Source organism: Phocoena phocoena, chromosome 3, assembly GCF_963924675.1.
Source record: "Phocoena phocoena chromosome 3, mPhoPho1.1, whole genome shotgun sequence".
Lineage (NCBI taxonomy): Eukaryota > Metazoa > Chordata > Mammalia > Artiodactyla > Phocoenidae > Phocoena > Phocoena phocoena.
Genome location: NC_089221.1, coordinates 169,479,384 through 169,618,220, shown reverse-complemented (window position 1 = coordinate 169,618,220; position 138,837 = coordinate 169,479,384). Strand labels below are relative to the sequence as shown.

The following is a 138,837-nucleotide window of genomic DNA, read 5'->3' as shown; positions in this document are numbered from 1 at the left end:
GTATTTAGAATCATACTCTGTATGTTAAAAAACGGATCCTGGATTGTTTTGAGGAAATTTAAAGTGCAGGGAATGTAAGAAAATGCTATGATCCCATTCACCAAAACAATCTCAAAATTGAGAAAAGAGTAGATGTAGGGACTCCCCTGGTGGTCCAGTGGTTAGGACTCCGCGCTTCAGCTGCCGGGGGTGCGGGTTCCATCCCTGGTCGGGGAACTTGTGCCACACGGTGCGGCAAAAAAAAAAAAGTAGATGTAAACAGGGGCAAATACTTCATTGCTGGCAATGCCCCACCTTTCCGTGATGCCCCCTTTGTATTGCACCTCTGCAGGCAGCAGAAGATGGAGAAGGACTGTTCTGGGCCTAAGGAGTTTGTTTTGACCTCACAGGGTTTAAAAGGAAGACGTTGTTTCCCAATCCTCTTGTTTTGTAAGCATCTGGCCCATCCTCTTTACCAACACCAGCGCCCCTTCTGAAGGGGCAGCGGAATCCTGGGAGGAGGTTGCTGCAGCCTTCCGGCCGCTGGCTTTCCCCGGGAATACTCGTGGAGAGATGGCTCTTGTGTGTGTGTGAGAGTTGAGCTTTGTGGGGTGAGTGGATGGGAGACGGCTGTGGGGCAGTGTGCCGGCCTGTGTCGGGAGCGGGACTGTGCCGACCTCGTGCCCTTGGCCTTGCTCCCCACCGTGGACACTGGCTGACGAGGGATTTCCCAGCCAGGCAGATTGTTAGCGTCTTAGATCTGGGTCTGTCCCAGGAGTGTTCTGACTTGTCAAGGAAGCATACCGTTAATTTATGGTCATGCCTTCTCTAGCTGATTGAAATAAACAACCTGGAGAGGATTACTCAGAACTTCTTGGCTTTCCAAAGTTGCTTTCCAAAGTTGCTGTCCTTTTTTTTTTTTTTTTTTTTTTTTTTTGCTGGTCTCTGTCTTTCTTTGTTCCTCCTTCCTTCCCTCCCCTCTTTTCTTTTCACATCCCACCTCAGTGGCTCCCGTGGACCCGAGGGCATTGATGAAAAGTTTGCCTTGCCGTCTTTGCCCCACGGGAGGCCTGTAGCGCTGGTCAAGCGGGGTTGCTCTGGGCCTCGGGTGTGTTTTGTTCAGTGGACAAAGAATAAGAATCAGAAAGCAAGGCGCCAAGGGCTGCTGCGCCCCGAATGGGTCTCTGGGTACAGAGCGGAACCAGAGCTAATGTGGGTTTGGCCCTGGCTGCCAGCACTAGCGATCACGGCTCCTATTCTCAGATGAACCTGTACAGCGAGCTGTGAAGAGGTGATCTGCGGGTGGGGCGGCAGGATCTGTCCCGGGACCCACTTCCCTCCTGTGTTTGCAGTTGCACCCAAGCGACGGCACCTTCCGGGCAGGTAGGGGTGGAGGTGGGCCCACCTTCATGGTTTCGTGGCTGCTCGCTCCAGTCTCAGGGGAGAGAACGTGGAGAGAAGTGATTCGTGGAGGATGAGCTGGCAGGGGATCCGGAATTGTGCTTTGTGCAGAAGGAGAGCAGGGATCCCGGAGGCCTCCTTTGAGCAGGAGCCAGCCTGAAGCCGCCAGCCGGCGCAGTGACGGCGACAGGGCTGTGCCGGGGGTGCCCCGGACCACGCGTCGGGTGGAGAGGGGCCGTGTGCTGGGCGGCCCACTTGGGAAGGCGGCAGCCTGGGAGCTGCCTCCAGGATGCATGCAGGACCCTGGCCAGGCAGCTGGACTGGGAGTTGCCGCTGGCCCCTTCAGATCCCACTCTTTGCCCATTCTGTCGTTTGTTTTATTTCTTATTTTTTTGGCCACACCGCTCGGCTGTGGGATCTTAGTCTCCTGACTAGGGATTGAACCCGGGCCCCTGGTATGGAAGTGTGGAGTCCTAAACACTGGACCGCCAGGGAAGGCCTCCGTTCTGTGCTTTAAACCCCCCTCCATCAGAAAGGCCAGCATCCGCGGGCCGGCTTCCTACCTCGGCCCTGGAGCTGCATGGATCTGATTATCTCCGCCACGGGTCGGGAGAGAGCCTTGCTGTATCCAGCTTGCGTGTGAGTGAAGGCCGTGGAGTTGAAACTCTGGATTCACTGCTTCGTTCCAGCTCCTTCCTCCAAGGAAGAGGAGGGAGCCGGTGAAGAAAGCGAGCTCTCTGACACCCTCTCGGGAAGGAAGGCTCTGGTTTGCCGGCCTCCTCGTGTCCTGGCTGCCCCATGGGCAGCCCGAGCCCATTATGAGCTGGAGACTGAGGGGCAGCGCTGTCCTCGAGAAATGGGCTTCTCTGCACGTCCAGACCCCCGTGCCGGGCCCCACGGAAGGAAGGGTGGTCAGCCGGCCGGTGGACAAGCTGCGGCTGGGGTGTGTGGCGTAGGTAGATCCAGGCTGGCTGCGGCGGGGAGCAGGGGTGGAGTGGCCTCTGTAAATGCCCAGCCATGCTGTCCGCCAGCCTCGAGGTGAAGATAGGAAATCGGGAACCGCCAGCAGGCCTCCCGTGTGGCTCTCGGCCAGGTGGTCAGCATCTTGGTTGCGCGATCCACCAGGGCTGACTTTGCAGCAGATCCGCCGCCGTCAGACGTGCGCCGAGCCCGGGCCTATCCGTGCATCTGCTGTCACCCAGCAGAGAGCGCCAGTCGTCTGGCCCACATGCACGAGGCCAGCGGCTCAGTGTCTCTTGCCCACAGCGGGTCCCAGCCTGTGATGAAAGCCTAGAGCCGGGATCCTGAGAGCAGTGGGGATGGCAGGGCCTGGGGGAGCAGAACTGCCGGGACAGATGCAAACCAAGCACAGGGCCGGGGCCGTGCTTGCTGGCTCGGGTGGTGGCCCGGGAGCGGCAGAAGAGTTGCCACCTGGGCCGAGCCTTGTCGTCATGGGCGAGGTGAACAGCAGGCAGAGGAGCAAGGACTTGGAGGGGACACTCAGCGCCCTGCCTGGGATACCCTCGCGGAGGAAGCAGGGGAAGCCGGGGTAGCCCTCCAGTCTGTCTCTCGGGCAGCTTTGGGCCCCCCCTGTGCCAGGCTCCAAGGGGTAAAGCAGAAGGGGCCAGCAGCTCTGCCCTCAAGGAGCGTAGAGTCTAGTCAGCAAGGCCAGACCAGAGGTGTTCAAGTCACTTGGGAGCCACGGACCGCTGTCCAGAGATTGGCTCTGGTGTGCTGACGACTAGATCCCAAGTTTTCTAGGACAGCCCATCTTCAAATGCTCCTGCCCTGCCTTTTTAAACATATATTTTTAATTGTATAATAATATTCATATACCATAAAATTCATCCTTTTAAAGGGGACAGTTCAGTGGTTTTTAGAACATTTACAGAGTTGTGCAACCATCACCTTTATCAAATTCCAGAACACTTCCCTCACCCCAAAAGGAAACCCCATAGCTGTTTAACCGTCACTCACCATTCCCCGTCCTCCTTGGCAACCAGGAACCCACTCTCTGTGTCTGTGGATCGGCCTGTTCTGGATGTTTCATGTGAATGGAATCACACCCTGTGTGTCCTTCTGTGTCTGGCTTCTCTCACTGAGCATCGTGTCCTCCAGGTCCGTCCACGTGGTAGCGAGTGTCAGGGCTTCTCTCCTCTTCACGGCAGAGTGATGTGCCCGTGTGTGGGTGGACACGCTGTGTATCCACTACCTGCTGTGGGGATCTAGTAGTTTCTACGTTTTCCTGCCCCTTCTTTTCCCTGCACTGGAGTTCCAGAATTCCAGGGCTGTGGCGTGCAGAATGCTCACGCAGTCGGCCGCCAGCAGAGGCAGCACCAAAACCCTTTGTGAGGCTACAGCCTGAGGGCTGGGGTGGGGAGGGGTCGGAGAGGGAGGCCAGAGTCACGAGGCCCGACCGTCAGGCGTGCTGCCCCAGCTCACCTGCAGGAGGCGCTCAGGCCGCCCTTTGCATGCGCAGGTTCTGGACTCCAGCGTTCACCAGGGATCCTCACCTCTCTGCCCTCCGTTGCCTCCAGCTGGTGCTGGGCAGGCCCCAGGGGGTGGGCTGTGCTGGCCTAGCCTCGCTTGGTGGCTCGGTCCCCTGTAGTACCTCTCTGTGCGTCCGCTCCGCGGAGCAGCGTGGCCCTGGCCCCCGCCGCCTGGGCTTGTCTGTTTCCTGTGCCTTCTCCTCCCGGTGGGCAGCGCTGGGGCTCCCTGCCCCAGAGTCCACCAGGGCCAGAAAGGGGGTGTCCTGTTTTCTGCCTGCCCCCCTGCTGGCCTGATTGGCTGAGTGTGGTCCAAGCCCTGAGCGGGCTCCCCGAGAGCTTCACGTGGCTCGGGATTAGACCACACGTGCCCTCCTTTCCAAGCCCCACCCCCGCGCAAGCCCCCACGTGTCTGACCAGTAGGTTTGAACACGAGCTGCTTCCTGGGCCACTTCCCTTCCCTGGTCTGCCCGGCCCCGGCCCTGACACGGTTGTGGGCTGTACCTTAGAAGGCAGCCACCGGGTTGTGAACATCCCCACAGAGCCACCAAGCAGAGTTCTGCAGGTGGCCATGGCTCCTGCCCAGGCATCCAGCATCCTCAGTGGATAAAGAGGCAGCCGGCTGCCCCCTTGCCCTCCAGGGGAAGTGCCGTCACCATGCTGGGCCATTTGGAAATGCAGCTGGGCTCTCCGGGGACGGTGAGGGGACAGATGGGGTGTGGCCTCATAGCAGGGCAAAGCCCAACCAGCTCTGGTCCTCCCACTGGTGTTGAGGACAGTGACGTGTGTGAGAGACTTGCTGTCCCCTTAGCAGAGGATATGGGAGACCCGGGGGGATCCCAAGTGCCAGGGAGCTGCTCGTGGCACCGGGAGGACACCAGGGGAGACACACCTGGAGGCTAACGGAATGTCACCTGGTGAAACGTCAGGTTCTCTACGGTGCCCCCCGCCCCTCCCCGCCAGGCACCAAAACAAACTCCAGTGGATCTAAGACCTGAATGTGAGAACTGAGACGACAAAACCCTCAGAAGAAAACAGGCGAAAGTGTAAACCGACAGCTTTTCTAAGGCAGCGCTGCCTAGTAAAGACGCAAAGCAAGCCCCATGTGTGCTTTAAAGTTTTCTAGAAGGTGAAAAGAAGCGGGGGAAATTAATTTGAGTAATGTATTTTATTGAACCCAGTATACCCAAAATGTTATCATTTCAACGTGTAATCATTATAAAAGTTGTTAATGAGTTATTTTCCACTCTTTTTAAAAAATTTTTTTTTGTGGTGCTGTCTTTGACATCCTATGTGCATTTCACACCTAACGCTGGTCCTGGGTGAGCTGAGTGCTGTGTTGGGGCCGGGAATGCTATAAAGGGGGTGCCTGGTGCTCAGTGGAGGCTGGGCCCCGCCATCCCCCCATCCCATTCCCGCCTGCCTGCCCAGCCCATCAGAAGTTATGGATCTGTTAGCCTCTAGCTGGGGAGACGAGACAGACACAACATGAAGCAGCTAGGGCCATGTGAAGGGCGAGTGCACCAGCCTGGCCTGCAGGATGTCAACTGGAGGGCCAGCCCCAATGGGCAGGGTGGTGTGGCCGTGGCCTCAGTCCTTCCTGTGGAGCCTTGTACGCAGCCTCTCATCTTTAACGGGAGCTTGAAACCTTGGCCTGGCTGTGAAGGCTGATGGGTCCTGTGGCTGAGCTCAGGGCAGTGCATTTGTGGCATGGATGCTGGCCGTTCTGGGGGGCTCTGAATTTGGGACCTGAGATGTTTCTGTGAAGGGACTTGCAGGAACTTGGGATGCTTCTTTGGCCACAGGAAAGCTGAGACCCGTGTACAAGCATAGTTTGGAAATAACATCCCACAGCTGCAGACGGTCTTAAATGGCCTGAGGTCTCAAGGTACAATGGCCAGTGGGGTCCGCAGTTGGAGGCTGGTACTTACGTGCCTGGCCTGCCTGGGCTCAGAGCCCGCCTCTGCTGGGTGTGTGTCCTTATCTCCAAAATGGGGATAACAGTGGAGATCTCTGCTTCAAGGGTGGATGAGATTAACTGAGTTAATCCGTGAAAATCCCTGAGTGAAGTAGTTCCCACCCTGGGAGTAATTCTGTCCCCAGGGGACACTGGGCAGTGTCTGGGGACATCTGTGGTTGTCACAACCTGGGGGGGGCTCCTGGCATCGGGGGGGGCGGGCCTGGGGCAGTTGCTCAGCACCCCACAGCGCCCAGGACAGCCCTGCATGGAGAGTGACCTGGCTCTGATGTCCCAGTGTCTCCCTGGCCCAGGGAGAGCGTTCAGAGACTACAGGGGCAATTTTTCTCTGGGCTTCTGTCTTTCCTTGAATGTGAATCAAGATGTGGCAAGAGGAGTTTCTGAAATCACTCTGCATTCCAGAAGAGTCCGCGGTTTTTACGCTGCTGTTCCATATTTGTCCAGGGAAGAAAGTTGGGGAACAAGCAAGGTTATTAGAAGGCACCTTGAAAATAAGCTGGTTTCTTCTTCTCCTGGAGCTTCTTTATTTTAAAGGGGTGGGTCAGAGGGTTTGGCTGGGGTTTTGTGGACCACGCTGCCAGGGTGGTGGTCCTGGGGGTGGCTGGACGGGAGCAGCCAGTCCAGAGCTCAGAGCCCCGTGGCCTGTTCTGCATGCCTCGTTTGGGGTCCTCCTCTGGTGACTTCGGGTCTGCTGTGGGCCACCTGTTGGAAGACCGTGGTCCTGGGGTGAGCGGTGCCCCAGGCCCTCGCCAGGGCCCTGGCGGGACAGTGGAGTTTGCCAATCAGCTCCGGGTGGGGAGGAGGACTGAGTTAGGTGTCCTCCGTGCGGCCGCCGAGACAGGGGGACCCGGAGCTGCTGCCTTGGGTTCCAGCACCTGTGCTCCCGAGGCCCTGTGTTTGTTAATTTGGCCTTTAGCCAAAAGAAGGCCTGAAAACTTTGGATCGACCAAGCTGCAGTGGCTGTTTTCCTAACAAGCCTCCTAGAGGGATATTCACTGGAAAAATAATTTATCCTCCCGGTGTAAAAACCAGCAGTTACCAGAGGCAAGACCAAGACAGTGAAGGCTGCTTGTGGTCCCTGCTGAGCCCCTGACGTGTGTCCAAGTGGTGTGCAATTCGTGAGAGTCTCTGTGTGCTCCTGGGGTCCAGCTGTCGGCTCGGGGGTGATAGGACCCCGAGAGGCTGATGCAGTAGTCGGGGACGCAAGGACCCTAGTGTGGGACCTGCGTTGTGGCCCTGTGACCGACAGGCAGGGGTCCTGTCACACAGGCTGGGAGCCTGGGAGGGCTGGGACCCCAGCGTGGTTGGGATCGGTCAAGGGCGAGGGAGTGGGCGTTGCTAAGTGACCCACCCCGCGCCGCACAGGGGAGAGAGCCTGAACCCACTCTCCCCTTCGTCTGCCTGCAGCGTCGGCTGAGAACGTTTGTTCCCCAGACCCGTGGTTTCGTCTGAGCCCCGCCGGGCTCGGGGCTCAGCCTGTGAACTTGGGTTGGGACTGTGGAGATGGGCCTGGCTAGAACGGGTGTCTTGGGCACCTGCCAGAACCCTCGGCTGTCTGCCTCCATGGATCTGCATTCGGGATGTCCCCGCTGGGTGTGGAGTGGCTCCACAGCCCTCCCCTGGGGTAGGGAGCGCCTTGCCTGGGTCCCCTAAGTGCCGGCGTCGCACCCTCAGGTGCTCACCCCCTTGCAGCTATCGGCGGAGGCTGGCACGGGGGCATTGATGGCAAATAAAGGCTTCCCTGGAAAGCGGGGCTGCGCTGGGGTGCTGCCTTACAGGGACCCCCCGCCCCAGCCGTCTGGGCGCTCAGGAAGGCCAGGGGACTTTGGGAGTGACCAGCCTCTCCACAGCCTCCAGGGCCCTCCTGGGCCTCTGCCCCAGGCAGCACTTGGTTTGGAGTCTAGAGCCAGAGCTCAGAATGGGACCCGAGCTCCTGAACCCTGTCACTGCCACCGACTTGGGGCCTCGGTGTCCTCTCCCGCTCTCCTTGTTAGGTGCCAGCGAGCTGTAAACGGGGCACGTATGTTAATAAGTGCTCGGCTCGCACTCCAGCTGCCAGTGAGAAGCTTCGGCTTACAGTGGACTGCGGCAGAGAAGACAGCAGGCTCGCCGCAGCCCCCAAAGCCTGGGCTCTGTGCTGTCAGCCAGCTCCGTGTTTATCCTGCAGGCCAGGAGCCCAGGAGCCAGCAAGGAGCCATGGCACCTGTGTGATGGGGACCAGAGAGGGGTGTGATCGCAGAACTGGGGGAGCAGTGCTTCCTTCACAGGCGAACAGGGAAGGCCCCTCCCAGGGGACGTTTGGGCAGAGGTCTGAATTACTCGAAGGGACAAGAAGCTCCACATGGAAGCACAAGGGGCACGTGCAAAGGTCCTGAGGCGGAAATGCCGGAGAGGATTGCTGTGAGCGGAAGAGAGTGAGTACGTGTGAAGCGATGGGCTCAGCTCCCTTGAGTGCCCGTGTTGTGGTTCGGGTGACTGGCCCAGTGTAGAAGGTCCGGGGGGAGCACTGGTCCTTGGACCGTATTAGCTCGTTCTGTTGGTTGTGTCAACTGGTCTTCTCTTTCTTTATTGTTCTGCCTTTTTAAGCTTCCCGTTTGGAAAGAGTCAAGACCTTGGTATTGGAGCAGATCATTTCCACCCGGAAACAAGGACTTTGAAATGAAGAAACCTCTTGTAGAACCCAGGGTGCCACCCCTCCCCCGCCGCCACCCCATCTCAAAGGCTTTTTGTAATACTTCCATTCTTCAAGGTGGTGTTTGGACAGTCCCGCGTCTTGTTATGATCTGTGTTGTGAAAACACTCAGGCGGCCCTGGTCTCCTCTCTGGCCATCGTTTTGGGGAGGGTATCAGACAAGATGGCGTGCAGTCCTGACAATGGAACATTCTGAATCATATTTGTAAATCTGGATGGGGAAGGCACTTGTTAGTGGCCATCCTTGTGCTGGTTCCCTTTGTTTATTTTTTGAACTTTTCATTACGGGGAATTTGAACACACGCAAAGGTAGACAAAATAGGGTAAAGAACCCCACATACTCATCACCCAGCCCCAAACCATCAGCCCATATGGCAGAATGCCCTCCTGTCCATGATGAAATATCCCGCATATTGTTTTTTATATATTTTGGTTTTAGTTTTTTTATTTTTAAAGTTATTTAGGCCTCACGGCTTGTGGGAGGATTGAACCTGGGCCCCCTGCAGTGGAAGCACTGAGTTTTTTTGTTTTTTAAGATTTATTATTATTTATTTTTGGCTGCATCAAGTCTTAGTTGTGGCACGTGGGCCTCTTTGTTGCGGTGTGCGGGCTTCTCTCTAGTTGCGGTGTGTGGGTTTTTTTCTCTTCTCTAGTTGTGGCGCGCGAGTTCCAGAGCATGTGGGCTCTGTAGTTAGCATCACGCGGGCTCTAGTTTAGGTGCATGAGATCGGCGCACAGGCTTAGATGCCCCACAGCATGTGGGATCTTAGTTCCCTGACCAGGGATCAAACCTGTGTCCCCTGCATTATAAGGCGGATTCTTTACCACTGGACCGCCAGGTAAGTCCTGGAAGCACTGAGTCTTAACCACTGGACTGCCAGGGAATTCCCCAAACATTTTGTTTTTAAAGAATTGCAGACTCCCAAGAAGTTGCAAAAATAGTATGGAGAAGTCCCACGCGCTCTTCCCCCAGTGGTGACATTTTACACGACCACAGTCCACTGTCAAAACTAGGAAGTTGGTGTTGGCACAGTACACTACAGGCCTCACTCAGATTTCACTAGTTTTAGTATGCACTCATTTTTTGGTATTTCTGTGTGATCTCTTATCAGCCGTGTAGATTTGTGTAACCACCATCACAATAAAAATACAGAACTGTCAAAAAAAAAAAAAAGATACAGACCTGTCTTGTCAACACAGACCAATTCCCTCGTGATCCCCCTTTAAAGTCACCCCCACCTCCCACCCTCAGCCCCCGACAACCACTGGTCTGTTTTCCAGCTCTATAACCCTGTCATTTTGACAGTGTTAGGGAATCATATGTAACCTTATGGGATTGGCTTTTTCACATAAGATCCATCTGAACTGTTGTGTGTATCAACAGTTTATTCCTTTTTATTGCTCAGTAGTAACTCTAATTATCCAATATTATTTTATCATCCTTTTTATTTCTATAAGGTGGGTAGTAGTAGTAATGTCCCATTTGACATTCCTGATTTTAGCACTTTGAGTCTTCTCTCTTGTTTTTCTTGATCATTCTACCTAAAGGTTTGTCCATTTTGGTGATCTTTTCAAAGAACCAGCTTTTGGTTTAATTTTTTTCTATTTTCTATTTCTATTTTGTTAATTTCTGCTCTGATCTTTATTATTTCCTTCCTTCTGCTTGCTTTAGGTTCAGTTTGCTCTTCTCTTTCCAGTGCCATAAGGTAGAAGTTGAGATTATTGATTTGAGAGCTTTTATCTGTTTTTCATATAGGCAGCTATAAATTTACCTCTCAGTTCTGCTTTAGCTGCACTGTATAAGTTCTGGTTTGTTGTGTCTTCATTCTCATTCACCTCAAAGTATTTTCTAATTTCACTTTTGATTTCTTCTGTGACCCATTGGTTATTTAGGAGTGTGTTGTTTAATTTTCACATATTTGTGACTCCCCACATTTCCTTCTGTTATTGACCTCTAATTTCCATTGAGGTCAGAGAACCTACTGTGTATGATTTGAATTCTTGTTAATTTGATGAGGCTTGTTTTGTAGCCTGGTATTTGGTGTATCCTGGAAAATGTTCCATATGTCCTGAGAAGAAACGGTATTTTGCTGCTCTTGGGTGGGGATTTCTATAGATGTCTGTTGGTTTGTAGTGTTGTTCAAGTCTTCAGTTTCTTTGTTGATCTTCCTTGTTTTATTCATTATTGAAAGTGAGATATTGCTGTCTCCAACTATTATTATTGAATTGTCTATTTTCCCCTTCATTTCTGTCAGTTTTTGCTTCATTTATTTTGGGGCTCTGTTATTAGGTTCGTATATGTTTATAATTGTTATATCTTCCTGATGGAGTGGCCCTTTTATCTTTATAAAATGGCCATCTTTATCTCTAATGACACTTTTAATTTGAAGTCTATTTTGTGTGATATTAGTATAACCACTCCCGCTTTCTTATGGTTGCTATTTGCATGTTAGACCCCTTTCTGTCCTTTTATTTTCAGCCTATTTATGTTTTTGAATCTAAAGAGTATAGACAACATATAGTAAGATCTTTTTCTTCTTCCAATCTGAGAATCTCTGTCTTTTGATTGGATTGGTTAGTCACATTTAAGTCATTATTAATAGAGTTGGATTTACGTCTTCCATTTTCCTTTCTGTCCAACGTCTTTTATTTCTCTCTTCCTCCTTTACTGCCTTCTTTTGCATTAAGTGAATATTTTCTAGTGTAACGTTTTAATTCCTTTAATGATTTTTTTCATTATATTTTTGGAAGTATATTATTCTTAGTGGTTGTTCTAGGTCTTATCATATACATCTTAACTTACCAGAATCTACTTCTGATTCCCAGTATTATTTGAAGCAAGTTTATACTGATTCCATTTGAACAGAATTAATAAGGATTAAACTCATTTGATCAATGAAATGGCTTGGGTGACTTGGGTTTTTCAAGGATGCTGATGTGTCTGTTGGCCTCAGTGGCACCCTTCTTTTGTTTATTCCTTTTCACATTTGGTGAAATGAACGTCTCAAAGGATCTGTAATGATCAAAAATATTTGTGAAGCTCTACCTTCTCAGGATCAGGCTTGGGAAGGCCCTGACTCCTGTGTGATCACTTTCCTTGTAGTTTTGGCCTTCTTTTCTTCCCCTTTGCCCCATCTAAGCTGACTGGTTTGTAGCCCTGATCCTGCCTCAGGATTCCAAATCTGCATCAGTGTGTCATGCCCACTTGGAGGCAGGTCTTTGGGGTTAAGGAGTACCCGGTGCAGGGAGGCCCAGGTCAGCCTCAAGATAAGTCTACGAAGGCCAGCAAGATGGTTGTTAGCTGTCACTCTTTTTGTGAGAGCCCAGGTGGGCGGCCTGAGGGGTGGTGGTCAGGATGGCACCGGGCAGAGAACCAGGAGCAGACCGAGTGGGTGCCTCTGGTCACCAACAGCGTGGGCAGCCCCAGTGTTCTGGATGCATTTAGTTGAAGCTTCAAAACAGCATCAAAGTTTTGATCAAACGTTGAGGAGCTCTCGTGCTATTTTTTTTTCTGGCTTGGTATTTTTTTTTAATAGCAACTTTATTAAGTATAATTCACCTGCCATACAATTCACCCTTTTAAAGTGTACAATTCAGTGGTTGTTAGTATATTTACAGGGATGTGCAGCCATCACCACCATTGAAGTCTAGAACATTTTCATCACTCCAGAAGGAAACCCCATACCTATTAAATAATCACTCTCCATTCCCCAGCCCAGACAACCAAATGCTGTAGTGTCTCTGTGGATTTGCCTGTTCTGGGTGCTTTATATAAAGGGAATCACACATTGTGTGGCCTTCAGTGTCTGGCTTCTCTCCTTGACCGTCATGTTCTCAGAGGATCTGTGTTGTAGCGAGGGTCAGTGCTTCACTCCTTCCATGGCTGCGTAATATTCCACTGTATGAATGGACCACATTTTGTTTATCTGTTCATCCATCGATGGACATTAGGGCTGTTTCCACTTTTTTTGTCTATTGTGAATAATGCCTATGATGCATAATATGGACATTCATGTACAAGATTCTATGTGGACACGTTTCATTTCTCTTGGGTAGACACCTAGGAGTGGAATTGCTGGGCCAGACGGAAGGTCCGTGTTTGAGGCTTTAGGAAACTGCCAGATTGTCTTTCACAGTGGCTGCACTGTGATACAGTCCCACCAGCAGTGTACGAGGGTTCCAGTGTGGCCTGGTATTTTTAAATTTGAATTAGGTTGGGGACCATAATCATTTTGGTGATGGTTTAATCCCAGGACGCGCTGCCTCTTTGCCCTGAGATCAGCACCCATCCACCCGGATGGACCAGCCGGGGAGCTGCTGGGCATGGGACCTCTGGGAATGGAGATGAAGGGGTGGGACCTCTGGGTCCTGGCACGGCTCTCGAGGCGGCTCTGCGTCCCCTTTGTTCTTATAAAAGTGGTACATAAGTGTTGTCAGCAGAGACAGAAGCCTGTGTGAATTACAGATTTCCCCAGATCCTGCCACCCGGATAGAACCGTTCTTGACATCGTGGTGAAGGCTCCCTGGTCGTTGCCGTGTGTCAGGTGGAGGTCTTTCTAGTTTGTTGACTCCACAGTCCCCAGCGGACACCCTTCTATTTTGAAGGATGTTTTTCAGTTATCCCCAGAAGGGTGGTCTGCTTGGATGCTCCTACGACAGCTGGGGGCTCTCATCATCCTGGCGACAGCCCCCGCTTTTGTGCCTCCTTCTAATCTGCCACCTCCTAGTCACTGCTTTTTTTTGAAATGCCAGTTCATAGCCCTCGCCCATGTGTTACACTGGGGTGTTTTTTTCTTGACTTATAACAGGGTTTCTCACCCTCAGCACTGTTGATATCTCTGAGCTGGATCATTCTGCGGGGGCCACCCCGGGCACGGGGAGGTGTTGAGCAGCATCCCTGACCCCCACCCCCTCGATGCCAGGAGCCCCTTCCCTCCCCCAGTCCTGACAAGCACAGATGTCCCCAGATGTCCCCAGGTGTCCGCTGGGGGACAGACTCGCCTCTGGTTGAGAACCGGTGTTTTATTATGACCCTTTCTATATTAGGGCTGTTAGCATCCTCAGCATTATACGTTTTTTCTCCGGTTCTCAATTTATCTCCTGGCTTTATTTTTGATGTGTTGTTACATAGGGTATTTTAAAGCTTATTGCCAAATTTGTCATTTCCTTTAAAGCGCCTGGTCTTGTGACCTGCCCAGAGAGGTCTTCCCTTCCCTGAGATTACCAAAACACTGGCCCACTTTATTTTCTCCTGCATTTTTATGGGTTTTAGAAGGACCCACAGTCTGGAGGCCCCAGGTGGGGACAGAGCTGTGTGTTTTCCACGCTGCTCTCCTGTAGTCTGCACAGGCTGGTGAGGCTCGTGGTTGGGACACGGATCTCGAGCTGGGCTCCCCTGTGCTGTCTGTGTGATCACTCCCCCGTGCCTCAGCTTGCTCATCTGTGAAATGGGCTGTGAGAGCAGTACCTGCTTCCTAGGGTTTTGGGGCTGATCAGACGTGCCAGGTGCTTAGAGCCGGGCCCACACATGGTGACCTGTGCCCCCATCATCGGCCTTTTTATCTGTCCTGGTCATCCCTGACCCTCGCACTAGCTCCAGGGGAAGCTCCAGACAAGTTCTAGAAGAGCAGCGCTGTTTGGGGAGGTCAGGGAACCTGTCCAGGGTCCCCAGGGCTGTGGGTGAGGGACAGGGTCCTCTCCGGGCTCAGAACGTGAGCACACCTGCGTCGTCCGGCCCCACAAAATTACGAGGTACCTTTGCAGAGAAATAGGAAGATTATTTTGTCAATGATTATGGTTTTAAATGGTTAGTCATGGAACATCGAAGACCTGTACACACGAGTAAAGAATGGGCTGGTGTCTTGAGCGTCTGCAGGGGTGGCCTTCTGGCCGTGTGGGGAGCTTGCTGGGGTGCCACACCCCCTCCCAGGGTGCCGGTGTCCGCCCTGCTCTCTGTGTGGCGCCAGCCCCTTGCCTGGGCTGTGGGCTGGGGACAGGTGGTGACCTTTGCCCAGGCTGCGTCCCTGACCCCCCGAGCCTAGTAAAGACGTAGGTGGGCTGGCAGGCCCTGTTCTTGTCCACGATGTTCCAAAAGCAGGTGCTGACAGCCTCCTTGGCTCCCTGGCCTTTCACCCACGTGCTTCCTTTTTTTTGTCTTTTCAATCCAAGTGCTTCCTTTCTCTTTTTTGTCCTTTTTGAATAAAAACTTTCAGAGACGTAACTTCAGATTTCCAGAAAAGTTGCAAGAATGGCACGAAGAATTCCCAGACACCTCTTTCCTGGCCTCTAGGAGTTAACCTTTCACTACAGCTGCTCTTGTTCCTTTTCTGTCTCTCGTCCTCTCTGTCTGAGCATTTCTTCCTGAACTGTTCCACATACGTGCCTCTTTACCTCTAAATACCTCAGTGGGCATCTCTTCTGAACAAGGGATTCTCTTATCAAATTATCAAAACCAGGAAGTTAATTCTCAAAATTCTCAGAGTCCAGGCTCACATACCGCGTGAATACGTCACGTCGCTTTTGTTTCTGTTCATCTGGATCAGTTCCTGAGTCTGTCCTTCTGGCTCGTGGCTTGGACGTTGGGAGAGTACAGGCCCGTTATCCTGTGGGGCGTCGCTCGGTGTGGGTTTGTCTGGGGGTCCTCTCACGTCTGGCAGGAACATCCCAGAAGCAGTCTGGTGTCTTTCTCGGAGCATTGTCTCTGGAGCCCACATCTGGTGGCATCAACCTGGCCCACTTGGGTAAGGGGGTGTCTTCCAGATTTCTCCACCCTGAAGTTACAATTTTACCATTTGTAATTGGTAAGTTTCTTGCGGGAGGTCCTTGGGGACCTTGTAAACACCCCGTTGTTCCCCCAACATTCACTGTTTGTTTGGGCAGCCATTGTTGATCCTTGCCGAGTAGGGATTGTCTAATTCCACCATTCCTTCTGCATTTATTAGTTGGCTTTCTACTGTGAAGAACAGCTGTCTCTTCTTCCCCATCTGTTTATTTATATCAGCGAGAACGCATGGGTCCTTAACTGATTCAGTAGATTGTAATCCATTGCTGTCATTGTTTTCGGATGCTCTAGTGGTCCCAGATTTATCCAGAGGTAGAGCTCCCTCCCGCTGGCTCCTCGTGTCCTTCAGGCACGTGCCCACCAGTCTCTGGGCACTTCCCTACTTTCGGGCACAGTGAGGGGGTCCAGGCCCATGCTGTGCACGCCCACCTCAGCTCCAGGCTTGACTGCTTCTCTAAGGAGCCCTGGTTCTTCTTGTGGACAGTGCATTTAGAAACCAAGATCTGGGTGTTCAGTTGCTCATTGCCAAGGGGGTGTCTTTGCCTCTGGGCCCTTTTGCCCGGGAAATAGGTGTGTAAATAAATACACGTGTGCATACATTAGTGTGTCTGTGTGTACATGTATCGCACAGACACCCACATCCATTTCTGCTTCTACCTATACACACTAGTGCCCACGAGTTCACACCGACACCTCCACTTCCAGCCCTTTGTTCGTGCAGGCTGCTTGCAGGCCTCCCCTTCCCTCTTCTGTAACTCTGACTCTGTCAGTAAGAGCCCTGCGTCACCCACAGTAAAAGAAGCCCCTGGAGTAAGTCAATATTTGCTTTATCTTTATCTCAAAGGCACAGAGTTCCAAAACCATGCTTAAAAGTAACATGGCTTAGTTCTTTCTTTTCCTCTTTATTGTGGTTGTATTATGTACTTGAAATACCGTTTGGTTTGCTTCTGTTTGTATTTCATTGTAGGATTCTTCCCCCCACCCCCCCACAGTTCTTATTGATTTCATTCATTCCCTCATTCATTTAGTATGTGGGACATTAGCATGGTTCAAGGGTCAGAAAAGTGTCTGGAGAGATGCATCATCACCCTTCCTCGCCCTCCCTCCTGCAGGAAATGATCTCATTAGTTTATGTCTCAGAAATGCAGAATTGTGTGTGTGTGTGTGTGTGTGTGTGTGTGTGTGTATATATATATATATATATTTTTTTTTTTTGGCCACGCCTTGCAGCTTGTGGATCTTAGTTCCCCAACCAGGGATTGAAACCATGTCCCCGGCAGTGAAAGCACAGAGTCCTAACCACTGGACTGCCAGGGAAGTCCCAAGTATATTTTCTTGTACATGGAAGGTGGCACAGTGGGGATCACTCTTGAACTTTTCTCTTTTCACTGCGCAGCGTGTCCTGGAAACAGCTTCATCTGGCCATGGAGGTGTGCCCGCCCTCCTGCATAGCTGCGTGGTGTCCACTGGGGGCTGCAGCACAGTTAACCCAGCCTCTCCCCTGTACGTGCGTTGGGCTTGTTTCCAGTATCTTGCTGGTACAAACGGTGCAGCAGTGAATGCCCTGGTGTAGAGGTATCTTCATATTCTTGGAAGAGTATCTTCAGGGTCGATTTCTAGAAGTGGGATTGCTGGCTCAAAAGATAAGTGCCAAGATGTGTGTTAGCTTCTGGCACGTTCCCTCCTGGGGTGGCGGATGGGTTTACTCTCACTAGCACCGAGAGGGTCTGGTCCCACAGGCTCACTAGCAGGGTGTGCTGTTCTAGTGGAAACGTACTTGCCGATCTGAGCCGTGAGAGATGGGGTCTCAGTGTAGTTACTTTCATTTATTTATTTATTTTAAATTTATTTTTGGCTGCATTGGGTCGTCATTGCTGTGCGCAGGCTGTCTCTAGTTGTGGCGAGCGGGGGCTACTCTTTGTTGCGGTGCACGGGCTTCTCATTTTGGTGGCCTCTCTTGTTGCGGAGCATGGGCTCTAGGTGCGCGGGCTTCAGTAGTTGTGGCACACAGGCTCAGTAGTTGTGGCTCGCGGGCTCTAGAGCACAGGCTCAGTCGTTGTGGCACACGGGCTTAGTTGTTCGCGGCATGTGGGATCTTCCTGGACCAGGGCTCGAACCCGTGTCCCCTGCATTGACAGGCGGATTCTTAACCACTGCGCCACCAGGGTGGTCCCAGGGTCTCAGTGTAGTTTCAGTGAGCATTTCTGAAGTTAGGAGTGAGGTCGAGCATCATTTCATGTGTTAAAAGCCAGTTTGATATCTTTTCTGTGAATAGCCTGTTTATGCTTTTCACCCACTTTTCAGTTGGATTTTTGACGTTTCCTCATTGATTCAATTCCACCCTTACCCAGTGCTTTGAGATGCCACCCTTGTCTCCCCCCACTCCCTGATCTGTGATGCCCCCAGCCCCTGGAGGAGGTCAGGCTCTAGAAAGACACGTGCACATGCTTTCCTTTCCAGCGTGCTAGGTGTGCCTCGCAGGACATGGTTGATCCAAAGTGTGCCCCGCAGGACATGGTTGATCCGAAGTGTGCCCCGCAGGTCATGGTTGATCGCTTCCAGGCATCTCAGGTTCTCAAGATCCAGCTGGAACCTTCCCATCCCGGTGCTCCCGACCCTGCAGAGGCAGGTCCTGCAGAGGAGTTGGGGTGGACAGGTGGGCTGTGTGTCCAGAGCATAAAGGCCTAAAGAACAGCCGGTGGAAGAAGGCGGGTATTTTTTTAAAAAGAGACATTGCCAGACTGCCCTTGGGAGCAGTCCTGGGTGGCCACTGGGGGCATGTCACCAGATCTGCCTTCCTTGCCCGAGTGAAGCTCTTAAATGACAAAGCCCATGACAGCTGCCATATACGAGGGTTTACTGTGTGCCAGGGTCTCCTTCCGGTGCTTTTGTCTGTGGCCTTGTTTAACCTCCTGCAACCCCACAGTAGGGCCGGTGATCCCCACTTGACAGATGAAGAAACCGAGGTGCAGAGGTTAGGAACTTGCCCCAGGTCACACGGCCGGCTGGCCGGCTGGGACCCCTCGGGGGCATCTGTGCTGGTCTCTGCAGCCCCGCCATGGTCTCCAGAGAATGGAGTAGGATGTACCATGGGAAGTGTGATCACAGAACTGTGTGTGAGGCTCTGCCACTGGGGAGCGGGCTTGGGAGGCCCCCTCTCTGGGGTTTAGCCTCTTTTTGTCCCTCACTTCATTGCTGTAACGTCGAGCGTCTTCTCAGGTGCTTGCTGGCTGTTTGTATATCTCCTGCAGGGAGGTGTCCATTCAGTTCCTTTACCCACTTGTGAATTAGGTTGTCTTTGTTGTTGTTGACCCATAAGAGTTCTTTATCTATTCCGGATACAAGTCCCTTTTGAGATCTAAGGTTTGCAGATATCTTCACCTATCCTGTGGGTTGTCTTTACTTTCTTGATTATGTCCTTCGAAGCACAAAGTCAGTTTGTTTATTTTTTCTTTTGTCACTTGTTCTTTTGGTGTTGTATCTAGAAACCATTGCCTAATCCCAGGTCACAAAGATTAATTCGTGTGTTTTCTTCTAGGAATTTTTAGAGGTTAGCTCTAACGTTTAGGTATGTGAGTTAATTTCTCTCTGGTGTGAGGTAGGGGTCCAGCTTCTTTCTTTTGCACGTGGACATCCAGTTGTGCCAGCACCATTGTGGTAAAGACTGCTCTTTACCCCTCGGACAGTCTTGGCAACCTCACTGAAAACCAACTAACTTTAAATGTGCAGGTTTATTTCTGGACTGCCCTCTCTCATCCATTGGGCTCTCTGTACATCCTGAGGCCAGGACCACATTGGCTTGATCACTTGTAGCTTTGTCACCCCGAGTTATTTTATATCTAGTCTCTGGGGTGGACGTTAAAGAAAAATGATATGGTTCTTACATTTCCAGGAGATGAGATCAGAGCCTTCCTGAGATTGGGATCCAGACAACCCAGGGTGCCCGCCACCTCCCTAGCTGAGCCATTGCCACTTCCGCAGTTGGATTTTGTTGTCCGTGAGGATACAGAGGATTTGGTGAGATATTTGTAAACGAGAGGCTCTTTTCCCAGTCTGTAAAGACTGATGAAAATGTCAGCTCTTCAGGTCTCTCAAACAGGAAGCATCTGAAACTTGCGTTCAGCAGGTTGGGTCTTTAATCAGTCCTGAAACTGGATTGCAGGCTGGCGTCAACTTGCTTTCTCTTTTCTTATCGGTTTGGATCTTTTTACAGCCAGACTCTCCTCTTCCAGCTAAAACCTGCTGTGCAGTGAACTTCAGAGGACGGAGATAGAGGTTGTTGTGGTTTTTTTGTTTGTTTTGTTTTAGTTTTTTTTTGCTTTTGATATTTTATTTTGAAATAATTTAAGAGGCATTGAAATGTTGCCGAGACAGTACAAAGAGTTCTCATGTACCTTTCAGCCACGTTGCCCTGATACTAACCCCTAACGTAACTGCGGAAGGATGACCTGAAGTAATAACAACAGATTTTATTAGGATCCCACTGGTTGTCCCTCTCAGCCCCTTTTCTGCCCAGGACCCAACCCGGGACCACACGGTGCAGGCGTCAGGCTCCTTAGGCTCTTCCGGACTGGGGCCGTGTCTCAGTCTTTCCTTGTGTGTCGTGACCTTGACACTTCCGGAGAGCACTGGTGGGGGATTTTGTAGTGTCCCTCTCCTTGGCTTTGTTTCTCATGGTGACACGAAGGTTATGCATTTGAGGGAGGCTGCCCCAGGGCGATGTGCTGATGTGTCTCTTTGCCTGTGGGGTCAGCCTTCACCCCTCGGTTAAGGTGGCACCTGCTTGGAGTCTGTGCCGGAAGGTTGCAGGTTCTTCCTCTGGGACCTCGTGAAAGCACACCTGCTTCTCATAAACATTTGCCTGTCAGTTTCAGCGTCTGCGGTGGATCTTTCCTGCAGCAGGGATTACCGTAGAGATCTCACGGCGCATTTATGTTGCCTTCACTCCGTCTGCACTATGATCTAGAATTTTTTGTGGAAGAGAGCTATCCCTTCTCCCCCACTTCCGTTACATTTTGACTCTCACACCAGTAAGGGCCGGCGTGTGTTTATGGCACTCTGTGGGTTTATAGTCAGGCCTGTCACTTCCACTTGTTGGCCTCGCTGTCCTCGCTTTGGTCGTGCGGTGCCCCTTCACCGCGCTCACGTCCTCCTGGGAGTCCCCGTCTTCTATGAGTATTTCCACCCTCCCTGCTCCCACGAGGGGCTCCAGCTCACCTTGGGAGCAGCGGGGAGCAGGCCGAGTTGGGCGCTGAGCCCTCCTGGATCAGATAACACACACAGGCGAGGAGGGCTCCCTGCCTTTGTGGGCGGAAGCTGCCCGTCAGCTCTCTGCCTCTCGGACCCCGGGCCCAGCTCCCGGGCCACCGTGGGCGGTGTGGGTGGACCCATCCCGAGGGCTAGCCCTAGGTGGCCCGGAGCTGATAGGACCAGGGGCCCAGCTACTCCTGCTCGGGGTGGGGAGGCCAGGCCTGTGGGGTCCCACAGGTGCCAACAGCCGGTGGCAGTTCCTGGTGCCTCAGCGTGTGGAGACAGCTGGCTCTTCCCCCTGTTCCTGCTGCTTCTTCCCGGCCCACCTGCCTGCCTTTTGCAGAGGGTGGAGGAGCCATCAGCGTCTGCGGGGAGGGCACCAAGGAAGAGCGACATCATCCGATTATCAGACGGCGCCTTTTTAAAGGAGAAATGGTCAGAGTGTGCCTCTTTGGGGTGGTGCTGTCTGAGGCCTTGGGTCGCTGCTCAGTCTGTCCCCTCACTGCAGCTGGACGCCCCCTGCCCACCCCGAGTTCTCTTCTCGGCGCCTGGCTTACCCGGGAACCGCTACCAGGTCAGCGGCCCAGCCCTGCCAGCCTGGGCAGCAGGAGGCACCAGGGCCTTTCTGTTTTGTTTTCCTTTTAAAAATTACATAGACTTTATCATTTAAACAGTTGTAGATTTATAGAGAAATTGAGAGCTCTAGGGAGAGTTCCCTACCCCCCTGACCCCGATACCCAGTCTCCCGTTATTCCGTTTTACATGAGGCGGATTCGTTTGTTGCAATCGGTGAACCTTATGGGTACGTTCTCATTGACTAGGGTCCTGCTTCATTCAGTTTGCCTTCTTTGCCCCTGTTGTCCTCTTCTGTCCCAGGACCCCGTCTGGGACCCCCGTGACATTCAGGTGTCTCGTCTCCTTGGGCTCCCCTGGGCTGTGATGGTTCCTCAGACTTCCCTTGTTCTCGATGCCCTTGACGGGTTTGAGGAGGACTGTGGCCAGAGATTTTGTAGAATCTCCCTCAGTAGGAGCTTGTCTGCTGTTTTTCTCACGGTTACACTGGGGCGCTGGGTGCTGGGAGGAGGACCACCTGTGAAGGGCCGTCTCATCCTTCATCTCGGGGTGCCTGCCGTCAACGTGACTCATCACTACTGGTGTTGACCTTGGTCCCCTGGCTGAGGTCGTGCTGCTCAGGTGTCTCCACTGGAAGGTCACACCTCCCCCCTTTCCATACTGTCCCTCTTGAAAGGAAGTCACTGTGCCCAGCCCACACTTAAGGGCCCCCTGATGCCTCAGCCCTGGCTGCCCTGTGCTGAGTGGGCTGTGGCCAGGCCCCTGGTGTCTCAGGGCCTCCAGGGTGGTGACAGGCTGGCTACGGGGAGCCCTCAGTCCTTGCGGGAGCAGGGGAGGCGGGTGAACCTAGCCCCGCGTGGACATAGGTCAGGGTGGACAGAGGCCTTAACTTGGTTGTGGCCTGAGGGCTGAGCCTTAACCTCAACCACAGAGCTTCCAGCCTCCTATTTTGGGGTCAATGCTGTCATCCCCCAGAGCACGAGGGCAGGAGGACCCCACAGCAATGGGCAGCAGCAGACTGGGGTCTGTCCAGCCGAGGACCACAGGCTCGGGTGGCCTTTGCCTTGCAGCCCACGTGCTGTGTGTGGGGTGGCCCATCGTCCATCTGGGGAGACAGTGTGCAAAGAGGTAGTGACAAGTGACCAGGGAGACACGTGACCCCATCAGATGTGAGTGAAAGTCAGGCCGGCTATTCTCAGCAGGGAGGCCTGCGGGCAGTGGGGGTGAGAAGGTCCCTCTCCTCTGTCATCGGGTGATGTACGTGGAAGGCGCCGGATCAGTCTCCCTTTGCTGCGGTAACAAACGACCACAGACTCAGTGACTTAAAACAATGCGCGTTTATCATCTCACCGTCCTGGCCGCCAGAAGTCCGACATGGGTCTCACTGGGCTAGAATCAAGGTGTGGGCAGGGCTGATTGATCCTCTGGAGGCGCCAGGGAAGAATCGGTTCTTCGCCATTTCCAGCTTCTAGAGGCGCCGCATCCTCGGCTGGGGGCCCCTCCTCCGTCTTCAGAGCACATCGCTCTGACCTCTGCCTCTGTCGTCAGTTCTTCTCTGACTCTCACCCTCTCGCCTCCCTCTTAGAAGGACTCTGGGGATGGCACTGGGCCCCCTGATAACGCAGGATCATCTTCCATCTCGAGATCCTTAACTTGGACTTCCCAGCGGTCCAGCGGATAAGACTCCGCACTTCCAATGCAGGGGGCCGGGTTCGATCCCTGGTCGGGAAGCTAAGATCCCACGTGCGGCGCGACCAAAAAAAAGAAGAAAAAAGATGTAAAAAAAAAAAGATCCTTAACTTCATCCCATCTGCAGTCTCTTGTCACCAAGGAGAGCATAGTCACAGCTCCCGGGGATTAGGATGGGGACATCCTTGGGGGCCATTGTTCCACCAGCCACAGCCATGTGGAGACATGCCAGATTAATTGAACCCCCAGACTTCTGCTCTTGTCGCTGTCAGGGGCTGGCGGGGCTGCGGAGCAGGGCAGGTGGCAGCGGCCGAGGAGCCCTTGGGACTACACGTGGCCCCGGGCGGCTTAGCTGGTCCAGAGGAAGAGGCGAATGCCCGAGGGCTGGTCATTCCACAGCTCGGTGTGGCCTTTCAGCCCAGGGGCTGGCACCTGTTAGAAGACAGTGAAATCAATGTAGTGGGTTGTGCCCAGTAATTTTAAAAACCTGATTAAAAAAAAAGGTAGAAAAGGTCAGCACACGTTGCCTGTTTTTGGGACTTGTGCTATTTAAAGCTCCTGGTGAGTTAGGGAAGGTGTGCAGGACCAAGTTCCACACCCCCAGGGCACCCTGGCTGAGCTGCCCTGCAGCCAGGTCGGCCCCCAGCAGCTAGTCCAGCTTTAGGCAGCATGTGCAAAGGCACAGGGGCAGGGAGGGTCCGGCAGACGCCGAGCCGTCAGCTCAGCTCAGGTGTCCAGGAGGTAGGGGCGGGGAGCCCAGTGAGTCGGGGCAGCTGGAGCCCAGATTGTCGGAGGCCCTGGGGCCACACCCCACGTTTAGAGTCTTGTCCTGTGTCCATTCAGCAAGTGACCCTGAGCCTGGTTGTGAGTGCCGTGGTGGGGACCCTGCCCCCCCGTGGGGTCTCAGCTGCAGGGCGCCTGCCCCGCTCTGCCCTGTGCTCTCTGCCCCCTGGGGGTGTAGATGGCGGTCACCACGCGGCAGTTCCTGTCCGACTGTCCTCCTTGGAGGGGCACCTTCCCGGCCTGCAGGGGGGTTCGGAAGAGGCAGAACTTCCTGTAAACCTCTCGGGAGTGCCTGTACCTTAAGGTCTCCAGAAGCATCATTGGTCTGATTTGATTGTGTTTGGAGGCTCTTGCTTCCTCAGCTACCGATGTTTAGGAGCTGAGAGCTTAAAATGGGCCGTCGCTGGAAGCCTTTAGTGGGGCGGGTGCTCGTGGTTGTGGATTTTCATGTTCTTGGAAACATCAGAACAGGGGCAGGCATCCCTGGACTGCACGCTGCTGCTAGGAGTGTAATTTAGTTAATTGTGCTTTTGTTTTGCACGTTTTAGGAACCATCGCCATTGCTGGAACCTGACAGAAACCCTAACAGAAGCCGGTTATTGGACCATCTCCCTGCAGCCTCACTCCCCACTGTGTACCAGGAACCTTGCAGTAAGTACGTGTGCGGGCCCCCGGCCCCAGGGCTGCTGGTGGAGGAGGCGGCCCTGTTTGGTTCTGAGCTCCTGGGGTGTCCAGGGGCCAGATGCCCCTAGAGGAGCCTGGACCCCTCAGCGTCGCTGTGCTGGATGTGCCTTCTCTCCGCGTCTGCACTCTGGCCCCTCAGCATCTGAACACCTGTCCCTCACTTCTAGAAGCCCTGAGAATCATAGTGGGTTTGGGGGGACTCCAGGATGGCCCAGGATGAGCTGCCCTATCTGCGTCGTGTCCCTGGGCAGGACACCACTTCTGGCTTCACCGAGGGGCATGTTCACCCCACCTCACACCCTGCGGGAGATGATGATCAGTCACAGGGAGAGGGGAGGGTCTTCAAAAATGGAGGATTATTATTATTATTTTTTAAAAGTAATTAGTTAATTATTTTTGGTTGCTTTGGGTCTTCGTTGCTGCGTGCGGGCTTTCTCTAGTTGAGGCGAGCGGGGCCTGCTCTTCGTTGCGGTGTGCGGGGTTCGCATTGCGGTGGCTTCTCGTTGCGGAGCACGGGCTGTAGGTGTGCGGGCTTCAGTAGTTGTGGCTCGTGGGCTCCAGTAGTTGTGGCTCACGGGCTTAGTTGCTCCGTGGCATGTGAGATCTTCCCGGACCAGGGTTTGAACCCGTGTCCCCTGCATTGGCAGGCGGGTTCTTAACCACTGCGTCACCAGGGAAACCCTGGAGGATTATTTTTCAATGCTTTGAAAAGAATCCCATGACCCAGCTGCTTCTGGGTTTCAGCTCCAGGGTGTCCCCCTTCTCCTGGACTTTTCTAATTAAGCAGGGACAGAGGGTTCACAGAGGTGGCCTCTGGAGGTGGCCCAAGGCGGGTCACTGGTAAGAAAAGAGGGAGCAGCCTGAGCCCCTCATGGCTGGCACCCACGGGCAGGGGCACCCAGGTGGAGGGGCGCTCAGCGTGGGACAAGCAGTTCCCGTGCTCCTGGCCACAGCGAGGAGAGCTGGCTGAGCGAGAAGGGCTTGTGTTCAGTGTTGACCTTGGACGAAGCCTCCTCCCAAGGCCACGTGGCTAATGAGGGCTCAGTGTGGACTAGAACGTGGCCTTGTCTGTTCTGCCACGATTTAGGAACCCAGGAATTGGGCCGTGGAGCTCAGGTTCTCCTTTACAAGCGGTGGAGTGCAGGTTTTGTTCCTTAAAGGGGAGATTTCAGGCATCTGGGTCAGGGGCCGGCAAACTGCGGCCCGAGGACCACTCGGCCCACTCGGCCCATCGTGTGTTCTTGTAAATAAAGCCTTATCGGCGCACAGCTGCTTCTGTTCACTTGCACCTTCCTCCTCACGGTGGTGGAATTGCGTGGTTGTGACAGAGGCCGCGTGCCTGCAAAGCTGCAAACGTTTACCGTGTGGTCCTGCACAGAGGAGGTGGGCCGTCCCCAGTCCCTGCCAGCTTGTCACTGTCTGGGGCTGGGTGGACCAGGCCCTCGTCGACTGGTTTAGAAATGGTCAGTTCTGACTGTGTGTCCCAAAGTGTTGCTTTACCCTTAAAACTCACGCTTTCTTACAAGACAGTCAAGTCCCTGAAACTCGGTTATCCTCTCTGTATCCTCTCTGTATCCCCATCTGCACGACACATTCTGCGTACGTAACTCGCCCTGTGCGGTTAACTTTTTAGTAATCCCTCACAAGGATGCTAGTCATCTCCCTCTGTCAACCCATTTTATAGCTGGAGAGACTGAGCACCATCCCTGAAAGGTGTGAGAATGTTCTGGGCTGGGGGAAGAGTGGGAGGCGGAAATGAGTCAGGTCACGGGCACCTTCCCCAAAAGGCCTTGGGCGTTCGCGGAGATCAGGGTGCTCGTGACAAATGGGACAGGTTGACTGCGGTCTGGCAGGTCCCAAACAGGCTGCCTTGGACTTCAAAAAAATTAAGTTTTGTAGAGATGTAATTACATGCTATAATGGTCACACCTCCAAGTATACAATTCAGGGAATTCCCTGGCGGTCCAGTGGTTAGGACTCCGCACTTTCACTGCCATGGGCACAGGTTCAATCCCTGGTCAGGGAACTAAGATCTCACAAGCCGCACAATGGAGTGGACTAATTAATTAATTAAAATAAAGTATGCAATCTAGTGGTTTTTAGTACGTTCACAGAGGTGTGCCGCCACCCCACCGTCTAACTCCATCTAACTCCAGAGCACCGCTATCAACTCCCCAAAACCACTGTCCATGAAGCAGGCACTCCCTCTCCCTCCCTCAGGCCCTGACAGCCAGGAATCCACTCTCTGTGTCTGTGGATCGGACTGTTCTGGACGTTTCCCATCACTGGAATCACACACTGTGTGTCCTCCTCCGTCTGGCTTCTCTCACCAAGCATCGTGTTCTCAGGCTCCATCCACGTTGCAGTGAGTGTCAGTGCCTCTCTCCTTTTCATGGCTGAGAATGTGCCCGTGTGTGGAGGGACCACATTTGGTGCATCTGTCATCCGTAGGTGGGCAGTCGTGTTGTTTCCGCTTTTGGGGTTTTATGAATGATGCTGCCGTGAACGTTCAGGTGTCTTGGTGGACGACACCTAGGGGTGGGATGGCTGGGTCAGATGGTGGCTCCATGCTTCGCCTTTCATGCTCCTGGCCGCCGTGGTTGGGTTCCTGTGAGTGTGAAGAAGCCTCTCCCAGCAGGTCCTGCTCCACCCTGTCTCGTTAGGAGCAGGATCTGAGCTGGAGACACGCGGGTTCAGTTCCAAGCAGAATAGCTCCACGCGGGAGGGAGAGTGCAGGCCGCCCCAGGCTGTGGGTGGGCTTCTCACCCAGCCTTCCTCCTGCCCTGCGCCCTCCCGGTTCTTTGCTTTTTCGCTCATTTACTTCATTGGAAGGATTTCTTCCTCCTCAGCATATTGCTTGGCCTGTTTTTTCAGGTCTGGTAGCTTTTTCCTGCCTTTTTTTGTGTGTGTGTGAAAAAAGCACCCAGTTTTGCATCTGTGAGCACAGACAGGTGACGTCTCCGGGCTAATAAAAGATGCCCCTGTCATGGGCTGTGGGCGGCCCTGCCGTGGGCACTTCCTCCGGGAGGGTTGTGACAGAGAGAGCTTTTTTCTTTAAAGTTCAAAGGTATACTAAAGATCAAGAGAAGAAGGTGGCCTCAGCGCCGGTTTTTAGGAGGAGAGGCGTGATAAACGTTCCTCGTTTGCCTCCGTCTGTTTTGAGCAAGGCCCCCGACCACGGGGGCATGTTGCTATTTATTCATTCATTTTCTCTCTGCAGTTTGGGGGGTACCTAGGTGGAAGGATTGGGTGTTGAACCAGGACACTGTCATTTTAGAGTCACGCGAGGTTGTGACTCAGACCACGATATTCGTGGGACTTTGCCCCATGTGGCTTCTTGAGGCTTCCGTGGCCGGTGCTGTTGGCCTTGCAGCATCTTCCTGAAGCGTGGCCCTGATCGTCGCGGTCCCCAGGTGTTGCACACTTGCTCTGGAATTAGCGAAGGGGCTCTGGCAGTGTGGGGGGATCGGGCTGAGCCGGGCCCCTGGGGATTCCCAGGGCCTGCCCTTCCCATGCCCAGGCCTCCTGGGGATGGGGCTCCCGGGGGCTCCCCAGGCCATCATGCAACCCAGCTTGTGGTTCACGCCTCCTGGCTCCTCCCCACAGCTCGGCCGAGTGTCTTGGGGGCTGACGAGGTGTGAGCATTGGCACCAATGTGAAGATGCAGGCCAAGGTTGTCTGGGGCGCGAGCGGCCAGAAAGGTCTCCTTCGGCATCACTGGGGCCTCTGGCTGTGCCCATGAGTCAGCTCTGCGGCCAGAGGGTGGCTCCAGGCTCTGTGCTCTGGGGCGCTGTGCATGTCTGAGTCGTGGGGAGGACGCGGGGGTCATGTTGCAGCCCACTGGGTATCTCTTGGTCCCCTTCGTCCTCTTCTTGAAACTGTGCTTTTGTCTGAGCGACTAGGCAGATGTGCTTGTCTTTCCAGGACGCATCTCACAGCAGCGGTCCCCTGTGGGAGGGGCATGGTGACTGTTACTTATCTCTTTGTGTGATGGATTTTTCACGTGGCTTTTTGAGGCAGAGGGAATAGCGCTCCTTGAGGTGCCCACACCCTAATTGTGGAACCTGTGAAGATGCTTCCTGACATGAGAGGGACTCTGCAGCCTGGATGAAGTTAAAGATCTGGAGATGGGTGCTCACCCTGGATTAGCCAGGCGGTCCAATGTCATCACAGGGGTCCTTCTAAGAGGGAGGCAGGGGAGTCAGAGTCAGAGAAGGGGATGTGGTGATGGAAGCAGTGGTCAGAGAAGAGAGGCAGAGAGAGACCGGAGATGCTGTGAGTATGCAGGAAGGGACCTCGAGCCAGGGATGCGGTGCCTCTAGAAGCTGGAAAAGGCAGGAAACCTCCAGAAAGAGCACAGCCCACTTGAGATCCGGGAGGGACTCCTGGCCTCCAGAACTCGGAGATAAAGCTGTGCTGTTTCAGCCACTAGGTTTGTGGAGATTCGTTCAGCAGCAGTAGGGAACCAACGTGCAGGGCTGCGGGCGATTCTTCCTTTGTGCCTTTCGGAGTTGGCGTTGCTCAGATAAATGTTAGCGTGGTCCTGGCCTTGTGCGCGGGGCTACCCATCCGCTCCCCCTCCGTGCCCACACAGCCCCGTCCGGCCAAGCTGCCTTCCTCACATCTCTTGTCCTCACATTTCTCAGTTGGCCCTTCTGACCTTGGCCTCCCACCTTCCTGGCTCTGGGCTCTCTGCCTGCTTTGTCTCTCTCGTCACTGTGGCTGTTTCAGTCCAGCCAGTTCCATGGGGTAGAGCCAGATCAAGGCTGGCATCCTTGCGTCCTTCGCAGGCTGCTCCTGGAGCCTGTGCTCCGCCCCCGGCCCGGGCTCTCCTGCTCCGTGGAGCCAGCACGATGACCGCCCCCCCCCCCCCGCAATGCCGATCTGGCTCCACAGGCCAGGGGGCAGGGGGGACAAAGGGTTCTCTGACACTGGGGCTGGCGGGTACGGTGGGGCAGCACTAGTTGCCCCGAACGCCCCCTGGGCTTCAGGCTCTGTGTGATCAGGGAGCATGCCCAGCTTGCAGGGAACCTGGGACGTAGGGGGTGCTCCCAGCAGAGAAGGATGAAGTGGAGGACGTTCTACCGCCAAGCTTTTCCCTGTATGAGGGCACCTGATGAGCTGCTCTCGGGACTCGGTGATGGAGCGCCAGGCCCACACCCGGGGGCCGGGGACAGGGGCTGGGGGGCTCCCGTGCTGCCTTCACGGTGGGTTTCCTCTTGAGTCTTGGTGGAGGGGTGCTGGCTCCTCCTGGGGCCTGAGCCCGCTCAGGGGCCCCTCAGTCATCGTCTCCTGTTGGGAACTGGGCTGTGGTGGTGGGAACTGGGCTGAGATGGGAGCAGGGCCCGGGGCTGGCTGGGAGTCACGGGGAGGCTTGGGGCTTCACCTGATGGCAGGTGGAGGGGAGGGCCCGGGAGGAAAGAGCTGGGGGAGAGACGCCCCCCGGGGCTGGGGCACAGGCCCCGCAGAGAAGAACTGGGGGCACTTTGTGCTCAGAGAGCCCCCGAATCCTTTTCAATAACAGTGCACCCCTCAGAGTAAAGCTTTTAGTAGGGTGACATTTTCTTCAGAGGACGTGCCTTCCCACATATTGAATACTGTATTCTTGTCAAAACCCCAGAGTTGCAGATTCCAGCCATCCAGTTTCTGGAAAACATCTGCCATTGAACCTCAGAAACCCTTAGTCCCCAGAGCCCCTCAGCCAGGAGGATGTGGCTGCCTGTTGGGGAAATGGTGTCCCTTACCAGTCATCTTATTTCTGAATTCTGGCTCACGGACGGACAGACAGAGTGCACCCGGCTGTGGGAGACCCACGCCTTGGGATGTCTCTCACCCCCCCTCTCCTGAGGCTCGCAGGCTCAGCGCACCCCGCTCTGTCGGGCTCCTGGCGGGGGGGACATCAGCCCAAGGCCGGAGTCCAGATCTGGAGAGCCTTCTGCCCCCGGGAGGAGCAGCTGTCAGGTTGGGGCGGGAAAGACCCCCCACCTGGTCACCGTGCTGCAGCACAGGTCGGGTGGTAGCCTCCACGGGGGTGGCCAGAGTGTCCCCCATAGCCCATCCCGTGAGTCCCCCAGTTTGAAGGCCACTGGGGGAGGTGCCGGTGCAGCAGCCCAGGAGGGCCTCTCTGGGCTGGACTCATTTGTTGGGACCCAGAGAGCGGGTGGAGCCCTCCTGTCACCTGTCTCTGGGTGAGGAGCAGCCGTCCAGGACAGCTGGGGAACCGCCCCTCCACGCGTGATCACGCTCATCCGTCCCAGGCGGCGGGCTGCGAGGGCTGGGCGGGCGTCAGGCCAGGAAGGCCAAGGCGTGCGGGGTCTCCCCATACACAGAACTTAAGAAAAACCATCGCTTTATTGAGAGGTAATTCACAAAGCAGACAGTCCCATCCATTTAGAATGTGTAAAATTCAGTGGTTGCAGCCTATAGGCATGCCTGCTCTCAGCCTCAGAATCAGGAGTGGGAAGAAAGGGCCGCTCTCTTCCCTGTTAGAGGCTTCAAGGGCTGGGCCGGGGCGGGGGCGGGGACAGGGACCCACCAAGTGTCTCTGGAGGCCGCACTTCCTGTTAGAGAAGGAACCCAGCAGATGCCTCCTCCGTGGCCGGGCTGCGGGGTGTCCTCTGTCTCTCGTGGGGTGGGGGCTTGGCTCTGGGGGAGCCCTTCTGCAGGCTGAGGAGTTGAAGGCTCCAGGCGCCCACGCTGCCAGGCAGCCAGAGGTTTTGTTTATTTATTATTTTTTTTTGGCAAGTGCAGAACTTTCTTCTTTCCTTCTCCCCTACCCTAATCTCTGTTTCTTTTCTGGGGGTAGTGGCTGTATTGAGATAGAATCCACCCGCCAACCAGTTCTCCCACTTACAGCACACGATTTTTTTAGCGAATTCAGAGTCCTGCAGCCTTCACCACAATCAACTCTGGAACATTCCCATCACTCCATAAAGAAACCCAGACCTCTTAGCCTGCCTTCTGTGCCTGGCTTCTCTCGCTGAGCATCGTGTTCTCAGGGTCCATCCATGTTGTAGTGAGTGTCAGTACTTCTCTCCCTTTCGTGGCTGAGTGATGTGCCCGTGTGTGGAGGGACCAGTTTGTGTACCGTTATCTGTTGATGGACACTCGGGCTGTTTCCACCTTTTGGCTGCTGTGAATCACGCTGCTGTGAACATTTGTGTACAAGTTTTTGTGCGGACACATGTTTTCACTTCTCTTGGGTGTATACCTAGGAGTGGGATTGCTGGCTTGTGTGGTCAGTTCCATGTTTAACTTTTCGGGGGGCTGCCCCATTTTTATGTTCCCACCAGCTGGGAGTCAGGGTTCCAGTTTCTCACCAACACTTGTTGTTATCTGCTTTTTCACTCTAGCCACCCCAGTTGGGGGAGGTGTGTGTCACTCTTGTTTAGATTTGCATTCCTCTGATGGCTGATCACCTCAAGCATCTTTTCATGTGCTTACTGGCCGTTTGAGTCTCCTCTTTGGAGAAATGTCTATTCAAGTCGTTGGCCCACTTTTTAATTGTGCTGCTTGTCTTTTTACGATGAAGTTGTTAGAACCTCGCATTTTGGGCGTGGCACTGTCTGGTTAAGAGCACATTCCTTTTGTTATTTTTAAAGTATGTGCACGTCTGATTTTTATTTGCCCTCCTTCAAAAAACGTGTCAAGGGTTATGGAGTGTTGGGATTATAAACCATTTGAATTTTCTTCTTTATATTCACCTACTAAAAACTTTACTGCAACCGGCACGAATAAGACCAAAAAAAAAAGAAAACCGCACATGATCCACTGCTGAGCTGCATCTGGATGACAGCGTCGGCTGGAGAAGCATATCATGCCAGGTGCAGTGCAGGAAACTCTACCTGCTGTCGTATCACCTGCTTGCTCCCCCTGCCCCCCATGGAAAAGCGCTCCTGTGGTTATGTTTAATGGGCGAGAGAACTCGTGTGGGCAGGACCCTGGGGCTGCCCCGCGTCTGCCCAGGACAGGCTGGTCTTGGGGGGAGACGGGGGTCCTGCCCCACCTCATTTCCCACCAACAGTGCCTTGTGGGAGGGCAGGCGGCAGCATCCGTGGCAGGGTGGGCCTCTCTCGTGGTGACACAGCTGGCCTTGAGGGGGAGGCTGGGTCGTCCTCCCCTGCTGGGACCGGCCTGGCCAAGAGGAGAGTTGCTGTTGCAGGTGGTCCTGGTGCCCATCACCCACAGCGGGTGGCGATGTGTTGGGAGACTGGCATGGTTGCAGCGGAGCTGGGCTTCCAGGCACGCGCGACGCCCCCTCGTGAACTGTGCAGAGTGGACACACCACCCACATAAAGCGTGGAGAACAGGGCCGCGGGCTGTCAAGCGCTGACGTGTCCGCCGCTTCCCAATCTGGGCACCATCCGTGGCGGGCTGCGGAGCTGGCCTCTGGCCCTTTGCCCGGCCGTCGGGGGCTTGGGACGAGGAGCTGAGACCCGGGTGATCGTGTTCTGGCTGCAGGCCTCAGAGGACGGGTTTGATGGCCATGCAAGACGGGTGGGCGGCACGGACCCCCTCTGCTGCTCTGTGCGGGCAGGGGTGGTGGGTACAGGGAATCTGGGCGGGTGGGGAGGTGGGGTTGACAGGACCAGGCAGCTCGGGTGGCAGGCGCACGAGGAAGGCTGGCAAGCGATGGCTATGGCCGGTCATCTGTACTGTCCCCACTGTGTCCTGTCCCGGGTCCTTGCCCCGGGAGGCCTCCCTCCCTATGCCCCTGTGCCTCCCTTCACAGCCCTTAGCCCAGCTCAGGTCCACACCCATGTTCCCAGATCATCGGGTCGGGCCTGTTCCCCCGGGGCCTTGAGCTCCCTCAGGACAGCGGAGGCCCCGGGTGAGCCCCGTGTGGCTGGGTCTGGGCTGGAGGGGAGAGGGCAGCTGTCTTCTGGGGGCTCAGGCGGGGAGTTAGGCGCTGGGCCCCGGCTGTGGGGTCGGGGGGACGGCGTGGTGGTCCATCCCGAGGGCTGGTCAGCCTGGCCGCGGCCTGGGCCCTCTGGTGCCTGCTGGTCCGCAGGGGGGTTTGTGATGACCCTTCCCCTTTATAAACCCGTGTGACCTCGGTGGTTCCCTGTGATCCCCCTCAGAGCTGTTGTCACACGGTCCTGGGCACCCGTGGCCTGCCCTGTGGACCGCAGCTTCGGCTGCCCTGCGAGGAGGAGTGACAGAGGCTCCTGTGCACACAGGGTGGAGGGGCCCAGGGGTCCCAGCCCGGATGCAGTGGTGACCCCGTGTGTGCCAGGACCTCCGGGGTCCCCAGCAGTCCAGCCGTGAGTGTGACCTTCAGAGCGCGGCCTTAACTGCCTACCCGCTGCCCTGAGGGCAGGACCTGGACCTGGTCTGGTATCTGCCTGGGCCTCCAGGTCTGTCCCAGGCAGCTGCCCGCCTCGGCTCCCGTTCCCGGGCTCGTGCTGCCCTCTAGCGCCCGCCGGGGGAGCGCCTTTGGGGAGCCAGTGGCTGCGTCTTGGCAACACGGACCCCCCCCCCACTCTCTACTTCCTGGACTGGTGGGCTTCCTGCCTTTCTCACTCCCCAGCTCACTTTGGGGTGGGGGGAGGTGGACTTGGTTAATTGTCCTCCAATTTCTGGGTCTGCGTGCACTTGGGTTCTGACCTCTTTCCAGTCCTGGAGGGAGTCTGGTCTCCTCTTGTCCCAGCAGGGACCCTTCCCTAGAGTCTGTCCCCCAAGCCTCTTCCTCATTGGGGTGGGTCACCAGCCACCCCACTGGGCCCCCCAACTCTCGTAACTCTTGGGACGGGCGGGGGCCTCTCCAGCCTGCAGCCTTGTCCCCTAGAGGAGCCCGATCCCCGCCACGCTCTGTGCCACGCTCTGTGCTGGATCGGCCAGGCGTGGTTATAGCCCAGGGTGACATGGCGGGAAACGAGCCTCTCTGGCCGGACCTCCTGCTCTCCTGGTTCCAGGTCCCGGCCTTGGGCAGCCCGTGGGTCATTGGGGCCTGGGTTCGCTGACAGCAGCCGGGCCAGTATTGGAGGGACCCACACACTGCTCCCCTGCTTGTGGCGGCCCCGCCATAGGAGGGGTTCCCTGCTAGTGAAACACACAGGACCTCACTCACCTTCCCAGCCCCTCCCGTGCTTCTGCCTCTGGATTCCAGCTGTGAGGTCAATGCCAGTGAATCTGGATGAGGCCCTGATAAGAAAAGGTTTTATTTCCGAGGCCCCTTGTTTGAAATGTGTGCTCTGGCCTCCAGCATCGCATGGGCTCTTAGAACGGGCTACCTCTGTTAGTAATTCGTTGTAGTCATTTGGTCTTTTGTGCCAGAGAGAGTGATGAAGTGGCCCCCAGGCTCCCCTTGGCCCTGCTCAGCTGTGCGGCCTCTGTCCTTGGGGCCAGGTAGTTTGGGTGCCTCCTGGGGAGAAGGGAACCGGCCCGTGGCAGTGATGGAGGTGCTGACGCTCTCTTGTCTCCCTTGCAGGTGTGGCCGTCTCTCTGCTGCAGCCATGGGGTCCGAGGATCACGGGGCCCAGAACCCAAGTTGTAAAATCATGACGTTTCGCCCAACGATGGAGGAGTTTAAGGACTTCAACAAATACGTGGCCTACATCGAGTCCCAGGGGGCCCACCGGGCGGGCCTGGCCAAGGTGGGTGATGCGCCAGGCCCCCGTGCAGCTCCCCCCGGCCCCTACCCTGTGCCCACCCAGGGGCAAGGGGCCCGAGAGGCACCCATTAGTCTGCTCATTGAGCCCCTCTGACCTAATTTATCCATGAACATATGTTCTTTCCCCAAGTCAGGCACAGTTCTGGGCACCGGGGTCCCCAAGGGCGCTGATCCTGGGTGGGACACAGAGCATCATGGTGGGACCAGCAGCCGTCTCACCCCGTCAGGGGGGGTCCCAGGGGAGTCGGTGCTGGGGAGGGCTTACTTTTTGCCTTTATATTCCTACTTAAACACATTTTTTTTGAGACTGTAACGCACGTATGAAGCGAGTTCAAGCATTGCGACAGGGTAGGAGGGAGAATGAGTTCCCCCTCCACCCACCCTGACCCCGGCTCCTCTGCCTGGAGCGGCACGGCACTGATTCCTCGTGTCTCTTTTCACGGAGCACCACGCATGGACGTGCATGTGCGTGTGTGAACACCGGCAGATAGCATGCCTGCCCACGCCTCTTCTGTGCGGGGAACAAACCTTGGGGACGGGTGCCGAGTTTCTTCATGTGCACGTGAACCTCTGTGTGTGAGGGTCTGCTCACCACATAATCTGGGAGATTTGTCCCCTGATTTGGGTTCTTCTAGTTGCCTCCTGTATGACCGGCACTTTATCTAATACCCAGCCCTCTATTGTTTAAGCTGGGGTTCGCTAAGCCTTTTCTGCAAAGAGCCAGATAGTAAATATTTTCAGCTTCTTGGGCTGGACTGTCTGTGGCCACCACTCAGCTCTGCGGCCGGGGATGACCCACAACCCCAAAAGCATGGCTGTGAGCACATGAAACCTGATTTATAGACACTGAAATGTGCATTTTGTAGAATTTTCACCTGTCCTGAAACAGTCTTCGTTTGTTATTTTCCCTCAACCATTTAAAAATTTTAAAAAAGGAATTCCCTGGTGGTCTAGTGGTGAGGGCTCTGCACTTTCACTGCCGAGGGCCTGGGTTCGATCACAGGTCGGGGAACTAGGATCCCACAAGCCGCGTGGGGGTGACCAAAAAATAAATAAGTAAGTAAAATTTTAAAAAGTAAAAGAGAATTAAAAAATTTTTTTTCAAAAAATGAAAAAAAAAAAACCCAGAAAGAATGCCAGCGTCAGCTCCGTGGCTGGACGGAAGCAGGTGGTGGGTGGTATTGGGCCGCGGGTCACGGTGGTCTGTCCCCAGATGGTGTCTGCAGCGAGGGGACAGGTGTGCTGGCCTTCCTCTGCCCACCTCCCCTGCCGGGTTTGGTTGGCTGTGTGACATCCATGCCTTTAATTAATCTCAGCCGTGCAGATGAGGAGAGAGGTGGGCCTGCAACATCTTAACCGCCTTTCCCCTCTCCTTGATTTTCATTCCTTGGGCCCCATGACAGCACACACCCAGCAGAGCCTTCTCATCGGGGTCTGTGGCTCTGGAAGCCCCGGGCCTGGGTTCTTGCAGGTTCGGAGCCTCCCTCTGGGCTGGACCGATTGGCTGGGGTCGGTTGTCAGGTGCCCCTTTCCCTCAGGTGCCCCAGCTGGGGGCGGTGTGGGGGACTCAGAGGCCTGGTGCCCGTGGGGCTGGGCGTGGGGGGTCCCCCCTTCACCTGGAACGTGTCCTGTCCCTCATCTCGTTCCGCGTTTGCCGGGACGCAGCGCCAGTTCTGTTTTTGGATCAAGTTGTCCCCTGTGCCAGGAGTCTTGGTAACCTCGTGGAGTGCTCCGTGGGCAGCACCTGCCACTTCCCCCGGCCCCTCTCCTTTCCCTCCTCCTCTGTCATCTCCGGCTTCGGCTTCCGGGCTGCTTCCAGCACCTTCTGTCCCCGGGCTGCTTTGGGCACAGCCTCGTGTGGCGTCACCAAGTCTCCCCTGCACGTCCTCACCCCGGCTCTGCTCCTTCCCTTTTCTTCTCCTTTGCTGGCTCCTGCCTTTCCTTTGCGCCCCATGCCTCTGCTTTTAAGCCTTTAATTCCCGTGGACCAGTTTTCTGCTAACTTACTTGAATCCACGGGAAACCATTCGGACTGGATGTTTTTGTGAGGCAGATGTTTTCAGGGCACATTTTCACTCTGCCCTTTGTTTGTTTTTTTTGGCTGTGTTGGGTCTTCGTTGCTGCGTGCGGGCTTTCTCTAGTTGTGGTGAGCGGGGGCTACTCTTCGCTGAGGTGTGCGGGCTTCTCGTTGTGGTGGCTCCTCTTATTGTGGAGCACAGGCATGCGGGCTTCAGTAGTTGTGGCACGAGGGCTCAGTAGTTGAGGCGCACGGGCTTAGTTGCTCCGCAGCATGTGGGATCTTCCTGGACCAGGGCTCGAACCCATGTCCCCTGCATTGGCAGGTGGATTCTTTACCACTGCGCCACCAGGGAAGTCCGCCTCTGCCCTTTGTTTGCATGTTCCATTCCACTCTTAAGTGGTATTTTCTTTGCTGTTTTCTCTCTGGCAAGGGCAATTCTCTCTGGAAGGGCACAGTGAGGGCGGGCAGGGACTGCTGGGAGCAGCTCCCCCGCTGTCGCTGAGAGATCCTGTGGGGACAGTCACGCCGACACACACACGTGCACCAGCATCCCTGCTCCCGTCAGGCAGGGACGGCGTGTAGGTGCCTCTAGCCCCTTGGGGCCTCCCTGCTACTGCGGGGACAGACGGGTCCAGGGAGGCACGTGCCACGGCCCTCGGTGCCCCCAATTCCTTCCGACGCGGGCCGTCAGCCCTGAGGGCTGCCAGCCTCTTTGGAGAAGGGACACAGTGTCCTGCTGGCTTGAACGAGTTCTGTAGTCGCTGGGGTCCCCCTCACCCTGGTCTCATCAGCCTTGACCGCGCTTCTGTGTGTGTGTGTGTGTGTGTGTGTGTGTGTGTGTGTGTGGTGTTGAGGTTTCTTTTTTCCTCAAATCTACATTTGATAGCCCCCCGACAAAAGCTCTGTTGGGTCTGGGGCAGCTAGGTCGGGGTGGGCACTCAGCAGGCACGGCTGGGCCGGGGCCCGGAGCTGAGGGGGCTCTGCGTACGGGGGCTCCCACCTTGGGGCCATCGGGGTGGTGGGTCACATTCCTCACCCACCCTGAGTGTGCTCTGGGACCAGTGTCCAGCTGGGCTCCTTCCCCCTCAGGCCGCTTGGGAAGGGCTGGGGGAGGGAGGGAACCAGGAAGGGGCGTGGCTTAGGGTCCTGGGGAGGGGTCAAGGGGCGTCAGTGCTCTCAGTGCCCTGCAGCCAGGCGGTGCCCTGGCTCTTCTTAGCCTCCAGGCCTGCTGCCAGCAGAATGGCTTTGGGTCCAGCTGGTTCTGGGGGGCAGAGGCCGGCCCCTCACTTCCTTCCCTCTAGAAGGGTCTCCCACACCTGCCCCAGCTGCCCGCCAAGCTGGCCACCTCCCTGGTGTCACGCCGTTCCCTTGGGTGTGTGGCCTCTCGGTCCTCCTGGCCTTGGCTGAGTCTTGCCCCCTAGCAGCTTCGAGTCAGCGTCCGTCCAGGGCCACACAGTGGGGATGCTCATGGGCCTTTAGGGGACATCCTTCAGGTGTCCTCTGCTTGGAGAGCCTCCTTTCAAATCCTGCTCTGCAGAGACTTGAGGGTGTTAGGCCATGGTGCTTTGCTGAGGGATTTTTCCAGAAGCTTCGGGTTCCAGACCAGTGGCCTTCTGTTCATGCGCCTTTCCAGAACCCGCTTAGCCTGTGCCTGGGAAAGTGCAGTTCACACGTGTGAGCCAGGTGTCGGGAGCATCTGCCGGCTCCTCCCCAGTGTCCAGATGTCACACAGCAGAGCCCGAGGGGACAGGACTGAGCCCGAGGCTCTCCCCTGAGAGCGGAGGGCTGAGGAGTGGTCCATTCATCCCACAGCCTGGTTAGGGAGGCGTTTCTCCAACAGACTTGGGGCGAGGGAGCCGGTCCAGGGTCACTGTGCTTTCCCCAGGAGGAAACTCAGGCTTTTCTGCAACGAGGAGGCATCAGCCACGTAGTTAAAGAGCAGCTCGGGGTCCCGGATCCCTCAGCCCACAACCCGTTTCCCTGCAAGAACATCCCGTATCCTGGAGGCATGGGCCCTCTTCTCCTTTTCTTTTCTTTTTTTTTTTTTAAATATTCATTTATTTGGTTGCTCCGGGTCTTAGTTGCAGCAGGTGGGCTCCTTAGTTGTGGCTTGCGAACTCTTAGTTGCAGCATGCATGTGGGATCTTAGTTCCCTGATCAGGGACTGAACCCAGGCCCCCTGCATTGGGAGCGTGGAGTCTTCACCGCTGTGCCACCAGGGAAGTCCCCCTCTCTCCTTTTTAGTTTTTGCATTTCTAGCCTTGAGTGTTTTAGTTCATCACCTGACTCCTCAGATTTCTCACTGGGAATCTAGCAAAACGGTCGACGGGCAGGCTGAGCCCAGCACCCAGTTGTCACGCCAGGCGCCTGTGGCATTATGACTGAACAGCTGTGTCTTCTGGGAGGGGGCTCGTTCCCATCTAACTCTAAACGAGGGTCCTGCTGGCACTGCTGACGTGAGGGCTAGGTCATTCTCTGGGGGGCCGTCCTGGGTGCTGTGGGGTGTGGAGCAGCCTCCCTGCCCCCACCCCCTCGATGCCAGGAGCTCCCCCAGTCCTGACAACCACAGACGTCCCCAGACATGGCCCAGTGTTCCCCGTGGGGCGGGACTGCCCGGGTGAGGAGCGCTGACTTTCTCATCGTCGCTGCTGTCGTCGTTACTGATTTATGTGGGTGGACACCCCCATGCATGCTAGTCGTGGGTGGGCAGCACCCTTTTTAGCAGGAACTGGAGAGTCAGTGTTTTCGTCGCCAAGCAAAACATTTCTTTGCACCCATGTGACAGCGGGATCCTGGGGATGGTGAGTGGACTTAGCCGCTCCCGAGCTGTCAGCCAACTCGGGCCGCAGCGCCGTGTGCTTCCCTGGTGGCCCTGAGCTGGGAGAGGGTTCGGCTTCCCCAGGGTGCGTAGCTGATGCACCAAAAATGGGTTGGTTTAGTTCCTTTTCCCAGAGCTGTTGGGTGGGTGGCCCACTGGACGCCCTGGAAGGAGGTTTGGGGCTTGCAAACACCCACCTGGGCCCGTGGGGCTTGCGCAGAGGTCACCCCCGACTGGTGGAGAGGAAACGTGGAGGGGGAGGTCCATCCCCATCCGTGGCACCCTCCGTGTCCCCTCCTGGGGTGGGGTGGGTGGGCCGGGGTGCCGCCACCTGCTGGGGGAGGGGCGTGGTGGCGCCTGCTGGGGTGGGGGCTGCAGTGTGACCTTCTCAGGCCTCCTCCCACTTGGAATTGTCACCCCCCACTGCCCACCCCCCACCTCCTGCCTCTGGGCGGCTCACCCAGCCCCGCTTTACCCTTATTACTGTCCTACAATTTCCTTTCCTCGCCGGGATTTATCACCTGCGCCCTCCAGTCAGGACTCAGGCCCTCGCCTTAGTCCTTTGTGTCCCCATGTCTCCCCACCTCCTAGAGCTGCGATCGCCCCCAGTAGGTGTCACTGGAGCGAGGGCGCTGGAATGAGTGTGCACTGCGGCTCCAGGGTCTCTGCTCTGGGGCCTCATCCGCGCGGAGTCCCGAGCCGGGCACGTGGTGGCCAGAGGGCGCGGTAGCAGAGCCCCCGGGACACAGCGAGTGCATCCCAGGCCGAGGGGCGCACACAGCCCATCCTGCCCACACCTGCTCACTCTCTGATCGCGCACGTCCTCTGGGGCTGCTCCCACTTCTCCAGGCCCTGGCCCCGTGCAGAGGCAGGCACCGCCCCCTACCCTGCCGGGTGGTGCCCAGATAGGCCTGGCCCCGGGTCTCCTGGGAGCTCGGTGACACGGACAGGGGGTGCTAGGTGCCCCCAGGCTCTCCCTGCCCCTCACCCAGTCCCAAGCGGCCGAGCCCGGGGGAGGCGCCGCTGACCACCCTCCCGCTCCGTCTCGCAGATCATCCCCCCGAAGGAGTGGAAGCCACGGCAGACGTACGACGACATTGACGACGTGGTCATCCCGGCGCCCATCCAGCAGGTGGTGACGGGCCAGTCGGGCCTCTTCACGCAGTATAACATCCAGAAGAAGGCCATGACGGTTGGGGAGTACCGGCGCCTGGCCAATAGCGAAAAGTACGCGGGCCTGGGCGGTGTGGCGGGCGAAACGCCAGCTCGGGGTGCGGAGGGCGGGGCGCACGCAGCCCCTACAAAGCCCGCTCTGTGTGCCCTGGGTGGGCCTCAGCACCCCCAGTTCACAGTCCCCCAGTTCTTAGGGGCAAAATCCAGACCCTCACCCAACCCAGGGCCGCGCTGTCCACCTCATGCTGCCCTCAGCGCTGGCTGTGGGGCAGGCCCTTCAGGGCCTGCCTGTGTCCCCTGTCCCCGGAGCGCCTCCCCACCCAGGATGTCTCGGCTCTGACAGCACCTCCCCAGAGAGGGGCTTCCTGGCACGTCTCCCCAAGTGCCTGGTTCGCCATGGCACACTTGGGCATGCGCACACACTCCCGGGAGCTCACGGGCGCGTCGTGGGCACTCCTGGCACGCGGGCACGCTCCCTGGCACAAAGCACCGCTGTTCACTCCCCCTGTTCTGCGTAGCTCCCAGCCCCCCTCAGTCGCTGAAGTCTTCTGTGCGTCTCTGGCAGTCTCTTTGCTCTCAAACAAGCGTCCTCTGAGAGCAGGCGTTGTCTGTCCCCTCATGCGCTGTCCCTGGCCATCACGGTGCCTGTCGGTGTCTGCAGGGTGGTAGGAGGACAAGAACCGTCAAAACCCAGGTCCCTCCTCTGGCTCCTGTGGCCCTGGCGTGTGGTCTGACCTGGGGGCCCCGTGCCCTGATAGCTGGCGAGACGGGACCCCTGGGTACCCTTCCAGGCAGGGCTGCCCCCCGCCCCCGCCACCCATCCACCTCACCGCCTGGCAGTCACCACAGCTCATCCGTGGGCTCCGGGGCCGTGCTCTTGCCGGGAGGGCGGGTATCTGAGCGGAGCGCCCCTCTCTCGGTGTGTCTGGCAGGTGCCCTGAGCCCCACATGCTCGGTTTGTCCCCAGGTACTGCACCCCCCGGCACCAGGACTTCGATGACCTGGAGCGCAAGTACTGGAAGAACCTCACCTTCGTGTCGCCCATCTATGGGGCTGACATCAGTGGCTCCTTGTACGATGACGTAAGTACTGAGGCTCCTAGGCGTCCCGGTGGATGTGGAGGTGTGGAGCGGGCGAGCGGGCTCCACCTTGGACCACAGAGGCTGGGGTGACACGGAACGCTCCACGGGGCCTTCTCTTTGGGCTCTGGTTGCAGGCACGTGCCAGCTCACGATGAAAGGAAGAAGCCAGAGGTTTGCAGAATCTTCCCTGCCAGGTCATAGTGCTGCCCCTGCCCTGATCCCATGCTCGGCCGCTGACCTAGCGGCCCGGCCACAACGCAGTTCTAAAAAGATGACATCGAACGTTCCGTCCCTTCTCCCAGGGGCCTCTCTAAATTCTCGGTTGTTTGAGTGCTTTTCTTCTCAAGTTTCTGTCACTCCATCTTCCTGGAAACCTGGGAGCCCGAGTTCTCAGCCATCCAGGCCACCCCTGGGTCCACTCACGTCCAGTCCCTGTGCTGGGCTGGGAGGGCCCTGCTCCTCGGCCTTTGGGCCTCTGCCGCCCGCGGCCTGTCCAAGGGCGAGATGGGCCCTGGTCGAGGCTTGATGCCGAGGTCCCCGAGGGTGCTGGCGTCAAGCAGAGGGAGGTTTGAGTGGGATCGTGTTTTGGGGGGGACAATTTATAAATATTTATGGAACCTCGGATAACCCTGGGATGGATCTACCGGGGTTAATTTCAAAGCTCTGAAGCCTGAATCTCTCCTGGGTGTGTTCTGCACGGGGTACCCTGGGCTAGGATATGGCCCTCTCCACTCCCCGGGGGCCCCCTCTGCCTCCCTACGTGCTCCCCCCGGTCGTTCCTCTGAAGGTCACCTGGGGGGAAGACTCTTGTCCGCTCAGCTCTTCTCCCCTGAGGGCAGCTGCCACCTGTTCTTGGGTAGCGGGGAGGTGGGGGCAGGAATAAAGTCCCCTCCTGAGAAGGGTTGGGACCCTCCTTGGCGCCCAGGGGAGGAGCCTGTTAGAACAGGTGGCTTGTGATTCCCAAAAGGCGTGGGAAACACATGACTGCCGCTCAGGTCCCAGCACGGATCGCTGCCGGTGCTTCGCTTCACCGGCTTCATGGAGCCCAGCTGACCTGGGCCCGGACCTTCCACTAGTGGGTCCGCTTTGTGGTGCATGGTGCCGAGGGTGTTAGTTTGTTACCTGGAAGATGCAGGTCAAGCTCGAAGTGAGCTCACCCACTGCCCCCAGAACCACAGGGAGACAGACGCCCTTGCCCCAGGGGTCCAGACCGAGTTTGTCCCTGTCCTGCTTCCTCCTTCCTGGGCCTCGGTTTCCCCATCATAACATGGGGCCTGGTGGGCGCATGGCAGTCCTTCAGTGGGCGTGTCCCGGACCCTTAGCTCACACTCTTGGCCTTGATCCCAAAGGGTCAGATGACCTGCAAGGCCAGGCCTTCTCCCAGAGAGCACGCAGCCCCTGGGAGCAGGGCTGCATCTGCTCGGAGGACGCGGCCCCAGAGGCCCTGTCGCGCACTCTGCAGCCCAGGTCCCTCACGGTCGACTCCCGCCGGCACCGGCACCCGCGCCCGCGCCCGCGCCCGGGCGCACCCCCTATCTCCCAGCTACGTACCTCTGAATGCCAGGATCGGTCACCTTGTTCCTGGCAGGTTTTGTGGTTACACAGGTGGGTTTTAGCACCATGGGCCAGCTCGCCCTTGGGCCAGTGCAGAAGTTCCTGGATTGGGTTGACGGGGGCCTGGCGGGGCTGTGGCCCCAGGGCTTTCTGGGGCCTGTTGGGGCCTGTCTGCTGCTCCCCCTGCTTCTCTGCTTTCTTCGAGGGCCTCCAGGCCCAGGGAGAGGGGCCAACCTCCAGGGCCCCCATTTCCCACATCAGGCCACCAAGGCCTGGACCACCCTCCCTGGCAGCCCAGGATCAGTGCTGGGCCTCCATCCCTCTCCGGTTTCATTGTGTTCGCGGCTCCTCCTGGAAGCTGCTTGGGCAGAAGGACCGCGGTGCATGTCCCCGGGGACACGTCTGGTCTCTGAACGCCAGGAGGGCTGTTTCCCCTAGGCCTCTGCAGGCAGGGCCTGGCGTGGTCCCGGGCAGGAAGGCACCTCTGTTCTTTTTTTTAAATTAAATTAAATTAATTTATTTTTGGCTGCGTTGGGTCTTCGTTGCTGCGCACGGGCTTTCTCTAGTTGAGGCGAGCGCGGGCTACTCTTGGTTGTGGTGCGCGGGCTTCTCATTGCGGTGGATTCTCATTGCGGAGCACGGGCTCTAGGTATGCAGGCTTCAGCAGTTGCAGCATGTGGGCTCAGTAGTTGCAGCACACAGGCTCAGTAGTTGTGGCTTGCAGGCTCAGTAGTTGCAGCTTGCGGGCTCTAGAGCACAGGCTCAGTAGTTGTGGTGCACTGGCTTCGTTGCCCCAAGGCTTGTGGGATCTTCCCAGACCAGGGCTCAAACCTGTGTCCCCTGCATTTTCAGACGGATTCTTAACCCCTGGGCCACCAGGGAAGTCCTGCGCCTCTGTTCTTTATACACCATGTTTAGTCCTTAGAGCAACCGGGCGATTTTCCCGCAACTCCAAGTGGGGACGTCGAGGCTCTGTGGCTGGGAAACTTGCTGAGTCCCACTGTCTGTGTCCAGTCCCAAGCAGGTGTTAGAATCTAGGCTGTCTGACTGGTGGCCCCAGCTGGCTATGCCCTGTGACCTCGGCCAGCTGTCCTCTTGACTTGGCCACAGTGTGGACCTTGGTGCCTGGGGGTTGGTGTTGCCCAGCTCTTCCTGCCAGCCCGATCCCAGCTTGTGGCTCTGCGGCTCGGTTTATGGATCGTGACTTCTTGGAAGGGAATTAGACCCCAGCAGCCTGATGGGATGGAATAACTGAAGTTCATGTGCTCGTGTACAGGTGGGCGTGGAGTCAGACGCCTGACTGTCAAATGACCTGTCCTTTTCCATGTAGAATTTTGGAAGGTTAGTGCTAGTTGGATTGGTTTTATTTATTTGTTGATTATCAGACTTACTGGGTTTTTTTTAAGCATTATTGTGATATAATTCACATACCACACAATTTGCCCGTTTAAAGCGTGTAATTCAGTGTTGTTTTGTATATTCACGGAGTTGTGCAGCCATCACCACAGTCAATTTTAGAACATTCTTACTGTCCCCAGAAGAAGCCCCACCCTCATTAGCAGTCACTCCCATCCCCCTCCTCAGTCCCCGACAATGACAAACCCACTGTCTGTCTCTGTGGTTTTGCCTGTTCTGGACGTTTCATATGAATGGAAGCACACACTGTGTGTCCTTCTGTGTCTGGCTTTCTCACTGAGCATCGTGTTCTCAGGGTCCACCCACGTTGTAGTGAGTATCAGTGCTTCTCTCCTTTTCATGGCCAGATAATACGCCACTGTATGGATGGAGCGTATATTCTTTATCCATTCACCAGTTGATGGACATTTGGATTGTTTCCACTTTTTAGCTATTAGGAATAATGTTGCTCTGAATATTCACGTACAAGTCTGTGTGTGGACATGTGTTTTCATTTCTCTTGGACAGCTACCCAGGGGCGAATTGCAGGTCACATGGTAACTCCATGTTTAACTTTTTGAGGACCTGCCAGACTTTTCTCCAAAGCAGCTGCCCCATTTTCCATTTCCACCAGGCAAGCATGAGGGTTCTGATTTTTCCATATCCTCACCCACACTTGTTATATTCTGTATTTTTTATTTTAGCCATCCTGGTGGGTGTGAAGTAGTATCTCATTGTAGCTTTGATTTGCATTTCCTGGTGGTAATGATGTCCAGGGTCTTTTCATGTGCTGATTGACCATTTGTATATCTTCTTTGGAGAAATGTCTATTCAGATCTTTTGCCCACATTTAATTGGGTTATTTGTCTTCTCATTACCGAGTTGTAAGAATTCTTCATGCATTCAGGATACAAGTCCCTCACTCGATAAATGATTAGTGAGTATTTTCTCCCGTTCTGTGGGTTGTCGTTTTACCTTCTTGGTTGTGTTCTTTGAAGTGCGGCAGTTTTTATTTTAGTAAAGTCCAATTTTTCTGTTATTTTTTCTTTTATTTCTTGTGCTTTGGGTGTCTTATTTAAGAATCCTTTGCCAATTCCAAGGTCGTGAAGATTTGCCCCTATGTTTTCTTCGAAGAATTTTATAATTTTGGCTCTTACATTTAGGTCTATGATCCATTTTGAGTTAGTTTTTTTATATGGTATGAAGAGGGAGTCCAAATTCATTCTTTTTCATGTGGACAACCAGTCGTTCCAACACTATTTATTGAAAAGACTATTCTTTCCCCCACTGTGTAGTCTTGGTGCTAGGTGGGATCCTGAATAATAATAGTAATAATAATAATTGTTGTTAGTTTTAAATAGGTATCTTTTTTAGGGCAGTTTCAGATTCACGGCGCAATCGAGAGGAGGGTACAGAGAGTCCCCATACGTGCTTTGCTCCCCTACGCCCTCAGCCTCGCTCTCTGTCAGCGTCCCCACCAGAGCTGTGCGTTTGCTACGTTGATGCCTTGTCCGTGCGTTTGTTACATTGAGTCCCTTGTCTGGGACTCTGATCCCAGGGTCCGTAGTTGACATTCAGGTTCACTCTTGGTGTCATACCTTCTATGGCTTTGGACAAGTGTATAATGGCAAGTATCCGCCATTATGGTGTCATACAGAATAGTGTCACTGCCCTAAAAAGCCTCTGTGCTCCAGCTGTTCATCACTCCACTTCCCCCAGGCGCTGGCAGCCACTGATCTTTTTACTGTCTCCATAGTTTTGCCTTTTTCCAGAATGTCTTATAATTGGAATCATGCAGTATATAATCTTTTCAGATTGGCTTTTTCCGCTTAGTCATATGTAACATCTTATGGAAAAACCCGAACGAACTTTTTGGCCAACCCAATATTTACGGGTCCTCCGTGTCTTGTCATGGCTTGACAGCTCATGTCTTTTTAGATCTGAATAACATTCCATTGTCTGGATATATCGTGGTTTATTCACCTACTGAAGGACATCTTGGTTGCTTCCAAGATTGGGCAATTACAAATAAGGCTGCTGTAAACAGCCGTTGCAGATTTTTGTGTGGACATGAGTTTTCGTTCGACTCCTTTGGGTGAATACCAAGGAGCGTAATTGCTGCAGCGTGTGGTAAGAGTATGTTTAGTTTTGTAACCTGCCTTCCGGAGTGGCTGGAGCATTTTGCATTCCCACCAGCAGTGAATGAGGGCACCTGTTGCTCCACATCCTCGCCAGCATTTGGTGTCGTCAGTGTTCTGGATTTTGGCCATTCTTATCTGCGTGTGGTGGTACCTCACTGTGGTTTCGATGTGCATTTCCCTGATGATGTGGAACATCTTTTCATGTGCTGATTTGCCATCAGTGTATCTTCTTGGGTGAAGTGTCTGTTCAGGTCTTTGGCCCAGTGTTTATGTGGGTTGTTTGCTTTCTCATTGTTGAGTTTTAAGAGTTCTTTGTATATTTTGGACAACAGTTGTTTATGTTTTACAAAGATTTTCTCCAAGTCTGTGGCTTATATTCTCATTCTCTTGAGGACCCCAAATTTTGTTTTTAAATAAAAATTCAAAAATTGGAGGCTTGTCCCTTGAGAACCTCTGGGTTTGCTCTCACGTGCTGCCGATGGTTGTAGTCACGGCCCCGCGAAGGGCTCCGAGGCCCAGTGCAGGCTCAGCGGGGCCGAGGCAAAGCTCAGTGAGTGAGCCTGCCCTGGGTTCTGGAAGAGGATTTGGGGCTTTGGCGCCATGTGTTTGCCGTGCCTGACCTAGTACAACAGTCTCCTTGTACTGAGGGGAAACTGAGGCCCAGAGCAGAGAGTGACTTGGCCCATGATGAATTATCGCCCAGCTTAGTCTAGACCCCGGGTCCCCTGTCTGGATGGGGACGGGTGGCCAATGGACAGGGCTTTGGGGAGGCGACTGGTTGCTGGTGCCCCCAGTCCTGGGCATCTTCCACTTGAGGCGACCCTGGGCTTCTCATGCTCGCGGTGGGGGTCTGATCGTGGCCCTCCTCCGTGTCCTGGGCTCTGGCCACAGCTCACCTTGCAAAGACCGACCTGCCACGTCGGGCCTAAAACGTGGACGCGGTGGGTGGCACTGGGTGGATCTGGGGCGTGAAGGAACGCTGCCGTGCACTCAGCATCTCAGCAGCCCCGAGGCTTCCCCGGGGACTGGAAGTCAATGAAAGCATGTTTTACGAGCTCTTAGGACAAGACGGGGTTTGTTAGCTCGTGGCGTTAGGAATAGATGAGCCTGGTGAGTGGGGATCCCTCGCTCGTTTGCTTGGCTCTGAGTGCCGCCCCTGTCTCCGCTGTGGGAAGGTGCGGGAAGGCCTGTCTGGCACGTTGCTGGGAGCCCCGCTCGGCATGTTCTTCCTCCTCTGTGTCACTGATTTCAAGGCACGTGAATTATTCACCACCAACCGTGGCCGCAGCGAGGCCTTCCCCGCCCATGATTCACACACAGCTCAACATGGGATCCAGGGGAAGCGTTGCCTGGCCGCCTGGCCCGGGGCAGGGGGCCTGTGCCTGTGGGGTGTGCGCAGCCCAGGGTGGGTTTTGGACCCCTGGGGTGGGCGAGGCTCGGAAGCAGGCAGGTGTGGGGCAGAATGCTGTTTGGGCCCTGGGCAGGGGGTCACACCGCGGCCCGGGCTCCGAGGGAATGACGCAGGTGTCTCACTGCCGGCGTCTGGGGGCGAGTGACGGTGGGGGAGGCTGGGGGCCAGGGTGGCCGGCAGGCTGACCGTGTGCTCGCCGCCATGCAGGACGTGGCCCAGTGGAACATCGGGAACCTGCGGACCATCCTGGACATGGTGGAGCGTGAGTGCGGCACCATCATCGAGGGCGTCAACACCCCCTACCTGTACTTCGGCATGTGGAAGACCACCTTCGCCTGGCACACGGAGGACATGGACCTGTACAGCATCAACTACCTGCACTTCGGGGAGCCCAAGTCCTGGTGAGGGGCGGCCGCAGCCCCGCCGGCCGCTGCTGAGGGAGGCGGGGCTGCCCAGTGGGCGAGGGTGGGGGCTGTCGTGGCTCCTGGGGCTGCACCTGGGACTGTCGGGCAGGGCAGGCAGAGGTCGGGGTTGGGGGCTCCGCCGGCCCAGCCCCCGCTAGATGAGGGCACGCACGCCCCCCAGAAACGCGCTTACAGATCCCCGGAGCCTGTGGTTTGCGCTCAGAGCACCTTACACTGAACATGGCTGCTGCCAGGCTTCCGGTAACGCCTCTCAGCCTCCCCTCGCCTCCCTCTTGGCCTCCAGATTGGGGGGTGGTGTTAGCCGTTTGCAGGGTGTGGGCGGGCATGCTGGGCCCTGCAGGGCACTCTGTGAGCAACGGGCCCCCCAGGCTGGGGCAGATTGCCAAGACGGTCGTGTTCTGGAATCTCCCAGCTGAGCACTCCCCTGACACGCAGCTTCTGCCAGGGGGCCGGCAGGAGGCCGTCTTTGTTCGCTGTGTTTCTAGAAGAGACTTCTGAGCTGGGGGCTTCGCATCGCCCTGCCTCTCCCCAGCTGTTAGAAGGTTCTGTTGTCACAATAATCATCGCGGCTCAGGGGAGCAGAGAGGTGCTCAGGAGCTCAGCCAGTGAACCCTCACCTTTGTATTGGGGGCCCACCCAGCAGGGACCCAGGCGGACCCTGGCCAAGGCGCCCCTGCCTTGTCCCAACAGAGAGCTGAGCCCCACATGGCTGAGCCTGTGCCTGCTGGCCCTGGGGAGGGCCCCCTACCCCCTTAAGTCAACAGGGACATTCTGGGGCCCTTTGCTGAGGGGCGGGAGCAGGCCCTCTGAGCAGCGGACCCGGGTGGGAAGCCAGGTCTCCCTGTCGGCCGTCGGCTGTGTGACCACCCTCTCCTCGCCTCTGCCATGGACCGAGTGAAGCCCCTGCCCCGCTGTCTGGCAGCGGTTCCCACTCAGATGGGCAGGGAAGGCTGGGGACACGTGTGAGTTTCCCCGGGCTGCTGTAACAAAGGACTGCAGGTCTGGCGGCTTTAACTCAGCTCACATTGGTTCTCTGACAGTCCTGGAGCCAGGAGGCTGACTGCCTCACGGGGCTAAATCCGGGCGTGGGCAGGGCTGGTCCTTCCGGAGGCTCAAGGGCAGCATCGGTTCCAGCTTCTAGAGGCGCCGCCTCCCTGGCTCGCGGCCCCTCCTGCATCCTCACGGCCAGCAGCGCAGCATCTCCCGTCTCTCTCTGCCTCTGACCCTCCCGCCTCCTCTTATGAGGGACCCTGTGATGACACCGGGCTCCCCGGGGAATCCAGGGTCATCCCTGTCTCAGGGACCTTAACTTAATCTCTCCTGCAAAGTCCCCTTTGCCACGTGAGGTGATATGTCCACAGGTCTCGGGATTAGGCCATGGCCATCTTTGGGGCCGTTATTCTGCTGGCCACAGGCCCCCTGGCCTTCGCGTGGTGCTACTTTGTGTGTTTGCTGGGATCCTGTTACAATTCCACGGGCTTCCTGTTTTCAATCCACTCCTCCCCTTTTGTGGCCTTCTGTGGCTTTACGTGAGCCCTTGATCATTGGAACCTCTGGGTGGGGAAGTATTTGCCTTTGGGGAAAGATTTGGAGAGAGATTGGTATATTTGGTGATGGTGGTTGAACAAAGGCCTGAGCCTCACGCCTGCAGTGTGGTCCTGCGCACGAGTGGAGGGGTTTCCTGGTCAAGGTGCCGTCCCCGAGCCGCCCAGGAGGCCCCAGTGACTGCGTGGCCGCCCCGTCCCCCCCGACTTCCCACGGCAAGGCTAGGCCGGGACTGCATGGAGGCCCCAGTCCAGGCCTGGCGGGAGGGGCCCTGGCTCTGCGCCAGGCCCACACCTGTGGGGTGCTTCCCTGGGGGCTCTGCCCACCGCTTCGCACAGCAGCGTCCTCCCCGTGGGCCTGGCGGGCTGAGTGCAGGTGAGTGGCCTTCGGGCTCCCCATGCAGATAGATCCACAGGCTGGGGCTGCATGCATGCATGTGAGGGTGTGTGTGTGTGAGAGTGTCTGAGGGGGTATGTGAGTGTATGTTTCTGCGTATATGTATGTGCGTGTGTTTGTGTGTGTATTTGTGTTTGTGAGTGTATGTATGTATAAAAATGAGTGTGTCAGTGTGTATGAGTGTGTGTGTATATAAATGGGTGTGTGTGTCTGATTATGCATATGAGTGTATGTATGTGTGTGTTGTATAAGTGTGTGTATATGTATCTCAGGTACCTATGGGTGTGTATGTGAGTGTGTTTGTTAGGTATCTGTGTGTGTTGTGTGTGTGATGTATCTGTTTGTGTGTTGTGTGTGTGATGTATCTGTGTGTGTTTGTCAGGTATCTATATGTCTGTATTGTGTATATAAGTCTGTGTATATGTGTGGATCAGGTACCAATGTGCGACGAGTGTCAGATATCTGTGTGTGTGTGTATTTGTCAGGTACGTGTGTGTGTGTGTGCGCGCGCGCGCGCGTGCGCACGCGCGCGCACTGCTGGGCCCAGCTCGCTGGCCTGGGCCGTGTCTCATGGGGTGGGGTGGTGGCGGGAGGGACGTCTGCCCGGGTCTCTGAGTGGCCTTGTCCCAGTCATGCCCCAGCGCGACTCCCCAGAGGGCCGCTAGATGGCGCTCCCGCCCTTCCCTCTGGCTTGGCTCTGTGCGCTGCTGGAAATTTCCCAGATTCTTTCATCCTTTCGTAGACTCCTCTGAGCGGCAGTGGCAGTGATATTCTGAAGGCCCCCTGGAAGCAGCAGCAGGGGGAGACGGAGCCGCTGCCCTTGGGCGGTGGGAGCTCTTAGCCCTGGGTTTGGTCAGGGCCTCCCAGCCAGACGGGTCCAAAGGGGAGAAAACCCACCTTTTCCTTAAAAAAAAAGAAAGAAGAAAGAAAAAGTAAGGAAGCAGCCACTGCTGGGTCCCCGCACTTGCTGGGCAAGGAAGGTTGAGCTTTCAGATGCAGGCCTGCCTGGGGATGGGGAGGTCTCAGGAGACTGGGGCCCTAGTGTGTTCTCTGGGGACATGTGGTCTGGGGGGGCAGGGAGGAGTGAGCGGCTGGGATCGAGGGCGGATGGAAGACAGTGGGACTGGGTTTGAGGAATGTCCCCCAGAGAGAGGGTGCTGGGAACATGAGGGCCAGCGGCCCCTGGGTGACAGGGCCGGTGCCTTGCTCCCCTTGCTTGCCTGTCCCCTAGGACAGCCCGCAGCACCCCTGCCCCCTGAGCTGCATCCCTGGTTTGCTCAGGTGGCCCCTGCTGTCAGGAGACCAGGGTTCTGGGAGCACAGCGACCCCGTAGCCCCTGGGAGTCCCCGTGCACAGAGGTTTATGTCGTGTGGAGGCCGCACTCCCTCTTGGGTCAACGTGGACCTCTGCAGGCGTGGGGTGCGGGGGCTGGTGAGGTGTCCTCTGTCCCTGGGCTGGGGGTGCAGGGAGCCACTCAGGATGCCCGGGAAGGTGGTGCCCCTGCTCCCTGCCTTCCCCTGGACCCTGTGGGGCGGGGTTCTCCGGCAGATCCGTTCCCACGTCTGCCTCCCGAATCACACCGTGCTCTTGCGTCCGCAGTAGCTTGATCGCAACCGTTTCGGAGTATTTCAGTAGCACTTTTTTTTTTTGAAAGTGTCGACTTACTCAGGTTTACGGCGTCTTCTGGAGCCTTTCTGGGTCTGTTGCTAGTTTGGTGGTGTGATTTGTGTGTCAGAATGACGTGCACAGCCCGGTGTCGATAACAGCATGGCATTTGCTCCGAAAGGCCGGCATTGTGCGGCGCTCTCTGGCAACCAGGCTAAGAATACCCGCAGCACGTGGGAGCTTCAGATCGCTTTGGAGACGGGGATTTAAGATAGACCCAGCCTTGCAGCGGCCCGGACGGTTGGTCATCGGGGCCAGGAGGTCGTGGGCCTGGGGAGGCAGGCAGAGCAGCTCCGCCTGGTTCAGAGTGCCTCCTCCCGCAGGGCCGAGGACCCCCTGGAGCCCGTGGGTGGCGCTGGGTCAGCTGTCCCGGGGCTGCTCCGTCTGCCGGGCCTCCCTCGATACCCACCCCTGGTATGGCCCTTTCGGGTCCCTGTGGGTAGCATGTCACCAGGAACTGTATCCATAGATGAGCGCGTGACACACCCACCTGGGGTCGTTTCACGCTGTTGCCCAGATGCAGGGCTCCGTATCCACACGCAGCAGCTGCCGTGTGCCCACATGCGGGTGGGTGGAGGACGTGCCACCAGAGGGCCCCAGGACAGGACAGACAGTGTTCCCCGCATGGCCGTCAGGCAGGTCCCGCAGTTAGTTTTCTCTCTGCTTCCCCAGCCCCTCCCGCCCTCTGGCTTCTGTTGGCCTGGGTGTCAGGTGCTCCGAGGCGGGGGCAGGGGAGAGGGTCTCTCGGATTGTGCTCCCACAAAGGGCACGGAGCCCCCCCGGCTCGTGGATGGTCCTAGGGTGTGATGGGCGGATCCCTGAGGGCAGTCGGTGGAAGGGCTGCTGGTGAGGGGGCCGGGGAGCCTTTCCCAGAGCTTCACTCCCTCCCTGACCTTTAAGAAGCCTGAGTGCTGCACCAGGGTGCGTTGAGAATTTCTCCTTTTGATTCCATTGCACCTACGGTTTTTCTTCGGCATTTTCACTCAGGGGTTTTCACAGGAGAGGGAACGGGCAGCCTTTCTTTTGCTGCCGGGAAACTTGACACCCAGCAGGCAGTCATCTCAGCCTGCACTTGGTACTCCGGAGGTGTGCCTGCGCGTGTGTGTGCGTGCGTGGGCGTGGGTGTGTGTGTGTGTGCACACGTGCACGTTTGAGGGCATGTGCTCCCTGCCGTGGGGCACAGGAGGGGCGTGAGCTGTTGTGCAGATGTGGTGCAGCCCCTGCAGCCTCTGCTGCAGCTTGGGAGAGAGGCTGGGTGTGCTGGGCTCAGGATTCAGGGGTCTGTTGCTCCTTTGGGGGCGGGGTGGGCCTGCTGGGCTGCTCCCTTCCCCCTGATGGGTGCCCTCCCGGCCCCTCGGGACCTCCCTGCAGGCCCACCCCGGGCGGCTTCAGCCCACTGCCCAGACGTGCTCCCTGCGGGCGTTGATTAATCATCCCAGTGAGCCCCAGGGGACAGGCGCCTCCCGCCCTCCTCCCGGCCGTAGACTCCCTGGCTCTGGCTACAGGTGGCACTGCTGGACCACAATGCCGGGCGGCCACCAGGGCCTCTGCTTTGTCCCCGGTGGCAGAATTGGGAATTCTGGTGACTGATGGAGCGGAGCAAAGCGACCGCAGGCAGCAGCTCCGAAGGCCCGTGGTGGAGAGTGCTGGTGACTCCCAGAGGAGGTCCCTGGGTGACCTCGTGGCTTCTGAGAGCCTGGCACAGCGGGGAGCAGGGGCCATTCCCTGACTCAGGCACGGCCCCGCCTTGCTCCACGGCGGCGGGAGGGCTGGCTGGGCACCGTCTGGAGTGGAGATTGGTAGGAGTGTGATGGCTGCACAGATTGGCTTTGGTAACTTAGCTTCCCAGCACTGCGCCCCGTCCCCATACAGGATGCCAGCGTGAGATAGAGGCGCTGCCTCCTTTCCTCCTCGGTCTGGGGAGAGAGGCGCCGCAGCTCAGCCAAGCGGCTTCGCTCAGCAGCTCCACTTGGCCGCAGCACCTGGGGGGCCGGGGGAAGAGACCCGTCGGGATGACGCAGGGAGGCTCGGTGTGTACCTCGTGAACACACGGGGGAAACCAGCAGACTCCTCCTTCCTCTGCCCTGCCTCCTGGGCCATGGTGACCAGAAATCCAGCATCAAAAAGAATGTTTCTGGGCAGAGAGCTCTTCCTGAGAGCAAGACTGCCAGAGAGTAGAGAGGTGTTAGGACCCCTGTTTATTAAAAGTCAACAGATAAGGTGGCAGGGTCGTGCTGTCGAAGGCCCCGAGCTTTCTTGAATCTGTTGGCGGAGACACCAGACCCAGCATCCCTGGCGGAGTCTGTCCTCAGTCCACGCAGCCTTGCCTGAAGCTGCTCGTCGGAGGTTTTATGATGGGGGTGGTCGCGTCTCTGCAGAAGGATCCTCCTTCTGAGAGAAGATGGCTGTTGTCCTAAACAGCGCGACCAGCTGCGGCCCGTCTTCCCGGCTCATGGGGCCTTGGTCCGAGCTTGCTGTGCACTCACTGTTGGATGCAAAGGGCTGTGGGCAGCAAGGGGCACCTTCTCCGTCACCTCTTTTGACGGTGGCTCTGGCCACAGCAGCAGGCCTGCTTGTCGTTTATTCCCTGTGTGCCTGACCCGTGTGCCCACCGCCTCCTTCCAGGGTGCGCGGTGACCTTGGCGTTAGGGTGACCAGCGCAACTTTCCTAGCTTCAGAGCTGGAAGTCTCGCATCCTGGAAACCCTCTCAGACCCGGGGGGCCCTCGGTGCTTGGTCACCCTGGAGTGTGCACGTGTGTGTGTGGCAGCACACATGCATGCATCTAGTCAGGAAAGGACAGTGTGTCTCCTCACTCAGGCAGTTCGTGAGTCTGGCCTCCAGGGTCCCGTCCGCCACCCCCGGGGACCATGCCCTGAAGACTGGAGACCTGGCGTTCTGCGAGGTGACCGAGAGCCCCTGCTGGGAGCTGTCACTTCCAGCTGGGCTTTGCAGCCGCGCACACACCCTGGAGCTCAGCAGCACGGGGACGCTGGCGCAGCGTTGGGAGAGGTGGTTTAGCACGTGCCCAGGAGGGCCTGAGCACCCGGGGGCTTATGGGAAGCACAGCCGTGTTACTACCCCCCCACCCCGGGACCCCTCCCCGCCCTCCTCATAGAGCCCTTGGTCCGCCCTTGTCGGGACCACACTGTCGTCCCCGATGCCCACAGCCCAGCCTTTCTGCTTGTCAGGATTGTGCCGGAAATCTGAAACTGGAAGCTGGCTGTGGCATTTGAAAATTAACTCCTGATGCTGGAGTCTCAAATTGGGGCATTGTGTCATCAGGCTATGAGGATAGGATTGCATCATTAATTAACCTGGCAGGTGCGACAACAGGCAACTTCAGAGGATTTTTGTGCAGCGTGACACAGCATGGATTGAATCACAGATCAGCCCAAACATCTGACTGCTTCTTGCCAGCCTCGCCCACACTAAACTCAGTAGCCTGGTGCTGCCCCAGCAAAGCCAGACCGTTGCGTCAGGTGACAACCTGTGCTGCGTGCAGCTCGGGGCAGATCGTGGACCTGGGAGTCCCGGTGCTCCCCCAGGGGCTCCACTCACCAGGCAGCAAGTCCCGGTGCTCCCCCAGGGGCTCCACTCACCAGGCAGCAGGGTCCGTTCCCGCAGGCTGCCTCCTTGAATCTCGCAGTGCTGGTGGGGACAGGCACAGTTGGTGTTTGTTCAGGGAACGCAAAGTGATTTTAACATCCCGCTCGGCAGAGGAAGGTCAGCCTTCTGCGACGGAAAATCTCACCATATGCTCTCCTCCAGAGCCGATGAGGCTGAGTGGGGGGCTCTGCTGATATTCCCCATGCTCTGACGCCTTGCCGTGAGCCTGGGCAGCCGGGCAGCGGTGCGGCGGATGGATTTGGAAATTGGCTTCTTGGTGAGCAGGGGTGGGAGGGTTCATGACGGAGGGTGCCCGGTGCGAACGGTCCACTGTTTCCTTGTTCCTTCTGTGTTTGTCACAGGCTGGTCTGTTTATCCACTGTTTTGGTGGTGTACTCCCTCTCCCTCCTTTTGAAAGAGTTTATTTTTCAGAACTGTTTTAGATTTTACAGCAAAACTGAGAAGACAGTACAGAGAGTTCCCATGCACCCCACACCCAGCCTCCTTACTAGTTTACATGAGGCTGGGACATTTGTTGCAGTTAATGAACCTTATGGGTACATTCTTGTTGACTAGGGTCCTGCTTCGTTCAGTTTGCCTTGTTTGTCCCTGGTGTCGCCTTCTGTCCCAGGACCCCATCCAGGTTCCCTGTGACATTCAGGTATCCCATCTCCTCAGGCTCCTCTGGGCTGTGATGGTTCCTCAGACTTTCCTTGTTCTTTCTAATTTTTTAAAATTTATTTTATTGAAGTATGGTTGATTTACAATGTTGTGTTAATTTCTGCTGTACAGCAAAGTGATTCGGTTATACATATATATTTTCTTTTTCATATTCTTTTCCATTATGGTGTATCACAGGGTATTGAATATAGTTCCCTGTGCTATACAGTAAGACCTTGTTGTTTATCCATTCTATATGTAATAGTTTGCATCTGCTAACCCCAAACTCCCAATCTTTCCCTCCCCGCCCCCCCCCCCACCCCCGGCAGCCACCAGTCTGTTCTCTATGTCTGTGAGTCTGTTTTTGTTTCACAGATAAGTTCATTTGTGTCGTATTTTAGATTCCACATACAAGTGATAGCGTATGGTATGTCTTTCTCTTTCTGACTTACTTAACTTGGTATGATAATGTCTAGTTGCGTCTATGTTGCTGAAAATGACATTATTTCATTCTTTTGCATGGCTGAGTAATATTCCAATGTGTATATGTACCACATCTTCTTTATCCACTCATCTGTTGATGGGTATTCAGATTGTTTCCATGTCCTGGCTATTGTGAATAGTGCTGTTATGAACATAGGGGTGCATGTATCTTTTTGAATTAGAGTTTTCTCTGGATATACGCCCAGGAGTGGGATTGCAGGATCATATGGTAGCTCTACTTTTAGTTTTTTGAGGAACCTCCATACTGTTTTCCATAGTGACTACACCAGTTTACATTCCCACCAGCTGTGTAGGAGGGTTCCCAGACTTTCCTTGTTCTCGATGCCCTTGATGGGTTTGAGGAGGACTGTGGTCAGAGATTTTGTAGAATCTTCCTCAGTGGGAACTTGTCTGGTGTTTTTCTCCCACCGCTGGGGCTCTGGGTGCTGGGAGGAGGACCACGCATGAGGGGCCATCTCGTCCATTGTCTCGGGGTGCCTGCCGTCAACATGACTCATCACTGCTGGTGTCGACCTCGGTCCCCTGGCTGAGGTCGTGCTGCTCAGGTGTCTCTACTGGAAAGTCACACACACCTCCCCCCTTTCTGCACTGTCCTCTTTGGAGTGTACTCTTTCTTTCTTTCTTTTTTTTAATACTTCAAATTTCGGAAAAGGGAAGAGAATAATTAACAGAACAGTGCCCAGTACCCAAATTGGGCAGATGTGGACGATCTGGCGTCCTCCTGTCAGATAGTTTTGATCTCTTTGCTCCTCCCTCCAGCTGGGCAGTCTTAGTTCTCTGCTGCTGCATAGCTGATCCCATAGATAGACGGCTTGAGGTGACCGGCTCTCAGCGCCCAGGCATGGGCCTGCCGGGGCCTCGGTTTAGGGCCTCAGAGGCAGAGTCGAGTGTCGGCGGGCCGGACCCGTACTCGGAGCTCTGGGGAAGGTCCATTTGGTACCGAGGGTCCCCTCACACTGGGCCCCTTTGACTTAGGGACCGATGCCTTTCCAGGGCTCACCAGATTAGGTCAGGCCCACCCAGAGTAACCTCCCAGTTATAGGATCTGCTGATTTGGGGCCTCAATTATAACAGCCAGATCCCTTCCCAGCAGCACCGAGAGGGATGTTGGAATGACTGAGAGCAGGGATGTGAGCCTCAGGGGCACCTGAGGACTATGTCTGTCATGGTGTGTTCCCTTTTCGGTAAATGTTTTTATCCTAAGACGTTACGTGGTACAGAAAAATACGTGAAATATTGTACTTGGCTGAAAGATGGATACATACATACAGTTTATCGAATGACTCCCCAGTCAACGCTGCTGGGAAATGAACCCCCTCGTTCTCTGTCCTGGCCCCCCTTCCTTTGCGGCCCCATTCCCCCCACCCCACAGAGCTGCTTCTGATGGCCCGCGTGTCACTGCTTCTCTGGGCCGTTGTCTTTGTGTGTCTGTGTCCCTGGGAGACATGGCTGAGTGCTGGCTGGGTTTGAACCCCACGCACACTGACTGGTTTGTCTCTTGCGTTTCTGCTCTGTCTGCGAGGAGGATTCGTCCCTGCCGTGCGTGGTGATAGTTTATCCGTTTTCACGCTGCAGTGTTTTCTGCTGTGTGACCACGCCTCCACCTGTTTATGTGTTCCACTGCTGGTGGACATTTGGGCCGTTTCCACTTTGGGGCAAACGTCGTGTCATCTTTTACCTGCTGCTCGTGTAAGAATCTGTCACTGTCTGTGACAGTGTGACAGTGTGAGAAGACATGGTGGTAGCAGTGGCCACGTTCCGATGCTGCTTGTGTGCCAGGCTATGCTTGGAGTGACTCCTGGTCTCGCCCACTGCCCCACGCCGTCCTCCTTCACACGTGGGACCAGACTGGCGAGACCGTGGTTTGAGACCACAGAGCTGGGGAGTGGTAGGGCTGGGCCCAGGCTACGGGTGCGAGCCCGCATTCCTGACCACTGCTTCGCCCTGCCCCTCGGAGTGTCCTCCTGCAAATCAAAAGGGGCGGCGGGTTCTGGGAGTGCGTGCCTGGGCAGGCGCTCCCCCGTGGGGACAGGGGGCGTCCCAGTTGGCAAAGGTGGCCTGAGCTTGCAGGTGTAGGAGAGGGTGGACCCTTTTCTTAGAGTCCCCAAAACATCATTGAACGAAGCGCTGCCGAGCTGAAATCAAAGACGGCAGGTTCTTGTGGGAGATGGAGGAGATGCTGCAGAAACCCAGGGACCCAGGCCACCAGAGGCTCTGCCACCTTCAGTGCACGGCTTCCGAGGTCACCGTGGGCGTAGGCGTCTAGTTGGGGCAGGGGGAGGCCGAGTTCCTGAAACTTTGATGGGCGGGCCAGGGAGGCAGGCCCGTGGCTTCTGCCCACATCTCATTGGCCAGCGCCAGGTCACGTGGCCACACCTTCCAGCACGGGAGCCTGGGAAACGTAGTCTGACTGCGTGTACGGGGGTAGGGGGCTGGAAGGGGGCAGGTGAGCCGTAGCTTTGCTACCGTGGTTGTGCTGGACGAAGGTGGCTTCAAGGTTGTAGAAGGAGATGGGTCAGCTCAAACCCTGGCCAAGTGCCCGCTCTGGACCCAGCGTGACCCACTCCAGGGCAGACACCGTGTGTCAGGGCAGGAGCTTATGGTGTGCCCCCCCACCCCACCCCGAGTGGGCATGGAGGGCCAGGTGGGTGGCACGCGGCAGCGGGACCCCCGAGATGGAGGCAGGGAAGGCGCTGGGCTGAGACCTGTGGGAGGAGAGGCAGCAGGGCAGCCCGTGGAGGGGCTCCGCTGGAGCGCAGGTGGCCAGGCCAGGAGCAGGGAGACGCATGTTACTCTATCGTTCCAGGGGAATGTTAGCTGCGGGAGGGAAGGTCCAGGGCATGGATGTGGGAGCCCTGGGCAGGCAGGTCGGGGTAGCCCTCGCTGCCTGGGCAGGCCGGCCTGCCTCTGTGGGCGCAGTCATCTCCTGTGTGTGTGTTACTCGTGGCCGCAGGCGTGGCTGGCCTGTCACATAGCCTGCTGGCTTGGTCTGGCAGGAGCAGATGGCCCTTCATTTTGGAGTCTTCTGTTCAAAGTGGGCGCTTTGGGGTTGGAACGATATAGCACTCTGCTGGCTCAGGCCGCTTGTGAGACTGCAGGACTTTTGCTTTAGGGCAGCAGGAGCCAAACCAGCCCACCCGGCGTTCCTGGCTCCAGTCTGGAGCACCAGGCCATTCGCCAGAATCCTTCTCCATCCCACCACTCTAAGAAACCGTCAGTTCTTCTGAGAGAAGTGGCTTCGCCAGGCATTGTTCCCATCTTGAGATCCTCCCACTGGCTGTGTTTGGATGAGGGGTTGCTTGAAGTGTCGGGGGTCTGTGGCCGATGCGGTCCTGGCCTGGAGTCACTCACCCTCCCTCCCCATCCATTCTGTAGATTCCTGCTCTGTGCGCAGGGTCTGGTTTCCATGGCAGATCTCTCCCGTGTTGGAGAGGTTGCTGTCGGCCGATTTCAGCTCCCCAGAAGGGAGATTCCTGCAAATCTGTGAGTTGAGGGAGTCTTTGTTAGCTTTGCTTCAAAATCTGGCTACGGGTGTGTTTTCCCCTCACGTGGGCGCAGCAGCGGGAGCTGGGGAGTGGGGACCAGCAGGCTCATCACCAGGATGAGACGTGCTGAAGGCCCGCTTTCAGCAGCTCCCCTCCGGCTTGGTCTGTTTGCTCTTCCTTGCTTAACGCGGCTGTGAGCGTAACCCTCCTCAAAGCACCAGGGCCCAGAGCCACCCCGAGAGTGACCCCGAGGGCCCTGTGCCCTTCACCTTCTTGGCAGTCAGCTGAGACCCTGATAGTCTTACACGTGGAGACTGGAACTGCTTGTAAAGATACCGTCACCTGAATGCTCTCCAGAGCCAGTCCCGTAGCTAAGGGGCAAGTCACGGTCACCCAGGGCCCCCTCTGGTGGGGCAGGGAGAGTTCCAGGCCTGTCCTCCTAATCGCCGGGGGCCTCCACTGTCAGTGTGTGTCCACACGAGGTTCAGCGGCCTCATGCATCTGTGGGTGTGCGTGCTGATGAGCACAAAAGCGTCAAGGACACGGGAAGTGATTTAATAGGCCTGGCGCCTCCCCGCATTGAAGCTGCCCTGGCTCTCTCAGCCCGAGGGCAGACCTGGACTCCCAGCCACCCTCCCCAGCTCCCCGCAGCTAGCCCCCATGTCCCGGCGTGGCCCGTGCTCTTTAAGTCCTGCTCGTGCACTCTCAGCGGACCACCCTCTGTTCTTTCCTGTTCCCGCCCTCCTGTGTGTTTCAGCAGAAATAAATCTGGGGCGGGGGAGCATAAGCAGGCCGTGGGCCCTGGGCGAAATGGGAGCTGCCTGCCCGTCAGGTTACAGGTGGAAATTGAGGCCAGTTCGACGAGGGGGAGGAAGCGGTGGCTTTACCGGCAGCACTGGGCGCTCACCGGCACTGCATCCCCAGAAATGGACCCCCTGCACGCGCCCCCCCCCCCCCCCCGCCGCTGGCAGCACAAGGCCCTTCCTCAGCTCCCACTAGAGGCTGCGTTGATTGTGTTGATGGGTGCCTGCCTTTTTTAAAAAAAAAAATTCATTTATTTATTTATTTATTTTTGGCTGCATTGGGTCCTCGTTGTTGTGCGCGGGCTTTCTCTAGTTGTGGAGGGTTGGGGCTACTCTTCGTTGTGCGGTGGCTTGTCCTGTTGCGGAGCACGGGCTCTAGGCACGCGGGCTTCAGTAGTTGTGGCTCGCGGGCTCTAGAGCGCAGGCTCAGTAGTTGTGGCTCATGGGCTCTAGAGCGCAGGCTCAGTAGTTGTGGCTCGCGGGCTTAGTTGCTCCGCGGCATGTGGGAACTTCCTGGACCAGGGCTCGAACCCGTGTCCCCCGCATTGGCAGGCGGGTTCCCAACCTCTGCGCCACCAGGGAAGCCCCCGCCTGCCTTTTAAAACCTCACCTGAGAAGCGCCCCCCACAGCTTCAAAAGCAACGTCAAAACCCAGACCACACGTGACTTGGCATTTTCGGTCCTGTCTATAACAAAAAGAATTCACGGGCCTGAAATAAACCCCGGGCCAGGGATCAGGTACCTCCACTTCAGCATTTCATTGCAGCTCAACACTGCTCACCTTGTAAAGTCTGTTCCTTAATTAAAGTGGGCTTATGGGCTCCCGTGAACCGGGCCCTAGAGCTGGGGGGCCTTCAGGATGCTCACCCACTCCGTTTCCCTGGGAACCTCGGGGAGGTGGGGGCAGCCTGTGAGCGAGCGAGCGTGGAGCCCAGGGCCCGTCCCCCCTTCCCCAGCCCCCTGAGAAGCCTGGGCGGCCCCTCTGGCTGCAGAGCACCTAGTCCTGCCAGCAGGCTGGTCCTTTGGCATCCCCGTCAGCTGGCATCCCCATCTGAGACGCCCCATTTTCTCTGAGTGGATGCTCCCTGGACTCTGTTTATCTCTTGCACGTTTCAATAAAAATGTCATTACTTGAAATCATTGACACTGCTGGTGTGAGATACCAAATTCCATCACCTATTGTCCCGTAAAACCATCCATTAAAGATAAAACCACCACAGCTCAATAAGGTTCTATCCTGGAGACAAGCCACCCTGGTCCTGGGCTGATCCTATCTCCCCAGCAAGTGTTCGTATCTGTCACATAAAGGGCCCCGGCACTTGGACAAATGAGGGGGGCGGCCCCCCGCAGAACAGCCTCCTCGGAGGGTGAGATGGGATTTCCTGGTAGAAACAGGGCAGGCATCCTTTTGCTGTCAGGCAGTTTCAGTCACTCTCAGGGAGGGAGCCATGCCACCCAGGTCGAGCTCCTTTGTGCAGTGGTGGCCAGATTGGGGTGCACGGGATGGGGGGGACGCAGAGGGGACCCACCCCACCAGGCTGGATTGCTCTCCTGAGTATTTAGGAAAGGGCTCAGTCTCCCCTTCTTCCCCTGGGCCAGGTGCCCTGCAACCTCCCCTCCCGGGCAGACTGGGCAGGTGACAGCTCTTCTTCCTCCCCTCCCAGTGGGGCAGTGGACTGTGGGGTATCTTGGTGGTCCCAGGGCTGTCCTACTCGGCCTTCGGACCTGCTCCCTCGTGTTTCAAGAACGAGCCTGTCTGCTTTTTCTAACATCTTTTATTTCTCCAGCCTGGTACCGGGTGACCATTTGTGCCCCTTTAACCCTGCCATCAGCGTGACTGTTAGTTGTCCGTCTTTCACGTTTGAACTGTCATGATGAGGCCTGCTCGTATCTGACAAACTAGTCCTGCCACGTGTGTACCTGGAGTCACCTGGCGATGTCACAGTCACACCTGTTACCTCCTTTACTGAAAGATGTGGGCAGGGGCAAGGGTTTTTTTTGCTGTACAGGCATGCCTTGTTTTATTGCGCTTCTTTAGATGCTTCATTTTTTACAAATGGAAGGTTTGTGGCAACCCTTCATTGTCAGATGATGGTTAGCACTTTACAGCAGTAAAGCATTTTAAAATTAAGGTATATGCACTATTTTTTTAGACATAATGCTGTTACTGCACACTGTTAGACTATGGTATGGTACAGTACTGTGAACGTAACTTTTTTTATGCACCGGGAAACCAAAAACTTCGTGTGACTCGCTTTATTGTAGCATTTGCTTTATTGCGGTGGTCTGGAACTGAGCCCGCCGCGACTCTGAGGCCTGCCTGAGTGTTTGTTGCCCTGTCCTACTCCAGACAGAGACACCGAGGGGCTGCATCTCCCGGCAGTGTCAGCCTCCCAGAGAGCACTTCCGTCTCCTGGACCAGACTCTGCGATTCTGTCAGTGGCCAGCACACGCCCAGGTTTATGTTTGCCTTTGTTTGTGGTGAGGAATTCCTGCCTCTGGACCGCTAGACAAGGGATAGGTTCACCTTAGTGGGTTTTATAGTCTTCTGTGAATGTCTTTCTGGTGCAGAGGAAGCCTGGCTGTCTGTTGATTTTTATTTATTTTTTTATTCTGCATCCTTGCTGGACTCTTTAGTTCTTAATTCACCAGCTCATTCTTTTAGTTTTCCCTGGTAGAAGGTTATACTACTTGACATGAAAAAGTTTGTCTCCTCCCTTTTGATTGTTAGTCCCCTTATATCTTTTTCTTGACTTATTACACTGGCTAGTGTCTTCAGCACCGTGCTGTGGATTGCCTTGCCCCCAACTTTCCAGAGTACCTCTCCTGCCTCACTCTGAACTGTGACGGTGGGAAGGTCCCTCCTAGTCCTGGATGGCTAAGAATTTTTTTTTTTTTAATGTATTTCTTCTAAAAAAAAAAAATTTTTTTAAAAAATTTATTATCTTTGGCTGCTTTGGGTCTTCGTTGCTGTGCGCGGGCTGTCTCTAGTCGTGGCGAGCAGGGGCTACTCTTCATTGTGGTGCGTGGGCTTCTCACTGTGGTGGTTTCTCTTGTGGAGCATGGGCTCTAGGTGCACAGGCTTCAGTAGTTGCGGCACGTGGGCTCAGTAGTTGTGGCTCGCAGGCTCAGTAGCTGTGGCACACAGGCTTAGTTGCTCCGTAGCATGTAGGATCTTCCTGGACCAGGGCTCGAACCCGTGTCCCTTGCATTGGCAGCTGGACTCCCAACCACCACGCCACCAGGCAGTCCTAAGAATTTTTTATACAGAATGGTTTGGAATTTAATGTAAATGCTGCACCTGCAGTGCCTGGACGTGTCGTGGCTCGTCTCCGTGGTGATCACATTAGGGGAGACCGCCTGTGACTGTGCTTCTCTGGGCCCTTTCACTCCTCCCTGCGGAGGAGCAGAGCGAGAGGCTGCTCTGGCCCAGCTCATCTCTAACCAGCACAGAGATGGCACCTGGGCAACTCGGGGGCGAGGGAAAGCCTGCTCTGTGACCAGCTCGTTCTGCTTGGCTGCCCAGACCATGGGGCAGCGCGCCAGGACTGTCCCACTGACGCGTGGCTAGAGAGGGCATGTGTTTGAGGATTGCAGTAAAAACGGTTTTTCCCTCTGCCCAGCACACGGGGTGCTGGGGGCCGCTGGCATTCGGAGCTGCCATGGCCTCCTGGGCCCGTGCCGGCGGCTCACTCGTGCCAGGTGGCCTCCAACGTGACATGTGGTCTCGGCACTTCCCGTGGACTCTGCCTTCTTGTTTCCGTCGCTGTCGTTATAGCATGTTAAACGGCAAGGGGCCTGTCTGCCCCGGCCTTGTGCAGACACTGTGAAATTAACTTCCTCACCCTCCAACTCGCGTCGGGCTGAACTGACATTTCCAAAGGGCTCCTGGCTGGACCCCTGCTCTCGGCACGCTCTCCTCAGCAGAGAGGAAGGGCGGGGAGCCGAGCCTCGTGCCAGTGGAAGCTGTCAGGCTGGGCAGTGGAAGAAGTCCTGAGTGCTCTTGTCACCCGGAGGAGAGTCGCACGCATCTTGGGGAGCAGATACAGTCCGTATTATAGCGCTTCATACCTGGCTCCAGGCAAAACGGTTCTGCAGGGCCCTGGCAGAGGCCAAGGGGGCCTCTCGGGGGTGGGCAGCAGGGTTTGAGAGTCAGGACCCCATCAACTCTCATTACCCTTGCAGCTGGCGGGAGCGTGTGGGAATTACCTCGTTACCGTGGCAACACGCCCTCCTCACAGGGAACTCCGTCCACTCTGACGGGTCGTGTAGCCCAGGGTGGCCGGCCAGCCGAGCAACCGGGCCCTGTCGGGGGTGCGATGCCTTTCACTGGAGTGTCCCGTTCCTCGTCTTGACAACTTGCCCTGGGACCACAGGTTTTCTTGCTGGCCTGAGAGGCAGCGGCCCATCTGGCATTGTCTGTCCCTGGCCCGGGAGAGGAAGGGCAGCGGCCAGCCCCACCCACCTTGCCTCCCGAGGTCTCATGTGGCCATTCCAGGGCAACGGTACACGGGCTCCCTGGACCTCCCAGGGGTCAGCTGGGCACAAGGTACCGTGGTGCCCACTCCTCACTCAGCACAGCCCTCCCCGCTGGGAGGTGGTCCCGGACACCCACTCCCTGGGCCAGAGGGCACTGGGCGGTGGGAGTCCACACCCAGAGGCCCGGGCTCCTGCATGGCCTGAAGCCCCTTGCTTCTTCTGCAGAACCGATGGCCCCGAGCAGGTCCCTGCTCTCCACGATGGCCCATGTTCCTCTTCCTGACACACTCATTTAATTTTTAACTCACAAGACGTTTACTTATTTATTTTCATTGTTCTTGATAATAATTCTAAGCCATTAGAGGGGAAAATTATATTCAGAAATGCTGTTTCACACTTTATTTGTTTGATGATTTAGAGCAATAGAAAATAGCACATTTGCTGGCTTTTATAGTCCGATAGTTATTCACATCCATCAAGCCATTCCAGGGGAATAAACAAAACACCAAGAAAATGACACCATTAATAGCATCCTCCACTGCAGACAGGAAGCCTTTCCCAGGGCAGCGTCTTGGGAGGATGGACGCAGCCTGTCCCCTGCCCAAGGCGAGAGCCTGCCCGCAGAAGACGTGTTTCCTTTCAACTACCTCTGCTTCTGGGCCCAAGAGCCTCCCTCCTGCTGGACTGAGGCCTCTGCCCAAACAACACCCACGGCCCCCTGGCTTCCAGAGCTTCTTGACTGGACTCCGGCCTGGCCTCAGCAGGGCCCGCAGGATGCCCACCTCTGGCCAGGGTTGCACCCCTCCAGCGTCCAGCCTCAGTCCGTCCCTGGCCCCCTGTAAGCACGTCCGACCCCTGCACACGTGTCAGGACGCAGGTCTTGGACGCGATCGCTGGCCGCTCTGGCCCCAGGCCTCCCTCTTGGCCTATGCCAGGTGTGTGGGTTTCCACGTTGCCTTTTTGAGGGCGGCTGTGATTGGAGGGGGTGCATCCACTACTCCAGACGTCAAGTGTGAAAGAAGAAACCTGGAAAGGAGAGGCCGGGGGATGCCCACCTGGCAGGGCCAGCCCTCCCATCTCTCCCCAGACCAGGGGGTCACTTCCTTCTGGAACGTGGCCTCTGGACTCTGGTCACCTCGGGAAGCCTTCCCGTCAGCCAGTCGTTTGAACAGTGAAACTGCTGGACTGGGATGGTCTCTTTACCATTGTGTGGCTTTGCATGCGTCTCGTGTCCTCTGCCGTTACCTCCTGGGCTGTATAGAGGATCTAAAATTGCTTTATTTTCTCGCCGAAATCCCTGGTATTTGCAGACGACTGCCTTTCTGAAAAAGGCGTCTGGCAAACGATGCCTGAATTCGTCTCTCTCGGCCTCCTTGGCGATTCCACAACATTAAACCCGGAGTTATGGAGCCTGTCCAGTCCTGCTGCAGCCTCTGTGGGGTCACCTGGAGCGGTTGCCAGGGACACCGAGCTGACAGCGCCGAGTTTTCCACGACTTTCTGGTTGAGTGTCATCCAGAAGTGCTTTGTGTAAAACGGTGACCAGAGGAGAGAAAGGGCAGAGGGAGGGGCGCATATGATGGGCTGGTAAAATACGCGGAGAAGGTCCAGAGGGGCCTGCCTGGCCGGTCTCAGGACCGGGGCTCGTGTGCTGTGGCCGGAGGGACCTGCGTGACCCCGTGTGGGCAGCCCGACCCTCTGCAGACTCCCCCAAGGGGTTTCCCCCATTTCTGACTCAGCCCTCTGAAGCCCCTGGTCTGTTGTCCCTCCCATCCCTCCCTGGATTCTGGGAGTGGCTCTGCCCTTTCCTGTATCCGACACGTCCAGATTCTTCTGCCATGACTTCTGTGCTGGCCTGGAGTGAGTTGACCACCAGGAGGCACCCAGCTGCAGCCCAGTCCCTGGGGAGGAGCATGGTGACGGGGGCCATCTGGGGGTGGGATGTGGTCAGCCCAGGAGGAGGCGGGGGCTGGTGGTCCAAGGAGATGGCCACCGTGTAGCAGGACACGTGGGAAACCAGCCTCGTGCTGGCAGTGAGCGGGATGGGGGAGCCACGGGGGCTCTGTGTCGGCTTGGGCAGGGCTGACCGCCGGCTGGGAAACCTCGCACCGGCCCAGTCGTGAGGTGGACGTGGATCCGGGCAGGCTGTCTGTCCAAGGAAACGTGCAAGCGCCCTTTGCCTCCCAGGCGACCCGGGCTGCCACGTACAGAGAGCAGCTGCCTGCGGTCACAGGCGGGCAAAGCAGATTGATTTTGGCCGTGAGGTTTGACCTTGTGATGGGGACGGAGTTCCCAGGGAGCAAGACAAACTGCCCCCATATTGACGACCAGTAAAACCGACTCTGTTTTACGGCCCCAGAACCTGCTCACTAATGGCCAGACAGATGCTTGCCTACTTCGAGAGTTAGCGAGCAGCCCTGCTCAACCCAAAGAGCTGCTTTGCCTTCTTTTTTTTTCCTCCCAGAGCCAAGCCTGAGAGTCAGGGATGCCCCGACCCAGTGGTGTGACGCCAGGCGGGGCTGTAACAAGGTTAGCGCGCCCTGGCCCCAGGCTGGAGACTATGCCAGGCTCTGCCACGGGGGCCCCTCTGTCTGGGGACTTCTCCTTCAGTGGTGAATGTCGGCCCTGCTGGGAGGCCGGCTCACCTGGGCCTCCATTGCTCTGGGCTTGCCTGGGGCCCCGGAGGGGAGGGCCATGGCAGAGAGGGGGCTCTGTGGGCACCTGCCGCCCGCATCGCTGGCAGGCCAGCGGAACTCGGGGAGCCGTTACAACTGCACAGATGGAGCCTCTACCGCCCTCCCTGCCTCCTTTGAATGGACGGCCCACGGTCAGCGCTTGTCTCGTTAAGGGCCAGGACCCCAGTTCTGCCCGCCTCCCCCTGAAGTCTAAGGTTTTCAGCTTGCTGAGTCCCTGGATGTGGGCTGGGGGAGCACAGGGGCCTCTCAGCATCTCCCAGGCTGTCGCCGGGTCGTTCCAAGCCGTGGGAGGCGCAGCGTGCTCGTGGCCGTCGGAGTCCAGACGTCCCCCATGGCTGCCGGCTTCCCGTCCACGAGTCCTGTCTGATCTCTCCAGGGGCTGCTCTTCTGAACACTCAGCCCAGTGTCCTGCAGTTTGTACTTTCCGATAACAGAGGAGCCACGTTCCAATGTATTAAACTTTTAACATCCACCAGATTCAATTAATCTTATCTTTACAACTCCCAATTACAGGCTGTAATTAAGTGAAAGCAGCATTGTAGACTGGCGATACTGCGTTAATCATCACAGCCTTGGAGCCATAAGTTCCTTTCTGTCCTCGGGCATCTTCCCAGAAGGGACGGAATGTTTCATTTCCCTGTTTGGTGGGGGGACCTTAATCCCACAGAGGTGCTTTGGATTGGGATTAATTTTTATCATCTTTATGTAAGTGATAAAAGGCCATTTAAAAAGAAGTCACCTCCTCTTTGTCCAGATAATGGGCAATTCTCTAACGACAGCAGAATTAAAGGTGCCACGGCCACCTCCAGGGCCGTGAAACATGCCCAGAAATTAATTATTTTTATCCTGTTCGATTAGAGACAGCACAATGTTCACCTTATCTCCTACCCTTGCCCCTTTTATTTTATTAAAAGTAACGATAAACCTTTCAGCTGGAGTGGACTCAGCCAGCTCCTGAGCCTGGGCGATCTTCCATGTTCCGTGTCCCTCCCCATTTGGCTTCCTGCCCTGTGGGGGGGGAGGGCGCAGCCGTGGGGAACATCCTCCAGTGGACTCGTTCTAGAATTCCAGAGATTGCCATTGTGATTCTGGAGCACGGTCCCCGTCCCCTGCAGCACTGCTGACATCGGGTGGGTCATTCTCTACTAGGGCGCATCCTGGGCGCTGTGGGGTGTGGAGCAGCATCCCTCCCCCACCCCCTCGATGCCAGGACCACTCCCCCAGTCGTGACAACTAGAAATGTGTCAGATGCGGCCCAGTGTTCCCAGGGGGCAGGATTGCCGGATCCTGGAGTTTCTCCCAGATGGGACGGGACTCGGATGCTCTAGTAGCTCTACCGTTGGACACTTTACCACCCTCCTTCCTCCTCTGGACAGTGGCCCTACCATGCCCCGCCTTTGCTTGAAAATGGAGGTTTCCTGGACTTCCTTGGCAGTCCAGTGGTTAAGACTCTGTGCTTCCACTGCAGGGGGCGAGGGTTCGATCCCTGTTCGGGGAACTAAGATCCCCGCATACCTTGTGGTGCAGCCAAAAAAAAAAAAAAAAAAAAGAAGCTGGAGGTTTCCATCTTGCCCAAGTGCCCTCGGGTGGTCTGGGGGTGGCACGTCGGTTGGGTTGGGGCTTCTGGACCCTTGGCCCCTGGCTGTCTCTCCTGGCACAGCCCTCTGCCAGGAAAGCGTTCTGGTATCCCGACACGCTGGCTCGCATCAGCGGGTGACACTCTCGCTTCATCTGTTTGCAGACTTTCACCTTACATCTTTTTTTATTTATGACAGAGCCGCAGTCATCTTTCAAATGTAAGAACGTGTGAAAATACAGCTTATGAAAGTGGGTGACGAGTGAAGTCTTGCTCCTTCTTGAAGCTTCTTTCCCCTCGGCTCCTGGGGCTGGGGGGACAGCCCGGGATGCTTCCGTCGTCCTCCTTGGTTCCAATCCAGTGCTCTTTACTTTATGCTTTGCTTTCTAAGCCGCCTAACTGGGAATGTCTCCACTCCTGGCATTCTGAGGGTGTGTCACTGCCCCCCAAGTCCTGGGTCCTGGGCCTCCACCTCACCCCTCTTCCCATCTGTGTGGCATCCCCCGACACTGACAGCCCCTCCCCTACGCCGACTGCAGCCGCCCGGCTCTGCCCTGTGCCGGGCCCGCGTGTCTCCTGGGGCCCTCAGCTGTGCAGTGGCCACACGCTCTCCCCTCTGACGTGCCTCCCTTCTCTCGTAGGTATGCCATCCCCCCAGAGCATGGCAAGCGCCTGGAGCGTCTGGCAATCGGTAGGTGCCTGGGGCCCACTGGGGCCAGGGTGGGCGGTGGGCTGGCGGCCTCTCCCTCCCCGGCTTCACGCTATTGTCTGGGGCTTGGTGTCCCGGAGGGTGACATGCTCCAGGTGTCCTGGCTGTGTTCCACTCCCTTCCCTGGCGGTCAGGTCGTGGACCCCCGCTGTGGGTCTGTCACTTCACGAAAGCCACATGGATGCCGTCGCTTCAACACTCTTATTTTCTAGCCTCTTGGCCCAGAGTTCGGGACAGGACCGCAGGCTTTGCCGGCTGGGGGCAGCCCGTGCTCCCCTTGCCCCCCAGCACCTGGTGCTGCATCCACCCTTTTCTGTCTTTATGGACTCTTTGCTCAGTCTAGAACACGAGAAGTCCAGTTTGGAGGTCCGCACCTGTTCCGTGTGGCCACATGGGGACTGCAGGGCCATCTGCTAATCCCGTGCAGGGTTGGGTCACCCAGGCTCCCGCCACCACCTGGATTGAGACCCTCGCTAGGGCCTCTTGGGCTGACAGGATTTGTCGGAGAGGGTCCCGGGCTGCGTCTGGGGCTCTGACCACCCGGGTAAAGGCCGGCCCTCAGGGCATGGGATCCTTAGAGACAAGCCAGACACCCAGGCTAGGGGGCGCAGAGGCCTCTGTGTGCCCCGATGGGGGGCCGGGCTGTGCCCCCCATCGCTCTCATCTCGCACCTGTCCTGTCCCCACGGAGACCCGTGTCCTGAGGGCGGACGGCTGTCAGTGCCTGGACAGACGTTCACAGACCCCACTGGCCCCGCGGGCGGGCCCTCGCTCTGCAGCCAAGAACAGCCCCTCCCTCTCAGGCAGCACCCGGGTGAGGGTGAGAGTCTGCCGCGCAGATAGCACGGGGCCTCAGGCCACCGCGACCCCCGTGGCAGCAGTAGGCAGCTGGCACCCCCAGGTGGCCACAGAACCGTCCGAAGCCATGGCCTGGTGTTGGTGAGGCTCCCTGCCAGCCGGCTGCTGGCCTCTGTGGGCGCCTCCCTGCCTGCACTTGACTTGGGGGTGGGAGCGGCCCATCTTTCTGCCCAACAGATTCTCTCAGCGGGTTGGCGGGGTCGACAGAGTCCCGGGTGGGAGGGAGGCCGTCAGGTGAGTTGAGCAGGTGCCCCCGGGCCCAGTTCCTCTGCAGAGGCCATTGTCATGTCACCTTTTCTGTTGGAAACTGGGACCTTGACCTCATGGACAGGGCTGGAGCCGCTCTCACGGACATGCTTCTCCCGGGAGAAATTCCAGTGCAGGCGGGCATGGCAAAGGCTGATTTAACTTACTTACTGAGCTCGAAAATAAAACCGAATTAATTTTGTTCCCATTATGTTTTTTAAAATGCAAATTTAAAATGTCTTTTCCTATTGTATTAGCTTCCTGTTGATGTAACAAGTTACCACAAACTCAGTGGCTTAAAACAACACACATCCCCTCAGTTTTGCTGTGAACCTTAAACTACTCAAAAAAACCTAATTAAAAACCCCCACAGATTTATTTTCTTACACTTCTGGAGGTCAGAAGTCCACAGTGAGCCTCTAGGGGCTAAAAATCAAGGCATCCGCAGGGCTGGCTCCTTCAGGAAGCCCCGGAGGAGAACCCGATTCCTGGCTTCTATGGCTTTCGGAGGAGCTGCATCCTGGGCGTGGGGCCGCGTCACTCTCATTTCTGTCTCCCTGGTCTGTGGTCGAGTGTCCCTCTGACCCCCTCTTATAAGGACCCTCCGGATGACACCGGCCCCCTGGGTGGTTCAGGCCCATCCCCATCTCAGGGGCCTGAACTTTATCCCGTCTGCAGAGTTCCTCTTATCACTGAGGGGACCTTCCACAGGTTGCGGGGATCAGGACATGGACGTCTTGGGGGCCACTGTTCAGCCCCCCATACCTGCAGAGAGCCACGGGGATCAGTGCGGGCGCTCTCTGGGGACCACGTCCGTGACACCCCCGGGACTTGCCTGCAGCTTCTCTGTTCTTCCTGTTCAGAGGGGGTTGCACTTAGCCATGCCCGGCTGTTCTCCCTCAGTATGCCTTTTCTACTAGAAAAGTTTTGGGTGATCGGAGCGCCAACTAGAGAAGCAAGAGAAGCCGGATGCAGGATCCTCTGGGTCCCCCCCGCCAACCCCAGACAGTGCCACAGCCGCTCTCCCTGGAGCTCGCCCTGTGCTCCGTTCCCGTGGCCGGAGCTGCTGCCGGGTCCTTTCTGATGCCCCGACCTGGATGCTGGCTCGCTTCCTGGGCATCTGAGGGAGGCTCAGTGGCCGGGGCTGGGAGAGGAAGAGTCGGTTAGCAGGGAGGCCGCCCTGTCCTTGCTTCTTGAAAAATCCAGACTCATTAAGTCAAACGGCTCCTGGAATTCAGGAAAGGGGCTGTCAGTTCTGGAGGAGGGGCGGGAGCCTCCTGCTTCCTCTGCAGCCCCTCACTCAGGACTGCTCTCCCCTCCTCGGAGGAAGGATGGGGGAGGCTCCAGGGCAAGTGACTCACTGCCCTCCTAGGCGTCCCTTCCAGACTTTTTGGGGGTGTGCGTCAGGGGCTCCATTACTGAGATGGGTGGAATGGGCTTGCGATGAATATGGAAAATGAATAGCCGTGCTCCGAATGGGCTCGCTGGGGGAGTTGTGCGGCCCATGGGGAGAGCATTAATGTGTGGGCGCGTTATTGGTGCTAATCACTTAAAATGTGCTTCTTTATTAGAGCTTTAATGAGAGCCACTTAAACTGTGCATTAAAAAGAGGAACTGCAGAGAGGCCGGCGGGCCGGGCGGCAGGCAGCCGTAACTCTAATTGAAACGCTTTCAGTGCAGGGCAGAGTTGCTGGATTCAGTCAGCCCCGGCACCTTCCAGAGCCTTGCCATTGTGTCCTTGCGGTTAGGAGCCTCTTCCCACCTTGGCGTGTGGGTGGGGCCACGCGGGTGCGCACGTGCATACATACACACACACGCACACGTACACACACATGTGCCCTCTTTACCCAGCAGCCTGTCGAGGGTGCGCGCTGGCCTGGAGGCTGGGCCCGGTCTGGATCGGCTTCCAGAAGGGTCCTGCGGCTGCCTGCGTCTGGGGATCAGCCCCAGAGGGAGGTGGCTGCTCGGGAGTGCGTGCTGGTGCTGCTGCCGTGGGGACTTACCCCACACCTCGAGGAGCCGTGCGGCAGCCCTCCTGTGCCCACTCTCCGTGCGGGTTTGAGCTGAGGCGCCTGGCCACCATGGGCAGAACCTGGGACAGGCTTTTCCTTAACCACGAGACACGTGTCATTGACTTGAGTTTCAGCCAACAGGCGATGTGGGAACGTCCCTGAGCTGCGTTAGTGAAGCACGGTTTCTGGGCAGGTAGAGCTGATGGTGGGCTTTCCGTAGGCTCGCGGAGGCTATCCCTGTTGTAAATTAGTTACGTGGGGCAGAGAGCATAGGGGCTGTGAGCACAGACAGAGGGTTAGGGGCTGTGGGCGCGGCCTGCGTTGGCCCCGTGTGTCTGGGGCCGAGGGTGGGCGGGTTGTCTCCCGGGCCTCCGTGTCCTCACCTGCCTGGTGGTGGTGGGACCACGTGGGTGGAGAGCCTGCGCCACTCAGGCGGCCCCCCTCCTTGTTGCGGACTCGTCAGTGTTGGGGGGTGGTGGGGGACCCCACTCAACCGTGTGTCTGGTCAAGAGCAGCAGCTCCCCTGTCTTGTGTCCAGGCTGCGCTCTCACGTGGCCAAGTGACCGTGTGGAAGCAATGCAGTGGCTTTTGTCTGGGGGGAGCTCGGGGTGGGTGGCAGTCTCTGGGCAGCCGCACCCTGTCTGCGACCGCGGATGTGTGCTGTGGGTGCGCCCCTCGTCACCCAGGACCCCGTCCCGCAGTCCCCTGTGTGTTTCGTTCCTTCGGGGCCTCGGAGGAAAGGGCTGCCCGGAGAGAGGTGTCCCGGCTGCCCCGCCGCCCCGTCCCGCTGGGCAGGCCCCGCCCCATCCCGCCAGGCTGATGCTGGTCTTCTCTGCTCTAGGCTTCTTCCCCGGGAGCTCCCAGGGCTGCGACGCTTTCCTTCGGCACAAGATGACCCTCATCTCGCCCATCATCCTCAAGAAGTATGGGATCCCATTCAGCCGGGTACGTAGGGGCTGGGCACAGACCACCTTGCTCGTGGAGGGGCTTCTGGGCCCTGTGCCCTCGTGACCACGAGTGCCCCAGGAAATTGGCGTCTTAACCCTGGAGAAGGTTCTAGGACGATGGCAAGCCAGGGCAGGGCCGTCAGCCTCCAGCTCTTCCAGGGTGGGGAGTGAGGATGGAAGAGGGGCCGTCAGGAGGGGCCTTGACTTTCCTTCCCACCCAGACCCGAATGTCGGCAGGTCTGCGGGCCGGGCTGGGGAGTGGATGGTTGGGGCAGCTCCTGCTGACCCGGCAGGAAGCGCTGAGGAGCTGGCACTCCCCGTGGGAGTCCCTTCCTGCCCACCCGTGCCCGGGCAGACGCCTTTGAGAGAGCAAATACCTGTTTAGAAATGAAATGCCTGGCTCCCTCGCAGCGTGAAGGCTGTGAACTCATGCAGTTTCCTGCTCCAGAGGCTGCACCACTGGTCCGCCTGGGGCTGTGAGGGGTGAGGCCACGCTGGGAGCCGGGTTGGCAGGGACCCCACTGCCTGCGGAGGGCGGGCGGGCGGGGGCTGAGCACCGGGGCCAGGCCGCCTCTGCCCCGGAAGTGGGCCCAGCTGTCGTCACTCCAGGCCAGTCCTTCCCCGCAGACAGCCCTCCTGGACGGGGGAGTCTGCGCCTCGGTCCCTGCATGGGTCCAGGCGAGAGGCCTGTGCCCGGAACTTACCGGACAGGCGTGTGGGCCGTGGCACCGAGGGCAGGGGGCAGAGGGGACTGTCTGGGAACCCGGCTTCTGCAGGTTTCCCCGAAGAGTGCTTCGTCAGGCGCGGGAGCGAGTTCTGGGGGCGGACCTTCGTGCCTCTCTCTGGCCAAGGGTGTCAGCAGGTCAGAAATTGTTCTGACGTTTCAGTCAGACCGCCTGCAGCATCAGCACACAGATAGGGGATTCGCCTTTCTATCGGGGCCGCAGCTGCTGCTCACGCTTATTAGGTAGTGGGCTATTTCGCTCTGAGAAACGCAGCTTTCCATGCTTCCCTCTTCGCACCCACCCCACCTGCCCCCGTCTTCTGGTTGGAACATCATTCTTTGCCAGGAGCCTCGCAGACAGATCATGGCATTGCTCACGGAAGTGAGAGGTACTTGCTCTCCCGTCCCTTTGTCGCGGACGTTCTCCAGAGTGGTGCTTCCTGGAGAGGGATGCGGGTCGCAGGAGTCAGCTGGCGGGCTCCCTCGTTCTCCTGGGTCAGTGCCAGTGTGGCCCTGCAGCTTGTATACGAAATGCCAGAGCGTGACCCAAGGCAGCGGCGGCCTCCTGGCCCAGAGGGGCCGCTGGTGACTGGAGAGAGGCCGGGCTCCGCAGCCACAGCGGCTGCCCACGGGGCCCAGACAGAGCTTCGTCCCAAGGCCCTTGTCCAGCAGCAGGGAGCCCTCCGTGGGCCGCCGGCCTCAGGACCAGGCTCCGGGCCCTGCGGCGTCAGGCTCCACGTGGAGCCCCTCATCTGAATTCCTGGCGGCCTTCAGAGTGACGCCCCGCACTCCGCTTATAAATCTTTGTAATGGTATTTACTTCTAGAAGAAAAAGCAGATCGATAGCAGAGCTTTTTAATAATTAAAAGTGTGTATTTCTGTGATCTGCCACGGACTTCCTCATTTATTCTTGGAGAGCTCGCACAAGCAGCCGACCGCCGGGCTTCCTCTGTGACTGGCGTCTGGGGCTGGCGCTCCCTCCACTACTGATTGCTTTGCGTCACGGCCTATTCGTCATCCCAAGCGCCCTCTGATTTATCGTTGGGATAATGTTGACGGTGGTGACACGGAGGACAGACAACCGTGGGTTTGAAATGGAGCCACCAGGATGTAGATTTTCTGACAGGGACATAATCTCCTTGTTGCTCTAAGTGAGCACATCTCCTGTTCTGGGCCTTGATTTATGGGCCGGATCGGGTGGGGGACCAGGCCCTCAGTGTGCCTCTCCCCACGGGGGCTCCAGCTCGGTGACGGGGACCCTGCTGCGTCCCTGAGGCTCAAGCAGGCCAGTGCACGCACGGAGGCGTTCTGGAAAGCGAGATAGCACTTTACAGAATCAGCTCAAGTAGGATAAGAACATCAGTAATTGCATTTAAAAGCACATCCCTAAACCCGAATTTTATTTATCTCATTTGATGAGGCTCCGAGTCCTGCAGCAGAAGCTGGCCCAGGGGACCCTTCCTGAGAACGAGGATGCTGGCCGCTGGGCCCTGGGGACACTGCATGTCCCCTCCTCCCCCATCTTCTGCCGTCGCTTCGTCCCCGCATGCGGCTGTCACTTGGACAGGAATTTAAAAATATTACTTAATGCACACTGACTTCCCTTGATGGGTACAATTCATTATTTGAAAAGAAAGATATTTCCGTGTTCTTAAGGACTGGCTTTTCTCCAGGCTACGTCAGTTTTGATTGATCTCTGACTCTGTGGTTGGCTTCTGGAAGTCTCCCCACCTCCACCTCACCCCACCCCCGGTCGCCACCTCCTGCCACCCACCCTCCCCTGCCAGGGTTTGACTCCTCGTTGGTTACTTAAATGAATCCAGCGATTTCTGCTCCTCTCTCTGGGGTTATTAGCAGGCCCCGAAAACTACAAATCAGCGACAGAGTGGTGAAGAGCCTCTAAGTGGGGCAGAAGGCTTGAGCAGACACACTTTGCAGAAGGAGGCGTGTGCAGGCGCCGGCAGGACGCAGTGGGCGGCATCTACAGACCTCAGGGAGGGGGCCGGAGCATCACACCCACTCCACGGGGCCACTGCGTGCGAATACCCCATACCCCATATGCCGCCGAGGGCGCGGGGAAACTTGCCCTTCCCACCATGTGGGTGCAACACGGGCGGCCACTGCGAAGAGCCGCTGGGCAGTTTCCTGGGGCCCCACGGTGCCCCATCCGGAGTCTGTTTACTCCGGAGAAGTGCAAGCAACCACCGGGAGAAGATGAATCCACAGGTGCCCCCAGCTCTGCTCACAGAGCCTCAGACCAGGAACAGCCACAGGCCTGTGAGCAGGAGGCTAGATGAGCAAATAGCAACACATCCTCATAGCAGGAGACCCCTTTAGGAACGAAAAGGAGCAGACGACCCATGTGCCCAGCGGGACGGATAACCCCGAGGATGTGCCGAGCGGAAGAGGCCAGACGCAGAGCATGGGCAACGCGGTCCGTGTCTGAAACCCTAGAGAGAAACATCGTCGAGGGTTGGGGGGGCGGGTGCATTTGGGGCCCCGTTCTCAGAACTCCAGACAACCTGATGTGCACCACGTGCTTAGCCTAGGAGAAGACTGGCCCTCCTGACCCCAGAGGGTCGCTCCCGCGTCACAGCTTCTAGTCCAGCAGCCCCTCCTCACGTCCCGGGACACAGCGAGTGGGGATGGTGGCCGCTGCTATTTGTCATCCGTCTGCCGGAGCACTGGTCTGTTGGAGCGCTTGCTGATGGCCGGGGGTAGTCAGTGCAGAGTGGGGAGGGGCCCTGGGAGGAGGCTGCAGCCTCCTTCTCCAGGCCTTGGGCTGGCACCTCTGGAAGCCTCTGTCTGGCATCACTGTGGGTCCCCCACCCTGGTCCCTCACGCCCAACTTCTTGGTTTGGGGTCTCCGTCGCAGAGGCTGGACCAGAGTCTGGCCGTCCAGACCATTTTGAATAGGCCTGGAAACGCGCTTGTCCTGCAGTGTCATGACCTTGACACGTGTCCTCCCGGCCCACTGACGTGTCGCTTCAGTCTCTTTGCCCTCACTTGGAAGGACCCATGTCTTGGGATGTAGTGGACAGATTCTCTACTCACGGTGGCGGGGCCACTTAGGCCAGCTTCTGGGGACGTTTTGGGGGTGGGCCTGCGCCTTCCTCGCACGAGGGCTGGGCACCATGCTGCCGGCTCGAACCCACCCTGGGCTCCAAGGGCTCCGAGCTCCGCCAGTGCCGACCGGCCCTCCTCGCCAGCCCCGGCGCCGTGTGGGAACATCTCACAGTGGATGGAGGCTTGACAGGCCACCTACCCCCAAAGCAGGAGACCCCCCAGCCAAATGAGAAGTACCTAGAATCCTAGCATTGCTGCTCACCCGTCTGGAGAGTGCAGACTGTCCCCTCGGCGCCCAGTGGGGTCTCAGTGAGCAGCGGGGCTGGGAGCCCAGTTGCCGCCCTGGCCACTCGCCTCACCTACTCTCCAAGCCATGTGAGCACCAGGCCACAGCCTCTCACTTGGCCGGCTCCTTTGGCTCCTAAAGTCAGGCCCCCTGGCACTTGTTGGGACGCCCTCGAGCCCACGTCCCCCTGCTGTGCTCCTCGGTGGCTTCTTGTGGCTTTGCCATCAGCCCGTGATGCCCTGTGTCGGGCCTCGCCCCTCACCTGTTGGCCTCTTGCCCCTCAGATCACGCAGGAGGCTGGGGAGTTCATGATCACGTTCCCCTACGGCTACCACGCCGGATTCAACCACGGATTCAACTGCGCGGAATCTACCAACTTTGCCACCCTGCGGTGGATTGATTACGGCAAGGTGGCCACCCAGGTGAGTGCCCGCAGACCCTGGGGAAGGGTCTGAAGGGGGCCGGCTCCCACCTGCTCAGCCAGCCCGGGGCCTGGGTGGCAGCCGTTTACATTCGACCAGAGGCTGGGATTCTCCATAAGGGTCTGTTTCTGGGTCCTCAGCAAACTTGTCCCCAGAATGCTCCTCACCTGGAGGCAGGGGAAGGGAGTCTGGGCAGGCCTGGGGTCGGGTCTCCCCTCCTCCTGGCAGACCCCAGGCGTGTTCCCCATCGTCTGGGGATCAGGGAAGATTTGTTCCTTGTTAGTTGACCCCTTGGAGGCCACCTGGCCGGGCATGGGGTCTGCTTGGGCCCCAGCGCCTTTGCCCCCCTCCAGCTTCCCCATCTGGGCTTTTCTGCTGCAGGGTGCAAGAAAGACAGGGGGAGAGAGAGAGAGAGAGAGGGCGCAGAACCCTGGCAGAGCAGACCCTGCGCTCGAGCCTGAGGGCTTCCTGCTGCCTCGCTATCCACATTGAGAGGTCACTGAAAGGCCGGAAGACTCCTTTGATTTTCCTCAGTAATTTGCCGTTCTGGTCCCAGAGGGCCGATTATTGGCCAACAGACTTGACATCTGAGCCAAGCGCTTGTTCTCAAATTCCTTTTCTCCTGCACTCACCTGTCTGTGGTTTTGACGGGCAGCTTTGGGGGCACGAGGCCCCGTAGTGGCGAGTCCAGGGAGCGGCTGAGCACTGGGCAGGGCCCTGGGAGGGAGAAGCTGCTGGGAGGGCTGTCGGGCAGGCAGCAGGCCCAGCCCTTCCTTGGCTGCCGGGACCAGGGGCCTTCTACCCAAGACTGGTACCACGGGTGCCGTGGAGGAAGCCGGCGAGCTCTGCCCAGCTCTGAGCTGGGCTCAGACCAAGCGGCCCCGGCTCTCAGGTTTCAGTCCCTTTAACCTTCTCTCCACTGCAAAAGGGGGCCCGGCTCTTCACAAGCATCCACTGTGGTACTTGGGTCATGGGACAGGAGAGGCCTCTCCTGCTGAGCTTCCTACCAGCCTCCCAAGCCAGAGCCCTGGGGTTCCTCCGTGGAATTTCTCAGCCGTTATGAGTTAGGACCCAGGGTTGGGACAGATGGTGGGTTTCTCCCAGGCCCGGAAGTGGGAGCAGTGTGGACCCGGAGGACTTGGAGCCCGGATCCTGATTCCTTCAGTGTTTCCCAGACCTTGGACCCTTGCAAAAGAGGGTCTAGGCCATGACGATCGGGCGTCGTGACGAGTGGAGGGGAGCCGGTGGCATGCAACACCCCGAGTCCACGGCAGGGCACCTGGCAAAGAGGGTGTTCAGGGGGGTTACAGACTGATGCTTTTGAACAGGTGGGGTTAAACAAGATCCATCCTTAAAGCAAATGTCGCCTGCTTCTTTCCACGTTTGAATGGGGTGAAAAATTAAGATGAAGAAAAGTAAGCTTCACAGGTGGCTTTGCGTCACGTCTCCACTGGGCAGCGCGGTCTAGATGGGCTCGCTCGTCTCTGTCTTTCTAATGATCTGTTTCTCTAACTTCGCTGTGTCAGTGCAGTTGAGAAAAGGAAACGGGTTCTGTAGCCAGGAAGACTGGAGAGGTGCCCCGGATTTAAAGTGCTGGGCTTTTTATACTTAATTCAGGAAACTGGGGGGGGACTGTCTTCGGCAGAGCCTCTGGCTTCGCTGCAAGAGGAGAGGCGGGGGTGTCAGGACTGTCCCTTTAGATCCACAGGGGTATGTTTGCAGGGAGTTCTGTGCAGTTGAGTTACCAGCCTGGCCCCGGGGCTGGTCCTGGAGGCGCTGCTGGAGCCGACCCTGCTGCGGGGCCGGCGGGGATTGCCCGGATATTAAAAGCAATTTTGGGTTCAGCCATGTGTTCACAAACAAGCGGCACTGGGGAAGCGCAGCCTTAGATGGGGCTCCACACTCTCATCGCCAGGCGGCGGGGCGCGAAATTACTGAACAAGTGACAAGCGTCGCTCTCAGCCGGCCCGGGTTCTGGGGTGCCCAGCGGCCTCTGCCAGGAGTGGCCACTGGCCACGGGGCACCCGTCCGTTGCCACCTGATGTCAGCCTCCAGGCCTCTCGGTGGTGGAACGGGACAGCAGGTCCAGACCTCCAAGCTCCGCTGCCCCCATAACGAGTCTGGGCTGGAGAGGCCGCCGGGCGCCTGGCCTCGCAGGTGACAAGCTGAGGGCATTGGCGGCAGGGGACTGTTCGGTTCCCGGGGTGCTGGGCCTGTGGACTTAAGGGAGGGGGGTGGGGTGGGGCACGGGGGGACCCAGGGCCCCTTCCCGCTGAGCAGGGGCCTCTCCCTGCAGCCTGAGTGCCCCGTCCCGTCTGCATCCCCTTCCAGCACATTCCTCGGAATGCAGCCAAGGGGGAGAACGTCCACTTCCCAGATTCTAGAGACTTCTGTACTTGTTGGTTCGTTACCTCTTCAGGCACCCAGCGAGCCCCTCACTCCCCGCACCGTCCGTTTCTGTCATTCTCCCTCTGCTGACGCATTAAAGGCTAAGCTCTCACGCTCGCCAGCCTGTGTGAATTCCAGGTGTTCCTGTTCTTTCTTCTAGAGCAGGGTCGGCAAACGGGGGCCCACAGGCCAAACCTGGCAGGTCGACTATTTTTGTATGGTCTGCAAAAAGAATGATATTTAGATTTTTAAAGAGCTGGGGGAGAAAAAAATCAAAGGAAGAGTGTGTGACAATTGAAAACTAGATGAAACTCACATTTCACTTTGATAAATAGTTTTATTGGCACAGATGCGCCCATTCATTCACGTGCCCTGCAGGGCTGCTTGCCTACAGCGGTGGAATTGAGTAGTTGTAACAGGACCGTCTGGCCTGCAAAGTGGAAAATATTTGCCGTTTGGTCCTTGCTAGGAAGTTTGCAGTCCCTGGTCTAGAGAATCGAGGGTGCAGGCGCTCTGGCTCCAGCCCGTCAGGGCTGAAGGTCACCTCCTTTGCTCTTTTCTTTGTAGCCCACAGAGTCTCCGGCATCAGAGGGGCTGTTCCCTCCAGCAGGTTGGCTCCCAGCCACTGTCTCTGGAGGTTCCGGAGGGTCCAGTGAGGGCGCTGGTGGCTTTGGTGCCCGGCAGGCCAGGCCAAATGCCGATGTGCCACTGCCGGCCCCCTGCAGAGCCCACCCGACTTCCCCACTGTGGGCAGGGTGCCCAGCCCTCGGGCTCAGGTCTGCCCTGCAGGCCACAGGGGCGCCCAGCATCCTCCTGGCTCTAAAACTCTGGAGAAAATAGGCTTGTGGCCTCTTGCCAGAGCGCCTTGGAAGGAGCACCTCTGGCCCCCGTCTACCTGACAGAGGCTGCAGAGGGCTGCCCTCTCCCACCCTCTCCACTGAGCACAGCACGCTCGTCCCACTTGCAGTCTGCACTCTGTGTTCACTGTCAAGTTGAGGTAGAGTTTCTTCTCCAGGATGGTCTTCCTTCCCCATCGCTGACACTAACCCTCATCAGCCCTCTGTGCACAGGAGGAAAGCCTCGTGGCCACCTGCTCCCTGCCTGACGCGCCCTGCAGTGGGGGGCGCCCGCCGTGTCCCCGCCCCGGCGCCGGGGAAATGGCCTTGCCTTCCTTGTGGCCAGCGACCATCCCCGCCTACAAAGGGGGTGAAATGGATAAGGATCCAGCAGAGCTCTGGGTGCAAATGGCCCTGGTCCCTCGGACTCTGGCCCAGCCCAATCCAGGGTCCCCTCCCCACCCTCACTCCCACCCCCTGTGGCGCTGTGACACTTGGGGCCAGGTCACTCTCTGGGGGGCCGTCCCGGGCGCTGTGGGGTGTGGAGCAGCCTCCCCGGCCCCGCCCCCTCGATGCCACGAGCCCCCAGTGTGACAGCCACAGACATCCCCAGGCATTGCCATATGTCTCCTGGGGACAGGATCAGCCCTAGCTGAGGGCCCTGGCTGACCTTTCTCTCTTCGGCGCAGAGGGTGGTTGGTTAGTACGGCTGTACTTTTTGGACTCTGGTAGTGGGGCTTCGTCAGCTCAGTTTAGTTCCTCTCCGCCGGGCATATGTGCGAGACCTCGCATCTGCCCACCACCTTTTCCTACTGAAAGGCAGTTTTCGTGGCCGTGGTCCACAGCCTTGGGTTTTGGAGTCCCTTAAGCACGACAGATGCTAGCTGTTGCCAGAGCCAGAGACCCGCACTTAACAGGGAGCGAGGGATGGACCTCCGGGGCTGTGGGTACGTTATCTCCATGTGCCTCTCTTCTCCGGGGCAAGGGTTGGGGGGCTGGGCCGACAGCAGGGTTGTGGGAACCGGGGCTCTGCAGGGCGTCGATGTATCTGCTCTGTAGGAACCGGTCCTCTTTCAGGATCTAGATGTTGGAGAGGTGACTGCCCCCAAGGAGTCTGAAGTTCTCTACCAAGCCCCTGGGCAGAGAGGCCCCCGATCCTGGGGTCGTTCGGGGTATGAGGGAGCTGGGTCCCTGCCCCCATGGGTAGGAGGGGCGCCATGTCCCGAGTGGACCGTGAGCGTCCTCGGGGCTGGGCGTCATCCACACTCACACCCAAACCAGCGCCCAACAGCTCCTGCGAAAGTGCACCCTGATGACAGGGCTGCCCGTTTCTTCCTCCTGGACTCCCGCTGAGGGTTCTGGACCACATGGCCCTAGCCCCGTGGCACGTGGATGAACCCCTTGCTTCCTGGGCTTCTGGACACATGGCAGAGCTGGTAGTGGAGCCGGGGCTGGGCCTCCATGCGGAGTGGGGGTTGGTGGAAGGAATTAGAACCCAAGCCCGTGGGGCCGGGGCAGGCAGAGACTGCCCGAGTCCGTGGGGGGAGGGTGAGGGGCGAGGCTGCAGGACTGCTCTGGGCCCCAGAGGAGGAGGCGGTAGCTATAGGGACAGGATGGCAGATGGAGGCTTTTACAGACTCTAGGAGGGGGCGGGGACTTCCTGCTGGCTTCATCCTCCAGTTTGGGAGATGTGGGAAGAAGAACACACACGACTTGGCCTTCCATTCCCACCCCCTTGGTCTGGAACGGTGCTGCCCCGTGGATGGACCTCAAACACACGATGCTCAGTGAGAGAAGCCGACGCAAAAGGCCACGTAGTGAGTGATTCCGTCGACGGGAATTGTCCACAGCAGGTAGATCCACAGGGACAGTGGGTTAGTGGTTGCCAGGCACTGGGGAGGACTGCTAAGTGGTACAGGGTTTCTTTCTGGGGTGATGAAAAGGTTCGAAAATTGATTGTGGCAATGGATGCACAGCTCTGTGAGTGGAGGTGGATTGTAGGGCATGCGAATTATAGCTCAGTGAAGCTGTTAAAGAAATCCTACCGCCCGGATTACCAGATTGTCAGCGCACAGGGTGTGGGTGGGTCCACGGGGTCCACGGGGGATGCCGTGCTCACCAAGCAGACCTCCCTTCCTTGGTCCACAAACACTAGGGAGCCTGTGAAGCAGGAGACAGCATTGGGAAAGGGGTTTCGGAACCGGGAGGCCCCTTCATGGGCCACTGGGGAGACCCGTGGGGGCAGCTCCCAGAGGGTGTCTGCCGTCCGTGGGACACGTGCGTCTCTCTGTGCTGGTCCTCAGGCCTTCCTCATACGGGGACAGTCATTGCATCTTTGATTTTCACAGTGGAAAATTTATACCGGTGGCTGGGGGTCTGGGTGAACCGTGTAATACTACGCAGCCACAAAAATGGTTTCACTATTTATTGGTGTGCAAAGATGGGCATGGCATTTTGGGTGGAAAAACTAGGTTTTCGATCATGAATGTATAATCCCATTGTGTGTGTGTGTGTGTGTGTGGTGGGGGATTTGCCCAAATGTTGGTCAATATTAGGTCTGTGGGGTGGAATTTGGGACACCTTAAAAATAAGGACTCTACAGGGCCTGAGATCAGAGCCGGCAGTGGGCAAGTCCCCGACCGGCCACGTGCATCCTCACGCCTGCCTCTGGTCACATGCTGCTGCTTTTGTGGTGAGCGGTCCTTTCCCTCTACCCCCGCTCCCTGGGCTCCCCCCACCCCGCTCTGTCTCTCTCCGGCTTTACTGATGGCTCTTGCCTGCATCAAGCTCTGACTCTGGGCCTTGTGACCTTGCAAGGACCAGAGAGAGGTTAAGTGAATTAGCTGGGGGTTCTGGGAGATGCTCTCTCTGTCCGCGCGTGTCTCGCAGGCTGGCGGCCTCCCCCAGGCGGGTGTCCGGGGCTCGGCTGTGGCTGCAGGGGCCACCTCCAGAGGCCTGTGCTCCGTTTCCCCAGGCATATGCTCGGCCAGGCAGGCTCTGTAGTGGGATTACTGACCAGAGAGATCAGAGGGATGCTCCGGCTTCACTGGAGAAAATAAAGTGTGCACACATCAGCCTTTTTAGGTCTGGGCTCACGTTAGTCCTATAAGACCGCACGCCACGTTGGATTGGCTCACGAGTCCCTCCCAGCTCCCCCGGTGGGTGGGCCTCTTTCCTCCACCGAGGGTGCACTGGCGTACCGGCCACCCCACAAGGTACAGAAGATGACTTCGGATTAAACAGAGCGAGAGAGATTTAGAAGCCAGCTTGAATGGCCAGGAGCCCGGCGCACTTAGCTGGTTTTCCGCCAGCTGTCTGGGCCGCTGCCTGCCAGCCCTCAGCCTCCGGGAAAGTCTGCGCCCCCATGGCTTCTGCTGATCGTGGAAGGTGGGGAGGCCCGTCCCCAGATGCAGCGCTTCCAGGGGCGGCCCCCACGTCCCCCAACTTGCGCATCCAGGGTGGGGGGCCTCTCCTGAAACTCGCCCCCCGCCCCTCAGCCTGGGCCACCTTGAACTTCACTGCTGTGAAATGTGAACCAAACTGTTTCCGCTGCTCCAGACCGCGTGCCTTCTGTTCAGTAACGCTGCTGCCTGCTCTGGGCGATTAACTTGGAGCCCGAGGGGAGGCGACAGAAGGTGGGGTGACAGTGGGGGCCGGGCGGAGGAGGGCAGGAACAGAGCTGCAGCCCGGACGCTCCTCGGGCCCACCCGCCTCCGCGGTGCCGGGCTGCGCACTGCTGCGCCTTGCTGGCTCCCTGATTTATGGCGCTGGTGGTGGCCGGTGCGCGGGGTTCGCAGTCAGTTGCCGTATAAAATGTGCTTCCCCTGGAGCCTCCCCCAGAGCGTCCTGTCACTCTGTCCCGGGCAGCCTGGCAGTGGCTTCAAGCCCAGATGCGTACAGTAGCATAGCGGTAAGGGTCGGAGTGGAGAGCACGGTGCCATCGCTCTGCCCTCCGGCTTGGTTTTGTGTTGGCTTAAACTCTGACCATCTAGAACAGGTGCCACCGGATCTGGAAGGATGGGTCTCAGGCAAGGTCTCCCCACAGCACAGCAGCCTCGTGCGGCCTGGGCATTGGCATCCCCGGGCCCACCCCCTCCCAATGCCAGGAGCCCCTTCGCTTCCCCAGTCGTGGCCTGGTGCCCCCTGGGGCAGGTCCTGGATGAGAGCCTGGTCTAGAGGGCGGGTTGCGGGCCGTTCTTCCGCCTTCTTTTTCACTGTCGCCCCCCCCCCACACCCACCCACAGAACACTTTTACACTTTCTTCCTCATTGCCCCTCTGTGAGATTCTAACACCGTGGATACACCACATGTCTGTTCAAAGACAGTGAAGCTTTTCTGCCCCCAAGAAAGAGTTTTCACCCCCTTAGGGGCAGTGTCCCCCGAGTGAAAACACCCTAGAGGACGGGTCTAGGGGAGCAGCCTTGGGAGCAGAGAGGGGCTCCTGCCAGCTCAGACGTGGGCAGGACTTGAGTGCTTGGTGGGCCCCTTCGGGGAGGGACTTGCCCCGGGCCGGGTTCAGAGGCCGCCCTGCTCCCCGCTGCCGTGGCTGGGAGGGCTGGCGGGAGCTGCCCGTGGCCCAAGCTGCTCCAGTACAGCTTGGCAGCTGATGAGCCTCCTGTTTGTCTCTGGGAAACGCTTGCAAAGAATCTCAAGCGTAGTTGCAGGCCTCCCCCTCCCCCCTAATTGAACACACCAGCCCGTCGCGTCTTCCCTGCTCCCCTGGCTCCACGGGGTTCTGAGTGCATCCGCAGCGCGCTGGCACCCGCCGTGGTTCTGGGAGAGCCGGTGGCTCAGCATGTGGCCGACCTCGGCTCTCCCCAGGTGGGCGATGGGCGGGCATCCCAGCCCCCTCGGCCCAAAGCCCCTGTCTCTTCCTTCCTACTTCCCCTCCTGTCCCCACGCCTGGGGTTGTCTACCTGGGTTGCAGGCAACTATGTTCAGGCCTCCCGCCCAGAGAGTGGGCCCTGGAAATGCACACGAGCGCTCGCACCTCAGTCTCTCTGGAGGGGGTGCTGCCCGCTCATCACGGTACAGCTTCCGCCGGCCGCCTCCCTGGTGGGTTCCCAGCGCTGGGGGGGTCCCCACTGGCAGACACGTGGCCACACAGCTCTGGGAGAAGGGTGCTGGCTGCCGCCGGGCTCGCTCACACTGATGGGCCCGCTGCCCCTTGTCGCATGGCTTTGCTGCTTTTCCTGGTGGAATGGGGAGCTTGTGATTCAAATCCACAGATCAGAGTTTCTCCCCCACGGCACTGTGGACCCTGGGGCTGAACCATCTCTGGGGGCCATCCTGGGCGCTGCGGGGTGTGGAGCAGCCTCCCTGCCCCACCCACTCAATGCCAGGAGCCCCCCCCCCCCCCCCCCCCGCAGCATGATAGCCACAGGTGTTCCCAGACATCGCCCAGTGTCCCCTGGAACGGCTTCCCCCTGGGTAAGAGCCCTGGGCTGGCGAGGCTCCTCGAGGGTCACCTTCACGCTGCCACAGTCTCCAGCGCGTGTTGCCTGGGGATGCCACCTGCAGGTCCGCTCCAGAGGGCAGTGACCTGCTTTTTCCTTTTCGTTCTACTTACACCACATGTGTTGAGTCCACAGTCTCAATCTGGGCTTTTCTGCCATCCTGCCTGTGAATGGAGTTTGTTTCTTGGCCGTGGTAAAACGCCTTGCAGCTTCCGATGACGAGGTTGTTACAGAGGTCAGGCGGGCTGGCTCGCCTCGGAGCCTGGAGAACAGACAGAGAGGGACTCCATGGGTCCTGGTCAGCAGGAGGGGCTGTGGGTGAAGGGAGAGAGCTGAGGGGCTGGTGGGGCCCTCGGGCAGAGCACCCTTGGGAAGTGCCTGGCACCTAGGGCCTGGGTTCAGCATCATTGGCACGCAGAGGGGGAGGTGGGAGGGCCCTTCACAGCAGGCGGGAGAACTGTCTAGGCTGCCGGGCTGCAGCCACAGTGCCGCATGGAGGAGGCTTCCTTTATGTGGAGGAAGAGAGTGACCTTGGAGGGGTGGTGGGCAGCATCCTGCAGATCGAAGGCCTGTGACCTTGCCCGGCCCTGGGAAGCAGCCCCGCCAGCCAGGATGGGGGAGCCCCCGGGAGCCCTGCGCCTAATGGTTTTGTTTATGAAGCGCTTCCGAGGGCTTCCAGTGGATTTCCTAATGAACTGGTTTGTTATCGCGTCCCCCGCTGCCGTGCGGGTAATTACATCAGAAACAGGGGGCCGGCTCTGGTCCTGACAGATGCAGGCTCCTGGGAGGGTGGTTTCTGCCCCATCTCTGGGTGCTTAACACGTTGTGGGCTGAAGCGCCCCCTGGCCCCGGGATTGTTCCCTAGGAAGCACGTGTGTCGCTCCCACATCAGCATCTGCTCAGCACCGGTCATCGGCAAGTTGCTGGGAGACGGGAGCAAGTCAGCGAGGTGCAGAGGAGGACACAGACGAGGGACCCAGGGAGACCGCGAAGGGCACAGCGGGCAGGCAGGCAGCGCCAACCAGCAGGGGCTTCTTGGGGGGCGGGGCGGTTCTAGACCTTGGTGTATTCAGGTCACAAAATGCCATCAGCAGGGGAGGGGTGCTGAAAGCAACAGGAAGGTGTCCCCGCCCTGCCCTGGAGGCCAGAAGTCTGAGATGGAGGTGTGGCGTGGCTGAAGGCTCCAGGGGATGGTCCTTCCCGCCCCCTCCAGCCTCTGGCCTGGCCGGTAATCCTTGGTGTCCCTGGTTTGTAGACGCATCCCTCCAGTCTCTGCCCATCTTCATGTGACCCTGTCCCCATGTCGGGATACAACTTCCGCTCTTCTTACAAGGGCCTCGGTCGCTGGATTTAGAACCCACCCTGCTCCAGCGTGACCTCACCTTGGCCAACTTGTCTGCAAAGACCCTCTTTCCAAATAAGGTCTCATTCTGAGGTCCCTGGCGGACATGCACTGGGGGACACTGTTGAGCCCTGTCCCCTGGGGAGCAGTGGGGGAGGAGCGTTAGTCCACACCGAGGAGCAGAAAGTGGGGTGGACGGGAGGGACAGTTTGGGTCTGGGTTTTAGGTGCAGTGCCTGCGGGGCTGGCAGTAGAAGGGATGTGGGGCTGCCCGGCCGCGCTGCCCAGCACGAAGCCACCGGCCCGCACAGCCCTTTAACCACAAGTTAGTTAAAGTGAAGTAATTACGTGTCCTGTACCTCGGTCACACCAGCAAGTACTAGTTCATAGCCACGTGGGCCGGTGGTGATCTCGGGGACAACATAGACGTAGGACATTTCCATTGTGTGAGGAGGCCCCTCATGGAGGTGCCTCGGGCAGCGAACATTCAGGGGTCTACAGCTCGGGGCCCAGCCGCAGCGAGCCGTGGGCTGGAAGACAGGCCCGCGCCTGGCCCGGCCTCCCCACGGGTCTGCGATCCTGAGGCCTCTGGCCCAGCCGCCTGGCCTCACACGCACACAGCAGGGCAGGCAGGAGCCCCGAGGGCAGGGAGTCGGCGCTGCGGCCTCACCAACCACAAAGCTGTCGGGGATGATCTCAGTGAACCATGTTTAATAGTCTTCAGGCTGGTTGCTGGGCCTCCTCTCTCCCGCTTTGCCATCTGACATGAGCAGGACCAGAAGAGCACATGGTAGGTGCTTGTTCCTGGCAGCCAAGAGGAAGGCTCTGGCGGACCTCGGGTGGGCGTGGCCCTTCTCTGCCCCCGTGTTCCTGCCCCCTCGCGTGTGTTTATTTCTCCCCATCTCACTGTCAGCTGCTGCAGGGCCGGGCCTGGCGCCGGGCCGTGAGGCCGCAGCCCTTGAAACTGATTAGTTCGGAGCATGTAATGGTTCAGACGTGGAAGACAGACTCTGTGAGCTAAAAGTGAGAAACCATTTTGCTCTGGGATTTTATGGCTTCAATTGCTGGATCTAATCTAAGATCAGTGCCTTTCTTTTTAAACAACCAAAACCTTGGGAAATTGAAGCCCTTAAAGTATGCTTCCATTGCGGGCCAGACTGTTCGGAAGCTCTAGGAAGTCTTACATCCATCCTGCCTGGAACTTGGGCCACATCTTAGACGTGTCTCTGAGCTGCGTACAGAATGTGACTGCTGGTAGGTGTAGCGCATTGGGATGGGTTCAGTAAGAAAAAGGGCCCACCTGCACACCTACCACCACGACAAATAGAAAAGGAAGTCACCCCCAAGGCTGGCCCTTTTGCGTCTCCTGCCACAGGCCTTGGCGAGGTGACCAAGGCTCTGACCCCTTCATTCCTTAGGTGTCATTTTGGGGAACTTCATTACCGTGTTCCTCCATTTATGAGCACCTGAGTTAATTAAAACGGAAAACCGGGACTTCCCTGGCAGTCCAGTGGTTAAGACTCCACGCTTCCACTGCAGGGGGCACGGGTTCGATCCCTGGTCAGGGAACTAAGATCTCGCATGCTGCGGCACGGCCAAAACAAACCAGAAAACCTACGGCCGTCCCCGGCACAACGTGTGAGATCCGTGGCTCGGGGTTAGGAGCTGGTACCTCTGTAGGAAGGAGACTTGGCGACCCCAGACAGCATGGGGCTGGTCCCTTTGTTGGGCCCCCGGGTCCCCTTTGAAGTGGGGTCCGGGCCCAGCCCGGCTGGGGGTGTGCATAGCTGGCCCAGGCCCACTGCTCAGGTCCCCAGAGGCTCTGGTGGGGGGCACGTTCCCCCGAGAGTGGTCGGCTCGGGCTGCAGGTGTGAAAGCAGGTGCAGCCTTGAGGAGGTGGAGCCCGAGGCCAGGCCTCCATGTGCCAGGTTCTAGGTGCTTCCTGGCACCTGGTGAGAGTCAGACTCTGGCAGCAGGTGGTGGGGATGTGCAGCTTGCTATGCTCAGTAAAAAGCGGGACTGCAGTAAATTTCCAGGCAGACACCCGTCTTCTGTCGGCTCAGACTGCAGAAATACGGTACCAGGGACTGGGCAGCTTAAACAACAGGCATTTATTCCTCGCACTTCTGGAGGCTGGGAGCCTGAGATCAGGGTGCCACTGGGGTCAGCTTCCCGTGAGGACTCTAGTCCTGGTATGAGGACCGCCAGCTTCCTGCTGTGTCCGCACATGGGGGCAGCGGGGGCAGGGGTCAGATCTGTCTCAGTTACTCTTCTGAAAAGGACACTAGTCCTACAGGATTAGGGCTCCACCCTTATGATCTCATTTAACCTTCATCACCTCCTAATTCCTTCTCTGCAGATACAGACACACTGGTGGGGTCAGGGCTTCAAGATACCTTGTGAAAATGATTTTGTGACTTACTCAAGGTTTGGCAAACTCTGTAAAGGACAAGATAGTGGATATTTGTGGATTTGGGGGCCATCCAGTTGCTGTGTAATTGCTCAGCTCTGCTGTAGCAGCACCAGTGTGGCCGTGGGCAGGGCCGTGTGCCGGGCTGTGTGCCAATAAAGCTTTATTTACAAAAACAGGTGGTGGGCCAGATTTCATAATCTGCCCACCCCCAACCAACTTAAATGATATCCTTGCTCAGTAAAGAGATTTAGAAAAACAAATACTACAAAATTTTTTGACACCCCCCCCCCCTTCCATTGAAAGAACCGTGGTCGGTTTTGATGAATAACCTTGACTTTCCCTAAAGGTCTTTGGTCGCAGTTGGGGCTTTAATGTATTCTTGACTGTGAGTTTTGTATTTCTTCTGACAACAGATCCATTGTAAGACCGTTTCTGTAGTTGAATCGGTGCTTAGGACCAAGGATCACCAGCCCCCGCACAGGGCCGTCGGGTGGCTCTGTCACCTACCTAGGGGGTCCACAGAGGTCGCCCTGTGGTTAGAGTTTTCCTGAGGCCTGTGCATGCGTGTGTGCGTACGCACGTTTTTCTCTCTGTGATGAAGCAGAGACGGTCTTTGTCTGGATTTCTCACATCCTTGGGTGAGATCCCTGGGGAGGAAAGGGCCTCACTGGCTCGCCCGTGGCTTGTCAGGCCTGCGCCCTTGCCCTCTTTGCCAGCCTTTTGCTCGGCAGGCAGCTGATGTCTGCTTCTGGGGGGCATCCTGTCCCCCCTCCTCTTGTGGGGGGTGCGGGGGCGGAGCTCGTGTCTCCTCTCCACTGTCACTTTGAACAGCTCAGTTCCTCCCGTGTTAATTAACTTGGCGCCAGCGGCTCCGTGGGGGGCCCGTCAGGGGCTCTTTGAGGTGCACTTTTTGGGGCTGTCAGGCCCCCCTTGAGGAGCGGCTGCGTCAGAGAGCCAGTTCTGCTCTGAGCGTCGTCGGGGTGCCACCTCCCTCTGCTCGTATCACCTGGGGAGACCACCGTTCCAGGCCCAGAATCTGGGGGTGGGGCTGAGCCAATGGGGGCTGGAGGTCGACCCCCAGCCAGGCAGGCAGGCCCAGGGTGGGGTCCCACAGAGAGCACAGCCTGTCTCGCATCCACAGAGGCTGGTGCTGGGTCCCAGGCCATGCGCAGCGCATGTGTCCCCCCACCCCCCACAGTCCCCCTCCTCTTCCTTTACTCCTTCTGTCCCCAGATGGCCCCTCGGCACTAATGGGATCACCAGCCACCCCGCCTTGGCTGCTCTGAACAGGATGCTCAGCGTCCTCATTACCTAGTTGCTCGTGGAGCGGGAGCCCTGCCCCACGCGATTCTGCCGGCTGAGCCTTGAAGGTACAGAGGGCCCCAGGGTGCGCTTAGGCTGCAGGGGGCCCTCAGGCCTCCTCCCTCCCCTTGGAGCCCGGTTTCCCCATCGGAACTAATGGCCAGGCCGGGTCCCGGGGGAGAGCACGCTCCGGCTGGCCTCCGGCTGGCCTCCGGCTGGTGGGGCTGCTAAGCTCAGGAGCTGGAGAGCAAGCAGCAGACACTCAGCCGCAGGGACCCCAGCAGGTCCTCAGGAAGGTCTGGGAGCCCGCCAGGCTGGAGGGGAGGACGCAGCCCCTCCCTGGGCGCTGCCCCGAGGGTTGTGCCCCAAGCCTCCAGCCCCCGCCCTCCCTGAGCCCCATTTCCAGGACGGCCCTGCAGCTCAGAGCCCCTGTGCTTACTCGCAGGCCCGAAGTGAAACAGCGGCGGGGGCAGTTCTGCTGGGCAGGGGCCACAAATCAGAAGACAGCGGTACAGGGTCCGTGGCGGGGGTCTGGCGCGCTCAGCCCCTGGAAGTTGCTTTTAAGCAGCCGGATCTTTTCGCTGGTCTTAGCAAATTCTTTTGCCAAACCGTGAGCTGAGACAAGGCGATGGGTCTGTGTTCTCAGCTGCTTTAGTCCACGGAGGCGACTGCTGCCGCGTCCTGCACCGGGGGCCTTCCCTCCTGTCCCCCACGGCCCAAGGGGCCTTGGCTTCTTCCCACCATTTCCTCCCTGGTGCCCATGCCCCCCACACCTCGGTCCCCACCAGCGACACACCCCACCGCAGCCAGAACCCCACGGAGACGTGAGGGTGAGTGTTCCCAGCCCTGCTCCCAGCCCGGGCACGGGCTGGGCTCCGGGTCCCCTCCGTCCCCTCCACGGCGCACACAGGTGCTTTTTTTAATTACTTAAGGAAAAGCAGTTGCAAGGCCGCTTGATACAAATCCCTTAAGCTGCTGTTGGCGTTGACGCCAGGGAGGCCGTGGCCAGCCAGGAATCTGGAACCCGGGCGCCATCTGTGCTCTCGCCACTCCACAGCCAAATGACACCGCCAGCCTTTCTCTGCTGCGCGGTTTCTCATCAACTGAATTGAGTTTGCGGGGAGTCGCTGGGTCATAAATATTCCCTCCCACTTGGTGTGGTCAGGCTACTGCTGTCCGCAGGCGGAGCTCCCAGATGCGGCCTGGGAGCAGGCAGGATGGGGGCACTGGGGCTGCAGGAGACACGGGACCCGCCCCCAGCAGCCTCAGGCTCCGGGTCCTAACTCGCTGTTTCTGAGCCAATTGAGGGAAGTCGGGAGGGGCTCTTCGGGGCAAGATACATAATCGCTGCATTCGATTAAGTCTTTTCCTTCCGCTTCCTTCATTTCCTTTGAGAAAGTGGCAGTGGCGGGTGGTTGTAAACAGAGGCAAGATGTGCATTTAAAACGGAGACACGTTCATAATGTCCTTTGAAATTGCACGGGATGAAAAATGAACACATACGCAATTCTAAATACATACACGCGCGTGCACACACACATACGCAGCCTGGAAAAAAAAAATCCAGAGGCACTTTTTAAGCTGTGGTTTGGGGAACGGCTTAAAAAGGGATAAGCCTGTTTATCTGACACGGGGGTGTTTAGAGTCAGAGCTGCAGGGGCTGCAGTGCGGGTGTCCCTGAGGGGTGACTGCCCCTCGGCCTCCTGTCGCGATGCTCAGGACAGGTTCGTCCCCCTAAGGAGGCAAGGACAGTGCCCCTTCAGAGGGAGGCGAGCTCGGCCCCCAGGGTCAGGTCCACCCCGAGGTCCCTCGTGGAGCCATCCCTGGGGAAGCTCATCTCCCAGAAGACGGCTGCCCACCGCCAGGTGATGCTTTGTCCTCTAGAGTCTAGACCAAGAGCCAGCAAACCTCAGCCTGTGCACACCGCATCCGGCCCTCTGCCTTTTTTGTAAATAAAGTTTTATCTGCATTCGTCTACACCCATTTGTTTACGAGTTGGTCTTGCTGCTCCCAAGTGACGACAGAGCTGAGAGATTGTTAACAGACATCAGTGACCCGCACAGCTGGAAGCATCTATACTGCTTGGTCCTTTGTGGGCAGCTCGCCAGCCCTGCCCTAGACCAGTGGTCCCCTCCGTCTCTCCTTCCCTCTCGCTCTTGGCCTTAGCCCGAAGGTAACTAGGACACCAGGGCTGTCTGATTTCCTCCCCTTGACCGAGGGCTCACCGTCCCGAGCCTGGCTTCTGCAATCCTTGCCTGGCTTCTCTGGCTCCCAACTCCTCTGGGACGGCTGCAGTGCCTCCTGCACGGGACCCAGTCCTGGGGGCCACGGTGACCCTGTGGCATAGAGGGACAGGCTCCCGGAACGCGGGGTTTGCATGTGGAGACGTCTTCAGGGTCTAGACAGCAGAGGAGGGGGAGGAAGGACCCATTTCAGCCCGTCCTCGTTATGCTTGTTTGTCCTATGCTTGAAGCTCCCAGGCACAAGGGACTCTACTAGCCAGGCCAGCATTGGCTTGAGGCAAGTTCCGGGCGCCCTGGGGCCAGGTGCTGAGTCTCCTGGGTCCCCAGCCTCCTCTCCCGAAGCCCAAGGCAGGGACACGGGGGTGGGGGAGCACCTTCTCCAGATCACATTTGTTTCCTTGTTTGCTCTTTGGGGGCTGACAGCTTTTTCCCTCTTCCTAACTAACCTTTGGCATTACCGCTGTTATAAGACATTCCATGTGCATTTTACCTGGTCGGGGGTACGCATGTCTGACCGGAGGGAGATTTTGGTTTGAACTGACTGGAGGCGGCCGAAGCTCGGAGCATGTGGCCTCGGCTCCTGAGCGGCTGGGGGCACTGTGGTGGGCCACGGTCAGGTGGGGGACTGCGACTCCGTGGGGAAGGCCAGAGGCCCCCACTGCGGGGATGCAGCAGCCTCACCTTCCCCCGCATCGGGGTGAGAAGACCCCCTTTCCTGTCCCGTGAGAGAATTTCTAGGGAGGATGGGGTAGGCTCGAGGCGCCCTGCGTGGTGTGGGGCGAGTGGCCCGCGGGCTCAGTGGTCTCTCTCCTGCCCACATGCAGTGCACATGCCGGAAGGACATGGTCAAGATCTCCATGGATGTCTTTGTGCGCATCCTGCAGCCGGAGCGCTACGAGCTGTGGAAGCAGGGCAAGGACCTCACGGTGCTGGACCACACACGGCCCACGGCCCTGAGCAGCCCCGAGCTGAGCACCTGGAGCGCCTCCCGGGCCTCGCTCAAGGCCAAGCTCCTGCGCAGGTGAGCCACCCAGCGAGCCCGGCCCACGGCTCCCCGCTGGTGGGGCTGCAGGCCGTCGTCGCCCACCTCTCTCCTCTCCTCTCTCTCCCCTCCCCTCCCTCCTCCACTTCTCCCTCTTTCAGAGGCAGAGTGTTTCTCGGGTCTGACTTCCTCCGCGGGCTGTTGGGGACTCACCGCCGTCGCTGCCTGTGTTGTCAGGGGACTCAGGCTCCCACCCACTCCTTGTCTACCAGCTCCTGGGAGGTGGGCCCTTTTTGCCCTCTCAGGACCCCACACACTGTCCCTCTCAGGCTTCCGGCTCACTATCGCGCCATCCCCGGGGCGAGAGCCCCGTTTCTGCGTCGGGGCCGCGTGGCCCTTCTTGACTCTGAGCTATGGCAGGAGCCGTGGGGCACAGGCCCCGAGCTCCCTCCATGAGAGCTGCGCCCCTGCCCCTTTGCATCTGTAGATGCTTGTTCTGGTGCCTCGGATAACGTGTTGCTTGAATCCGCGGACACGGAGGTGACTACAGAGACCTGTCCCCCGGACACCCTCTGCCACCCCTTTCCATCTCAGAGGCCCCCCTCCCGGCCCACCTTCCACCCAGCGTGGTCCCCGCCTGGCTGCTGCCTGGTGTCCGGCGGGGAAGGAGAGGGCAGAGTGGCTGCCCCCTCTTGGCATCTGCGCCGAGGCCACAGGGATGTGGGTGGCGGAGCTGGGGAGTGAGGGGCAGTGCCATGCGGCCTCGGAAGCGTCCGACTCCATCATGCTCTTTCTCTGGGAAACGTCCAGGCTCTCAGGCCCTGAGCTGTCTGTGGACAGGGTTCAAACAGATTCCTTCTTGGTGCCCAAGGAACGGTCGGCAGGTCCTCGCTGGGCCTGGGGTATGGCTGGAGTGGGCAGGGCGGCCCGGAGCATCCTCGTGTTGGTGTTAGGGCTTCAAGGGCTCAGGAGGCTCTCCCTTGACCACTTGGCTCCACGGCGGTTGCCCTGGACAGTAAGACATTCCGTAAACAATGAGCGTGGCGCGTCTCAATAAAACTTTATCTATGGACACTGGAGTGGGAATTTCATATCATTTTCACATGCCACAAAATGTTATTATTCTTTTAACTTTTTTTTTTTTTTTGCGGTACGAGGGCCTCTCACTGTTGTGGCCCCTCCCGTTGCGGAGCACAGGCTCCGGACGCGCAGGCTCAGCGGCCACGGCTCACGGGCCCAGCCGCTCCGCGGCATGTGGGATCTTCCCGGACCGGGGCACGAACCCGTGTCCCCTGCATCGGCAGGCGGACTCTCAACCACTGCGCCACCAGGGAGCCCTCTTTTAACTTTTGAACCATTTAAAAACGTAAACATCATGCTTAGCTTGTGGGCGGCACAAACAGGCTGCAGTCGGATCTGGGCCTTGGGTGAGGTTTCCATCTGTAGCGCTTGGTCACTGCTGGTGGGTCTTGTCCCCGTTGGTCGAGTACGGCGCCTCCCCCAGGACCTGGTCCCTGAGGGGTGGGGCCTTGGCCAGTGTGTTCCTTGGACAGTGCATCCTTGGTGGCACCCCAGCGCTCTGCAGAAACTGGGAGAAATCATCCTGGCCAAGCGATCACTCCCGGCCCGGAACCTTCTCCCCGCTGGGCCTGTTCTTTCTGCGCACCCTCACCTGCCTGTTTTCCCCACCCGAGGCCCCTCCCTGAGAAGGGTCTCTCAGCTCCAGGGTGCTTTCCCATCTGCTCCTGGCAGCACGCTTGAAGGTGTCTCTCTCTTCTGATTTCCTTTGCTGTCTCTCCTTTTGGCTTTCTGCTCTCCTGTGTGTTCCTCACGAAAAGCACCTTCTTGGTGAGGCCGATCTGCTGCAGCTCCCTTTCCCGGTCTTTCTCGAGGGAGGGAGCGGAGTGATCCTGCATTTGCATAATGGTTGACTGGTGATGGCTCAGACTAATTGGTCAACAGAGTGACAGCCAAGGACTGGGGCGTCATTCCAGGATGGAATGGGATTAGAGGCTGTCAGACGAGCCTGCCCAGAGGACGGGGACCTGGCCGCCGGGCCTTGGCCGGAACCTTCTGTACACAAAGAGCCCCATACCCCCTCCCTGTCCCCTCATCATGTTGCACAGCACACCTCCCTTCTGGAACGTCCCTCTCTCCCACCTCCCCTCCCTGTGTGCAGACCTGGGACTGAATAACAAATTCAGTCGTGTTCCCAAGGATGCAATTTTCTTTAAAGCCTTTAGTATGTAAAAGAAGGCTGACTTCCCCACCTTTTTAAAAAGTCATTGGTTGGGGGGGCTTTTCTCCTAAGATGCTGATTGGGGACTCACCTTTGGAGGCCCAATGCCAAGCTGGAAGCCGCTGCCCCCGCCCCACCCCCAGTGGCAGTGGCCCTCAGGAGTCCCTTGTGACTTTCTCTCCTGGCCACGTGGCCAACCTGTCCTCGCCCAGCTGTGCCTTGTCTCCAGGGCTGCCGGCTCCCCTGAGCCTCCCTTGTTGGAGAGTTGGTTTGCGGGGAGGGGCAGCACCACCCTAGCATCCTTGACTCCTGCCGGATAGGGGATGCGGGCAAATCTGGCTCTGTCCCTAGACCAGGGTCTCCCCTCGGCACTGCTGACATCTTCTGTGGGCGGCTGTCCCAGGCACTGTGGGGGGGTTGAGCAGCTTCCCCACCCCCGCCCACTCGATGCCAGGAGCAGCCCTCCAGTGAGACCACCACAGATGTCCCCAGACATCTCCCAGTGTCCCTCCCCAAGGGCTTGGCATTGGGGTGGGCTCCTCATCTGCCTGCTGTGGGCACCCTCCCGTGCCCCCATCCCTGTGCAGCCTTGCCTTCTCTGGGATGCTGCATCCATTCCTCGGTCCTCAATCAGACGGGCTCAGCCAGGCCCCCGCCCCTCGAGGGCCCAGCCTTCCTGACAGCCCCCTGCACCCCGCCCCAGATGTCACCTCAGAGCAGAGGCAGATGTTGGCTCCTCTGGGAGAAAAGGACGCCCTCCCGTGGATTTTCCTTCCACGCCTAGATCTTGTCAGGTGAACTGGCCCCGCCCCGTGCCAAACAGGGCCCGTAACCTGTGACCTTCTTGTCCGTGCTGCGTGGCCCCCTCGCCATCGCCACCAGGTGGGACCCCTGTCCAGCTGGTGTCTTCGCCTTGCTCCCCTCCCCCACTCCTGCCTGCCTGCCTGCCTGCCTGAGCAGCCTTCCTCCATAGGCAGGCTGCGTTTTCTTCTCAGCTCCTGATTATTTTCAAGGAGAGCTTCAAGGAATGCTCTGCGTTGCCCATGTGTTCCAGCAGGTGTGCGCTCTGCTGGACACTCACACGCACCCTGTGCAGAGCATCTGAGCAGCCGGGCTTGGAGGGAAGTGGGGGAGGGGAAATGTGCTCCTCTCCGGGCCCGGGGCCCCGTCCCTCCCCAGCTTCTGCTGCTCCCCCTGGCGGGACCTCCAGCTGCCCACGCAGGAGGCTAGAGCCCGCTAGCCCTGCTCGCCCCAGCCCAGCAGCTCCCACCCACCACCTCTCCACCTCCCATCCTCGGTCACCATGGAAACAAGGAGCCAGGGAGCACATCCCTGCCCCCTCTGCTGCCCCCAGACCCACCAGGAGCCAGTCTGGTCTCCCCTCTCCCCCTGCACCTGATGCCCTGGCCAGGCTGTACACGACTGCACCTCCGACCCACTCTTTCCAGCCACCCTGACCCTGCCGCGCTCCTGAGCCCTTTCCCCCGGTGCAGCTCCTGTCCGCTCAGAAGGGGCCATGACTATGGGGCCTGCCAGCCCCTGCGGCCCCAGGAGCTTGTTGTCCCTGTGACTTCACCAGAAAACCCACTGAAGGCCACACCTACTCGCGTGGGTCAGGGAACGCTGGAGGAAGGGGCTGCGACTCCTGGCCAGGAAGCCCCAGATCCCCCCCGAGGAGTCAGAAGTTCTGGGCAACAGCCCCACCTTGGGATGCCCAAGGGGCTGTGTGCCCTGGGCCCCTCAGTGAGCACCCTCACTCTGTCTCCTGCCACCTGAGGTCCAAGGACACCTGCTCCCATCTTGGAAATATCAGTGTAGAGATTTGGACTCAGTACCAATACTTGATTCTTATCATCTTCGCCAAGTGACATCCCGTTAAGCCCGGCAAGTAAAGTGCACGTTTATGTCCACCCTCCTCTGAAACACCATGAAAACGACTGTAAAGGAGAGACAGGGAAGAGGAGAGGGTACGAGCGGCATCGGCAGACTCTGAAGGAAGGAAAAGAGGGGCAAGTGACACCTGACTCTGCAGCACAGAGAAGCCTCGACTCCGTGGACCTGCAGACAGGGAGCAGGCTGGTTCAGGCCACAAGGCCTGGGACTCAGGCACGGGCGCCTGCTGGGGCGGGGACCGCAGTGTGCTGGAGGCATTGCTGAGCTCAGGGCCTCCTCCTTTACCCCATCCCCCAGCAGAAGGCGCTGGCCCTACTGCTGGGGAGATCGGACCTGCCAGCCTCACATATCCCCAACCGCAGGGCCGGGTCAGAGTGGCCCAACGGAACAAAGCCACACATGCGATATTGGGGGTCCCCCGTGAAGTGACAGGGCTCCCACCTGCCCGCTCCCCTTCTAGGAGCCCTGCTCACACACAGCTAGCTACCAGCGAACATCTTAGTCCCTTGTACGTCACAGCCAGTGGTCCCTAAACCCCTGAGGAAACTCAGTGTGAAAGAGTCTCAAACAAAAAAAAGCGGGACCCCACAGGAGAGGCCATGCAGTGAGCAGAAGAAAACTAACTTCTGCGAGAGGGCAGGTGACTTGGCATTTATGGAAGAACCTGCTGTATAAACAAAAAGGCTTTTAAGGAAAGAGATGGCTCTTGGACATTTAAAAGGGAGCAAAGGACTTCCCTGGTGGCGCAGTGGTTGGGAGTCTGCCTGCCAATGCAGGGGGCACGGGTTCATTCCCTGGTCCGGGAGGATCCCTCATGCCACGGAACAGCTGAGCCACAACTGTTGAGGCTGTGCCTTGTTGTGCGCCACAACTGCTGAGCCTGTGCCCTGGAGCCTGCAAGCCACAACTGCTGAGATCCACACGCCTGGAGCCTGTGCTCCACAACGAGGGGGGGCCGCTGCAGTGAGAGGCCCGTGCACCGTGGTGAGGAGTAGCCCCCACTCACTGCAGCTAGCGGGAGCCCATGCACAGCAATGAAGACCCAACAAAACTAAAAAAAAAACTTTAAAAGAGAGCAAAGAAATGTACGAGGTGGGTTGGGAGCCAGCTTGAGGAAATCTAGAATGCAGACTTTTCACAACTCAGGTTAAACAGAAGATTGCAAAACCTCTGGAACAAACAAACGGGTCAACGGGGCCCAAACAGCACTGGACTTGGCGATCATGATGCTACAAGCTAATAGACAAAGGACAAGGGTCTTAAAGGTCAGGAGAGCGATCATTTCAGCCCAGAAATACCCAGCCAAATTACCAACTTCGTATGGGAAGGGAATAAAGATCTTTTTAGACGAGCAAAGTCCCAGGTTCCCCCTCCTTTCTGAGAGAGCTGCTGGAGGATGTGCTCCAGCTAAACAAGGGCATCAGCCAAGGAAGACATGGGATCAAGGAAACCAGATCCAACTCAGGAGAGTCCAAGGCAGTCTCAAGATAAGAGGAGGGCCTCAGGGTGTCATTGAGGAGCATGGGACCCCTGCCTAGGAGGCCACACCAAGATCTTGGAGAAAACCAGGAAAGCTAAGCGTCTAAGAGAGGGGGCCAGTTACTGACCCCAGAAGGAGCAAGCAAAGAATGCAGTGCGAGCAGCTCTGTTGCTCACGGATGAACTATATTTACAGGATCAGAAAAATGTAATATAGAATCTCACCGCAACCAAAATGGGAGAGAAGCCAGGAGGGGTTGAGGTGGGCAGGATGGCCACAGCCTAAGTGTCTGTGCTGGCAACTCAGCAGAGAAGCCAGAACCAAAACACAGCAGCAGCGTGAGGAGACACATGCAAGTCAATACAAGAAGAAATGGCTAAAAGAGGGGAAGGCGTCGCATCTGGGGAGTGGGCCCAGAGGATGCTCTTATGGCCAGACTGCGATTAGGGTGTGCGCACAGCTCCCCACAGCTGTCAGCAAGTCAACCCCAGATTCCTCCGGTGTTATTTCCCAGCTTATGTTCTCACAGAGCAGATCCTCCTTTGCATGCCGACGTTCACCTCGCTTTCCCCTCTGCAGCAGGGCCTGTCCCTTCGCCTGCGTCTCTGCACCTAGTTCCACCCGTTCGGGGGCGGGGCGGGGGTTCCCTGCGTTGGTGCGGTCTGGTGGCTGCCGGGGGTTTGGTGCTGGGGGCAGAGCTCTGAGCCCACTGGTGTGTTGGGGGCTGAGGAAGGCCTGGGCTCTCTGGGGACCCTGAGGCGGGCAGGGGCAGAAGTGGCCTCCGGGCCAGTTCCGGGTTGGTGGGGGTGGGGGAGGGCCGGAGAGGGGGTGAGGAGCGGGGCAGCTGCCGGAAACCGAGGCCAGGTGAGTTGGCGGTAGGAGGGTGCCCCTCTGCTGGGTGCTGGGGCCAGCATGGGGGTTCGCTTGTGGGCACCCGGCCCTGCAGCATTCCCAGACCCCGAGAAAAGCCTCCCGATGACAGCTGGGGAAAAGCCCGGGGCTTCCCGCCTGTGTCCGCGTCGGGGCTGCACCTGGCATTTCCCAAACTCGCTCGGTGTAGAGAGTGTACCAGGGGAGGCCTGAGTCTTTCGTGCCCCCTCCCGCCCCCATCTGTTGCCGACTCCCCCGCCCTGTCCCTGCCCGCCTGTCCTCCTGCACCCCTCACCCTCGCAGTGCGCCCTTGCACGCCATGCTGTGTGTGATGCCATGCCTCTGCCCATGACGCGCCCTCCCCGGAATGCTCCCTGCTTCCCACCTTTGGTCATCAGGGTGGTTCACGCTGCAGACATCAAGGAGGGCTCGTCGCGTGCCAGGCGTTGCCTGGGCTCGGGGCACAGAGCCAGGGGCCTCAAGTTAGGTAGCTGAGCGGCAAGGGGCCGGCAGTGGTTAGCGGTTAGCGTCAGGGGACAGTTAGAAGGAGGCATCCCAGGAGCCAGCAGCGTCGGGCAGGGAGGCAGCAAGGAAGCCGTGAGCCCCCAGCGTCCTGCTGCAGACGCCCCTGGGAGGAGATGCGGGTCCTGGCATCCGGAGCCCTTGGGGCCTCCCTGCCCACCCGTCCCCAGTCAGACAGCCCTGCTTCCCCTTGGTGAGCGCTTGGTCCTTGGAGGTGCGGCTGCCAGGGACCCTGTAGGGTCTCCTATAAGGTCTTGGTGTCTGACCCCACTGGGGCCACATGGAGAGCTCCCTGGGGGAGGGAAGCCACGGCCAGCGCCAACAGCTCTCTCCAAAACAACCCCTCGGCTGTGAGACCCGGAGCCTGTGGCTGTCCTGGTGTCCCCTGCCCAAGGCTGAGCCTCTCCACCGCCCTGGCCCCTGCATCAGCTCCCGGGCCAGTCACACCCCTCCTGAGGTCTCAAAGCTGCACTGCCCCCTCCCCGGAAAGTTTCCAGGAACCGGCAAGGACGTCCCACCAGGACCCGGCAGGGGTGCCCTGGCCACTAACCTGCAGCCCCCCTCCCTGTGTCGCTTTCCTTTCTTCCTTTTTAATCCCAACTCCCCCTCGTTTTCACTAAGAAGCCACAGCTCAGCCTCAGCTGGGGTTCTCACTTGGGGCCCGAGGACCGCCCTCCATCCCGTCCGGGGACTGTCGCAGCCCCTGAGGCCCGCGGGGGCAGGAGGTGAGGGGGGCCGGGGCGCAGCTTAGAGAAGGGGCCACCGCGGGCTCTGGGCGCGGAGCTCCTGCAGGTGGAGAGGATGCAGGGAGAGCCCGGGGCCCCGCGAGGCCCTGCGGCGAAGCGTCTAGGGAGTTAACACAAGTCCTAGAGAAAAACCCCCTGACGTTTACGTTCTAGACAAATTAGTCTGAAAGAAAACAGACACTGGAAAAAGACTGAGGAGGAGAGGAAACCAAGTCTAGAGAGGAAGAAAGAGCAGACCAGGAGGCCGGGGCTGTCGTAAGTGCACCTTTTGTCTGTCGCGCAGGCATTTTCCACGAGCTTCTGTTTCCATCTGAGCCCACGCTCCCCGTGTCTCCCGCCCCACCACACAGAGGCTCCCGGAGCCCGTCTGTCCCGCCATCCCATCTCCAGCTGCCATCGGCACGCGCTTGACACCCACCTTGCCATCCCCTCCCCTCCCCCAGGCCTCTCCCTCCACCGCCCCTGCCCCCAGGAGCCAACCCCACCCAGGGCCTCCACTTCCCCGGGCCTCCTGGGGGGCTCTGTCTGCTGGACAGGGCGCACAGCCCAGGGCTTCTCCCTTCCGTTGTTTCGCCTCCCGTCTGATGAGCCTCCCTCTCCAGGTCTCACCGGAAGCGGAGCCAGCCCAAGAAGCCCAAGCCGGATGACCCCAAGTCTCCTGGCGAGGGGGCAGCTGGGACGGCCCTCCTGGAGGAGGCTGGTGGCGGCATGAAGGAGGAGGCCACACCAGAGGCCGACCCCGAGGAGGAGGAGGAGGAATCCCAGCCGCTGCCGCAGGGCCGGGAGGCCGAGGGCTCCGAAGGTCAGTCCTGCTCGGTGCCTGTGCTGGCCAGGCCCCGCGCCTTCAGAATCCCATCCGTGTGTCTTGTGGGCAGGGAGGGCGTTTTCTAAAAATGTGCATTCTGGGAGTGCTGTGAGAAGTCCCTCTTCTCCCAGAAACTGAAGTTCATCCAGCTGCTGAAACAGAATCCACAGGTGGGCAGCTTGAAACAACGGGCTTTATTCCTCGGTGCTGGAGGCTGGGAGATCAGGGTGCTGGTGTGGCCTGGTGCTGGCAAGGGCCCACCTCCCGGTTTGTATGTGACCCTCTGTCACTGTGTCCTCAGGGGGAAGAGAGAGCCAGTGAGCCCTCTGGCCTCTAAGGTCACTGATCCTTAGCCAGGGCCCCACCCTCATAACCCAGTCACCTCCCAACCGGCCCACTGAGGGGCGGGGTTCAGCATGAACCTGGGGGGACACAGACACTGAGTCCATAACAGAGGTGTTCTCTGCTCGGTTGGGAAAGGGGATGGCCTGCTGTTTGCAGCCAGATGCTGGACGTGCCTGCGGTGGGGATGCCCCACCTGCAGGCTGGCGTTGAACTAAAAAACTGTATCTGGGCACCATGGTGGGTGTGTCTAAGAACCGTACCCTGTACACTGCCTGGGGCCCGTTAGTCGCGGAACATGACTCCGTGAGCGTTTGAACGTTCCCCATTCCCATGTTTTATGGTGCTCCTTTTTCTTTTCCACGGCTGGTTTCACTTTCCTAATTTGCAGCTTCAGCTGCTCACACGTTGGCACCTAGCAGCTGCCCCCCAGGCGTACAGGAGGGGCCGGGCGGGGCTGGGGGGCTGGTGGCAGATTGCCAGGCAGCAGTGCCTCAGGCCCCCATCACAGGCCGTAGGTCGCTGGAGGGTTCCTCTTCGGGACTGTGTCTTGGAGCAGGTGAGCCAGCACAGCTCTGCCTGGCTTGGGGTCAGGCCCTCCCCGGGGTGCTCGTGGCTGGTGTCACAGATGATGTGGCATTCCACCAGGCACCGAGAGGGGCAGGCGCATGCCCCTGATGTTCCCACGGTCCCTGCAGGGGCCCCCAGGAGCTGGAGGCAGGGAAGACTGGAAAGTTTCCTGGGTAAATTGCGTGCTGGCCTGTCCCAGACAGCCTGGCATGCCACTTGCCTGGTGGGCATCACGAAACAGCCCGCTCCACACGGGAGGGTCTGGACAGTGGGGGGAGGCAAGACACAGGCGGCGGGGGGCGGGGAGGGGGTGTGCGTCGGCACAGTCTGTGCGCAGGCACAATCACCCCGTGGGAATGGACCCAGAGGCTGAGGCCTGGTGACGCAGGGAGCTAGCGGAGTTGCCAGAAACGGGCTGGACCCACAGAGCCGCCCCACACTTGTCACATATGGGTGTTCACAGAACACATGGTTTTGAAGAAAATCCTGCCTATAATGAGAACATCCAGAGGGTGATGCAGGCTGGAGCAGATCCAACAGAAAATAAAAGACCTTTATGGAGAAAATTAAGAGACGTTTTTGAAAGACAAGGAGGAGCTGTAACATAAACGGGGCTGCATGTGTTAGGGGTCTCCCTGCAAAGGTGCTGGCCAGCGGCCTTGGGGGATGTTGATTTCGATGCAGCCGGAGGGAGCAAGGCCCGAGGAAGAGGGGTCAGGAGAGGTCAGGGCTACGTGACGGGCCAGCAGCTTGCAGGCAGGAGCAAGGACACTGTCCTGGGCTGCAGTGAAGGCCACTGCTCTTCCCTGGGGCGACCCTCACATGCAGCCCCGAATGTCACACGGGCACCCATGCCCCATGTCCCGTTTACTTAAAGTTCAGAAAACACGCCAGGCAGACACTGGACTGTTCAGGGAAGCATCCGAATCTGCTGGGGCTGCCGTGCGACAAAGTACCCGACGCAGGGCTTCAGGAACCGAGGTTCATTGTCTCTCGGTCTGGAGGCTGGAAGTCCGAGGCCAGGGTGTGGGCAAGGCTGGTTCCTTCTGAGACCGCGAGGGAGGGTCTGTTCCAGGCTTCTCTCCTTGGCTCGTAGACGGCCACCTTCACGCTCACACGGCCTCTCCCTGGGTGCCAGTCTGTCTGCATTTTGCCTTTCAGAAGGACACCGGTCACATTGGATGAGGGCCCACCCTAATGACCTCATCTTATTAACTCATGACATTAGCAATGACTATTTCCAAATGTGGCTGCACTCTGAGGCCCCGGGGTTAGGACTTGCACATAGGAATCGGGGGGACACAGTTTAGCCTGTAACAGAGTAAACGTGCCAAAACCAAGAGGGGCTCCCTCGGAGCGGGTGGTCTGCAGCTGGGAGGGGCCTGTGGTCCTGCCGGCTCTGTGCCTGTGTCGTGAGTGCTCCGGGCCCCAGTTCCGTGGGGGGCGAGTCAGAGCATGGGCTGCGGTGGGTGAATGAATGATGGACCCTCTGCCGTGGGCTCCGGGATCCAGGGCCCCGAGTCCCGTCAACAGGTGAGGCGTTTGCATCTGACTCCAGAGGCCATGGAGCTGAGCTGTAGGGAGGTTAGGACAGTGGTTGTTGACATGGCTAGGTTGGGGTTCTGGCCCAAGAGGTTGGGAGACTCGGCAGATGTCCCTGGTGTGACTGGCAAGGACTGGGGTGGTGACCGCCCTGCCCCAGGGTGGGCTGCGTGGGGCGGGGCAGGAGCAGGCTGGGCTCTGCACCCGGGCCGCCCCAGGTGGCACCTTGCAAAGTTGCCAGGGGGCATCAGGGCTCTCACGGGGGCGGGGTAAGTGGGAGAAAAAGCAGGTGGGAATAAAGAGTCCAGGTTGAAATTTGGGGACCCGGGCCCTGGACGCCGCCTCGGCAGGCCAGTGGGGGTGTTGGAGGGTAAAAGGAGAGGACACACACCCCGCTCAGGGCCTGTGGGAGGACGCCCGTCCCAAGGGTCTTGGCTTCAGCCCGAAGCGGCTTTTCCCAGGAGTGGAGTCAGCCCGTCGGGGGCCAGCCAGGGCGGGGGCTCCTGGGCCCGACCGGTTCAGACAGTCCCGAGAGACAAGGGTTTTAGCGGGACCCCTCCTGGGAAGGGTGGGAAGGATGCCTTGCGACCGTGGGCATCTCTCCTCCCTCTCGAGCAGGCGCAAGGGGCTGCCGGCCTGAGGCCGGATGCAGGGCAGCCCGCAAGAGTAGACGCGCTATTTACCCACCTGCTTAGCAAAGGAGTAATGGCTCTCTTTTCATTAATTGAGTTGAGTTAAAATGAACCTTCGCCCAAACCCGTCGACTGTTTATAGAGACAGCCGCACCCCCATGCCCTGTCACCTCCTGCTTGGACCCGGCCCCGTCACAGGGACACTGTGCCTCGGTGTCTCGGGATCCCAAGAGCTGGCCTCAGGCTCACGCACGGCGAAGGCCTGGTTCCTCTCCGGTTTTCCCTTTTCTAAGCAGGTTGTTACCTAAACGGGGCGGGGTGGGGGGTGGTCTCTGTGTCCACTGAGAGTAAAACATGCTGCTGTAGACCAAACCCTGCAGGATGTGTGCCCTCCTTCCTGGCATCTGCAGCCACTCTGTCCCCCTTCCAGGGCCTCAGCCCAGGACCCCCAGGGCTTCTCCATAAGGGCTGCAGGCTCCGTGCTCTGTGGTGGGCTCAGTGTCGCATGGCTGTGGACCCCAGGCAGAGCGGGGACGTTCCCAGGGAGGCGCCTCTGCTCACGGCTGGCTGCTTCCCTTTTCCAGACACCCCGTCCCTGTTCCACTCCAGAGCCTGGTTCCCAAGAAGGACGAGTTGGGGTGTTGGGACATCTCCCGGAACATCAGCTCCTCTAGAGGGGAAGGGGTCCCTTCAGGGGACAGAAGGAGGCTGCCACAGCTGGGGAGCCACACGCCCCAGTCGGGGGCTGTCCCTCAAGCCCTTGGAGGAAGATCGCTCTGAATGCATCAAATAAATAAGTGCTCACAGTCGGGGGTGACAGCAAACATGTCTGGGGAACGAGTGGGAGATGTTAAAGTGGTTTCTAGACTCCCTTTAACGCCAGCTTCATGCCCCTCATAGCTGTGAGTGTGAGGGGCGTTCGGGCGCGAGGACAGGACATTTTGTTTTAAGTTTGCGTCGGGAGGGCGTGTGTTTGCCGCCGCTGCTCACGTAGGAAGCTCCCTGACTGGAGTAGGTGGAGGCGGGCAGGATGGAGGTGCCCGGACTCTACAGGGGCAGGAGGGGGCCCGGCTGGCTGCGGGTCCCTTGGCCTGGGGAGGGGGGCTGCTTCCCCTCCTGGCTGCCAGGTCCCACCAGCTCCCACTGCCGGGGGTCTGCAATAGCAGCTGCCCTGTGGCCTGGCCCAGGATGGGACCAGCAGCCTCCGGCACAGCAAGCCCTGGTCCTGGCGGGAAGGCAGCCCGTGTCCACCTGGCTTGCTGGGACCGCAAGGGCTCCCTCCTCCTGCCTGGCCCTGGCCAGCTCCGGCCAAGCACGGCCACTGTCCCCTCTGGCAGCTCTGGAGCTGGGGGTGGCAGGGGCAGCGGCAGGGCCCCAGGAGGGCTGGTCCCAGAGTACGTGGTCCCCCGCAGGGCAGAGCAGGGCCGGGGATGGGTGTGCAGCCGCCCTGGGTCACTTCCCCCTCCCTCACGCACCTTTTTTGACGGCTTTAGGACAAGACCCCGGGGCGGCTGCACCCAGCAGTGAGCAGCAGGCTGGGCGGGGCATTGACACTCACGCCACAGTCCCCTGGCCTGGGCTCTGCTCAGGAGGGATGCGGGCTGGCTGGGCCAGGCAGGGCAGGGTTCCTAAGCCAGGCAGCAGCCCTGTGCCCCCTGCTCTGCCCTGGGAGAACTTTGGTGGGAGAGGAGGCATGGGGGCCCCGGAAGCTGGCGCGGCTGTCACATCCATCGGCAGTGGGGGGATTCTTGGCTGTGCCTCCCCGCGAAAAACAAGTGCCAGACGGGCCTCAGCAACCCTTCTGGGGCAGAGGGGTTCCCTGCCATTCTGCGCCCCCTTGCACACCGGGGTGGTGAGAGGCCCTGTGTGCTGGGGAGGGACCCGGCTCGGGTCTGAGCCACCGTTCCAGCTCCATTTCGAGGCTCCTTCAGGCGGGCCAACCAAGGGGCTTTCCAAGTGCGGCCTGCCTGCCCTAGGCCTGCAGCGGTCCCCACGGCGTGAGGACAGACAGGGCCCGGGCCCCCCAGCGTCCCTAGTGCCCTTGGGCTTGTCCCCTAACAGGGTCCTCTGGGTGCGCCCCCGTCAGCTTCCCAGGGCCTAGTGGCCGTGAGGAAGGAGCCGGGGACGTGTCCTTCCCCAGCAGCATCTGGAGCCGGGGTAGCTCGCATGCTCTGCTGTCCTGAGGCCCGGGAGGCCGTCGCTGGACCTCCATTCGGGTGGCCGCGCTGTCAGGGAGGAGGGCATAGTGGATTTCCTTAGAGAACAAAGCCGTTTCTCCGGAAGTCCCTGCTGCCGTGTCAGTACGGGGCTCAGGGCTGCCGCAGCGCCATTTCTATAAATCAGTAGAAGCGGCAGGAAAGAGCCTGATCTCCTCGGCCCTTGGTCACCTCCTGGGGCTGGGCTGCTGTCACCAAACCTTAAGAGCAGTGTTTACCCCACACCTCTCCCCGCCCCCCACCTTTCAGCGCCCCCCCATCCCCCCTGTCCCACGTCTCCTGGGACAGGGAGGTGACCTTTAGAGGCCAGGACCATCCAAGTCCAGCATCTGTAGAGGAGAAGCAGCTTTGTCTGCGGAATGCCCATTTCCTTTCCTCGGCCGGATAACTGTTCCTGGGGTGCTGTCAGTTGGGGGGTCCTGGGGAGCGTGCTGGGCTCCTCCAGGTGGGCAAAGGCACAGGAGGGATCCTGACTGCACCCTTGCCCTTGGAAGGCTCAGGGCCAGAGGGCATGGGGGGCGCTGGCAAGCGCTCCCTCCTCTGAGCCTCTCGTGAAAAGCTCGGCCGCCTGCTCAGGACCCTGCGGGCTGCAGCGACCGGAGCGGCCCTTCCACGAAGGCCAGGCTGGCTCAAGCCTCTGCAGCTTGCCTATGGGGGCCGCGGGTGGGGGTCGGCTCCCTCCTAGCGCTCAGGGCCGGGGATCTGCCTGGAGGAAGGGAGGGAGGGCCCTTGCTTGACCCCTTCCTGGATCAGGGCCGGTCAAGGACTAAGTGATGGCCTTGCCCTTGGGAGCATCATCCCACCTGTGTCGTTATCTTTGGCTGAGGGACGGGGGTGAAACACGGACAGGTTTTTGTAGCAAGAGGTAAGTGTGGATGCCGCGGGGCCCAGCAGACCCTGTCACGTGTCACGTGGTAACAGGTTTAGCCGGGAGAGGGACCACTGCTTTTCTGCGAGTTGTCCTTACTTTCCCGGCCCTCAGAGACCCAGACTGTGACGCATTGGAACCAGCGGTTCACGGGTACCATCAGTAGGATGACCAGTACGTCCCCTGATATCAGCTGCTGTCACACCTCATGTGACGTCCTGAGCCTGTGGGGACCCGGGACAGGCAGTGAGGGCCTGAGCTCATGTGCCCATTCTCCAGGTGGGCAGGGAAGGCCCGAAGGCTGTGCTCTGAGCCGCTGGTCCTTGTGGGCGGGCGTCCCTGAGGCTGTGCACACCTCGCCCTGAGCACAGCAGGCCTCGTGGAGCCCCCCGCCCGCATGCATCCCCAGTGGCTGTGTGATGTGACCACAGAGACCCAGTGGCTGAAAGCAACAGTCTTATTCTCCGACATTTCTAGGGGTCAGGAGTCCGACACGGGTCCCGCTGGCCTGAAATCCAGGCATGGGCAGGGCTGGTTCCTCTGGAGGCTCCAGGGGAGAATCATTCCCTGCCTTTTCCAGCTTCTAGAGGTGCCGCATCCCTGGCTCTCGGCCCCATCCTCCGTCCTCACAGCCAGCAGTGCAGCATCTCTCTGGCTTCTTCCGTAGTCACGGCTCCCCTGGCCCCAGCTGGATCCCCTGCTTTTAAGGATCCCTGTTAGTACGTGGGGTTCGCCTCGGGTTCCTCAGCTCACCCTCATCTGCAGGAGCCCTGCTGCCATGTCAGGTTCCGCGGGCACAGGTCCCGGGGCTACGGTGTGGGCGTCTTCGGGGGCCATGACCCCTCCAACCACACCGCCCATCTCCGTTTATTTGACGAGCTGCACGCCCACTGTGGTCCTGAGTTAAGATGCTGCTGAAGGCGCTCCCTGTCCACCTCCCTCCCCACCCCGTCACCTGTCAGGAAGCCCCCGCAGCGCCGGCCCTCGCGTCTTCCGGGCCCTGCAGGCCCCTCTGGCACTTGTGTTTCACACAAGTAGAACCACTTGTTTATGGTTTGTTGTTTAAGGTTTTGCTTTTTAAAAATTCCACAAACCGTGTGTGTTTACTGTAGAAATAAAGGAAACTCAGACACATGAAAAGAAAATGCATCCCACCTCCTCCCCCCTCCCCTCGGGAAGGATGTTCAGAGCCGGTCTCTTCCCAGCTGCTTTTGGACAGCTCGCCTCGGCACCCCGTGCTCATTCCAGAAGGTGCTCTGAGCATGTGGCAGGACTCTTGAGGCCAGGGTGCTGCTGCTCCAGGGCTCGGCCGCCTGGCAGGGGGACCTGGCAGCAGTGACAACTGCCCGAAGCCTGGGTTCCTTGGGGGAAGGCCTCTCTGGGCCAGAAGGGGCCCTCAACTAGTGCAGCCGGCTCCCGCGCGGGCTGGGGGGCTCGAAGGGGGTGCCTGGCCACTGGCCCCTGGGGTGCCCCAGCCCCCGCCTCTGACTCATCTCTCTCCTGTCCCCACAGAGGACGGGAGGGGCAAGCTGCGGCCAGCCAAGGCCAAGAGCGACCGGAAGAAGAAGAGCTATGGCCCTCTGCACCTCCACCACCCGCTCATGCCCCAGCTGCCGCCGCCCCCACCCACCCAGTTCCCCACCGAAGAGGTGCCCCTGCTAGAGATCCCGGCACCGGCCACCGGCCCTGAGGCCGCCGAGGAGAACCCCCCGCCACCGCCTCTCAACGTGGTGCCCCCCGAAGCACCCAGCGAGGAGCCAGAGGTGAAGCCGCGCCCCATCATCCCCATGCTGTTCGTGGTGCCGCGGCCCGGCCCGGCGGCAGGCGACAGGGGCCGCGTGTCCTGCCAGCAGGCCTCTGAGCACTTTGCCCAGAAGGGCCCCACTTGGAAGGAGCAGGTGGCCCCCATGGAGCTGACGGGGCCCGAGGAGGAGAGTGGAGCCGGCGAGGTGCAGGTAGGGGGCAGTGGGTCCCTGGGGCCGGGGGTCCCCTTGCCCCACGTGCTGGCCACAGCCCCGCTCATCCAAACGGCCCCTGTGGATCCTGTCCCGGAGGCCAAGGGCACATACGTGGTTTAGAAACCACCGTTGGGGGAACTTCCCTGGCGGTCCAGTGGTTAAAACTGCGTTCCCAAGGCAGGGGGCCCGGGTTGGATCCCTGGTCAGGGAACTAGATCCCACATGCCACATCGAGGACCCGGCACAGCCAAATAAACAAATGAATATTTAAAAGAAAAGAAAAGAAAAGAAACCACTGTGGGTGTTGGCTGCGTGCTTCCTGGGGTCTTTTGCCCCTGACTGAGGACACTCGGGTCCCTCTGAGCTGGGCTCCACCGCCTCTACTTCTGGCCCCAGAGCTGCTCCCACAGAGGCCTCCTGTGCCATTTTAGGCTCCGTCGACCTTTTCCAAGTTGAAGATGGAGATCAAGAAGAGCCGGCGCCACCCTCTGGGCAGGCCACCAACCCGGTCCCCGCTGTCTGTGGTCAAGCAGGAGGCCTCAAGTGACGAGGGTGAGCAAGGGTGCCCCTGGCTCTGCTGCGCCCCTGCCCTGCCTTCCTCTGCCACCCGCCCGGCTTGCTCACTCCCGCCACCCCCAGCCGAGGTCGGGCCTGCAGACCCAGCCCCGGCACAGCCTCAGACCCTCCCCAAATGCTGTGGGGCCGAGGTGCCCCCTGCCCAGCCCACAGCTCCCGAGGTCAGGCCCGGCTGCCCCCAGGCCTCTGCCCTGCCCTTGTTTGCTCCATTTCCCCGGGGGCGCTTGCTCTACTGGGCCCAGGGCCTCAGATGTCGAGTGGGGCCTCTGAGGGGCAGGTGTAGCCACCTGGGCTCATGCCCCAGCCCACTGCCCAGAGCCGGGGACCGTGGTGCCATTTGCCTTTCTGTGACTCGGTTTTCCCATCTGTAAAATGGGGTCTTCTGGCCCCCCTCAAGGGGTCCTGCCAGGGAGGTGCACGGGGCTGAGGCCTGTAAAGCGTGTGGCCTGGTGCCAGGCACACGGTGGGTGCTGGGAATGCCGGGAACGCCGAGGCCAGTTGTCACCCAGAGCTCCTGGTGCGATGCTTTCACAGTCTCCGTGGTAACCTCTGCCCCCTCCTTATCCTGTGAGAACTGAGAAGATGCCGTCAGCAGAGGCTCCTGCCCACGACCCCCAGCACACTTGCCGTGGCCCTTGTGCGTTTGTGTCCCTTCCTGGCCCTCCAGGTGAGCGAGGACCACACCTCATCCTCTCACAGCCTCGGGATCTGTTGGGATGCCTGGCGCAGAGCGTTTCCAGAGGGCAGCAACGAACGATGGTAGAGGTGCCGGCCACATCCCCCAGGGAGAGACTTGAGAAATGGATTCAGAGTTAGAGGATCATGGAGCAGCATGGGGCCCAGAACTGGCCCATTTCCAAGTCCATTTCCAGCAGAGACGTCCTGGCCCTGCGCTCCCTGCACCGGAGACAGGGCTGCGTGACCCCGAAGTGGGAGAAGCTGCTTCGAGAACAGAGGAAACCTCGCCCTTGGCCGTCACCCCGCAGACACCTGTGACTCACGATGCTCCGGGCTTTGATCTCTGACCTGAGGCCAAGCTGCCCTCAGGGAAAGTCAGCGCCGGACTGGGGAGCGGCCAGTCCCAACAGAAGTGACCCTTCCTGCCTGAACCCAGCGTGCGCCTGGGAGAAGTTGGAATAAGAGGCGGCGGCACTGGAGCTGGAGGGGCAGAGACGGAGAAGCTTCTGTTTAACACTCGGCTGGAAGTCGGAGTGATTGTCTTGTGCAGAAATCCTGCTAAGCCCATTTATCATCTTCCGCTTCAGCCTTCCGTCTAAGCCGCACGTGGAGTGTGAAAAGGGCCTGGGTGGCTTCTTTGGTTCTGAACCTAATTTGAGGGCGAGGACGTGGAGGGTTCTAGAAGCGGGTCTCGGGCTGGAGCTCTGGGAGCAGGAGGGGCCTCTCTGGAGATCAGATGCGGCCCCAGGGTCCCCGTGCCTTGAGGCAGCCTCTGGCCTTACAGCTGGGACGGCTGTGGTACCAGCCATGCTGGCCCAGCTGCTGGGAAGGTTGGGGCCCCGGGGATGAGGACCCTGCTCCTTGGGCAGGTTCCTGGGGACTGCTGACGCTGATGCCAGGGCAGATGGCACCCCTGTGTCCTCAGGAAGTGCAGGAATGGGATGTGGGGGATTGGGGACAGTGAGCTGGGAGTCGAGGCCGGCGGAGGCCAGCCCGGTGACAGGTGATGGGAGGGACATCTCTCAGTGGCCTCCATCTTACAGGACATTGGGGCAGCAGTGCCCCCGCCCGACTCCCAGGGGAGTCTGTGCCTGACCTGCCAAGGCCTGACCATCCCATCTCCTGTCCCCAGACGGGATCAGCCCTGAGCTGAGGGGCCAGGGCACCTCCCTGTGGAGGGGCTCAGGGGCCAAGAAGTGGGGACCCATCCCCTCGAGCGCGCACTGGGTGGGGTGGGGTCCTGGGTGCTGAAGCTCCTCCCCCCTCCCACTTTACTCCAGAAGCCTTCCCTTTCTCTGGGGACGAGGACGTGGGTGACCCCGAGGCCTTGAGGTCTTTGCTGTCCCTGCAGTGGAAGAACAAGGCGGCCAGCTTCCAGGCCGAGAGGAAGTTCAACGCGGCGGCCGCCCTGACGGAGCCCTACTGTGCCATCTGCACCCTCTTCTACCCGTACAGCCAGGTGAGCCGGTGCCGAGGGACCCCCAGGCCATGCCGGGCCGGGCAGCATCCGCCTGCTCCCGATGGCGCCAGGGCTCGCTCTGCCTGAAGGGAATCCCTTCCCCCTGAAGGGAGGGTGATGGGGACCAAGAACCCATTTGCTGTTGGAGCCACAGTGGGCTCGGGGGAGAGCCCGACGGAAGGCCCCTGTGAGGGCTGCGGGGAGAGAGCCCAGGGTCTGCGTTTCATTGGAAGGTAATTTATCAGTGTGCCTCAAAGAGGATGAGAGTGCAAGGAAGCATCTCGGGTGGCTGTCCTCTGAGAGGCCCTCAGCCCAGCCCAGGGGGCAGCGCAGGCAGGGGGCCCGGGGGTGGGTCCAGGTAGGCGCCTGCGTGGTGAACGGGGGCTGGCGGTGGGGGGGCTGGGGCTGGGCGAAGACCCACGCATGGCCTGGCGCCACGCAGCCGCCAGCTCTGTCCTGAGTTTCCAAGTTGTGATCGTGGCCTTTCCCCGCACTCTGCCCTGTACCATCCACCACCACGTCCTCCCGGTTTCCTCCTTAACCTGTTTCCTGCCGTGTCCCCCTCCCCCAGCCCTGACCACTGCCTGCCTCCTGCCCTTCCTGTTAGCACCTCACCACAGCCACGCACGGCCCAGCTGGAAAGCCCGCCAGGCTCACCACGGCCCCCGGCCTCCGCACATGCCCCACAGCCATCCTCTCCTGTGATATCTGCCCCCGCACGCACACATAGCACGCTCCGTGCTGTCCCCCAGCATCTCCCACACACCCACCCAGGCCTCTCCCTTGCCAGATGGATTTCTGTTCACTCTTTGATTCCACCCAGCTGCCACCTCTTCCAGGAAGCCTTCCTGGACCTGCTATCCCAAGCTGACTCTGGCATGCCCCCCAGCTTCCCCCACCCGCCTCTGCTCTTGCTCCTACCCTCTGTTTATCAGCCCTTGGAGGACAGGGCCGGGTCTCACTTGTTTTGGGGTCCCCGGGTTCCAGCCTAGTGCCTGGCATCTTCCACGTATTAGCTGAGCTAGCCGAGCTCTGTGCCCCGTGCTGAGGGCGGCACACCCATCTCGAGGGCTCTGCCACTCAGAGCTGCCAGGACCTGTGGTTCCCTAAATGAGCCAACATCTGGTCGTGGAAACAAGTACGATGAAACGTCCAGACAGACAGTCTTCTCTAGGCACGCCCCTCCTCAGCGCCGCTGGAAGTCATCACTGGGAGCACTGGCTTAAGAGGCGAATCTCCTCAGTCCCGGTTGCCGAGTGAAGCACTGACTCAGCTTAATCACGTCCATGGCGTCAGCGCGCCTTGCGGGGCTGCCGCTTCCGCAGTCCGGAGCCCTCAGAGTCGGGGACCAGGCTTCGCTTGTCCCATATCATGGGAAGGGCTGTGGCTGGACATACTGCCTGTTTGGAAACCAGCCGGTCCCCTAATCCAAGTTGCCACATGGGGCGCCCCAGGGCCCCACCACCGCACACACACAGTGCATCAGGCCAGCGGTCTCTGGTGGCCTCTTTCCTTATGCCCTGAGCCGGTCAGAGTCCTTCCGTCACTGGGTGCTGGGTGCTGGGTGCTGGGGAGGCTCGTCTGGGAGCCCCAGCACCCTGTGACAGGCCCAGGGTTGCTGGATCCTGGTGCCATGGGCAGGATGTTTTCATCACAGTCTCTTCATCTGATTGGATTTGGGGAGACTGGGGTACGGCCGTCATGGGGCGCGTGTGAGTCACAGGTGGGGAGAACGCTCCACATAGATACACAGATAACACGGCATCAGGTGATGGTCAGGACCACGAGGACAGACAGAGCAAGGAAGGCCTGGGGGCCGCTGGTTATGTGAGCAGAGATCTGAGCGCCCCAGGCAGTGGGAACGGCACATACAAAGGCCCCGGGGCAGGACCATGCCTGGCGTTTGGGAGGAACCGTGAGGGGGCCCTCGTGGCCGGAGCAGAGCGAGCCAGGGGCAGTGGGATGAGGGCGAGAGGGATGAGGGCAGCCGGGCAGTGTCTGTGCTGTCTGCAAGTAAGCCTGAGTGGGAGGGCTTCTGGGTGGATGGGACAGAGTCTGACTGCCTTTGGGGAGGATCTCTCGGGGGCTTCTGAAGCAGGGTTGGGGGCTGGGAGGGTACGTCAGGGACACCCATGGTGGGGCAGTTGCAGGTGTCCTGGTAGGGGTGCTAGTGCAGCAAAGAGCAGCCTGGGGTGTGCTGCTTGGGGACGCAGGGGCGGAGGATAGACCCAAGGATGTCAGGGGTCCCTGCCCGCCCCACGCTGGGCTCTCCACTGATGGCGGCCCTCCTCCTGCAGTCCCTACAGACCGAGAAGGAGACTCCCCAGGCCTCCCTCGGGGAGGGCCCCTCGGCCACACCGCCTTCCAAAAGCGGTCAGAAGACGCGGCCGCTGATCCCCGAGATGTGCTTCACCTCCAGCGGGGAGAACACAGAGCCGCTCCCTGCCAATTCCTACATCGGCGACGACGGGACCAGCCTGCTGATCTCCTGTGCTAAGTGCTGCCTGCAGGTCCATGCCAGTGAGTGCTGGGGAGTGGGGAGAGCCGAGGGGTCCACCACACAGCCCCGCTTCACCCTCCCGAGACGGCCACCCTCGCGTCTGCGGGACAGGGAAGCCCCTTCCTCTGGCTGCTGCTTCGGGCCTATAGCGGGACCTGGCGTCATGGGGTGGGGGTCTTGACCTTTGGGGGCTGGTGTCCTGCCCTTCCCCCTGGCCAAGGCAGGACTGCCTGGTCAGCCTCCTTCTGGGAGGTTCCACGGAGGCCTGCCCTCCCCGCCCAGGGCCTGGGAGGCCGCAGGAGATTAGGTACCTGTCAAGGGCTGTGACGCTTTTAAACTCCACACTTTGGGGCCGGAGTTGGAACTGACGGTAGAGCTGAGGTTCTAGAGTGGTTCAGGGGTCGGATTTATCTCTGCCATCGGTGACTACCCTCCCCCAAACCCTGAAGGCCCAACCATAGCCTGAGACAGGAAGATGGATGTCTGTCCCCTTCTTGGGTGGGAGGGGGCAGCGAATGTGAGATTAAGCTCCCAGGACAGGGAGAAAGCTTCCTGGAGCCGCTTAATTTTGCGTGTGTACATCTCTGTCCAGCGCCCGCCCTGCAGAGGCCTGCCTGGAGCTCACTCTGTCTCTTGGCTGGGAGCCCGTCTGCTCTGCCTGGCCAGGCCCGGCTGTGAGATGTGCTTCTGGGCAGACGGGCCCCCCGGGGTCGGGGTTGGGGGGGCAGGGGGTGGGCAGCAGCCAAGCTCACCACCCTGCCGCTCTCGAGGGGCCTGAGGTCCAGCCACGCAGGGGGAGAGGAGCCTCCCTCATTGCCCTTGGGAGGCAGAGTCCTCAGCACAGGCATCTTCCTTGAGCCCTGGCACCAGACAGAGGTGGACACCCCCAGGCCTGACCTTGGCTGAGGGCCCCAGGGGATGGAGCAGGGGGCCAGGTGTGGGCTCTCGGGTACCTTGCCGTCCCTCAGGGTGCCCCCTTCCTGCTGCCTTGCTTTCTCCCTGGCCTTTTCCCCAGGGACCTCTCAGCACTGGCCAATGGCCCGTCTAGCCCACAGAGCCCGTTTGGTGGGTAGCGAGCCCGGGCTGGCTCAGGGTCCCCGCAGGACTGCTGAGCAGTGACCCCGGGTGAGGCAGGGTCCTGGGGCAGGCTGTGCCTTCTGCCCTCGCTCTGAGGCATGGTCCTCCGCCCCTCCTCCATGCCCCCTCCCCCATGCTCCCTCCGCGACTGTAAACCCGGACCACATCCCAAAGCCAACACCTTGGTAACCCAGAGCCTCCGGCTGCGCTTTTGGAAACAGTGGACTCTGGGCCCAGCTCTGCTGCTCTGAACTCAGGGCTCCCCGAGGCCCACCTTGCATCTCACACCACCGCTCGGCCACCTTCCTTTCTCTCAGCTCAGAAGAGCCTGGGCGAGCCTCCCATACTGGGGTGGGGGGCGAGGGCCAGGCTGAGCCTCCAGACCCGGCAGGGCTCCCGCTTGGGGGCCAGCTCTCCTTCCCCGCGTCAGTTTCCAGACTTTCTCCGGCTCTGTGTGCAGTGGCCCGGATTGAGGTAGAGCGGTTGGTGAGCACAATTACCCTCAATGCCGCAGCCGCCCTTCACCCAGCCCGGGGCGGGGGTGGGGTGGGGTGGGGGGGCTCCGTGCAGCCCGTGGGCAGCCGCGGTGACAGATGCGCTGGCCCCTGTCTTCCAGGTTGCTACGGCATCCGCCCAGAGCTGGTCAACGAGGGCTGGACGTGTTCCCGGTGCGCGGCCCACGCCTGGACTGCGGTAACTCGCCCCTGCAGCTGGGGTGGTGCTCTGAAAGTCGGCGCGGCCCGTGGGGGAGCCGGTCCTGGGCCCCGGGCTCGCCAGATCCCGCAGGGTGACCTTGGGCTGGCGGCCTCACCTCCCTGGGTCTCGGGTGGAGCCCGACGCACTCTCTCGGCCCATCGCTTCCTGTGGCCGCTAGTTTGAAATGTAAGGACCGTGGGCGGGGGACGGAGCAGGTCCCAGAGCATCAGGCGGGCGGCGCCGCCCTGCACACCCCTCACCTGGCTGTTGTCTGGTCCTTGTAGGAGTGCTGCCTGTGCAACCTCCGGGGAGGCGCCCTGCAGATGACGACTGACAGGAGGTGGGTTAGAAGGGACTCTCCTCCTGGGGTGTCCTGAGGGGCGATTCGGGGCGGGGGCAGGACCGGCAGGAGCAGACGAGGTCCCCTCGGCCTGGCCAGCCGGTGTGCACGATCGTGAGATGACCCCAAGGGGACGGAGCGCACCTGTGACCCCTGACCCCACCCGCTCCGCCCCCCCAGGTGGATCCACGTGATCTGCGCCATCGCCGTCCCAGAAGTGCGGTTCCTGAACGTGATGGAGCGCCACCCCGTGGACATCAGCGCCATCCCCGAGCAGCGGTGGAAGCTGGTAGGGGCCCTGGAAAGTCCCTAGGCCCCAGGGATGCAGGGTAGCTGCCAGGGAACCAGAAGTCGCGATTTCAGTTTGGCCAGCAGTTACTCTTTGAATAGCCATGGGGGTACCCGGAGAAAAGCAGGGCTCCCCTCCCCGTCTCTATTTCCAGCTTTTCACACAGAGGAAGCCACCCGCACTCTGCCCGGTTCTTTCTTGCCTAACCTGCGATATGCCGCCAAACAGAATTTTAAGTACCCAATCCAGTTACAGTGGTCATCGAGCAGGGCTCTAGAATGTCTTCATCACGCCTAACTGAACCTTCTCACACGTTAAGTGGCAGCTCCCTATTTCCCCCCCCGCACCCTGGCGACCATCACTCTGCTGTCTGCTTTTGTGAGTTTGTTTCCTATGCCTTGTGGAAGTGGAACCACGCAGCATGGGTCCTTCTGCGTCTGGCTTTTTTCACGGAGCAGAATGTTCTCAACATCCATTCACATTGCTGCAAATGGCAGGATTTCCTTCTCTTTCATAGCTGAGTAATATTCCACTGTATTTCTACATCACATCTTCTTTATCCATTTTCTGTCGAGGGACACTTAGGTTGCTTCCAGGTCTTGGCTATTGTAAAGGATGCTGCAGTGAACATGGGGGTGCAGGTGTCTTTTCGAGATAGTGATTTTTTTCCCTTCAGACGAAAACTCAGGAGTGAAATTGCCAGATGGTATGGTAGCTCTATTTTTAATTTTCTGAGGAACCACCATACTGTTCTCCATAGCAGCTACACCAATTTACATCCCCACCAACAGTGCATGTGGGTTCCCTTTTCTTTCTGTCCTCAACAATACCTCTTGTCTTCTTGATGATAGACGTTCTAACAGGTGGTTTTGATTTGCATTTCCCTGATGATTAAGTGATGTTGACATCTGTTCGTGTACCTGTTGGCCATCTGTATGTTTTCTTTCTTCTTTTTTTTTTAAATTTATTTATTTTTGGCTACGTTGGGTCTTCGTTGCTGCGCACAGGCTTTCTCTAGCTGCAGCAAGCAGGGGCTGCTCTTCATTATGGTGCATGGGCTTCTCCTTGTGGAGCACGGGCTCTAGGTGCACGGGCTTCAGTAGTTGTGTCATGCAAGCTCAGTAGTTGTGGCTCACGGGCTCTAGAGGGCAGGCTCAGTAGTTGTGGCGTACAGGCTTAGTTGCTCTGCGGCATGTGAGATCTTCCCGGACAGCGCTCGAAGCCGTGTTCCCTGCATTGGCAGGCGGATTCTTAACCACTGCGCCACCAGGGAAGCCCCCTCTATATGTTTTCTTTAGGAAACGTCTATGCAAGTCCTTTGCCTATTTTTGAACTGGGCTGGTGGCTTTTTTGCTCCTAAGTTGTAGGAGTACCATCACTGGCCCCTCTAAGGAGCACGGCCATCCTTGGGCAGGTGTGGTCTTGCAAGGCTCACGCCTCCTGCTCTTGCTGGTAACACACACACCCCTCCCCCATGTGGGAGAGCCTTTGGCTCAGTGGGCAGTAGGCAGACAGTGAGCAGACACTGGCTTCCCTTTCCAGCTTGGCCACCATCCAGTTGTGTGACACTGGACAGATTCCTTGACCTCTCCGTGCCTCAGCCTTCCCCTCCGTAGAATGGGGCTGCTAATAGTCCCCTGTGTGGGGAGCATCAACTGGGCCACAACAGAAAGCGCTCATCATGCCATCTGAGCACCAGCGTGTGCTCTCAGGTCATCACCACCTGTGAGTTTGCAGGTGGCCGTGTGGGGGACAGGTGGGTGATGGGATGTGTCTTGTGGCATCTGGGAGCTGGGTCCTTGGCCCAGGGGTATGGACAGCATCCTGGCTGCTTTTCCTGCCTGGTTTATTTCCCAGCTGCCTGGGGCAGGCCTGGCTAGTGACGCTCCTCCAGGCCTCTAGTGGGCAGGAGGCAAAGAAATGGGGCTGCGGGCACTGAACCCAGCGGGGAGTCCCAGTGAAGGCACAGAGACACCGACCGCGGAGCCCACCGGTGCAGGGCCCCCGGGCAGGGCTGAGTGGGCAGTCAGCTGGAGCCGTGTGGGAGGGGACGGACGGGGCTTGGTCAGGAAACGGGGGGCACTGGGGCCAGCGCTAGCCCCGCCCAGCGAGGACGGGCGTTAGGAAGAGGCTGGCGCCTGTGGGCGATTCCTCCAGGAGCACGGGCGGAAAAGGCCTCATTATTCAGCTGGAGTGATGGTGCGGTGCGCTCTGCCGTAATAGGTCCTCCCTCCCAGACGCTTTATGGATCATCTGACATTTCCAGCTTGCAGCCTCTTCATCACCAGCACTCGTAACGATGAATTTAAAATCCTTTTACACGAGGCTTGCTTGTATTGCCTAATGGAGCCCCGCAAGGAAGCCAGTGGTTAACTCCTGCGTGCCCGGCCGCCCGCCTGCCTGCCTTCCTGGGGCCATGTGCAGGCCGCAGGCTCGGGGACGGTCACACCTGGTCACCCGCCCAACTTCCTGTCCCCGTGACTCCCTGGCCGCTGGTCTTGGTGAGCGGGGGTGGCCCCAGCCTGCCGGCAGCCTGAGCCTCGTGCTCACCCTCTCGCCAGGCCAGGTCAGGTTGCGAGGCTGCCGGGGCGGGTGCCTTGAACCAGCTCTGCCCTCTCGTTGGCCCTGCCATGAGGTGTAGAGGCCGGTGTCACATCCTGATGGGAGGGAGGGTGGGCTGGCAGGCAGGCGGTGAGGGATGACGGCAGAGGCTGGTGGGGAAGAGGGGAGCCGGAGACATAGGACATGGTGCCTTGCGGCCTCCATGGCTGATGGCACACCCACCCGTAGCCCTTGGCCTCCTCTTGGCCACTGTTCTCCACCAATGTCCACACCCCACCCTGTACCACCCCCCCATCCCCACCCCCGCCTCACTGCCTCCAGTGAGGGAGTCCCAGACACAGGACCCACCCTTAAGGCAGCCCTGAGCTCAGCCCTTGATAAATGGCCCGATGGGGGCCTGGCCTGTATTCCTCATGATGTGTAAACTCGGAATAATGAGCTGCCACCGGAGGCTGGATTGAACGAGCTGCGTGTCAGGCCTGGCTGTCAGGTTTCTCCCAGCCTCGGCTGTGGGGTCGCGGCCCGGTCGCCAGGGCCGCTGTGCTCCACCTTCCGCTCCCCGTGGAGCCACGCAGAGCACAGTCCTCGAGGGCCGTGTTGTGCTTCTGCACCTGTCCCCGCGGGCCGGCTGGAGAATCAGGCATCGACGGTTTAATAATGACATATCATTGCCATCGATTGGCGCCGGGCAGCACTCCTGCAGCGCCTTTGCTGTGGGGCTTCTCTGGCTTTTGAATGCGGTTTACAAAGCGGTAAAGGCCCGCTTATTAAATGCCCAGAGTGACGGGCTGGTGGTTGCTGAGTGGTGGCAGGGCGTGGGCGTAGGTGCAGCATCCGCGGCCTGGGAGCTCATGCCCAGCAGAGCAGGTCACCCAGGCAGGGCGTTCCCACGGTGTGGGCCCTCTGCCCCTCCTTAGGAGGGGCTACACTGCAGCGTCTTTCATTCAAAATTAAGATAAAATCCCCCATTTTATTTATTTTCTTTAAAAAAAAAAATCTCCCGTTTTAAAGAGAACATTTTCCTTTTACTACATTCACAGAGTTAGGCAACCATCACCTCTATCTAGTTCCAGAACATTCCATCACCCCAGAAAGAAACCCCCTCCCTGTTGGGTGACTGCCATCTCCCTCCCTCAGCCCCTGACAACCCCTAACGCACTGGCTGTCTCTGTGGATCTACTTGCCTGTTCTGGACGTTTCCCATCAATGGAAGCACACACTGTGTGTCCTTCTGTGTCTGGCTTCTCTCACTGAGCATCGTGTTCTCAGGGTCCATCCGCGTTGTAGCGAGTGTCAGTGCCTCTCTCCTTTTCATGGATGAATCACGTTTCACTGTGTGATTGTTGCTGCCTATTCCAGTCTTGGAAGTGCTCCTGGGGGGCAGCTGCAGGCCGGGTTGGTGGGCCTGGGGTGGTTTGTGGGGGGGCTCTACATCGCGGTCAAGACTCTCCCAGGATGCCTCCACTCAAGGCCGGCTGCCGGGACTCCACACTCCAGCCCTGGGTCTCAGAGTCACTCCCAGGAGACAGACCTGGGGGCCCGGCAGGAGGCCTCCCAGCCCCAGGGGGCGGGGGCAGAGGCACTGGCCAGAGCCCCATTCCCACTGCCGTGTCCCCACAGAAATGTGTGTACTGCCGGAAGCGGATGAAGAAGGTGTCGGGCGCCTGCATCCAGTGCTCCTGTGAGCACTGCTCCACCTCCTTCCACGTGACCTGCGCCCACGCCGCTGGCGTCCTCATGGAGCCAGACGACTGGCCCTACGTTGTCTCCATCACCTGCTTCAAGCACAAGTCGGGGGGTCACACTGTGAGTGCCCTCCTGCCCTTCGCCCTGTTTCCCTGTCCGCCCACCCGCCCCGCTGTGTTCTGACACCCCTCCGCCTCCAGGTCCAGATCCTGAGGGCCGTGTCCTTAGGGCAGGTGGTCATCACCAAGAACCGCAACGGGCTTTACTACCGGTGCCGCGTCATCGGCACCACCACGCAGACCTTTTACGAAGTGAACTTTGACGATGGGTCTTACAGCGATAACCTGTACCCAGAGAGCATCACCGTGAGCAGCGCAGGGCCGAAGGGGGCGGGGCCAGGGGCGGTGGGTGGGGCAAGGGGCGGGCACCGGCGCAGGGCAAGCGTTGCCCTTAGGAAGGGAGGTAGCCGGAACCCTCACAGGGATCCCCTGCATCCAGGGTCACCATTGTCCCTGATGGACAGGCCCAGGCTGTAGGGCCCCTGCTAGAAAGCACCACCTGTTTCTGTAGAAACAGCAGAGAGCCAGGCCAGTCTAGATACGCCTGCAGGCAGGCGATACCCCAGGGCTGGGATGGCCACGGCACCCCCGGCCTGGGCACCTGCCCGCAGCTCCCCTTGATAGTTCAAGCTGAGAGCACTGCCTTCTTCCTGGTGGCAAAATCTACCAGATGGGACCTTTCTTAGCCCAGGCGAGCGCGGTGACCGAGGCCGAGGGCGCCCCTTACCCCCCGCCCGTCCTTCCTTCCACAGAGTAGAGACTGTGCCCGGCTGGGTCCCCCGCCTGAGGGTGAGTTTGTTGAGCTCCGGTGGACTGATGGCAACATCTACAGGGCCAAGTTCATTTCCTCTGTGACCAGTCACATCTACCAGGTGAGGGGGTCCTGTCTACCAGGTACAGGGATGGGCTGGGGCGGGGCCCTCGACGAGGTCCTGCTGGGGGATGATGGCGTTTGCCCACTAACTGAGAAGGTCAGCACAAGCTGGAAGGTTGTCCAGCTGTCCAATATTATCCCCTTTGGAGGTGCCTTCCCGATTTGTGTGTGTGTGTGTGTGTGTGTGTGTGTGTGTGTGTGTGTGGTAGAACATACATAACATAAAATTTACTGTTTTAACCAATTTTTAAGCGTACAATTCAGTGCCCTTGTTTTTTTTAAAAACCAAGTTGGTTGTGAGTTTCTCACCATAATTGTGGAAAAGAAATTATTGAAAGGGGTGGAATCTTTGAAGAGAAACCACCCGTATCCCAGCGAGAAAGATGATAGCCGCTGACCCTGTGCTGTTTCCCGTGGCTTGTCTGGCAAGCAGGCCGTGAGAGTGTGGGTGTCGGGCCTCAGCCAGGCCAGGCTGAGCGGCCAGCAAGCTGAACTGTGTCCCCTTGGCAGGTGGAGTTCGAGGATGGGTCCCAGCTGACGGTGAAGCGTGGTGACATCTTCACCCTGGACGAGGAGCTCCCCAAGAGGGTCCGGTCCCGGCTGGTAAGTGGCTGGGGGTAGGGGTGAGCGCTGCTGCCTGGGAGAGTGACCCGTCAGGTGGCCTTGACCTCCTGCCTCAGCCTTTGCCTGGTCTGGGGCGGGAGGGTCAGCCCGGCTGGGGAGAAGGAGACAGAAGCGCCTGCACATGGATCTGAGCTGCAGGTCAGCAATGCACAAAGGAACAGGGGAGACTGGCCTCTTCTCACAGCCTTTCAGTGTCTTCTTTCTTTTGTGTTTAATCCAAGGTTTTGAGGATTGGGGGCTGTGGCCATGGGTGGAAGAGCTGAGTCAGAGCTGGTGGGGGTCTCAGATGCCAGGTTCCCTTGGGGGACGGACAGGAGCTGCCAGGCAGACGAGTGGCCTGTGTGCACCCTGGCCTTGCCTCCTGCACTCTGTGGATGGCAGGGTGCCCGTCCTGCTAGGGAGCCAGTGACTGGGAGCTTAGGGCCCCTCCTCTGCCTGATGGGGGGCTCACTCAGTGAGCGTTGTTTCTCAGAACACTGTCATTGGCTGAGGGTCAGCAGCCCAGGGCCCTTGACCCCCAGCAGGGCAGGCATCTCCTCCAGCCAGGCCCCTGAGCAGAGCCTGTATTTCAGTCTGTTCCGGCTGTGATAACAAAATATTACAGACTGGAACTTACACAACAAGCTATCTCTCACAGTCCTGGAGGCTGGAAGTTCAAGATCAAGGTATCAGCAGATTCGGCGCCTGGTGAGGGCTGGATCCTGGCTTACAGACACCTGCCTTCTGGTGTGCTTACATGGTGGAGAGAGAGAGCGAGAGAGAGCTCTCTGGGATCCCTTTATAAGGGCACTGATCCCATTCGCAAGGGCTGCACCCTCATGACCTCATCACCTCCTGATACCCTCACACTGTGGCAGGGTAGGGCTTCAACACAGGACTCTGGGGGGGGGGACACAGACCTAAAGGCCGCAGCACCCCATCCGCACTAACCCCAGTGCCGTCTGATCTCCTGCAGTCGGTCACCACGGGGGCCCCGCAGGAAAATGTCTTCTCGGGAGAAGAGGTGAAGGCCGCCAAGCGCCCGCGGGTGGGCACCCCTCGTGCCGCGGAGGACTCGGGGCGGAACCCGGACTACCCGGCCTTCATGGAGAGCCTCCTGCAGGCGCAGTGCTGGCCCGGAGCCCCGTTCTAGGACAGCCGGCCGCCCGGCGACCCCTTGGCCCAGCAAGGCAGGCGCGGCGGGCCCAGGCATTTGCTTGCTGTGAATCCCTGTCCTCGCCTCCGTGGCCCGAGAGGCTACCTCGGCGACAGGAGCGAGCAGGACGCCACACGCGCCCCCGGACTCAGGGAGCAGGGCCACGTGGGCTCTGGGGGGCCGGCGGGGGCACGCGCCACCCCTTCAACCCAGATTCGTAAACCACGTAAGCTCTTCTTCTCGAAAAGGTGCTACTGCATTGCCTGCCTCCTGAGCAGCCTTTGAGATTGTGACTTCTGTACATAAATCACCTTTGTGAGGTTCTTTCTATAAATACCTATTGTTTAAAAAAAAATGCAAGAAAAAAAGGAAAGAAAAGGAAAAACAAGCCCCAAAGTTGTTTTCTAGATTTGTGGCTTTAAAAACAACAAAACAAAATGTCCTTTTTCTCAGAACCAAGATTGCTGCGGGAGATGAAAGCAGCTCGTCTTTTCGTTTGTTGTGTTTTCTGGTCTCGCTGGTCTGTGAGTGGCGGGGATGCACTGTAGCTGCGGCGAGGCCTGGGGGCACCCAGGGATCCCGGACGGTGGCGCCTGGTCACTCACTCTCTCCCAATCGTGAGATCGAGAAGGTCCAGGTGGCTGGCACTGCCGCCAGCGCCCAATGGGAGGAGACCGGCAGCTCCCTGGGTGGCCTGCCCCTTGTCTGCGTGGCCTTTTGCAAAATAAACGCTCTCTCCTCTGGTGGCTCCATCTTTTGCTTCTTCCCCTCGGGAGACCCGTCCCCCAGCTGAGGCCTCGGGTGGGCGGTCCTCGGGGGGTCCGGCTACGGCCCAGGTGTCTTCCCCGGAACCCGAGGGGCTGGCACATCCTGTATCCTCTCCGTGACGCGTGGATCTGTGTATCCAGGAGAGAGAGAGCGCGAGAGGGAATCGTTTTCAGCTCAGAGGAAGTCTGCCTCGTAAGGGTTGTGGGTTGAGTTTCCAGGCAAAAACGCGCTTCTTAGCCCCCTGCCTATCAGCTGCCCCGCTGTCCGCTGTAGGGGGATTGAGGGCGTCATTTGTTTGTATAGAATTTTTTTTAATTTAAAAAAAGAGGCTCTAATGGTTGCCAGGCCAGAGAGAACCGTGTAAGGGAAGCGGAGAGCAACTTCCTTGATGGGGAGGGGGCAGGTGACCTGGAGGGGCGGGCGGGGCGGGAGGTGCCAGGGGAGTCGGCGGAATGTCTGGGTTTCCTCTGCATGCAGCAGCCCCTGCCCCAGGGCGCTGTTACTGTGTTCATATGTAGTTTGAAAATGCTATTTATATTGTAAAGAGAATAAAAAGAAGCGGGCAGACACCCCTGCGGCCCTGGGTTGGGCGGTGGGCCGGCCCCCGTGGCCGGTCCCTCTGGGTTGCACCCCGTCCGTGGGTCGTGGGTTCCCAGACAACTCGTGCAGACCGGTGGTCTCACAGCAAAGGGGAACGCACACCTCCCCCACGAAGATACATCCGTGTCTGTGTGCGAAAGCAAAAAACAAACCCACCCACCCTGTTTTCTTTCCCACCTGAGATTAGGGATGCGCGCTGTATTTTTGCCTAATTCCCCTGCCTCTAGGTTCATAATGAATTAAAGGCTCGCGAGCACTGCGAATTACAGCTCCAGGTCTTTGCAGTGTCTTCTTTTCTGAGTGGGCCCCGGGAAGGTGGTCGGTGGTTGGCGGTCGGCGTTCTCCGGCAGGGGTGGGCTCCGGTCTCCCCATCCAGGATGGAACAGGCGTGGAGCCTATCCGGAGGCAGGGTGGGGCACGCGGCCTGGCGCCGCAGCCCCTGCTCCCCGCCTCCAGGGTGGAAGAAGTTTCCTTCCTGAGCTGGACGTCTGAAGCTTGGCCCCACACAGACCCCCAGCATCAGAGGCAGTCAGGGACTCTCTTCGTCTGACCCACCCCTTGCTTGTCAGGGGCCTGCGGCCACCCTCTCCCCCGGCCCTCCCAGCCTCAACCCAGTTTTTGTGACACCTGAGCCGGGGAGCGTATCTTGTGGTGGGCGGCCGCTGGGCATATGGGATACAGTGGGGTCTCCCACAGTGGGATGAGGCTGGGACCACCGTATTCATGACCGTGTCACTTGTCCAGCCAATACTGGGGATACAGCAGTAGGTGTGTCACCAGTGGGAGAGTTAGTACATAAAATGGGATGTCAGCTGTGATGTGAAGAACTGGGAGTCCTGAAAGAGATGAGAGGTTGAGCCATGGGGACTTCTTGGGGCACAGCCCGTGCAGAGGCCCTGGGGTAGCACCGTGCCTGGCTGTTTGGAGGAACAGCGAGGAGGCCCGTGTGTCAGAAGCAGAGTGAGCGAGGGGGAGACATGGAGGAGGGGAGGGCAGGGAGGGGACGGGTCAGGCCGTGCAGGGCCTTGTGGGCCGCGGGGAGGACTTGGGCTTTTACCCCCAGGGAGGTGGGACCCTGGAGGGCTGTGGGCCAAGGAGGAGGGGCGGGGCCTCACAGTTGCTCACAGGCGCCCTCTGGCTACTGAGAGGAGGACAGACCGTAGGGTGAGGTGGGAGCTGGGGACCAGGGCAGAGGGGGCTGCGCTGAGCATCTGGATAGATGGCTTTTGCCATGACCTGAGATGGGTAGGCTCAGGGTGGGGAGAGGCCAGGAGCTCAGCTTTGAGCATGATCCCCCCCATATGAAGGTACATGGCTGAACATGGGGCCAAGGGCCAGAGGAGGGCCTTTAGGAGACATCAGCACCCAGGGGATATACTTACTGGATAGGTGGGCCCTGGAGGGTCTGTGCAAGACAGTGACGTGGGGGAAGTCAGGAGCATGGGGCCGTGGACAGGGCGCCCCCCTGGGCCTCGGTGTTTCTTCTGCAGAATGGGTGTCATTCAGGGTGCTGTGTCCTGAAATCTCCATCCAGTCGTTGCCACCATCACCCCACTTCCCAGACCCCCTTTCATAGAGATGCTGCTTCCAGCGCCCTCAACAGAGCCACCGGGACTCAGTTTCCCCATTGCTACGGGGGAGTCTCTGACATCGACCAGGTGAGTCAGCATGTTCTGAGCCTGCCTGGGGCCTGGCGGACATGGTCGGTCCTCAGCCCCAAGGAGGGGCCACAGACGACAGCAGTGCAAGTGGCTGACCCAGGTGATCTCAGCAAGGCTATAGATGGCCCGCTGTTCCCTGCGCTCTCTGAAACGTCATAAAATGGGGAGGCAGTTTGGGACAGGCCATCGTGGACTGAGGCCAGGGCTAAGACACCAGGCTGGATCCCCAACCGTGCGGCCACATGGAGCGGTGGGGTCCATGTGGTGCTGGGCTCTGTGCCCAGCCCTGGAGTTTGAGTCATTTATCAGGTGGCCCTGTATCAGCCGCCCTGTGCGGTGGCTGAGGAAGAGGGGCACACAGTCACCGCTTCTCTGGAATTTAGAGTTCAGGAAAGCAAGCAAATGATGGAAATGTAAGGGACCCTCTATACAGCTTTGACATGTGTCCTAAAGGACAACAAGGAGGGCAGAGACAGAGGGTAAGCCGTGGTCTCAGAGACCTGTCAGATGGGATGTCAGGATCCTAAAGAGGTGATGTTTAGCCCTGACCCCTCAAGGGAGGTCGATCAGATTTGGGCCAGGGGTGCGTGGTGTTGAATACTGCAGCCTCTTAGGGCAAGGCCCCCACAACCTGCAGCCCTCAGTCCAAATCCGGTCCTCCACTTGTTTTTATAAATAAAGTTTTATTGGCACAGGCACGCCCATTCATTGAGTACCGTCTATGGCGGCTTTTGCTCTACAAGGGAGGGCTGTGAGCAGAGACGACCTGGCAGCCCAAAAGCTAGACGTAGAGTATTTGGCCCTTTACAGAAAAAAATTGTGCTCATTTCAGACTTAAAGACAGTGAGAGGTAACGGCCTCCATATACCCGCTCTGTTCCTGCGACAGAATCGTTCTCTCATGGGGCATCCCTCAGTGCCCAGATCCACCTTGTCCCTCAAAGGCCCCTGATTAGGCGCTCTGTACCTAGCGCTCCCCCCCCCCCCCCCCCACAAAGAGCTCGGTGAGAAGAAAGGGACTTAGGCCTGGGCCCTTCCATCCAGCCGTCATCCATCCGCTGGGGGCTGTTTCCTCCACACCTGGAGGCCCTTCCATCCAGCTGTCATCCATCCACTGGGGGCTGTTTCCTCCACACCTGGAGCACCTCTGCTCATCCTGCTGATCGCTGGCAGGAGGACCAAACACCCACTGTGTTCAACCCCTCAGGCTGCCCCCAACCCCTCAGGTCACCCCAGTGCAGAGAAGGACAGCGAATTTAGGCCTCCCTTGGCCTCTGCAGTCTGCGAGTCCTGGCTCTAACCCCCGCTGTCACGATTCACGGCTTTTATGACAGTGCTAAAATCTGCATGCCTGCTGCCCCATCTCCCCGTCACCAGCTGTCCCCCCCCTACTCTCCTGGCCACCCATCCTGGCTGCCCGCCCCCCCCGCCCCAGCGAGTCTACTTGGGGACACAGAGTCACAGCCCTGAGATCACCACCAGGGAGAAAAGCTCCCAAAGACCCCAAGGCCTGGAAGCCAGGCTCAAGAGAGCCCAGCAGCTCTCGGCTGGGCTGGGGGACTCACCTCGGAGCTCCGGCACCCGTGCCAGGGAGCGTTATCAATGGGTTAGATTTACTTTGTGCTTTTGCTCCCTTAATGGAGAAAATAAGAATTATTTGCTGCCACGGACGGCCAGCCTGAGGGGTGACACAGCGGCCGGCGGAGGCGAGGCTGGGAGAAGTGAGTGAGGGGGTGCCTGGCGTCTCCCTGAGGTGACCAGGACAGATGGCTCCCCTCCCAGCAGCTTCCAGGGGATGGGGAGGGGCCTCCCAGGCAAGACAGCCTCCCTCCCTCCTCTTCCAGGTGGCCTCCACTGGCCCCAGAACACTTAACTGCTCTGTTGCCCCCAGGTTAGTTTCAAAGGACCATTAACTGGTGGCTTAAAACAACAGACATTTATTCCTTCCCGTTCTGGAGGTCGGAAGTCCCAGACCAAGCTGTCACGGGGCCACGCTCTCTCCGGATGCTCCAGGGGAGAATCCTTCCTGCCTCTTCCAGCTTCTGGTTGCCCCAGGTGTCCCTTGGCTGTGGCCGCATCCCTCTCCACCCTATGTCTTCACACGGCCGTCTCTCTGTGTGTCTGTGTCTTCTCTCTGCCTCCGATGTCCCTCAGCCTTTCTCGTACAAGCACGCCAGTCACTGGATTTAGGGCCACCCGGATAATCCAGGACCGCCTCATCATCTCAGAACCCTTGATGTAGTTACATCTGCAAAGGCACTTTTTCCAAATAAGGTCATAGTCACAGGTTCCGGGAAGTAGGGTGTGAGAGTATTTTGTTGGGGGGAGGCCCCAGGCAAGCCACTCCAGTCTCCTCCCCCACCACAGCCCCAGGGACCCCTGCTGTAGCTCTCCGGTCCCATGACCATCCCCCTACTTGATTGTGAGCCCCGTGAGCATAAGGACACAATCTCGGTGCCATCAGCACCCCCTATGCTCAGCCTAGGGCCTGACAGGCAGAAGGATCCTGAAGAACATGGTTGGTGACCTACAAGGGCTGGTGGGAGAGGGTATAAAAGAATTAGGGGGGAAGGGGAACATAGTAGCTGGAGTGAAGTGGGGGTGACTCGCTCTGAGTACACCTTTTTGAAATAGCTCTGACTCTTACAATCACAGTCCTGTTTCACATACCCCAAACAATAACTAACTAATGTCAACCAGAATGTGGTGGGAACCCCAAAATGGAAAACAGTAACACATGAACCCAACTGTGCTATAAATGAAGGGGGAGGGAGAGAGAAAGGAGCTGATCAAAGTAACTTGGAAAACAGTGTTTTGACTGGATACTGTTAGGCTAGAAACAAAGATACCTATACACCAATGCTGTATTCCAGTAGAAACTGGTTCTCCCAGGTAAGCTATGCTGTAACTCATTTATCTGCATCCCGGGGTTGAACGAATGAGTAAATGAATTGTAGGTGATGAGAGCCAGGTTCCTCTCAGAGAAAGCAATTACAAGTAAGTCAAGAGGATGGGAAGCTAGAACAAACCTTGTGCTAGGCTGGAATCAGAGGTCCCAGTATTAATTCATGGTCCTCAATATAGAGAGAAAGATTAGATAGATAGGTAGGTAGATAGATAGGTAGGTAGATAGAGTCAGATAGTACAGTTAGACACAGAAGTAAATAGTAAATAAATATAGGTGTGTGTGTATGCTTGGATACTCTGATGCCCCGATAGCAACGAGCACACCTGGCACCTGGACTTTGGTTTCTAAGTACCATTCTCTAAAACAAGGAACCAGAACTCCTTGGAGAAGCCATTAACTTTATGCCTGGGGCAGGGAAAACACAAGTCTGGTGCATCTTGAGTTGAGCCAGAAAGGAAGGAAATACGAAAAAATTTTATAAATATATATATGGGACACAGAACCCAAACCAAAGCCACTCCCAATAACCAACACTAGAAGAATTTGAACAATAAAATAAATGATAGTATTCGATTATAACCTAATAGAATAGAATAAATATCGAAACTGCTATAAATAACGGAATTAATACATACATGGACTGGAGGAGAAGGGACAGCTCTTCCTTACAGATGAATTCTGATTAGTTAACGTAGGGGTGAAAGTTTATGTTCAAACCGTTTACATTCAGTCACTCAGCAAATGCTGGCGGAGGGCCTTTGCTGTCCTGGCTCTGTTCTGGGTGCTTGGGCTACACTGGGGAAGAAGATAGGCAAAAAAAAAAATCCTGTCCACGGGAGCTCACTGCCTCTCAGGAGAGGCAGGTAGTGTGAATAACCAAACTATGGAACAGGTTAGAAGACTATAAATGCTACATGAAGAAAAGAAAGTAAGAGAGATGAGGGTGGAGAGTCGGGTTACTATTTTATATAGAATGTTCAGAGTCTCACTGAGAAGGTGACATTTGAGCAAAGACCTGAAGGAAGTGAGGGAGCGAGTCAGGTGTACATCTAGGGGAAGAGAGCTCCCGGTGCAGGGCATAGCCTGTGCAAAGGCCCTGGGGCAGGACCAGCCCTGGTTCATTGGAGGGACAGTGAGGAGGCCCGTGTGTCTGGAGCAGAGTGAGCGAGGGGGAGAGAGGGAGGAGGAGAGGGCAGGAAGGGGACGGTTCAGGTCGTGCAGAGCCTTGTGGGCCATGGGGAGGACTCGGGCTTTTACCCCCAGGAAGGTGGGAGTCCTGGAGGGCTGGGGCAAAGGAGGGGCGGGACCTTATTCAGGTGCCCACAGACTCCCTCTGGTGGCTGCGGCGGGGAGGACAGACTGTAGGTGGCCAGGGCAGGAGCCTGGAACCAGGGTGGAGGCAAGTGTGCTGGTCCAGATAGGTAATGATGGGGGCTGGACCAGGTGGAATCAGAATGACCATTCTTTGGGTTTAACAGCGTGGGGGTCCCTGCTGACCCTGAAAAGGGGCAGTTAGGGTAGAGCAGGGGCATGAATGGTTGGAGAAGGGTCCACATTTTTACACAAAGAATCGCCCTGTTCTTTGGTAAAAAGTAATATTCCGTAGTGCAGACGGACTGTTAATTTGTTTAATCAATACCCTATCGATGGACTCGGAGGTTATTTCTGGTTTTTCCCAATTATGAGCTATGCTATAGCAAAGCAGTTTTGTTACTACTCACGTGTGCATGTTTCTCTAGAATAAATATCTAAAAACGGGGGTGGGGAGGGGAGGACTGATGGGTGGAAGCTTCTGTCGTTTTACTTTTAATTCCTGCAGCCAGGTGACCCCCCCGCAATACCTTGTGCACCCCGACGTGCCTCCTCCCCATACCTTCCAGGATGAAAGCTCTCACCTAGCCTGTGATCCCCATCTATCGGATCGGTAAAAAGCTATATCTGATCATGGCCTTAACATTTATTCCTTTTATAATGAGTCAGGTTGAGCATCCTTTCAGATGATTAAAAGCCTTTTGTCAGAACTGTCTTGAAACACAGTATTTTAAAATTCCCCGGTGACCATTTCCTGCCAGCGAGAGGGCTGATTTGATGTTCAATCTTTCACCGTGCTGTATCCATCCAGCCCCGCGTCACTGGCCGAGCTGTGGGTCAGGGGCCACACCCAGGCTTACCCTTCTCTTATTTGATTCTGTGAAATTAGAAAAACCAAGCCCATAATTACTGAGTGGTGAGACTGTCAGCAAACGGCTGGTGGCTGGACATCAGCTCAAACTAGGACGGGGAAAATGCAGGCATGTCTTGCCAAAGACCCCTGTCTATCACTGCAGGCTGGAAAAAACTGGTCCTTGCCATTTGGGGAAGGACCGCACACTCCACACCCCAAGTTTGGTTGTGTTAACGCTGCAAAGAATCCCACATTTGTGTTTGCTGAAGTGTTTGGATGTGGTTTTAAAATATACCCCCATGATGAATCATCCATCTTCTTCTCCAGCAGGAAAAGAAAATCATCACTGAAGGCTCAGACCTCTGGTGACGGAGCTCCTTTTTCTTAAGAAACCCCAATTTGTTCTCAGAGTTAGGAATGGCAGCCCCAAAGGGATTGCCCCGGGCTTCCCGAGTGGCCACACTCCTGGTGAGCAGCCGTCTGAAATAACAGCCGCAGACGTGGGCAGCATGATCAGTATTGTGGAAAAATCTCTCAATACGCATGTTTCAAAAAGCACGTGAGCACTTTTTTCCCAGGAATGCCTGCGTCCTTCAGTGGACAAAGTCTTGTTGCCGCTGCCCAGCTTGAAGAGGGTGATGGGACTGGTTTCATAATCATTTTCATTGCTGTGTCCCCATGAGAAGGCAAGTCACTGCTACCGGCTGTTTGGTTTTTTTACTGGCTGTTTTTGCTATATAAAGCTGTGTGGAATTTGTAGTTTATGAGCAGCCACATATTTATGTAGCCATAGCTCCTTCTGGCCGGTGGCCCTTGAGTACCCACCCCACCTCGCCTTCCCCTGGCTACCCTGTGGCTCACAAAGAAATACTTAATTGTAAAGATCCTTCCTTAGAGAAAAAGTTTTTAGTGATTAAACAAGGCAGATGCTGTTGGTGGAAAAACCCAGCAGACATCCCCAATTTCTTCTCCCTTGTCCTCCTCCTTTACATTAAAGGCTGGGAAATCAAAGTACTTGCCTTCCCAGCCTCCCTTGCAGCTATATATGGTCAGATGACATGGTTCTGGGCAATGAGACATAGGCAGGGAATTCTGGAGAAGTTTTTTACTTCCTCGTGAAAGGGACAGTCAAGGCTGGTGCTGCCCTTTTTTCCCATTCCTCTTACCTCTTCCTCCCATATGGAATGTGGGCATGATGGCCAGAGCCACAGCAGCCATTTTACAAGAGAGAGGCTGAGCAATGTCCTTGACATCCTTCCTTCCTTCCTTCATTCTTTGGATTGGTAGTATTTGCTTATTTACAGGGTGTAAATACTGTCACCATGGCTGAATTCAAGCTAGCAACCTGACGTCACTGATTGCAGAATCATAAAAAGAAGCACAGTAGCCCACCATTATATAGTGTTTCTACCAGATACAATAAATATAAAAAACCTGAAGAACATACATGATAGCAAAACACGGTAAAATAAGTAGCAAGTGATGAGTTTTGAATATTTATTGCTTTGTTTCTAATATAATTTATTTCATTGGAAGTTTATATAATTTTATTTTTCATAATGGCTGTGTTTAACAACCAGTTCACAACAATAATTGCCTTATTTTGCTCAAGTTTGAGAGTGGGATAAAAACATTTGGTTGAGCCCAAAGGTCACTGAGTTTTGTTTGAAAAGTATTTCGTCCGGTTCTGTTATAGTTTTTTGTGGCTCAGATTGCTAGGGGCCCCACATCATCTTTCAAGAGCATTTCCTAATCGTTGACACCAGGAACGGGGCTCGAGTGACCACAGAGCTAATAAATGCCAATCGATCGCTGTACTTTCCATTCACACTCTTTCCAGTGCTTGTGAGAATTCCTCACGCTCACGACTTGATGAGTCCTGGCACATACAGATTCTCTGTTTCCTGTTTGGGCTGACCTGTAACTACCACTCACGCTAACAGCATATTTCTAGGTATTTACCTTACGATTTTAGCACGGCTTTTACACCTCAATGAACCACTTCCAAGCCACTGATACAATTTTTAAATTTCTTTTTTATTAAGCCATCATTTACATACCATAAACATACTTTCACTCTCACAGTTCTATAAGTTTGGCAAATGCATTCTCATGAATAACCACCACCCAAAACATGATATAGAACATCTCCCTCCCTCCACAGTATTGCCTCATCACCCTTCAAGCTCCAAGGCAACTGTTGATCTGTTTTCTACTCCTCTAGATTAGTGTGACCTGTTCTAGAACTTTCTGTAAATGGAATCCTGCAGAATGTAGCCATGTGTGTCTGGCTTCTTTGTCTCAGTACAGTGCACTTGAGATCTACCCTCATTGCGTGTTTCAGCAGGGAGTTCCTTTTTCGTAGCTGTATAGTATTCCATGCAGATCTGGACCAGAGTTTGTTTTGTATGCTCACCAGTCAGTGGACATATGTGATTGCAAGTGAAGCCACGTGAATTCATTCATACCCACAGCTGCTTGTGGGTATTTCATGAGACTATTCTCCTCAGCTTTCACTGCTTCTTACTGAACCTTCTCCAGCTGGGGTTTCCAGCATGGAGCTCTTTCAAAGAAAGTTGCAATGATTAACCTTGTATCTAATTGCAGAGCAGACGAGGGACAATGCACGGGCGGGCCAGGGACATTCACAGCCACCAGTGTGGCTGGAACAGGGTGAGTGATGGGAGGGCGGGAGGAGACAGAGGGAGCTTGCCCCAGGGAGGAGCTTGGCTTTTGTGCATTTTGCTGGAAGAGGACTGGGATCTCTGGAAGGATTCTGAGTGGGGAAATGTTAGGATCAGCCCAGAGTGGGAGTCAGGAGACCCTGTGAATCCCCTGAAGGGCCACGATAGTAAAACTAGGGGGGGGCTTCCCTGGTGGCGCAGTGGTTGAGAGTCCGCCTGCCGATGCAGAGGACGCGGGTTCGT

At 58.0% G+C, this 138,837-nt stretch overlaps 1 protein-coding gene across 3 annotated transcripts; it reads left to right on the top strand.

Annotated features, from left to right (window-relative positions):
- Positions 1-34,731: 34,731 nt before the first annotated feature.
- Positions 34,732-128,195, top strand: KDM4B (lysine demethylase 4B). 3 transcript variants are annotated; one of them, XM_065875384.1, is made up of 22 exons: positions 34,732-34,891; positions 40,797-40,972; positions 41,886-42,000; positions 48,709-48,902; positions 70,984-71,033; positions 75,008-75,111; positions 79,474-79,611; positions 96,415-96,611; positions 104,476-104,577; positions 104,925-105,124; positions 112,810-113,252; positions 113,687-113,807; positions 115,790-115,968; positions 118,266-118,488; positions 120,162-120,238; positions 120,526-120,581; positions 120,762-120,870; positions 125,053-125,238; positions 125,319-125,483; positions 125,930-126,049; positions 126,562-126,654; positions 127,631-128,195. In XM_065875384.1, the coding sequence occupies exons 1-22, from the start codon at positions 34,751-34,753 to the stop codon at positions 127,805-127,807; spliced, it is 3,366 nt and encodes a 1,121-aa protein (XP_065731456.1). In that variant the 5' UTR covers positions 34,732-34,750; the 3' UTR covers positions 127,808-128,195. The 3 variants fall into 3 exon arrangements, with proteins under 3 accessions (XP_065731456.1, XP_065731455.1, XP_065731457.1); XM_065875383.1 differs by having other exon boundaries at positions 34,751-34,891; positions 112,810-113,282; XM_065875385.1 differs by lacking the exon at positions 104,476-104,577 and having other exon boundaries at positions 34,751-34,891; positions 112,810-113,282.
- Positions 128,196-138,837: the final 10,642 nt, after the last annotated feature.

Coding starts and splice junctions, on each gene's coding strand:
- KDM4B (XM_065875383.1), top strand. CDS start 34,751: ATGGGGTCCGAGGATCACGGGGCCCAGAACCCAAGTTGTAAAATCATG. Junction 34,892..40,796: donor ACCGGGCGGGCCTGGCCAAG/GTGGGTGATGCG, acceptor TCCGTCTCGCAG/ATCATCCCCCCGAAGGAGTG. Junction 79,612..96,414: donor ACGGCAAGGTGGCCACCCAG/GTGAGTGCCCGC, acceptor GCCCACATGCAG/TGCACATGCCGGAAGGACAT.